Source organism: Talpa europaea, assembly GCF_964194135.1.
Source record: "Talpa europaea genome assembly, chromosome: 5".
Taxonomy (NCBI): domain Eukaryota; kingdom Metazoa; phylum Chordata; class Mammalia; order Eulipotyphla; family Talpidae; genus Talpa; species Talpa europaea.
Window position 1 is genome coordinate 18030118 of NC_140071.1, and position 144179 is coordinate 18174296.

The 144179-nt window shown below is 40.3% G+C and overlaps 1 protein-coding gene across 4 annotated transcripts; it reads left to right on the top strand.

The window, feature by feature from the left end:
* Positions 1–28242: 28242 nt before the first annotated feature.
* SLC1A3 (solute carrier family 1 member 3) lies at positions 28243–104907 on the top strand (the record flags this gene model as incomplete). 4 transcript variants are annotated; one of them, XM_084233463.1, is made up of 9 exons in its annotated part: positions 28243–28423; positions 49540–49677; positions 89299–89503; positions 92133–92175; positions 94916–95208; positions 97834–98067; positions 98600–98794; positions 102526–102660; positions 104703–104907. In XM_084233463.1, 9 exons carry the CDS (start codon positions 28243–28245, stop codon positions 104905–104907), a joined length of 1629 nt encoding a protein of 542 aa, XP_084089589.1. The 4 variants fall into 4 exon arrangements, with proteins under 4 accessions (XP_084089589.1, XP_084089590.1, XP_084089591.1 ...); XM_084233464.1 differs by lacking the exon at positions 102526–102660; XM_084233465.1 differs by lacking the exon at positions 49540–49677.
* Positions 104908–144179: the final 39272 nt, after the last annotated feature.

Consider the following 144179-nt stretch of genomic DNA (forward strand, 5'->3'; position numbering starts at 1 on the left):
TTCATGAACTCTCTCCAACCCCTAACTCACTCTTCCTTTTCTGGCAAATGTGGGAAGAATCAAGTAACTTTAGTCCATTCCTTCCATTTTCCATTTTCTATCAAAGTCTTGACAGTTCCTACCACAAGAGATCATTTGCATATCAAGATTATCTGGGACTCAAGAGGCCATATCTTCCTAAATCTAAGGTGCATTTCACAAGACAGCTGCTCAACTCAGACTTGGTCTCCAATAAAGATTATATTTTGATTTCCCATATGCCTAATATTCTCCCATTTTTATCAGTTTGTTCAGAACCTAGACAGAGAAAATAAACTATATATATTAGGCTCCATGGCAAATCCCAACAAAATAGGGACTTTGACATATATAGAATGTTGTATATATGTTTACCTTAATAAACATAATTTTTAATAAGTAGTATACTTTTGGAGAAAGACAACAGGGAGATTTGCTAAAGCTAATGTAATAAAACAGGTGGGGAAAAAACTGCATATGTGCAAAAGGACATGTATAAGGTATTCAGCGTAGCACTGTTTATATCAGAAGATTGAAAATCACCTACATATCCATCATTAGGCAATGGTAAAGTAAATTATGATAGTTCTCATGAAAATATAAGCACTATGACAGAAGGGATTGTGTCTCTTTTGTTCACTGATGTATCAGAGCTTAGAAAAGTGCTTTACACACAGCACATTTTTAACAAATATTTGTTGAGTATTTGCATACATAGATCTCTAAACAGAAGTAAATGACTATTTTCCATGTATCTTCAAAAGGGCAGATTTAGTATAAAAAGAGAGAGAAGAGTAACAAACATTTGCACAGACACAAACAGACAGAAAGAGCTGCTTCTCAGAGGGCCAGATTTGTTGAATAGACGCCTGCATGGTCACAGGTGGGCAGCCTTGGGAGGACAGCTGCCTCTACTACTTTGCAAATGGAAAAGGTTGGTGAAGGGAAACACCTGCATAGTCACAGATGGTCAGGAGAGCTGCTGCCTGAATCTATTTTTTTTAAATACAGATAGGGAATGAGGCCCAAAATACATTAGTAAGAGAATTTTGTTATTGTGTGTGAGTGAATGTGTGTGTGTCGAGTAAAAGTGTCCCCTGCTATGCGAAAGTAGAGCACGTTCCTTTCAGAAGCCAAAATGGCATAAAGTAATTATTAATTTATATGGAAAAACGTTTTAAGCATCTCCAGATGCCCCCAAATCACCTATTAAGTCATATCAAATAGCATACAAAACCTAAAATAACACTAGCATACGGAAAACACAGGAATGATGTGATAAATACACAGCCTTTGTAAGAGCAGAGATCATGGTTTGGTTTTCACTTACCTGAAAGCGGGAGATGGTGAGAGCATGGAAGGCTGAGAGATTAGGGTGATGGTGTGTCAGGTGGAGTCCTGGAAGTTTGTCTTGGTGGAGGTACAGGAGACTAGGGGCAGGAGAGAGAGGAAGGATGTCATGTCTTGTGACTCCATCAGGACAGGTAGGTCACTGAAGGCCAAGAGCTTCACTGTCTGAAGTGGCTGACATGGTAGTCTCGAAATGGGACCATAGGCTCGACTGCTTAGCCGCACCCATTTTTCTTTTACCCAGCTCTTCGTAAGCACTCAAAGCCGTCCTGCAAATCTGCTCTAAATCTACATGCTCTGCCAGCAAAGCCCTACTCCCGTGGCAGTGCCCGTCTTGCTGCGGGGACTGCCCTATAAACGCGGCTGCAATGTACCCACCGCGTCTTTGCTTTCGGGCTTTGTCATAGAACATGCTCTGGGGCCTCCCCAGTGGCGTAGAGGTTGAGCGCTGGGCTGTGAAGCTGCCTGCAGCCTCTGCAGCACCGGTTCGATCCCCAGCCGCCGTGAGGGTCCCACACAGCGCGCAGACCTCCCCTGCCACCCGCTGCTCCTCTCAGCAGTGTACTTCATCAGTCTGCCTGTTCTGTTCCCCGCTCTGGTGAATTCTCTCACCGTCCCGCGCTTCTGACTGTACCCAGTATTTGTATAAATAAATAAATAAATCTTTAAAAAAAAAGAAGAAGAAGAAGAAGAAGAACACGCTCTAGGGAAGTAGAACTGTGCCAAGAAACAGGGAATCTCATGCAAGTCTTTTCCTGAAAGCCAAGTGCTCTCACTCAAATGCATAAACATCTTTTTTTTAATAATCAAGCTTTTCCTCATTTACCATATTTTTAGTAGTTTTGCTAAGGTATAATGGATATACGATAATAAATAAATATGTAAGTAAATATGTAAAGATACAAATGGAACTAATGGCATTGATTGTCTCTAGGCAGGGAACCAAACAAGGCTGGGATAGGATGTGAATACTGAAACTTTATACAACATAACATTTTGTGTCTTTGAATTTTCAACCATGTGAATGTATGTAGCTATTCAAAAGGTAAATAAAATTTAAGATGTTAAACTTAATATCTTATTAGCTTTATTTAACTAGTAATTAAAAATAGAAAGTGTTCACTATCTTGATTGTGATGATGTTTTCATTTATATCAAAATTTATCAAATTGGGGCCTCCCTGGTGGCTCAGCAGTTGAGCGCTGGGTTGCGAAGCTGCCCGCAGCCTCTAAAATGCTGGTTCGATCCCCAGCTGCTCCCAGGCCACCAGAGGAGGGTCCCACATGACGCCAGACCTCTCCTGCCGCCCGCTGCTCCCCTCAGCAGTGTGCCTCGGTCCTTCTGCCTGTTCTGCTCCCTGCTCTGGCTCTGGTGAATTCTCTCACCCTCCCGCGCTTCTGACTGTACCCAGTGCTTGTATAAATAAATATATAAATCTTTTAAAAAAAATTATCAAATTGTGTATTGTTTAGAATTTATTATATATCAACTATAACTCAGTAAAGCTGTTACTATATACATGTATATTTATAGGTAGACATAGAGTGAGGAAAAGATTGACTAGTCAATAAATGGTGTCAAATATTTGGCTCTCATTTTGGGAAAACAAATTAAAAGGCTATATCCTTACATAACAGCAGACATTAGAACAAAATTCCAATTATATTAGAGTGTTAGATGAAAAAACAAAACAAATATAAAAGAAATCATTGGAGAATACAGTATTTTTATAACTTTTGACTGGGGAAAGTCTTTCCAAGAAATACTCAAAGTTGGAAGTTTTGAAAAAGTAGCAATAGCAGACCTCACTACCTAAATTCTGAAAATCGTGGGTAATAAAAGAGCCCATGAGCAAAAATATTGGCACTAACCAAGCCTCAATATATCCACGAGGATGTCTTGACACTGGTTTTTAAGAGTGGTGTTGTACCAAGAGCAAGAAGTATATGGAAAAAAAACACAGGACACAGGTTCAGAGACAGCAAGTTCTCTACCTTTCTGCACTTTTGTGCCTCTAATGAAGTCCTTTTTCAGAACAAAATAATTATATAAATGCATAAAATCCAATGCAAAAGATATAAAGGAAGCAATTATATTGAAATACAGTTATATGTATGTGCTTCTTTACTAAGACAATAAAAAAGATAAAGCATCAGCTCTAATAACTCTTGCAGGCTTGAAGTGAGGCATTACATGACATTTTGAGAGATCTGAAGAAATGGCAAGGCAATGTGATGATATCTATGATTTCTATTGGTGACAAAGTCCAGGTTTTGCTATATACTGATATGTTTGTTGCTGTAGGGGTGTGTTGCTTTAGGGGTGAAGAGGGAATGTGGTTCAGCTTGGGCTGGTCAAGCATTCAAAATAACATCAGACAGATTAGTAGGAAGGGAACAAATTCAATTACATACATGTGGAAAATCTACACGATGTAGATTCTAAAGTAAAAGGGGTAAAATGAAGGTATTTATAACCCAAGGTAGGAATTGGATAGATTCCTGGGGCTTCAAGGAGAAAAGGACTCCCATGATGAAGAGCATGTGACTGACATGAAGACCAGCTATCTGTAGTAAGATGTTCACTCTGCTATATAGATAGGTTTCTCCAACAGAAAGGTTATTTCATAGTAAAAAGCCTAATTCTGGGTAATACCCCAATTTCCATTCTTTTAGTTGAGAGTGTAGTAAAGTTTCTTATGAGTCCACAGGACCTCATTTTATCTTAGTTGGAAATAATCTACATACCAAAGTGACACATCCTGGCAAGGCCCCTCTGAACATCTTGGGGAGGCCTAGCCTTCATTGCTGGTATTCATTGCTGGTAATTGAAGGACATACTGAATTTTAATTAAAGGTGGCACAGGCGGTTGAGTGCAGCGCTGTGAAGCTGTCCACAGCCTCTGCAGTGCCAGTTCGATGCCCTCCTGCCGTGGAGCAACCCACATGGCGCGGCAGACCTCTCCTTTCTGTCTTGCCCGCTGTTCCCCTCAGCAGTATATTTTGGTCATTCTGCCTGTTCTGTTCCCTGCTCTGTCTCTGGTGAATCCTCTCACCCTCCCGCATATCTGGCCTGTACCCCAGTTCTTTTTTTTTTTTATAATAAATTTTATTTTTATATTCCCCATACAATTTCAACCCCCCATTTTGACCCCAATCCCTCCCCTCCCTCCACCCACCCCCCCCAAAAGTGTCTCTGGTTCATAGATTTTTGTTGATTTTGATTTTCACTTTCTTATAGTTATTCATTTTCCTGGTCCCTTATTTAAGTTTTCTAGATTCCTGCTATGAGTGAGACCATCCGGTATTTTTCTTTTTCTTTCTGGCTTATTTCGCTGAGCATGATCCCTTCCAGCGCCATCCATGTTGCTGCAAATTGCATGTGTTTATCTTTTTGGAATGCTGAGTAATATTCCATGGTATATATATACCACATCTTCTTGATCCAGTCATCTATTTTTGGGCATTTGGGCTGTTTCCAAAGCTTAGCTATTGTAAACAGTGCTGCTATAAACATAGGGGTGCAGGTGTTCTTTGGAATTGATGTTTCTGTGTCCTTTGGGTAAATACCTAGGAGTGGAATTGCTGGATCATATGGAAGCTCTATGTTTAGTAGGTCCAGAAATCTCCACACAGCTCTCCATAGTGGTTGGACCAGTTTGCACTCCCACCCACAGTGCAGGAGAGTTCCTTTTTCTCCACACCCTTGCCAACATTTGTTGTTGCTAGTTTTTTTTAATATGTGCCATTCTCACTGGTGTAAGATGGTATCTCATGGTAGTTTTGATTTGCATTTCCCTGATTACAAGTGATGTTGAACATTTTTTCATATGCCTGTTGGCCATTTGCATTTCCTCTTCAGAGAAGTTTCTTTTTAGCTCTTCTGCCCATTTTTTGACTGGATTATTTTCTTTGTTGTTGTTGAGTCTCATCAGCTCTTTGTAGATTTTTGTGATCAGTCCTTTATCATTAGTGTTGTGTGCAAAAATGTTCTCCCAGTGGGTGGGGTTTCTCTTTGTTTTTGTTATTGTCTCTTTTGCTGTGCAGAAGCTCTTTAATTTGATGTAGTCCCAGCTGTTTATCTTTGGCTTCACTATCACTGCTTTGGGTGATGTGTCTGTAAAGATGTCTTTGATGTGCAAATCACGTAGTGTTTCGCCTATATTTCCTTCTATGTATTTTATGGTTTCAGGTTTTATGTCTAGTTCTTTAATCCATTTTGAGTTGGTTTTTGTGTATGGTGTGAGGTAGTAGTCAAGCTTCATTCTTTTGCATGTAGCGGCCCAGTTTTCCCAGCACCATTTATTGAACAGACTTTCTTTGCTCCAATGCATATTCTTTGCTCCTTTGTCAAATATTAGTTGACCATAAATCTGTGGGTTTATTTCTGGATTTTCTATTCGATTCCATTGGTCCGTGTGTCTGTTCTTGTTCCAATACCATGCAGTTCTGATGATTATGGCTTTGTAGTATAGCCTGAAATCTGGGAGTGTGATGCCTCCATTCCCTTTTTTTTTTTAGGAGAGCTTTGGCTATTCGGGGTTTTTGGTGATTCCATATGAATTTCATCAATAATTGTTCTATTTCTTTGAAGAATAAAATTGAAATTTTTATTTTTTTTTTTTTTAATAAATTTTATTGTTATATTCCCCATACAATTGCAGCCCCCCATTCTGACCCCAATCCCTCCCCTCCCGCCCCCGCCCCCCTAAAAGTGTCTCTGGTTCATAGTTTTTTGTTGATTTTGATTTTCACTTTCTTATAGTTATTCATTTTCCTGGTCCCTTATTTAAGTTTTCTAGATTCCTGCTATGAGTGAGACCATCCGGTATTTTTCTTTTTCTTTTTGGCTTATTTCGCTGAGCATGATCCCTTCCAGCGCCATCCATGTTGCTGCAAATTGCATGTGTTTATCTTTTTTGAATGCTGAGTAATATTCCATGGTATATATGTACCACATCTTCTTGATCCAGTCATCTATTTTTGGGCATTTGGGTTGTTTCCAAAGCTTAGCTATTGTAAACAGTGCTGCTATAAACATAGGGGTGCAGGTGTTCTTTGGAATTGATGTTTCTGTGTCCTTTGGGTAAATACCTAGGAGTGGAATTGCTGGGTCATATGGAAGCTCTATGTTTAGTAGGTCCAGAAATCTCCACACAGCTTTCCACAGTGGTTGGACCAGTTTGCACTCCCACCAACAGTGCAGAAGAGTTCCTTTTTCTCCACACCCTCGCCAACATTTGTTGTTGCTAGTTTTTTTAATATGTGCCATTCTCACTGGTGTAAGATGGTATCTCATGGTAGTTTTGATTTGCATTTCCCTGATGACAAGTGATGTTGAACATTTTTTCATATGCCTGTTGGCCATTTGCATTTCCTCTTCAGAGAAGTTTCTTTTAAGCTCTTCTGCCCATTTTTTGACTGGATTATTTTCTTTGTTGTTGTTGAGACTCATCAGCTCTTTGCAGATTTTTGTGATCAGTCCTTTATCATTAGTGTTGGGTGCAAAAATGTTCTCCCAGTTGGTGGGGTTTCTCTTTGTTTTTGTTATTGTCTCTTTTGCTGTGCAAAAGCTCTTTAATTTGATATAGTCCCAGCTGTTTATCTTTGCCTTCACTATCACAGCTTTGGGTGATGTGTCTGTAAAGATGTCTTTGATGTGCAAATCACGTAGTGTTTCGCCTATATTTCCTTCTATATATTTTATGGTTTCAGGTCTTATGTCTAGTTCTTTAATCCATTTTGAGTTGATTTTTGTGTATGGTGTGAGGTGGTGGTCAAGCTTCATTCTTTTGCATGTAGCGACCCAGTTTTCCCAGCACCATTTATTGAACAAACTTTCTTTGCTCCAATGCATAGTCTTTGCTCCTTTGTCAAAGATTAGTTGACCATAAACCTGTGGGTTTATTTCTGGATTTTCTATTCGATTCCATTGGTCTGTATGTCTGTTCTTGTTCCAATACCATGCGGTTTTGATGATTATGGCTTTGTAGTATAGTTTGAAGTCTGGGAGTCTGATGCCTCCATTCCCTTCTTTTTTTTTCAGGAGAGCTTTGGCTATTCGGGGTTTTTTGTGATTCCATATGAATTTCATCAATAATTGTTCTATTTCTTTGAAGAATGACATTGAAATTTTGATTGGAATAGCATTGAATCTGTATATTGCTTTTGGAAGGATGGCCATTTTAATAATGTTTATTCTTCCAATCCATGAGCAGGGGATGTCTCTCCATTTCTTTGTGTCTTCTTCTATTTCTTTTAACAGTGTTTTATAGTTTTCTTTGTATAGGTCCTTTACCTCTTTTGTTAGATTTATTCCCAAATATTTGATTTTTTTTGTTTCAATAACAAAAGGGATGGTCTTTTTGATTTCTTCTTCTTCAGATTTATTGTTTGTGTATAGGAAGGCTACTGACTTTTGCGTGTTGATTTTGTATCCTGCCACTTTACTGAACTGATTGATGAGTTGAATTAGCTTTTCTGTGGAGTTTTTGGGGTTCTCTATGTATAATATCATATCGTCTGCAAATAGTGATAGTTTGACTTCTTCTTTTCCTATTTGGATTCCTTGGATGTCTTTCTCTTGTCTTATTGCCCTGGCTAGGACTTCCAGTATTATATTGAAAAGCAATGGTGAGAGTGGACATCCTTGTCTTGTTCCAGATCTTAATGGAATTGCTTTCAGCTTTTCACCATTGAGAATGATACTGGCTGTTGGCTTGTCATAGATGGCCTTTATGATGTTGAGGTATGTTCCTTGTATCCCAAGAATTTCAAGGGCTTTTATCATGAATGGGTGTTGCACTTTGTCGAAAGCTTTCTCAGCATCTATTGATATTATCATATGGTTTTTATATTTCTTTTTGTTGATGTGTTGGATAACGTTGATTGATTTTCGGATGTTAAACCATCCTTGTGCCCCTGGAATGAATCCAACTTGGTCGTGGTGAATTATCTTATGGATACATTGTTGGATTCTGATAGCTAAAATTTTATTGAGGATTTTTGCATCAGTGTTCATTAGGGAGATTGGCCTGTAGTTTTCCTTTTTTGTGTTGTCCTTGTTCGGTTTTGGTATTAGTGTAATGTTGGCTTCATAGAACGTGTTTGGTATTGTCCCTTCCTTCTCAATTTTTTGGAAGAGTTTGTGAAGGATAGGCACTAATTCGTCTCTGAATGTTTGGTAGAATTCATTTGTAAATCCATCAGGTCCTGGGCTTTTGTTTTTGGGGAGGTTTTTGATTACCATTTCAAAAATTGAAATTTTTATTGGAATAGCATTGAATCGGTATATTGCTTTTGGTAGGATGGCCATTTTAATAATGTTTATTCTTCTAATCCATGAGCAGGGGATGTCTTTCCATTTCTTTGTATCTTCTTCTATTTCTTTTAACAGTGTTTTATAGTTTTCTTTGTAAAGGTCCTTTACCTCTTTTGTTAGATTTATTTCCAAGTATTGATTTTTTTTGTTTTGATAATAAAGGGGATGGTTTTTTTCATTTCTTCTTCTTCAGATTTATTGTTTGTGTATAGGAAGGCTTCTGACTTTTGCATGTTGATTTTGTATCCTGCCACTTTGCTGAACTGATTGATGAGTTCAATTAGTTTTTCTATGGAGTTTTTGGGGTTCTCTATGTATATTATCATATCATCTGCAAATAGTGATAGTTTGACTTCTTTTCCTATTTGGATTCCTTGGATGTCTTTCTCTTGTCTTATTGCCCTGGCTAGGACTTCCAGTATTATATTGAAAAGCAGTGGTGAGAGTGGACATCCTTGTCTTGTTCCAGATCTTAATGGAAATGCTTTCAGCTTTTCACCATTGAGAATGATACTGGCTGTTGGCTTGTCGTATATGGCCTTTATGATGTTGAGGTATGTTCCTTGTATCCCAAGAATTTCAAGGGCTTTTATCATGAATGGGTGTTGCACTTTTTCGAAAGCTTTCTCGGCATCTATTGATATTATCATATGGTTTTTATATTTCTTTTTGTTGATGTGTTGGATAACGTTGATTGATTTTCGGATGTTGAACCATCCTTGTGTCCCTGGAATGAATCCTACTTGGTCGTGGTGAATTACCTTATGGATACACTGTTGGATTCTGATAGCTAAAATTTTATTGAGGATTTTTGCATCAGTGTTCATTAGGGAGATTGGCCTATAGTTTTCTTTTTTTGTGTTGTCCTTGTTTGGTTTTGGTATTAGTGTAATGTTGCCTTCATAGAACGTGTTAGGTATTATACCTTCCTTCTCAATTTTTTGGAAGAGTTTGTGAAGGACAGGCACCAATTCGTTTCTGAATGTTTGGTAGAATTCATTTGTAAATCCATCAGGTCCTGGGCTTTTGTTTTTGGGGAGGTTTTTGATTACAATTTCAATTTCACTAATTGTAATTGGTCTGTTTAGGTGTTCTATTTCTTCTTTATCTAGCTTTGGGTGATTGTAGAGTTGTAGGAATTTGTCCATCTCCTCTAGATTGTTGAACTTGTTTCCATATAACTGTTCATAGTAGTTATTAATTATTCTTTTGATTTCTGCTGTCTCCTTTGTGATTTCTCCTCTTTCATTTATTATCCTATTTATTTGTGCTTTCTCCCTTTTTGCCCTTGTGAGCCTGGCTAGGGGTTTATCTATTTTATTTATTTTTTCGAAGAACCAGCTCTTGGTTTCATTGATCTTTTGGATTGTTTTTTTAGTTTCGATTTCATTTATTTCTGCTTTGGTTTTTATTATTTCTTTTCTTCTACTGGTTTTGGGGTTTTTTTGTTGTTCTTTTTCTAGATATTTGAGCTTCGAGATTAGGTTGTTTCTTTGAGTTCTTTCTTGTTTCTTGATGTGAGCATCTATTGCTATATATTTTCCTCTTATTACTGCTTTTGCTGCATCCCATACATTTAGGAAATTGGTGTCCTCCTTGTCATTCAATTCAAAGAATTTTTTAATTTCTTCTTTTATCTCCTTGTTAGTCCAGTGGACGTCCAGTAGTGTAGGTTTCAATCTCCACGAGGTAGGAGAGTACCTTGCCTTCTTTTTGTGGTTTATTTCTAGTTTGATGCCTTCATGGTCAGAAAAGATGGTTGGTATGATTTCAATCTTGATGTATCTGTTGATGTTTGTCTTGTGCCCCAGTATATGATCGATCCTAGAGAATGATCCGTGTGCGCTTGAGAAAAATGTATACTCAGATTTTTTTGGGTTTAGTGTTCTATAGATGTCTGTTAAGCCCAAATGCTCTAGATCCTTATTTAGAGCTTTAGTGTCTTTACTTATTTTTTGTCTTGTTGATCTATCCATTGTTGATAGTGGCGTGTTGAAGTCTCCCACTACGTATGTGTTTTCTCTGATGTCTGTTTTCAGAGATGCCAATAGTTGTCTGATATATTTTGGTGCTCCTTCGTTTGGTGAATATATGTTAATGAGTGTTATTTCTTCTTGAAGCATTGTCCCCTTGATCATTATGTAATGACCACTGGGGTCTCTTTTTATCTTTTCAAGTTTGAAATCTGTTTTATCTGATATGAGTATAGCTGTTCCTGCCTTCTTTTTTGGTCCATTTGCTTGTAGAATTGTTTTCCATCCTTTAACTTTGAGTCTATTTTTATCTTTTGTAGCTAAATGTGTTTCCTGGAGACAGCAAAAGGTTGGGTTTTGTTTCTTAATCCAGCCTGCAACTGTGTCTTTTTATTGAAGAGTTTAGTCCATTTACATTTAGAGTTAGTATTGATATGTTAGCATCTGTATTTGCCATTGTGTTTGTCTTTCCTTTGATTTTATTTATTTATTCTTTTAATAACTTTCTTTGGCCTTCTTTTGTTGTTATTCGTCCCTCTGAGGTTCTGGCTTTAGGACTCCTTGTAGTATTTTTTGGAGTTACCCCAGTTCTTGTATAAATAAAATAAATCTTTTTAAAAAAAGTTAATGGAAATAAAGTTGTAATATTTTTCCCATCCAAATTCACAGATCCCTCATTTCTATCCACAGAAGACTCCATGGAGGGGTCCTGCACCCCCAGGTTCAGAATTCAAAGGAAAGATCTATACACAACTCAAAAGACAATGAAATGAATACCGCAAACTGCAAAAGTTGGATCAAGTGCTGTGGTTCCCTGGATTGCTTAAAGACTCCATCCAACCTGGCTTGAAATTCAAACCCTGAGAGTTGACTTATGAGTCCCCTACCCTCAATTCTTCAAATTCAAGAACCAGAGACTCCAAAGAGCACCTCAGCATGGCAGTAGGGGGTGAGAAGCCAGGCTCTGACATTTGCAGCTTCCCATAGCACAGCCAGCCATGTCTCTGGTCAGTGAGCAGCACTGATTAACAGGCTACGTTTAGCTGGAAACATAATTCCAAAATATTCCTTTGGGAAAACAATACCAAAATTATTTGGATGACTTATTATTTTCTTAGCAGGCATGCATTTATAATCTAGTCCTAAATTTAGAACTAAACACAGGAAACCATGTAGCTCAAACCTATGGTATTCTACGCTTATGTTTAGAAAGAATCTGTGATTGTTTTATGTATTAAGTACTAACAGAGTCTAAGAAAATTTGGCACATTACGTGATACTTCTGCTCCTTCCTAACTTACCTCACTGCCTCCCTTTCAATTCTTCCATATCTTCTCCATCTCAACACTGGAGAGCTTCCAAAGGCAGTCCTTGATTATCTATTCATGATTATTCATTCTCTAGCTACCCTCATGCCCTGTGGAGCTGACATCCAGCCTTTAATATTAAACTCTACTTTAAACATTATCATAAAGACTTGATAACACCAAGCTTAATCTCAAACTAGGCCTTTTCCCTGAATTCCTTCTCTTTTATCTAACAACCTATTAGACATTGCCCCTGGATTATCTCAAGTTTTGATTTCCTACCCTGACCACACCTCACACAAGTCTATTCTTAGTCTGCCGCCAAATCAGTAAATTACAATTATTTTCTTCCAGTGTGTCAGGCCAAAAACCTCATCCTTTTCTGAGCCAATAAATGTTTACAAAACTTTGGTTAACAATGCAAGGCAGAATAATAGAGATTCAATTAGCTATAATTCCAGCATTATAAAAGCATTTGGTATACTAGCATATATAACAGTAAACAAAATAACCATTATTTTTTAGTTATTGACTTCATTTCAATTTGGGTCTTCTCTTATGTCTACATATACTCTCACATGCTATTTAAGAACACTATGCTAGCCATAGCCTTATACTCCATGTGTGGAATTCCAAGTCTCAAATGTATAATTCCAGCTTTATGTTTCTCTTTAACATTATGTCACTTGGAACTCAACATTTGGAATTCTGAGAATCCAAAACAGATTTTTCCATTCCCCTACATCTGCCTGGACCTTGGGCTCCTTGTTCCATTTCAGTCAAACTCTATTTACCCAATCATCTTTGCTCAATCCTAAAACTTTCCATCCTTCATTATTCTTTCTCTCATACCCATTTTATCCAGTTTATCATCAAATCCTGACAATTCCTTCTAATACATCCCCAAATGGGACTCAGCATCTCTATGGTTAGTCACTGTGAAAAACAGTCCTAAACGCAGCCAATGTTTCCTTAGTAGTAAAACAGATTTTTGTCTGTACTTTGGACTGGGCCAAAGGGCAATTGTTTCACAAACTGGATGTTTGGGAGCCCAGCAGCAGAATAGAAATCCTGATCAAGGACTAAAGATTACAGAATTTTGCTAAAGGATAAAATCAGTAGCCAATTACTTATAGCCAAGAACAACTTCAACTAAACACTAATAACTCTTTTGTTCTTTAACCACTTGCTTCATCTTCCTCTTTCATAAAATCTCCAAACTTTCATCCCTTTCACATTTTAGGTTTCTCCTTGAAAGTGTGTACCCCAAATTATAACTCTTTAATCCCAAGTAAATGCTTGATGTTTTCTCATTTTGGCTATTTGAGGTTAACATCACCTTAATCCAACCCACCATCATCTGTCACTAGACCTTTTCCAGTAGCCTCATTACTGGTTTTTCACCTTACTAGTCATTCTCCATGGAGCCAACAGAGTTAGCCCTTTATAAAGGTCATTTCACACCTATGAGCTAAGTGAACCCTTATGATGGCTTCCTAATACACTCAGAGTGAGATTGAAAGTCATTTCCTGAAGCAATGTATGCTTATTTGCTTAGGTTCTGCCTCCCCTACCACCATACACACTAGAACATAAGATCCACGAATGCCTAGAGCTCCTCTCCTTTCTTCACCACTCTATCAACAACACCTTAAACTGCCCAGGACAGAGCAATGTTAAATAACAAAAATTCAGCCAAGTTAGTTTTAAAGGTCTAATTGACTTTATTAAATGATTCATGTATTGGGTAATGCCCCATCTAATGAGTAGGAAGTCACTGTAAGAATTGGACAAAATGAAGCTTCTATAGTTATAAAGAGGATGGAACAAAGTGGAATTGTCTTATCATGCAGACGATCTCACTAGGGCTAACCAGGAAACTCCAGATTGGTTAGTTCACATTTCCATTTTAACTGCAGGCTGTTCCTGCAGCTAGGGGAGGTATTGAGTCTTGGTGGCTTGGACTCCATTTGGTACCTGTTGTTTCTTTTTTATTTCAATAGTAGGAATTCAACAATTATGAAGAGTGAGTAACTGCTAAATGTGGAGAGATGGTTGGGATGTAAAAAAGTGTAAAAGGGCAACACTAACATTTTATATTTTTAGCCTTTAGTGATAAGACATTTTGAAGACCTAAGTGTTCAAAAAAAATTTTTTTTTAAAGATTTATTTATTCGTTTGTTTGTTTATACAAGCACTGGGCACAGTCAGAAGCGCAGGAGGGTGAGAGAATTCACCAGAGCCAGAGGGGGGAACAGAACAGACAGACCGACGAAATACACTGCTGAGGGGAGCAGCAGGCACAGCAGGAGAGGTCTGCGTGCCATGTGGGGCCCTTCCAGGGGCCCCGAGACTAACGAACAGGTGCTGCAGAGGCTGCGGGCAGCTTTGCAACCAGCGCTCAACCGCTGCGCCACCACGGAGGCCCAGTGTTCAAAATTTTTAAAGGGAAAACATTTTCATAAATATACTAAAGCCAATCTCTCTATTAGGACTGAAGGGGAGCTAGAATAGTATAGAAAAACTTGTAGAGCCCATGCTGATAAAACTGAGGAATCTGAAAATGTTAAATCAAACTTAAGGGAAAGATCAATAGAGAGTCTTCCTCTCATCTAAACTGACTTTGTCCCAACTTTAACCATAGCCTGTTGCTATCCATTTGAAGATTATTTGTGCTTTTGCCTACTCTTTTCTCTTGTTTGTTTTTTTTTCCCTCTTTTCTCATTCTAATCACAGCAACTTCAGTTCACAAAATGTGCATTTTTATTTTTTTAAAGATTTATTTATTTATGCATACAAGAACTGGGATACAGGCCAGAGATGCGGGGGGTGAGAGGATTCACCAGAGACAGATCGGGGAACAGAACAGGCAGACTGACTGAAATACATTGCTGAGGGGAACAGCAGGCGAGACAGGAGAGGTCTGCTGCGCCATGTGGGTTTCTCCCTGGCCAGCCAGGGATTAAACTCGTGCTGCAGAGGCTGTGGACAGCTTCATAGTGCGGTGCTTAACCTCTTGTGCTATCAGGGAGGCCCCAAAATGTGCATTTTTAAATCTCTGGTCTGCTCTCAGTAACTCAAGACAGTCCTGAAAGATGGATCTTCTTCTACAAACCCCAATATCTCAAAAAAAAGATTGCCATCTCATCAAGATATAAGAAATGATAGGAAGTAATAAATTCTCTGTGATAGGACATTGATAAAACCAGACACTCTGGTATGTAAACAAAATGCTAGAGTTCAGGTACTGAGGTACAAAGGAGATCATCTCACACCCCTCTGGGTTCTTCTAGACTGGCAAATAAACAAGCATATTGATAAAGAGCCATATAGATGTTTAATAATAACACATATATAGCCTATATACAAGGGAGAGACCCAGCAAGACTGAATAACTCACGAATGTTGCTTTAGAAGTCATCTTAAATAGCTAAGGTAAGACAAGGGCTGTTGGGAAAGAAGGGATAGGTCTGGCAGGGAGTTTATGGGAAAGGGACAGCAAACCTAAGATATGTAGATTTCAACTCTGCCTTCTCCATTGAAAAAAAGATAAATATTAGTTCTTCCTGGGAGAGGCCCTTGTGGAGAAAGGTTTACATAAATACATCAAATGCAGCTTCTACTCAGCATCCCTCCCATGAAATACACCTCTTGCCAGAAGGATATATTTGGGGGCAGCAGATTTTTGCTTCCCTGCACAGGATTGACAATAAGCGCCTCCTGGAATAGTGCCACTTCTGAATGGTGTAAGATTTGCTTGGTAATGAGTCTATAGTAAAAGACTGCTGCAAAGGGTAATTAACCTGGAGTTAATTACCTGCCTCCTTTCTCTAATCCCATTCCCTCAACCTGCCTCCTTTCTCTAATCCCATTCCCACATCAGCAAATCCTGGCCTGGGATTAGATTGGGCCTACGTTTTAATTATTAAACTGCTCCAGGATAATATGTCTCACATGGTGGCCCCAATTTTCAAAGAAAATTTGAAAGCAAAACTAGCAGGAAAATTTCTGAGTCCTGTTGGATTTGGTGGAGGAAAGCTGCAAATATTAAACAGCCCTAGAGAAAAGGGATACTCCAGGTACTATGTCAAGAGCTTGACAAATGAGTTCTCTCTTAAGTATTACATTTGAAAAAGTGGACATCTTAAAACGGTTCCTACATATTATATAATAAAATTACTCACTTTCTTCTGTAGCTGGTAAAAGCTGCTTTTTCTTGACTTTTCTGTTTGCCTTGTAAATGCTAGCAATTGATTCCTGTAAAGTCAGGACTGGACACAGTGCAGGTTTTCTGATCCCATGCAGACTGGGTAAAGGAGTCGTCAGAGTCCTCAGTGGTTTTTGCAGGTCTTTTATTGGGGTTCACCAGGCATATGGCAGGCAGGGGTGCTGGCTGGGAGGCCTCCCAGCCCCCAGGAAGTCTTCACTCTATCTGTGCTCTCTGGCGTTTGTTGTGCTGCTTCTCGGCTTCTCTTTCGGCTTCTGCTTCGGCTTCTCCTGGCATCCTCGTGACGCCGCCCTTAAAAGCACAGTCTTAGCCCAGGTGTACCCACTCCAGGTGCCCGCCATCAGGCATGCATTCAGGATCACAGGGTTCCCTCATCTGGCCTGATGGCGGGAGGGCAGAAAAGCCTGATACCTTTTACCTTACCCTACAATTCCCTTGGTGAATCTATTACCTCCCTCCCCCAAGCCCTACCCCAGACAGAAGTTCCTGTAGAAGAAAACCCGGATTTTCATCAAAGTATGGATGAGGGATCAGAGATAAGAAGGCATTCTGTTTCTACTGATAAAACTTCTGGAATATGGAAGCATGGTGATATAATATATTCCTTTTGGCTCATAAAGATTTGGTAATTCTTTGAAGATATTAGGGGCTGGTTTTGTTGTGTTTGTTGTTATTACTTATTATGTCAGATTCTAGAAAAAAAGACTTTAGCAGTCTTTAAAACTACCTTTGATTTTGAAAATTACACCTAAAGACTTTTTCCCAAACCAAGAAATACTGTGTCTGCACCATCAAAATAGCAAAGTACAAAAATTGCTTCTGCTTTCTTACTGCCCACCCTTTCACTTGTTTAAAATATGGTATGCTCCCAGTATCTTACATCTTTCCTCTCAACTTTTGCCCTATATAAAGAGCTGATCTGGTGAGCCTGCTAGTCCCCTCCAACAACTCTGCGTTTTCACTCATATCCAAGTCATTTCTTCCACCTGAAATGACTCTCCCTAGCTAATCCTAATTGTGGAATAAACTTCCTCATCTTCAGAATTCCTTCCGAAAGGCCACCTCTTCCATGAAATTCTTTTCTTTCCCCCACAACCTGCATTAACCTGTCTCCTGTTTCTGTAGAAAATTTTATATTTTAATCTCCCCAAGATGCTCAGGTAGGGCTCCCTAAGATGACCCAAACAGGTCTTCCGAAGACATGCCACTTTGGCAAGCAAATTCTTTTTTTATTTGCCTTTTTAATTAAATTGTTTTTACTGAGCTAATGTTGATTTACAACACTGTATATGATTTAAGGATGTGGGTTCACAACTCCCCAGATGTATGATATCACACCAATCCTACCAACAAAGCACCAATAATCCCCCACCACCTTCCATTGGGTTCCCTTTGTCCTCACCCCCCTCTCCCCTTCTGTTGATAGTATCCTCAGTTCTTCAGTCAGATTTGTTTTGGTTGGTTTTGTTTGTTCCTTTGGTATGTGGATTATTTAGAGTCAAGGTCAATTCAGATCCTGTAGGCTCAAGAAAAATTTTTACCACTCCTTTCATTACCTAGAAGAATTAAAATTAAGGACATTACCCAGATTTAGGGCTACCTGCAGAAACAATTTTTTTTATTGCAGAAATCTATATGGTGGGATAACATCTAATTATAGAGCACCTGTTTCTTTTGTTATGTGAGTGAGTCCATCGCCTCTCCCTTTAAAGCCCCAGGACATTTTCCCATTCCTTAGCTCAGAACACATACCCTCATTTTGACTCCATTTACTTTAGAATTTATTCCATGTGGATTCCCCATATAATACTATGATTAAATTTATTCTTTCCTCTTATGAATCATTCTGATGTTAACTTGATTACTTGAACCAGCCTGAGAAGAACCCCTAGAAGCAGGGGAACTTCCCTCCTCACCTCTGCATTGGTCATACATTTCATTGTGTGTATTTGTGTGTTCCCTAACGTATTATAAGATCCTTGAGAACTGCAACCATTTTACCACCTTGCCTCAAGTATCTTCAAGCAGAATGGGAATTTGTTGAATTCTAAGGGTAGTGTTTTTATTGAAAGTGTGAGTTCCGGCAAAGTAGAATTATGTTGCATGCCATTGCCTGGGCTTTGAATGCAAGTGGCCTGGGGTGGAATCCCAGTCTAACCACTTAACCAGCTTGTGACCTTGGCTGGTTGCTAATTCTCTCTGAATCTCAATTCCTTCGTTGGTTGGTAAAGTGGGAATAATAAAACATGGAAACAATAAGGTTGTTGTGACAAGTAAATGAGGCATTTTGGCACAGTGCCTAGCACACAGAAAAGACTTAATAAATGAAAGCTTTTTTTATTATTATTACTATTACTGTTAGCACTGAACCTATGTGCAGAGACCAAAATATTCTCACCACATATTACTCAAATAAATTGGTAGTGATTGGGCTGGAGGGGGATTTTGTTAACTGTGCCATTTCCAAGGACTCCTCTATAAAGATCAATCACTTTATTACTGTCCAATATAAATATAACACGAGGCATGTATGTATTCTAAAATTTTCTTCTTGTAATTGAAAATCTTCTACTAGTGACCAAAAAAGACACAAAAAGAACAGATGAACTTGATTTTAGCATGTTTTAAATACATTTTATTAAATCTATTATCTAAAATGTTATCAACATAAATAAATATTAATGAGATAATTTACATTGGGGGCATTACATTTTGAAATCCAAAGTATACTTTACACTTGCCATGCATCTCAATTAGTGCTGGATACATTCAAGTATTCAACAGATACATATGGCTAGTGGTGACCATATTAGACAAAATTGCTTGATAATGTTAGATTTGAAAACATCTGCCTCATAAATGAATCAAATGATACCAGACTGTTACTGGATGCAGTTGGTATTGTAGGACATGTTTCTCTGAAAACAATTAGAATGGGAGGGTATGAGCACTGGGTTCTTATGTTGACTTTGACATCCATTTGGTTGACTTTGGGAAACCATTAATTTGTCTGTGCTTTATTTCTCACACCTGTCCTGAGGCTTTGCTACATCACAAGGCCACTAAATATATAACTACACCCTCAGTCCAGTCAGTCTCATCACTACTCACCCCCACCCCACACTACTCCTAGGCCTGACAGCAGAAACAATAACAAGTCATATCACCATAAGATATATTAATTGAGGTTCACAAACACTGTGGCATTCTTTATGCTTTCTGTTATTTCCTCAAAAGTTATGAGAATGTTATTCTCAGCATTTGAGTATATACTTTGAATGACCTGATCCAGTTGTCTCCATATCTTGCCAGGGGAACCCACTCAAGGTACAGATACTGTAAGTGGGAGCAGGAGAAGAAGAAGGGGGAGGGAAAGGCAGGGGAAGGGTAAATTAGTGGCTCTGGGCTCCCTACCTCACATAGCCTTATCTCTGAGGTGCCATATGGCTGTGTGTTTGATCGTGAGATTTTATTTGCACAATGGGTTAAAAAAAAGTTTGAGGGGCCTCCCTGGCGGTACAAGGGGTAAGTCTCAGATTATGATGCTATCTGCATCCACTGAAGCATGAGTTTGATCCCCGGCCAGGGAGGTGACACACATGACGCAGCAGACCTTTCTTGCCTTGTCCACTGCTGCCCTCAGCAGTGTATTTCAGTCAATCAGCCTGTTCTGCTCCCCACTCTGTCTCTGGTGAATCTTCTCCCCCCCACCTCTAGCCTACACCCCAGTGTACGCATAAATGCATAAATGCATAAATAAATTTTTATGCATAAATAAATCAATCTTTAAAATAAAAAATAAACTTAAAAGGTTTGAGAAGTGGTTTTTATCTCACCTTTAGTTTAGAGGGAAGGATCACAACATATGCCTAAGCTTACAAAACCCAACCCCAGTCTCAGTGTATTATTCCCCAAGCCGCATTTTCTCTCCTACCTGCATCTGTTGACGCTTAGATTTTGAAGGACTTACTGGACTAATACAATTCTAATAAAATACCCTGAAGTATTACAACTGAGGCCAGAAGTGAACTGGTCACCTTGAGTTAATTTGATTTCAGCAGGTGTGATCCTGTGTGGGAAGGCAGCTGGGTGATTCAAGAGGGTTGACTTTACCTCTCCTGTGACCCAGTGGTGAACTGCCAGCAATTCCCTTGCTCAGCCCGCAAAAATGGAGTTGGTAAGTTTCCTGGAGGCTGTCTCCCAATGTCTTTCAATTTAGATTCAGTCTATAGACAAAGCATTTGCAGAAGATGGACTTTGACAAAGGAGCACAGCACAAATCTTGAATGTATGTTTTAAGCATAAAATAACTTTATTCTGACCTTACCTCAGATTAATATAACACAACCAATGACCAAAAATTATTTCAGCCACTAAGGTTGATTTGTGTTCAAGGCCCAGACAGTTTCCACCATTCACCCTGTTTTCTCAACTCAATGCTGCACTTTCTCTTGCTTAAAAAATTTGCATATTTTCTCAGTGCCTGTTTCTGACTCACAATAAACAATGCCCAGACCTCCTGCCAAAAAAATGTCCAAATGCGAAATAGTTGCTATAATAGTCGTTTTTGTGATGGCAACTTTGAGCTGTGTGCTTTTAAATTATAATTACTTTTTCCTTACAAAAGATGTGTATTTGTCTTGATTGCTGTAATTATGATTCTATACCAGCAAACACTTATAAAAGATTCATGTCATCACTGTGCTTCATAAAACCCATGCCCCTCAATAACTGCCTTTGGTGACTGTTTAGATGTTTGTGTTTAATTTGTGGCAGGGAAATCTAATGAGAAACCATTAATCATTGAGTGCATATAAAAATGTGTGTCTTTGACGACATAGACCAAAGTGGATAGGGCAAGCCCATTATTGGCGTGACAAATTGCTTTCGTAAGTAACTAGAGAAAAATAATGTCATCTAACCTCATTTTACAAAACACATTCGAAATTAAAGGGGAGGAACATGTAGTTTAGTAACTGAAAATGTGACGAAAGCAAGAATGGGGGACTCAAGGTCTAAACTGGCACTGAAGGAACCAAGACCTCGTGGACTACTTGACTTCCTCATTTATCCTGGTTTCAAGGATGATGGTGGATTAAAGAGAAGCCTCAGGGGCTGGGACACTGAGATAGGAGCTAACCTTTACCCTCACATACACCCATTTTATGAGAGCAGCCCCTACTTGGATCTATTTTATATGGTAATGATTAAAACAAGAAAATCATTGACCTTTTTTCCCTTCCATTAAGTTTGCTGTTTACTGACATCCCTTCTCCAAGTCCTAGAATTTGAGATATTCTGACCTGATGAAATCTCTCCTCTTCTTCATCACTGTGTTGTCATCCATTCACTCAGGCGACAACTCTTGACCGAGCACCTTCTGTGCCAGTTACTGAGTGTGCAGTAGTTGTATACACAGGCTCTGCTCTCAAAGAGTCCACAGTCTAGAAAGAAAGGGTTGAAGCACAGAGTGGTAATCGCTGTGGAAATTTAAGCTCCGGGAGCCCGGGCAGCACACAGGGGAGACAACATTCCCGTCAAGGATTTGAGGACAGGAAGGATGGACTTCCCAGAAGAAATAACGGACACTAGGTCTTCCTTTTAATGTTCTTTACTTTCCTTTCTATCAAGCTCCTGGGATTTCTTTTTGAAAAAGATGAGAAGCCAAAGTTGCGAGAAAAGTAAACAACTTTGTTTTACTCATTGACTGTAATCCAGGGCAAATTGCTTAATTCCTATGAAATTCCACATCAACGTCTGTATATACAGGACCAGTAACGATAGAATGTACCTCAAAGCATTGTTACAAAGATTAAATTAGATAATCGTGTTAAAGTTCCTATAAAGCTAAAAAGTCTTTTAGAAATGTGGACTGCTTTTGTTGCTAACTCTGCTGAAGGCCGTAATTCCAATTAACCTATGTGAGCTTTCCCAGCTAACCCAAGATTCTGGTCCTTCAGAGTTTTGGCGCGTGTTGAGCAACTGGGGAAAATGCCATTTCACAATATAAGTCATAATTAATAGTAATAACACTTGTGAAATCTTCGTTTACACACAAACCCTCCTCAGTTTTAGTATGAAGAAAATGGTTGATATACAGTCTCCCACTTGCGGATCTCTATAGGAGGCTCCATTTGCCCTTCTTCCCTATTATGTTAGACTCAGTAGTCCTCTCCCCTTGATCAGCCCGCTTCTTAAACCCTATCAGGTCAAAACATCAGAATGTGCTCGAGGAACTTGCTGGCAAATAAAACAAAGGAAGCAGTAAGTCCAGTGACTCAGAGAGTACGTGGGGGTCTGGACCTAATACCAGACTTCCCTTGAAGGGCCTCAAGATTGTATTTTCATCAGAACCTATTTTTTTTAATGTGAATGTGAACTACCCCAGTTTATAAATGTCCCTTGTCCACCTCAGCTTCCTAACTCAATTTTTATTCACCTAAATCACTGTACTGACCTAAAATCAAAATCACCTGTGCTTAAATCCTGTGGCTCACTACTACCTAGGAGCAGAGTTCAAGTACTCTAATTTGTTGTTTGGAACCTGGACATACCCTGCTGAGCCAGGCATGGCTCCTTCAAGAAAATCTGGTCTCTGGGGAGAGTATCTGGTAAATAGTCCTCAGAACAAAGTTCTCATGAATCTCTGTGGGGCTCTCATTACCCACTGCAAAATAATTGTGGATGTGTGCTTGTGGGCTCTTGAGGAAAGGGGATGGTGTTTAAGAGCAGAGCAGTTGCTCAGGGTTTGTTGAATGAATGAATGAATGAATGAATGTGATAAAGGCTAATTATAGTTCACTTCTATAGCTGGATTTTTCAAGTTTCATACAGATTCAAAACAAACCCAGTCAGTTAAAAATCAAGCTACACAGAACTCACCACAGATTTTTTTATTGTTTTGCTTTTCACATTCCAACTGAAGACCGAAGAAATTTGACACAAAATGAGAAACCTCCTACCACAAGGTAGTACTTGTGGTACTGCCTAGTACTGCCTAGTACTGCCTAGTGCTTGCACTGGGGTTAAAACCAGGGCCCATTCATTATTTTAACATTCATTCTACAGTCTCCAAATTGTAGAAGGAGAAATGACACTCCTTATGATGACCCTAAAATGCAAGCTATTTGAACAAGGAGTGACAAAATCCCTCATGAAATTAAAAATACAAGAGAGAAGTCTCCTATAGAGGTCAAAAATTTTCTATCTATTTTCTTCCTCAAATTCTAGAATTCTCTTCTTGTGAATGCTGAAGTTGGCCAGTTCTATTTCATGCTATAATACTCACATGCATGTTAACCACCATTCCTCACACTTTAATGAATGGGAACAGTCCATTTAAGGATAAATTAGACTTGGTTATTTCTTGTTTTAGTGATGATTTTTTTCTTAAAAAAAAAAAAGAATTTACCTACAACATACTTTATAATAGAATGTTCAAAGAGAAATCTTGGCAGCTTTTTCAAAAGGCGCAGCATTTACCACATGTGGTTCTTTTTTCACTCTTGGGTTTCATTCTTGAACTAAAATTAATATGATTCCCTGGCTCTGGGTCTTCTACCCAGCGTAGCTTTAAATAAAATACAACATACAGAGGCTTGTTCATAATTTCTTGGTCTCTCACTTATTGAATACTTCTATGAGGGAAAAAAGTGTATCAATGCTCAGGGGTCTTATTTAAAGCATAGGGGGAAAGGTAGAAGTATGTGTTGAGTAAACCCACATTGCCCCCAGGGCATTGTTGCGATAGCTTTTTAAAAGAGAAAATGGTGGTTAAAAGAAGTAATTCCCAATATTTCCGGCACACTAAAACCTTGTAATTCAGATGAACTCTGTACTGAGACTCTTTGCATCTCATTTTCTCATTAGGTTTTTATTACAGCCAACAAAACTTTCAGTGGTGAATTACTTCCCTTCTCAGGGGTATCCCAGACTCCCATAATGTCTGGACAAACTAAACTAATGACATGGTCTTTAACCAAGTTGTAGGGATTAAGAAAAAAGGGGGAATGTTAGGAACTTCTCATCTCTACACTAACCAAAGTGTGATTGTTCCAGTCCTTTGTCTTGCCTATGGAAAAAAGAATCAGAAAATGGAAATGTCAATTGGCTTGAAATTCCACTTAAAATCATTTAAAGATGTCTCTTAAGTTCCCTGGAAATAGAAGTCACTTCCAACTGAGATAAGGACAAATTAGTCACATGGCTCAAATAAGAATTAGTGTAATAAGTAAATGCTTTAAAAAGTAGACAAGTTCTGGAGAAACATCTGCTGTATGCCTGTTGACCAGAGACGCCAAAATAAAAACTAGTAGATTTGTTTTAACACAGGAGGTTGAAAAGCATTTTGTTTCCTACCTTTGTATTAGGTTACTCATTTATTCATTAGGTTATTCATTCATTAGGTTATTCATTATAAGATATAATGTTTATTATGGATCAGGTATAAGGAAGGCTAATTCTTGCCCTCAAAGAACTTATAGTCTAGTTGAGAAGGCAAAACTTAATGTGATTTTAGAAAAAAAGGAGCAGAAGACAAAATATGATTTAGTGTTAAAGAAGATGGTACAGATGCTCAATGACTAACAGATCAGTAGGAAGAGATACTTAGGGCTGGGACTATCAAAATTATATCTTTTTAAGAAAAATACCAGATGGCTTCATTTATAGGAGGAATATAGAGGATCAAGGGGAAAAAATGATAATAACAATGAAAAAAAAACCCACAACACAATAAAACAAAAATAAACAGACAACTATAAATCAGAGACATTCTATAGGGGAAGGGGTGAAAAAGGGATCAAAACAAGGGCGGGAAGAGCACAGGGCACCACGGTGACGGTGCACCGGTGAATTGGTGGTAGAAATTCTGTGGAAACTACACCTGAGAAAAGAAAGCAAATATTGTAAGAATAAAAAACCAAATAAATAATTTTTTTAAAAAAATTACATCCCTCGTTCTAATTGCCATTTACTGGCAAAATTGTAAAGCATTTACATGATGTGCCATTGCTTCCCAACCAGCAGCTGTTCAAAGGGGCATACAAGAAACAGTGAAGCTGGCAGGAGAAGTATCTTTAGAATCCCCCTGGATTTGTTAATGAGGGAAAAAAGACACAATATCATGTTGACTACAAATACAAGAATTAAGCAGATTTTGCTTGTAAAATATGATATTTAAGGGACAAGAATACAGAACTCTAACTGTAATTTTGGCTTGAGTTTTTGTTTCTATTAAACTATTTTCTTCATGCTGAACAAGTTCTAAATTTTGGAGCTGAGTCCTGCTCGAAAATAAGTTTTATTTTTTAAAAAATCTATTCACCATGTACTTCCCTTCTCAAGAAGGAAGAAGAAAAGTGGGTTAGAAGTGCAAGCTACATTCTAAGGCAATGAGAATTTCCTAATTACTAATAAAAGTGTAGAGTGACAGAGGAGGAACGTGGAGATATTCAGCATCCTTCAAAATGAAGCCATCTATCTGTCCAGCAACTTATCTTGAAATCAAGGGGCTTCAAGTGTAGGTTTACACTCTTGGTCTTAAAATGCTTTCCACTTTCTAGGCTAGCAAAGATCCTGTTCTCTTTGTGTTTCTTACCTTTTTAGTCTTTGCCACGCAGGCAATTTGAGCTCAATTAGATTTGTTGTAATAGATTTAAAATGCTAACACAAAGGCATGTCTCATCTTGTGTTTTTAGTAAATTTAGGCAAGTTCAGAGAATTGCAGTAAGCATTTTTTCCTCCTTCCTTGATTGCTTTCTGAGTCTTCCCAAGAAATGTGAGTTCTTTCCCCAATTCTCAAAAGAGGGACTCTTTCCTAACTGTTGTACACCCAGGCAAAAGAGCACACTCTCGTGTTTCCTTAAGGGGAGCAAACCTGTAATAATGTGAAATAATTAAATTTAGCCGTAGAAGAAAAGTCTTCTTGGAAACGTTCTAATCAAGACTCCAGCTTTCTGAGTGTGTGTGTGCTCCCTACTCTTCGGTTCTTCCTAGTCCGGGTTTTGCATTTCGAATGAAAATGAACTGACAAAGCGTGAAAGTGGTCTAAGGAGCAAAACAAAGCCAGCCAGCATGCTTCTGGTGCGCCAAGATTAATCAATATTCCAGAAACCCCGGGTTTCCCCCTCTGCCTGCCTGTGGAGTTTTCGTTTTTTCCCCACTCCCCTTTGCCTGGGCACAGACTCCTCCCCTTTTCTTAAGTTGCTCTGATAGTAACTTGCAGTTTCAGAGCACATGCCTGCTGCGCTCCCTGCGTGCGGCTGCTCCGCTCTACCTGCTGGGGAATTCACCTTGTCATTGCTGGGGAATCTGCCTCCCATTACAGAATCAGAAAAGGTAGGTCTAGCGTCCTGTGTTCCTGCTGCGTTTAGTTTCTCCTTTCATTTCTCTGCCAATATATTTTGTTTCCCAAGCAGAGGCGTAGCGAGAGTAAAAGCTAGCCATTTTGGTAGATAAAGTCCGTGTGGGTAATTTAATGTTATGAGCCTGCGGTGTCTGTTTATCCCGGGTTCCTCTTAATGTGGGGTTGAGTCATTTCAGGATGGATTGGGGGCAGATTGTGACTCGAGATCTAATAAAAATCAAGACTGACCTCCTCTGTGTAAAAAGGACTGTTAAAGGGGATCAGAGATTAGTTAAGGAAAAAAAAAATCTGGTCTCTCCTGTCTCCCCTTTTACTTCTCCCTAAACTTTTAATCTGTTGCGAAGTTTTAAACCAGTAGGAGGTCTTATTTGCACTGACCCCCAACCTGCAATTTTATTTAAAAGTCAAAAACTGTTAAGACAAATCTTTTTTTCTACACTTGGATTTGCCAAAAGCTTCCAAGGAGTTCTTTGCTTTCCAGTTCCCTTCGGACACACACACACACACACACACACACACACACACACGCTGGCTGCCTGCGCTGCCAGATACACTCCATTGGCACAACTGGTTTTTATTGGGATTGATCAGGGGAAAGATTATGGATTAGAAGTTGTGTAAGGAGACAGGAGGAATCCTTTAATTTTTTTCAAAATAGTTGATTTCCACCAAGGAGAGATTTACTTAGATATGTTTAAGTAACCTAAGAGCACTTTGAAGAAACTAGAAACCACACACTGTAATGTTTGGAATGAAAATTGGAGTCATCTCCTCATCTGTGCTGGAAATCCTAAATTTTAAAATACTTAGAAGTCAATGATAGTTTCCTCAGAAGCGCCCAGTATTTTTGCCACAAAGACTAATGCCACTTAGCCCTTCTCTTTATAATAGCAATGAAATGAATTACAATTTCAGATCATATATAGAAGGTCCAGACTACTTTGCTTATTTCCTTGAAAAAAAATTTAAGTTAGCCTATAAAACAAGCAAATATATTTCTAGAGTTCTGTTGGTACTTGTGTTCTTTTTGTGATCATATTTACTAGTTGATACTATTGAGGGTTTTTTTTCCTTAATGCAGAAAATAATTACATATCACAGAAAGATAAAACTGTAAAATAACAGTATCACAATTCATTTTATTGACTTGGGTATGCCTTCACCACACATACTGCATATGTCATCAATAATTACTAAGCATTTGCTTTGCATTCAATTCAATTGCACATTTACTGAGTGCATATTGGGCAAAGCATTTGAATAACTATTCGAGAGTAGGATGGATGCAATGGGTGCTCATTCATACCCCGTTCTGATGAATCCTTTTATAATCTCATTGGAAGGGGAAGGACAAATTTTTAAAGATGAAACACAAGTTTCTACACATATATTTTGAATTTATGCTCACTTCTCACACGTGGTCCAGTAAAAGAGGCACATTCTAGCATTGAAGCCTGGCATTCCTGCCCTCCAATCCCTGTTTCCTACTGAGATTATGCAGTTTGCCAACAGCTTGCTCCCAGTGTGAAGCAGCACTGATTTCTCACCACTGGAGGCTGTAACTCCTGTCTCTTTCTCTCACGCTATAGTTATATTCTCTAATGCCAAAGAGATCTGGCTTTCTGGGGGTGATTTGGAGACATTGAAGTGCAAAGAAGACACACTCGAGAGAAGTAAAATATGACTAAAAGCAACGGAGAAGAGCCCAGGATGGGGGGCAGGATGGAAAGATTTCAACAAGGAGTACGAAAGCGCACACTTTTGGCCAAGAAGAAAGTACAGAACATCACAAAGGAAGATGTTAAAAGTTACCTATTTCGGAATGCTTTTGTGCTGCTCACTATCACCGCTGTCATTGTGGGTAAGTCATTTGATAACACTGAAAAAAAAAAAAGAAAGAAAACCTGGATCTTGTTTCTCAACTGCCTGGGAATATTATCAGATGGACTGATTGTAGGTATTCAAAATGATAACCTCTGCTAGGCTTTCCTCTGAATTTAAAGGTTGTTTTTCCATTAAATGACAGTTTGTTGGTATGTTTGGAGCAGTATAGCATAAACATATGGGAACCTAGAAGAAGCAAAACGTAAAATCAATGGATCTTATGGAAAGGGGAAATAAATCAAATGTTTTCCCATCTCACGAACACAGAAGAGTGATAATTTAATCATTAGGCCTGCACAGCTTAAAAAAAAAACAAGCAAGCAGTCTCGATTTGGCCAAAATGCAATTATTATACAATGTCACTTTCATTTAAAACTAATTTACACAATTAGTACACCCAAAATGTGGCATGGGGCCCTAAAAGTAATTCTATTCTAACTGGTACTGACAGGAAAGGGAGTAGCAAGCTTAGACACAGAGGCTGAATCTTTTATATGTTTGCCCTCTCTCATCCAGCGACTGGGAAAGGTAAACTGGAGAAAATGTTAACACAGATCTCTTTCATTCATTGCCTCAAAGCGCCTGCCATAAATAGCTATACCTTTTTTGAAACATTTCAGCCAGTTACTAACTTTGCATTGTTGACAGTAATCTTTACTAATGAAATATCATTGTTTTTCTTGATTTATTTGTATCTGAAATTACAGTTTTTTACTAATGGGTAACATTGATCCTACTTTAAAATATGCCTGAAAAAAAAAAAGCTATTTATTTAGAATTTTGGACTGAACCAATAGAGAAATCTTTAGACTGGTACTCACTTAAGCCAAAACCATGTATTAAAAAAGTGTTTAATTTAAATTTCTACTAATCTGCCACAAATAGAAGCATTTACATGCAGGTTTAATCTCTATACCTTGGAATTTGCCACTATCTCCACCAAGTATAAAAAAGTAATGACTATAAAAGCTAAGAAAATTCTGCAGCATCTAAATAGAATTATAACTTTATCTAGAAAATAGGCTTATTAAATCCTATGGAGACTACAGCAAAAGAGCAATTTGTCACAAGAATTTAGATATATTCCAACATATTTGGCGCCTCTTAGTAATTGTTGATGATTAATGATTGCTCACTTCATTGTAGAGGTGTTCAAAGAGAAAATGTCCTGATAGACTTAGAGAATAAAACTTTTTAAAAAGAAAATGATAAAAACTTTATTTCAAGATGTAAAAAGAACTTAAAGAACTGTACCATTCATGAACCTGGGGACTACACAAAAAATGCCTTCTTGATAGGTTCCCAGGTTTGAATACATTCCTGGAAGAAGTGTTTCAATACTGTGTCATTATTTTGGAAGTCAATGTAAAGTGTGGTAAGCGCTCTCCATTTATTGATTTAAATTACAGATGTTGTTAAGTCAAACAATAGCTATATAATCCTAAGAGTGAACATTTATATAGCAGTATCTCAGCTACTTTCTAAATGTTTTATTAGGTACTAGCTCACTTAATCCTTAAACAAGTCTATGAAGTGAGGGTATAGATATAATTACTATGATCCTCATTTTATAGATGAGGAGATTGAGTCTGGAGAGGACAAGTAATTTGGCCAAAATCATGCAGCTAGTAAATGCTAGAGCTGTCTGGTGCTGTCTAGTGCCAGATGACATTCTCTTAACCACTCTGACATCTTGCCTCGCTGTTCTGCTGACTGGTAGACATCTGGTGAGAAACGCCAAAAAGAGAAATGCTAATGTCTTGGTAGAGGCCAAGCAGCAAGTAGTGCTAGATGCTCTCATACAGTAGTGTCATTTCATTATATAATTTACCCAATTAAACTCAATGAAAATTATAATTCTCCTGCAAATGATTAAGCCATGTGCTTCTCTCTCTCTCTCTTTTTTTTTTAACAAACACCCATTTAGTTTGCAATCCTGTATGTATAGTAATAGAGCTTTGTGATTCTGGAGTATGTTTGAAAAAGAGGCAGAAATGCTTATTCAAAATGTTATTCTAAATACAAGAGTTCAATATCTAGGACAGAAATATTTTACAGAGTAATGGAAAGTAATAAAATTTGGACTTGGAAAGCAGGTCGATGGAGTAGGAAATTTCTAATTGAGTACAAAGAAATAACATCTCTAATAGAAGGTAGATAATGCCAGGATTTAAGGGTCCACTTTCTCTAGGAGTTCTGGGATCATTTCCTGGCCCCATGAGGATTTCCTAAGATTTGTGAGAACTGCAATGACTTGGCTGAGCAGGGGTAGATAACTTGGCAGGATGCCTTCATGGTTGGCTTCACCAATGGAAACTGAGGAGGGAGAAGTAACAAGAAGAAGGCACTAACAAAGAAACAAATAAAAAGAGCTCATTGACAGTCAGTGAGACCACTGAGTCTGCACCAAAAACTTCCTCACAAATAGACAACGTAGCAGCAACTAGATTTAGGAGAGAAGGAAGAACTCTTCCGTTATCTCTTGGTGTGTCTTCTATTGACAAACCAGTGGAAACAAAGGCTCCATTCAGCTCATCACTAGGTTCCATGTCGGTATCAGTCCCGGAAGAAATAATAGGGAAAGAACATGTCTGGATATAAACTCTCTAATTTATATTGTGGCAGCATAGGAAAATAAATTGGAATGTTATCAAGGAAGAAGAAAAGAGTTATTTTCTCCAAAGATGAGATAAGAAAACTATAGCTATTAATTTTTTAATTCTTAGGTTTAGATTGATTTAGTGAAAAAAAAATGTAGAAGACTAAGAACACCTGTATGTTGAGGAGAATCTGTTACTCAGTGTGTTTTGTCTTTTTGAAAGAAAGTGCTTTTTTAGTATGTGGAAGTGGTAACTACACATGGTCTCCAACTTACAATGGTTTGACTTAGGATTTTTCCATTGCAACAAGGCAAAAGCAGTATGCATTCAATAGAAACCACGAGTCTTGAATTGGGGCATTCCTTTTTCACTTTCAGTACAGTACTCAACAAACTACATGAGCTATTCAACACTTTATTATAAGATAGACTTTGTGTTGGATGATTTTGCCCAACTAGAGACTAATTTTAAAGTAGGCTAGACTGAACTATAATGTTCAACAGATAAGGTGTATATTAAAGGCATCTTCAAATTATGATAATTTCAACTTCCAGTGGATTTATTGAGATATGATCCCATTGTAAGTCAAGGAAGATTTGTAAAAAAAATACTGCAAGGAGGAATAGAGACATGTGAATGCATCTATTCAAAATGAAGCAGAAAATAAACATTTCAGTACCAATTTCACTATACGCACAGGCAGGCATAGAACCACATGTACAATTTGATGTCTTTTGTTTTTTTTTTGTTTTTGGTGGGACCCTCACTGGTGGCCAGGGAACAATCCAGTGCTGCAGAGGCTGCGGGCAGCCTCGCAGCCCAGCGCTCAACTGCTGCACCACCAGGGGAGGCCCACAATTTGATGTCATTTTTAAGCAATGGCATGTCTAATGTCATTTCTAATTCATGTCAAATATCTAGTGTACTATGCTGTGACAAAACCCCTCTAACAGGATCAGGTTAGTGACACAAGAGAAGGCAGTGCCCAGTGTTAGTCCCTTTAAGAGGGCTTATTATGAAAACATTAGCTAAAGTGTCTTCCAGAACATTTTGGTTGCAGATATCTGACAAAACCACACTGAAAAAAGTGGTTACTGTCTTTCTCCAGGAAACACTTTGATTTCAAACTATGGTAAAGTTGTATCAGAGTGATCTCAGACATCTCATCTGTGGCTGTCATGTTCGAGCCACAGAACTCTGAATCTTTCCATGTCCAGGGAACAAATAGTACAATAAAAAAAAATGAAATCTCAGGCAAAAGAATTATGAAGAAATGGGTCATAAGATCAAATGCAAAAGGAGAGAACTATAAATAGATTTGTGTAGAATCAGATGGTGGATTGACCTGAGGGAGTTCACAGGAACTCATGCCTTTCTCTGTTGTTGACCTACACACACAACACAGACACACACATACACACACACACACAGAGTTCATATTTGGGTTGTCTTTTCTATGGATTTTTGAGAAATTGGTAATGTCTTGGGAAGAAAACATGCTGACTAAATTTATTTTTTTAATTACATTTGTTCATTTTCTTACATGATTGTTTATTTTTGTATAGTATTTGATTTCTCCCTTCAGGTGCAGTCGCCTTAGTTCTCCCACCACCATAGCACCTGTGATCCATCACCACAGTCCCTTGTGCTTTTCCTCTCCCCTGTTTTGAGCCCTCTCCTGCACCCTACCCGCTGTGTGCCTCAGATCTATGGTCACATGCTGACTAACTTTATATGAAATGTTTTTGACTATTCCTTAACACTCCTTAGCACTGTATTTAAATTGCACTAAAATTCAAAGCATTGTCTATTTGTGGTAGACAATAAACTAGTGACCTTGGCTTCCTCTTGGGTTAGGAACAGAGTGTTTGGGAAATGGGATGAGACGAATATTACTTTCCTTTAAATACCTTTTTATAGTTGGAAAGCTTTTTCCCACATTCACCTGTTTTCTATTATCTGCTAAATAAATACATGATATTTTTCTTTAAAGGATTCAATGCTATTTAGCAATTTAACAAAATTGACTGTTGTGTGTCTGGCCCTGAGCTATGCAATGAGAAGTCTCTGCCCTCCAGTAGTTTAGGAGAGATGGATGAAAAAAAAAAAAATAAAGTGACATAAGAATATACAAAGTTCAGGGCCTCCCCGGTGGCACAGCGGTTGAGCGCTGGGTTGTGAAGCTGCCCGCAGCCTCTGCAGCGCCGGTTCGATCCCCGGCTGCTCCCCGGCCACTGGAGGAGATTCCCACATGGTGCAGCAGACCTCTCCTGTCTTGCCCGCTGCTCCCCTCAGCAGTGTACTTCGGTCCTTCTGCCTGCTCTGCTCCCCGCTCTGGTTCTGGTGAATTCTCTCACCCTCCTGCCCTTCTGACTGTACCCAGTACTTGTATAAATAAATAAATAAATAAATCTTTTTTAAAAAAATGAGAATAATGAAAGGAACATATTAAAAAAAAAAAGAATATACAAAGTTCAGAGGTAGTAACAGAGAAACTTATAATGAACTGAACATTTTCTTAAGAGATCATATTATCCATACTGTTCTATATATGATGTCTTTCTGTATTGATACTTTAGTTTCATTTTCTTAATAAAAATTGCACTGGGAACCCTTGTGCCACGTTAAAAAAAAGTGTAGCTTTTTATGAAGGATAAATTAATTTTATCTGTATTATTTAACAGCTGTGTGATCTTAAAGGTGTTTAATTGCTCTGAGCCTCAGTTTCCTCATCTGGCATAACATGTATAATATGGATAGTGAACACTGACACTGTGCCCAGCAATGTTGCAAGTGTTGTTAGTATATAAATATTAGTTAATTTTCACCACAAGCTAGGTAGGGTAGTCTTTCCATTAATCTCATTTTACAGATGAAGACACTGAAGCTCAGAGACTTATCCCCTAATTAATATATATTGACTGGGATTCAAATCCACCCATTCTGGCTCCAAGTTTATACTATAATCTACCACACTCTCTGTGTGCTGTCTCCTTCCTTCAGGAAATGTCCATCCTGATTTTATTACAACACTTAGCTAATATCTGCACTGACATATCGACAGGAAAGATGGAAGGGAATGTCTGAACTGAGAGCTCATTCCGAGAATTACTCCTGAGTCCTGACTGGGTGAAGCGCTGCAGCCAGCAGGCCTCCAGTGTAGGTGACTGCGTGGTTGTCAGCGTGACTAGTGAAGGTAGACTAGAGAAGGAAGATTTCAGGGGAGGAAGAATGGAATTATAAATTCCTTTTTGGGCATGTTGAATTGGAGAAGTGGGATGCAGCAGAGAGAGTACAGGAGACTCAATGTCTGTAGATTTGGGTTCTTACAAGCCCTATATTGAGCAAGGACAGGTACTATCTTTGAATATTAAGTGAATGCTGATAAATGAATTGGGTTATCCTACTGTATAAACTACTCTGCTAGTGGCTCTATTCTCAAAAAGTTTTTAACCCTGGGGTCATTCTTTATGATTAAAGGCAGTATCTTCCAGAAAACATCATAATGGTGTCCTGTGCCTCGGGCAGTCGCAGTATCTAGCTGAATCAGCTGGTTTAATCAAATGGGTTCCTGCCAATTGGTTAACTATCAGCTGCTACACTGAAGTGACTAGTCGTGGGAGCAAACTAGCCAACCACTTGAGTTAGTGGAGTGGGTCCAGCCTACCACCCACACTGGCTTCCTCTCAGTTCACAGAGAGAACAGGCTCTCTACACAGGGTGAATGGCAGAAATCCAAAGACCGGTGAGTGGGTTTCTGGGTTCAGATTTATGGTTTTGTCAACACTTCGTGGAAATGAGGAGGGAGAGGAGTTGCAAGGATCTCTGGAAAGAGAGGATCCCCAAGAATCTATGGAGCAAGCAGAGCTCAGCAATTGGCTGCGATTCTCCGAGGCTCCCAGGACAGAGGTCTGGGAGGGAAAGGTTAGACCTTGGGGGCTGAGAAATGGGATTCACATGCCCTGCTCTGGAGGAGTGACAGAGAGATAGGGTGTCAGGACTCAAGTCTGATTTCTCTGTGCTTCCTCTTCTCCCCAAGGGAGCAGAAATGCAGAAAAATCATGAGGCCCAGCAATAGAAAATACGTAACATATGCTCATGGCACACTGGAATCCCAGCCTTCTCTGCTGTTCTATACAATTTACCTCATTAAACGGACCAACCTCCTGTCATATGGTGTAATCTAGTAAGATATGGGGGAGTTGATCAGAGTTACAAATTCTGGAGTCAGACACTTCAGCTTATGTCCCAGTTCTGACACTGGCTCCTGTCTCTTCATGTGTAAAATAGAATAGTGATATCACCTCTTTGCCAAGATTTGTATCCCAGTTCTTCCACTTCAACCATGTAGCCTTCAACAATTTCCTTAAATGTGTGGCAGGTAAAAGCTCCACAGAAACTAGAAATCCCTTATCTTTTGCTTCCATCTTTGCAATGACATTGAGTGAAAGTGTACACTGTGGGGAGGCCCAGGACTGGGGAAGGAATAAGGTGGCTTCCTGGTTTAGGTCAAGGAGAAGTGGTCTCTGTTTTCTTAGCTAGAGAAGAAAGCCAAGAGCATTGTAGGAAGAGACTTAATAGATGTAAAGGGCTTTGAGAGGCAGAGATGAAAGCCTCAAAGTAAGTGATACATCACTATCTGTCTCTCACCTACCTGGCCTCCTGAGTCAAAGCAGAAAGTAATGCCCAGGCAGTGCTTATCACAATACCCAGTGGAGGGAGCGCCTGACAGTAGATACCTCCCTCAGGGAAATGGGAAGTGGCTGAGAAATGGTTTAATATACTCAATAGTGTATTTTTGTTCATACACTTGAGAGTTGGGGCCAATTTTGAGAATTTACCACCTCCCTGGTTTCTCCTTTTCTTCATCATTTTGATTTCTATTGCTCCTTAACTGCCACTTCCATCAGAAAGGAGGTATACAAGATAAGGGGTTCTAGAAACTTGCAAGAAATGTTACTGGTTTCTAACATATTCAAGTTGTGGATCAAAAGCTTCATGTTGTTCTAAGATTATCTCTGGATTTCATTTTATTCTATTTTCTTCTTACTAATTCAGGTAATGAGAAAAGTGAGCAGGCAGTTTTCAAATCTGTTTCTCTTTCAAGTATGTAATCAAATAGATATGTTCAGAACAATTACCTGCAATAAAAACACAACTTCCACAGCTGCAATGTTACAGTTTATAAAGCTCTTCCCCCTTGCATCTATAGCAATGTAAGTTCATGGTAGATCCATTCCCCTTCTAATTGGCATCTACAAATGATTGGAATACAACTATGAAAGCACTGAGAGTCTCAAGGTCCTGATTACAGACCCAGCTCTGCCATCCACTAAGTTCAGGATTTAAGACAAATCTCTGAGCTGCATATGCTGCTTATCAGCAAAGTATATTTACACTATTGTCTACACCCAATTCCAAAATTCTATCATCTGAAGTCTAATTTGCAACAGCATATGTGGAAGAAGAAACCTAGTGTTTTCTTTCCAGTCCACAGTGCTATATAATTTTAAAGATTTTTTTTCCTATGTTGATTATCTCCCAACATATTCCAATGAGTTTCTTCCATAAAACAAGCACCCATCTTCTCTCCCGTTGGACTTCTTAAAGAAAAGTAGACTTCCCTACTCTGTGAATAATCACCAATGTTTCCTCACAGTGTGTGAGGCATGAGAGAGGCCACCTGTGCAGAGTCACTTCTGCCCTTCAGTCTTCTGCCCATCTCTCCTAAATCAGAGGAAGAAAATTTTGGGCCTTTGTTTTTGCTAGAGAATAACCAAGGTTGTAAAAAGCCTACACTGTTTGGAAGAGGCAACTGGATTCTAAGTACTGTCTTTTCCAAGTTGTGCATTCCAGGTATTAGAGCAGTTGGTATTTATGGAACACTGGGGTACTATCATTCGTCAAGTGTTGGGTCTGGCAGCTAGGTGAGCTGGAGCATTGCTGTGAGATGAGGAAACACACAGAGCACTTCAGGGCAAGAGGTTTAGCCATTTGCTCACAGCATTAAAAAAAAAAAAAAATGTTGAGTTTTATGTCAAGCTTCTCTGCTGTCAAATTCCCAGAGCTTATTCCCTTGACCAACAATAGCCCCATCACAATACCTAATCAAGAGATGAGCTCAAGTGGTTCCGAAACCAAAAGAAGAATAAATACCCCAAAACTAGATAAAGAAGATATACCCTGGATAAGTTTAGATAAGGTAGGGGAAAGCCACTCCCTGTTTTCTCTGTGTATCACATTCAAGATTTGAAGGTAAATTTAGGATCAGCTTGTTGAAAGGCATCCTTAAGTTTTGGATTTCAAGACTGAGTTCCTGTCTCCAGAGAGGGCAACTCCATTCTTCTTGTGCCCAAAGCGACTTCTTCAGTTCTCCAACAGCAATTCCAGGCCACAAACTACTGTTGCATCCCAGAGACAAAACAGTTGGCTATTTAATTAGTGAGAGACTTTCTTTTGTAAGATGAGGTTCATTTTTCCCTAATGAGAGTAGAGATGGACAGTTGCTGCCCTTCTCACCCTGAAAAGATGTCTCTGGCTTTTAGACACATTGCATCATTAGAAATTCCATCTTTAAATCAAATAGGACAAAACCCCGGCATACATGTGTCTGCTGGTGTCTTCAGCTTATTGATGAATGTGAAGGTAAAGAGGGGAACTATTGATAAGATGAGTTTTTGTAAGAGACTATGTAAGACCAAAATTGTCTACCTCTTTATATATTTATTTTTGTCTTCTTGGATTTGTTTTTTTAAGACCTATTAAGTAGTTGTGTAAACAAAGTTAAGATTCAACAAACTTCCCAGGGCTTTATAAGTTCTGGCATTGCAATACTTTACACAATAGGAATGATGATGAAAGACCATGTTACCTTTGCGGAGTGGTTTATAATGTGGTTTTTTGGCTTTGGTATCCTTGTAACTCCAAGGGCTAATTGGTTGAAGCAGCACATGAGCCTATAATGATTGAGTTCAGAGTATTTTTTTGTATTACTTCCTTGTCCCCAGAAAAAAGAGTTGTTTGGTCAGAAAGTGATCCTTCCATTCACTATAAATCTGAGCATAACTAGTGACTTTCCTCTTCAAAGCCCAAATAGAGCAAACTCATTGTTAGAGCAAATTAAAGAAAAATTGAGGAGAATCCAGTTCAGACCCAAAGTGAGTTGTTAGAAAGATCCAGACATCTGGCAGAAATGATGTAGAATAGAATTAAGGCAGAATTAAAAAAAAAGTTGGAGTCATCTTTGTGTGCTTATTTTGTTATTTTACTTATGAAAATGTATTTACAATACCCCAAAAGAACAAAAGGATATAAAATGAAAGCAGCATGCACACCTATGACCCACAGGGATCCAGTTTACCTTAGCAGTTTCTTTTATGCCTTTACTTATTTTATGAATATATATTTTTCCTATTTTTGTTTTTTTGTATATACATGGTGGCACAGTACCTATACCCCCGTTTACACCTTGCTTTTTTCCCTTTACAATATACCTTGGATAGCAATCCTTACTTTTTAGTGTGTAAAGAGTCTCCTCATTATCTCCCAGGGCTGCACTAATACATAATTTATTTAAGCAATTCCCAACTGATGGAAACTTAAGTTGTTTCCACCCTTTGGGTATATTTGTTAAGGCATAATGAAGAGCCTTGTACAAAAGTGAATTCACCCAGATAAAGTATATCTGTGGGATGTATATCTTAGAAGTGAACTTGCTGAGACTAAAAGTATTTAGTCTCAGACTCACATTTGTGAGTCTGATAAATATTGCTCATTTGTATCCCATAGAGTCTGTAGCTCTTCCAAACTATTGGAGTTAAATACAAGTTAGCCCCACTGTTGTCGTTGCCACAGGTAAGGACAAGTAGACTGCCAGGGACAGTTTGTGTTGCTTGGTGAATAAGAGACACGCCAGCCAAAGGTACTGGAGAAACTTGGAAAATTTTAAATATATTTAAATACATTCAAATATATTTCATTTCCAGTTTCTACTCATTCATAACTTTTTTTTAAATTTATACAAGAACTGGGGTACAGGCCAGATACATGGGAGGGTGAGAGGATTCACCAGAGACAGAGCGGGAAACAGAACAGGCAGACTGATGAAATACACTGCTGAGGGGAGCAGCGGGCACGGCCGGAAAGGTCTGTCGTGCCATGTGGGACCCTCGCTGGCAGGCCGAGATGGAACCAGCGCTGCAGAGGCTGCGGACAGCTTCACAGCGCGGTGCTCAACCACCTGCGCCACCAGGGGAGGCCCAACAGAACTTTTTTTTTAAAAGATTTATTTATTTATGCATACAAGAGATGGGGGCGGTGAGAGGATTCACCAGTGCAGGGTGGGGAACAGAACAGGCAGACTGACCGAAATACGCTGCTGAGGAGAGCAGCGGGCAAGACAGGAGAGGTCTGCTGCGCCATTTGGGTTGCTTCCTGGCCAGTCGAGGATTGAACTCAGTGCTGATCGAACTAGTGCTGCAGAGTCTTTGGGTTGCTTCATAGTGCAGTGCTTAACCCCTTGTGCCACCAGGGAGGTGCACAAAACTTTTTTTTTTTTTTTAACAGCGGACAACAGGGTTTGATACATTTAGTTGCTACTGCTAAAGCAGAAACTGTTTTTAATGACAATTTATTGGTCATTTAAAAGACCTGTAAGGTTATTGGTAAATAAAATTGCCATTTCACATAGCCTTTGCTAGTGCAGTTTTAGGAAGAAAGCACCAGGCTTTTCAGAACACCCAACTTTCTTCTGATAACAGTTGTCTCACAGTTGTCTCCCCATGTGGACTGAAGCCTGCATCTACACTCCAGGTCAGCCGTCAACAGGGGTGGTTCATCAGGGAACCCCTAGTGGAACAAGACTGGGGCAGGTATTCTCCACCTCCAGCCACAGGAAATACCAAAAGACAAAAGAATGAGCCAAACCAGGGCCCAAATCTCTGAAGGAGGTGGGAGCAGAGGTGTGGGGGAGGGTGGAAAGGTTGCTCTAATGCACAGTAGCTTCTCTTGAGGAAATGCCTGGAAATTTGGGCTGAAACAAAGGACAGGGATCAGCAGTCATCCTGGGCAGGTAAATTTGCCGTTTTGCTCTTGCCGTCTTTGTGAAAACAAGCGAATGGAATTTTATTTCCACCAGCTTCATCAGGTTGCAAGAAACAGGCTTATGATTTCTCCAGGTTGGGCCACAGTCTAGTCAAGTACTGAAATTCATTTAGACTCTCACATTATTACTTATTGCCTACCTGCCATAAAACCTATAATGACCAATGTGATAGTATTTTTTAACTTAGGAAAGGCTTTCATATACCTCTTCAAGGACTTTAGAATTTGCTAGAAGAAAAAAGAAGAGCTCATGGCTACGATGTATAATGCTTTTGGTATATGTGATCCTTGTCAACCAACACAGGTAGCTGAGAATATTAAAACTCACAAAGATTTTAGAGACACCTGTTACAGTCTATCCTTGTCACTGTGTAGATTTAAAAAAAAAAAAACTTCCAAAGAGATGATATCATTTGAATATACGGTATAAGGAAATAGGCAGAGCTAAATTTGAAACCCTACTTGGCCACATGACCTTGGACAAGTGACTTATTCTTTCTATGACCCAGGCTCATCTACAAAATAGCGATATTAAATCCAGTAGTTCTGATACAAGCATGAAATCTTTTTTTTTTTTTTTAAAGATTTACTTACTTATTTATACAAGCACTGGGTACAGTCAGAAGCACAGGAGGGTGAGAGAATTCACCAGAGTCAGAGCGGAGAGCAGAACAGGCCGACTGACGAAGTACACTGCTGAGGGGAGCAGCGGGCGGCAGGAGAGGTCTGCGCGCTATGTGGGACCCTCACCCGGTGGCCAGGGATTGAACTGGCGCTGCAGAGGCTGCGGGCAGCTTTGCAACCCAGTGCTCAACCACTGTGCCACCGGGGAGGCCCAAGCATGAAATCTTTTAAGTATCTACTTATGGCAGAATTAGGTCCAGAACCCTTACCCTTAATTCTCAGCATCACACCTGCTCTCCTTTACCTTCAAAAAAAAAACTTGCCATGCAAGAGAATTTGGGATCAGGAGCTATCACTCCTAGTTTGTGAAGCCAGAAAACTAAGCATAGAAGAAACTCTAGTTCAGTCCGGATCCAGTTTCACAGATCCCGAGAGAGAGATCAGTTTGGAAGAGGAGAGAAGAGATGTTCCTCAGGTAAGTTACTATGCTCACAGAGTACAAGGAATTAAGATTTCCCTTGGAACACAGATTAAAGGAACTCCTCCATTCAGGAAACCAGTTCAACACCCGTGGGGTGGGGGGGGGGGGTGCAGCTGTCAGGCAATTGTGGATATTAAAGCCTCAGAAAGAGAATAAGCCCTTCGGTTTGTTCAGTTATTGGATAATATATTGAGCACCTGTTATATGCCAGCAATTATTTTAGAATCTTAGATATTATGTTAGTGAACTGACAAGCAAAAAAAAAAAAAAAAAAAAGACCCTAACTCTATGGAGCTTACCTTTTAAGCAGGCAGAAACAACAATCATGAAAGAAACTTGTAGTTTGGAAGGTGATAAGAACTACTGAAACAAATTCAGCTGAGAGAAGAAAATTCAGAGTAGACCTCATTTAAAAAGTGACATTAAACTAAGTCTTAAAGGAAGTAAACCTTGTGACTATCTGGAAAGAATATTCAAGACAGAAGGAAGAGTCTGTTCAAGGGCCTTAAGCAGAAGCATGTCTTAGGTGATGGAAGGACAAGGAGGCAATTGCTGATACAGACGCAAGGAGAGTAGAGGGGTTCAAAGCTTGAGGGAGCTGGGGAAGCTCCAGGTGCCCAGGTGCAGCCACTGCTTGGCCTTGGGCTTCCGCTCTGTGGGGAGGAGGAGCTGGTAAAGGGAGCAGAGAGGAGTGACTTTCAGGCTTAGATTTAAAGGGGTCTCTCTGTGTATTACCTTTTGAATAGGTTGCAGGGGGGTGGTATGGGGGAGCTGTAAAGTGGACTAGGGATATCAATTAGAAGGCTACTACCCTACTGTAGTCAAGAGGGAGGGTGATGTTTACATATTGGAGCATCTTTGTTTGGAAATTAGAGGGAGAACTGAGGTCTAGGGCAGGACACGGAGAGTTAAAGGCAGGGATAGGACTAGAATCCCAAGTCATTTGTTCACCAAACATCTGTTAGAGCATCTGTTCTGTGTGTCTACACAGCAAGAGAAGCAGCTTTGCCAATTAGACAGAGCCCTACCTGCCCTGTGCAATTTACTTGTTGAGTGTGACCTTGATTAAAGGCAAAGGTGATGATTGTCACTCCTGTGTTTTTGTTACATCACAAAGTAGATTCTGGTAATCGTGAGACAAGGTAGTGCTAGTGGGAGTTGCTACATAAATGAAAAGATCCTGGTTGAGAAATAGTAATATTTTGTCACATAAAACCAGCGGCATCATGTTGTATATAACGCCCTTTCTGACAGAAAATCTGCAAGCCAGGCTTTTTCTTTTTTTTTTTCCCCCCCCTTGGGTGAAGAATTTCTCTCAAAATTTTCATTTTATTTTTAATGTCTGTTTAGTTTTTGCTATGTCATAAATGCCCCTTTTTCTTTATGGGTCACTACAGAGGCTAAAATAACTTTTTTTTTTTTAAATTGCACAACCTTTTCCATGGTGCTTTGTGAAATGATTAGTATAATTTATTATATTAGTATACAAATTGGCAGACACACGTTGTACCAATTTCAGTAACCTTTTGTTTATAGATGATTTGTTCCTGACTTTTATTTAGTGTGTAGAATAATATGAAAAGGAAATAATTGGTTTTGTATTTTCTTATTTACCACTTCCTTTGCATGTAGATCTGAAGCTTCATTCCAACATTGTAAGTGGGGCTATTAGCATTTATGACCTGGAATACTTTTTTTTTTTTAAGTTAATAATGGTTTTTATTTTTATTTTATTTTTTTATTTAAATTTTATTTTTATATTGCCCATACAATTACAACCCCCTTATTTTGACCCCAAGCCCTCCTTTCCCCGCCCCTCACCCCCCCATAGAGTGTCTCTGGTTCAAGTTGTTTGTTGATTTTGATATTTTCTTTCTTATAGTTATTCTTTTTCCTGGTCCCTTATTTAAGTTTTCTAGATTCCTGCTATAAGTGAGACCATCCGGTATTTTTCTTTTTCTTTCTGGCTTATTTCGCTGAGCATGATCCCTTCCAGCGCCATCCATGTTGTTGCAAATTGCATGTGTTTATCTTTTTGGAATGCTGAGTAATATTCCATGGTGTATATGGACCACATCTTCTTGATCCAGTCATCTATTTTTGGGCATTTGGGCTGTTTCCAAAGCTTAGCTATTGTAAATAGTGCTGCTATAAACATAGGGGTGCAGGTGTTCTTTGGAATTGATGTTTCTGTGTCCTTTGGGTAAATACCTAGGAGTAGAATTGCTGGATCATGTGGAAGCTCTATGTTTAGTAGGTCCAGAAATCTCCACACAGCTCTCCATAGTGGTTGGACCAGTTTGCACTCCCACCAACAGTGCAGGAGAGTTCCTTTTTCTCCACACCCTCGCCAGCATTTGTTGTTGCTAGTTTTTTTAATATGTGCCATTCTCACTGGTGTAAGATGGTATCTCATGGAAGTTTTGATTTGCATTTCCCTGATTACAAGTGATGTTGAACATTTTTTCATATGCCTGTTGGCCATTTGCATTTCCTCTTCAGAGAAGTTTCTTTTTAGCTCTTCTGCCCATTTTTTGACTGGTTTATTTTCTTTGTTTTTGTTGAGTCTCATCAGCTCTTTGTAGATTTTTGTGATCAGTCCTTTATCATTAGTGTTGTGTGCAAAAATGTTCTCCCAGTGGGTGGGGTTTCTCTTTGTTTTTGCTATTGTCTCTTTTGCTGTGCAGAAGCTCTTTAATTTGATGTAGTCCCAGCTGTTTATCTTTGCCTTCACTATCACTGCTTTGGGTGATGTGTCTGTAAAGATGTCTTTGATGTGCATATAATGTATATTTCCGTCTATGTATTTTATGGGTTCAGGTCTTATGTCTAGTTCTTTTTTTTTTTTAAAGATTTATTGATTGATTGATTGATTGATTGACTTATACATACATGCATACAAGCACTGGGTACAGTTAGAAGCGCGGGAGGGTGAGAGGATTCCCCAGAGCCAGAGCGGGGAGCAGAGCAGGCAGAAGGACCGAAGTACACTGCTGAGGGGAGCAGCGGGCGGCAGGAGAGGTCTGCGCGCCATGTGGGACCCTCCTCCGGTGGCCGGGGAGCAGCCGGGGATCGAACCGGCACTGCAGAGGCTGCGGGCAGCTTCGCAACCCAGCACTCAACCGCTGCGCCACTCGGGAGGCCCTATTATGTCTAGTTCTTTAATCCATTTTGAGTTGGCTTTTGTGCATAGTGTTAGGTAGTAGTCAAGCTTGATTCTTTTGCATGTAGCAACCCAGTTTTCCCAGCACCATTTATTGAACAAACTTTCTTTGCTCCAATGCATATTCCTTGCTGCTTTGTCAAAGATTAGTTGACCATAAATCTGTGGGTTTATTTCTGGATTTTCTATTCGATTCCATTGGTCTGTGTGTCTGTTCTTGTTCCAATACCATGCAGTTTTGATGATTATGGCTTTGTAGTATAGTTTGAAGTCTGGGAGTGTGATGCCTCCATTCCCTTTTTTTTTTTTTTTTTTTTTTTTTTGCAGGAGAGCTTTGGCTATTCGGGGTTTTTGGTGATTCCATATGAATTTCATCAATAATTGTTCTATTTCTTTGAAGAATGACATTGAAATTTTTATTGGAATAGCATTGAATCTGTATATTCCTTTTGAAGCCAGGCTTTTTTCTGAGTAGGAGTTTAAATGCCCTCTGACAGGTTTGCCGTATCAAGCAGAGCCAGTTGGTTCTTCCTGGGTGGGTATTTGGTAGCTTTCTTATGGCAACCTCAGAATGTGAGGTCTCTGTCAAGATCAGGGCCACTATTACTTCTGATTCTCTGCGGCATCTGAGCTCTTTAGAGGAAATACTTATTTTTTTTGGAGAATTATACATTGTGAGTCATTATTTTAGGTTTTGGTCTGCCAATCTCTTCATCACAGAGCTTATAGATAGGGTAGAAACATTAGTAAAATTTTACTATTTCAAACGTTAACACTACCAAAAGTTTAATTGGGTGATTTAGTCCAAATTTTACTTCAAAATGTGTCTCATTCTTTTACAATCTCTCTGGTTTCTAAATATTATCCATAATTGTTTCAGATCAAATATCGGCCAAATTCTTAAAGTAGGTCTTAAGCATTGAACTTGTGCCTGTTTGGCCTTCAAAAGTAAGTGATGTGTTCTTTCTGAGGCTCCAGTATGCACACTGTGTCTTAGTTTAGAAACTGAAGTGATATTTAATCTTCCAAAGAAGTGTTTGTTATATGGACTCCCCAGGGGAGACAATGAACCCCTGAAGGACTCACTTCTTGAACTTTTCACATTAGAAGTATTTAAATAAAAATGCATCTTTGTTCCTAGCACCCAACCAGTCCAGTTAATTTTGATTACCTTAAACACCTTAATTAAGATATTTCCTAGATTGTGAAAATCCTGTTAAAATGCTGAAACAAGAATGAGATAAGACTCTTGAGTGAGCGTGTACAGTCTGGCTGTTACGCTTAACATCTACGTATTGTATAATGTCACCAAGATGCAAACTTGGCTTCAGCTCTAACAAATCCTGATGGGAAAATGTTCTGAATTTTGTTATTATTTTTGCACATTATTCAATCATAAAGAGTCTGTTCTTGTGAACTAACAATCAGGTGGTTATGAAGGTTTTTGTTAGCTCTGGGAATATCAATCAATTTGCTTCAAATAAGTGTGCACTAATGGAGCTCAGTTCTGCAGAGGCAGTGAATGAGCTGCTCCAGAGAAGGAAGCAGGCCTCCCCTTGCCCTGCTCCCTCTAATTGGTTGGAAGAGCGGTGTAGAAGGCTCTGAAAAGTCTGCATGTAGGGTTGAGGGAATGCTAGCTCTTTTTCTTTGCTGAACTAGAATGTAATCAGAAACCTGAGCTGCTTACCCAAAAAAGCAGTCTTCACATTGGGGGCATTTCCTCTTGATTTGATCCTGATAACTAGCTGACTAGCTCCCCATTTGTTCACACTGCCTGTAAGTTTATTGATCTGTCAAATAGACATGACAATATCTACTTCATAAATCTGTGCTGGAATCATCCTCCATTCACATAGTAAGGGCTCAATGAATATCCTCCTGCCCCAACATAATCTCCTCTTCCCCAAGAGTATAAACAGCTCAGTTGTAAACAAATCAAAGCATAGTCAGGGGCAAAACTGATTCAAGATATATTTGCAATAAATCCACACTTCAAAGCATTTGAACTAAAACTACCTCTTATAAGGGCCTCTCCTGGTGGCACAGTGGGTTGAGTGCAGTGCTGTGAAGCTATCTGCAGCCTCTGCAGTGTGGGTTCGATCCCAGCCGGCCGACAAGATACCCACATGGCGCGGCAGACCTCTCCTGTCTCGCCCGCTGCTCCCCTCAGCAATGTATTTCAGTCAGTCTACCTGTTCTGTTCCCTGCTCTGTCTCTAGTGAATCCTCTCACCCTCCCACACCTCTGGCCTGTACCCCGGTTCTTGTATGCATGAATAAATAAATCTTTTTTAAAAAAACTACCCCTTATAAATAAATGATATCACCTTTCTGCTGTTCTACCTAAAAGAACAGCTCTTAGAACTCTGAGGAATGTAAAGAAACTTACACATCTTAGAAAAACCAAGGCCAGGATTATACTTCCAAGCAAGACCAGCTTGTTAACTGGAAAGAGACAGAAGAAAAAATATCTCCACCTCATGAGACTTTGCCTACCTGAAAGTGTTGCTGTTGCTCTGAGAGAGATTAATTTGGCAAGTCAGAGACTTAAGAGACTTTTGTCATTCAAAAGGTGCCCAGAATCATTCGTTGCCCATAATTCATTCACTAAGATGGCTTACTTCCCTCCTAAAATGTAGGCGAATACTGGTTGCACTGAGTAAATGCCCTAAATGTCATGGTTTGATGGGGAAGAAGAGAGAAAGTACATGGTGCATCCAAGGAGCAAAGGAGGCTACTCTGGTTTTAGAGAGAAGAATGGATTCAGTGTTGACTCAGATTTGACTCTGGGAGTTGGAATCAAGTGTACCTAGAATTTAGGGACAATAATCTCACCCTTTATCTACACTGCTTTGTTTCTTGCCCTTAGAACCTATCTCATTAGTAGAGCAGTAATTCTATCTTTTCTCTTTTCTAAATTATAATTTAAATAAGTTTTCTGGACTAGCCAGGTTCCTACCCACCCTTGTAAATACAGTGATGAATGGGGGATAATAGCTCTACTAACAGATAGGCAGCTTAGAAATGAACTTGTGAAGCCAAAGCTGATCTTAACTTGTTATATTGGAGCTAGTGATGATTCCTAACAGCTTGCTATGGTCAAATTACAGATGCATCACTAGGAGTATTAGTTGTTGCATTTGCCACAGAGGCAGGAGGGATGTGAGGGAGGTTAGAAAGTGAGATGTGAGTCCAGATTGCCTGGATCTAAATCCCAGCTCTGCCACTTGATTAGATATTTGACTTTGATAGAGAGCAGCTATTTGTCTTGGGCAGGTTTTCAGTTCACGCTAATGAGATTTCTCCATCAGGAAATTGATGGTAGAATAGTACCTAGTTCCTGGGGTTTTTATAAGGATTAAATTTATGAACACATAAAGATAAATTTACTAACATGCTGACAACACTGCCTGGCATGTGGCAGGAGCTCAGTGAGCAGGAGCTATTTGCTATTTAAGTGGTACAACCAATATGGGCATACTTTTGTCTCCACTTCGCCACATTTTCCAAGTAAACTTTTCTTCCTTAAACATTTTATTGTTGCATTGGAAGAAGGCAATAAACGTTTTCCTAAAGGCCCTGAAAACTGGGTTAGTCAGATTTTCTAGTCACATAGAATCAGACTCTTAATTAAAATATCAGAGCATATATTCAAAGAATGCATAGTCCTTGGTAGCTGAGACCCAACAACCGAAATTGGAGTTGTAGAAACAATTGAAATGAACTTTCATAAAGGATCCCATTTCATAAGAAGTTAGGATGGGGCCTTCCTGGTGGCACAGGCATTAAAGACAGCGCTATCAAGCTATTGCCAGCCACTGCAGCATAAGTTCAATCCCCTGCTGGCCAGGAGCAATCCACATGGTGCAGCAGACCTCTCCTGTCTCGCTCGCTGCTCCCCTCAGCAGTGTATTTTCAGTCAGTCTGCCTGTTCTACTCTCCTCTCTCTGGTGAATCCTCTCAAACTACCCCCCCTCCACACACACACACACCTACCTCTGGTCTACACCCCAGTTTTTCTATGTGTAAATAAATAAATCTTTGGGGGGAAAAGTTAGGATGGTTCAAACTCTTTAAAGGCTGCTTGCTTCCTTAAGAGAACTTGTCTACCTAGTATTCACTACCCTTTCCCCAACTTCTAGCTTTTAAATAACTTACACTTTTCTATAGTTTACATGTTTTGTGTTTTTTTTTCCAATAAAATTGCAAATCTTAGTAATAGCACGCCAGGTTTTGAAAATATTTAAAACATAAAAATAAGTTCCTATCCTTGCACAAAGGAAAATAAATTAGGGGACAGGGAGAAGGAACAAATTTAATTCAATACTCTTGTTAATTTCCAAACATTTCAAAAATCACACATAATTTGATTTGTGTGTCGAGCTGTATTTTTAAAAGTGTATGTCAAACTTCCAGGGGTAGAAAGAAAATGAAGAGGGAATTTACTGGCTTTCCCCCCCTATATTCCCCTAAATTTTCAGGGAAATTTTTTGGGAAAAAGCCTGCTTATTTTGAAGTCTGCTCTTGCCAACCACTAACAAGTCTGTGTAATACTGCTACCAAGGCAATATCTTGACTATGTAGTCAGAAAGTGTGGTGTGCAGACAGGATGAAACTAGATTAACAATGTGAATAGAAGTTTTTTTAATTAGAAAGAAAAGAAAATCTCACTGCTTTGTATAAGTGGTTATGACATTAGCAGTTCTAACATCTGTTATTACAAAGGAACTTGGTTATAGCAGGATTTTTCTTTATTGCCTTGTTCTTGGGTACAGGGATACATGGATACATTCCAGTGATGCCCCTCCCTTGTAACTCCACTGAGTCCTGTGAACCTGGATTCCACCCCATTCAAGTTAGACAAAGAAATGTTTCACTTGCTAAAAGCAGGAACATTTTTTTCTCCACATTCTACTTGAAGCCCCTGGATTCAGACAGACCCTTCCAGACACAAGTTGAAACGACAGATGCATCCATTTCTCCCAAAGCAGCCCAGATATCGCTGCTTAAAATCAATTGACTCTATGTGACAGGCGTAACCAACATCCAAACACCTGATCATTTTTCTATGGCTGTTATTTCAGCTTCAAAAATGTCTTCATTTTCCTCCTGTTTTCCCTTCAGGTACAATCCTTGGATTTACCCTCCGACCATACAAAATGAGCTACCGGGAAGTCAAGTATTTCTCCTTTCCTGGGGAACTTTTGATGAGGATGTTACAGATGCTGGTGTTACCCCTTATCGTCTCCAGTCTTGTCACAGGTACCATATGCCTTTTTTTTTTCCTAAGTGTGCTTATGGCAAAAGATTGCTTAGAAAAGCAAATGCTTTATGTTTCTGCTGGATGCATGCTCTGTTCTAGAAAAAAAAAAAAAAGTCCCTTCAAAATGATGGAAAGGAGGCTTTAGTAATGCATGAATGATTATAACTCTCGTATTTTACCAATCACAAGAGGAAACGGATTGAAACAGCCACGTAATTGGTCAGCCTCACTCCCAAAGAGGCACCCTGCTAAACACTACACAACCAGCCTTCTCTGACCACAGCGATATAGTTGACAACAGCGTACAACAGGTCTGTTTTCTCACCCTCTTATCCCACCCAGATAACATCTGGTTGGACAGCCTATTAGCTATTGATGCAAGAATGCTTGTTCTCAGAGCCACCAGGACTTGAGCGGGAGCCTTCTTGGAAGCCTCATCAAGAGGTAATGCCCACAACACACTCACCAACTCTGCTGCCACCAACACTTTATCTTTTCCTGGTGAACCCGCATGATTTCATTTCCTTCTCCAGTTGTCCCCACCCACCCCCATGACCTTTTACGCTGGTGGGAGAATGGGGAGGGGGTGGGAGATTTCCCCGTCTGGATCTTTTGTTAGTGAGATTCTTTGATTTTCAATGAGTGGAAAAATTGGCAGGACAGGATTCTGTTTTCTAGGACAGTGAGTTAACAATTTACTCCTGCATGGGAAATGGTTAAAGAGGCATTTGTGTGTGTGATTGGTGAACACAGAGCCAAGTAATTAAAAAAAAAAAATGTGACTGTACGTTCCTTCCTGCCCACTCTTCTCTTTCCCCACAGCACATCTCTGACTTGGAGAAGGAATTTCCATAGACACTGCCCCAGCAGGATGGTTTCTGGGTTTGTAGCTAAAGCCCAGAACTCAGGTATTACTGACCCTGTTCTCTTTCCCACCCTTGGCTCACCGTCCTCCCTTAGGCAGAACACTCGGCCTCCTTGTGAGCTGATCTGAGATCTTTCCTCCTCCCAGGGAGTTCTCAAGGATATTTATAATCTTCTCTCAAGATCTCTCTGTAATAAGAACTTCATAGGTCAACTCCGAAGTCGTGGGGAAAGATTCTGGCCACTACATGCCTTGGAGTGCTGGCCGTTACTTGGACAGAAACTATGTCAGTTTTTTTTTGTTTTTTTTTTTCTCTGCTGGCTTCTACTTGTCCAGAGCTTTAAGCAAGTGATTGCTTGTATGCCAAGGACGCCCATATGGAGGATGATGGCCCATAAAACAATCATGTAGGCAGGATGATTAGGGCACTTGTTGAAACTGCCCTGATCCATTGCTGGCTAGAGGTAATCGTAGCAGCCACAATTCTTATCATAGAAGAGAGATTAAATCTGACATGATTGCACATCCTTGTCTTATTATCCACGTGATACCATCTTTCTGGAAAGCAAACTCTTCACAGTTAGCACTTACAGAACAGAATTTATATCCACCATATTATTTCATGGAGCAAGGAATTCTTCTTGGCCCTCTCTATTAGTGGGAGTCTGAAATGAGTAACTGCAGTCTCCCTCATACTATACTAAGGGGTCGTGGATTTCCTAACACTATTTCTTCAAGGACTGACCAGAATTAGCAGTTTCTGCTTTCTGTAATTGGGCAAAAATTGTGTTACCCTTTATAAGAGGAAAGCCCTCATTCAGTACAACTAGAGAAAGTATTATTTCCCTTAGTAGCAATTCTAGTTAACAGTTGCCTTGAATTGCAATTTTCTTGTGTTTTCTAATACTTAATATATAACTTTATCAGAGGAATAAGAGCTTTCACAGAGTAATTTGCAGAAATAAAACACTATGATGCAATCCTTTTGCATGGTTAAAAAGAAATATGTGGGAGGGCCTCCCCTGGTGGCACAGCAGTTGAGCACTGGGCTGCGAGGCTGCCCGCAGCCTCTGCAGCGCTGGTTCGTTCCCTGGCCGCCAGCAAGGGTCCCACAAAAAAAAAAAAAAAAAGAAAGAAAGAAATATGTGGGGAAACCTTGGAGAAATTGCCAGTTGCCAGCAACCTATGTAAACTTTTAAAATGTAACCTAATTGCAAGTTGAGATAATTTAGTGAGGCTCAGCTCTTCTTTAGACCCTGTGAAGACCAGAAGTTTGAGGGGCATAATTTTCTAAAGATCTTTTTAAGATGTTAGTCTTAAAGAAGTAATTTCCAAGCTGTCCAGTAACTTGGATACTTACGATCAATTGGAATGAATGATTCAAGAAGAATTTTCTTCAGAGTTTTAAGTACAATGATTATGAACCCAAGAGGGATATGACCCATGGAAATGAGGAGGAGGGGTGATACTTCTAGAGATTGAACACCCACCTCGAGACTCCCTGTGTGGATCAAGAGATGTTCTTGGAGACTGAGCTGCCTAGAGGGGAGCAAAGGTATGGCCACCATTTTAGAATGGAAAAGCAAAGGCAAATGCAACTGGTAGGCAAGCAGTAACATCAATATAGGAAACTGACATTCAGGTTCCTCATTGTTGTCCTACTTTGATAAAGCCATGGATACATAGAAATAGTTCTCTTCAGCAGGAAAAGCAACAGGAATAAGTGTGATGGTGAGTGAGAAGTGAAGTGACCCAGCTGCAGAATAGTGTATACAAAGAGAGGCAAAGGGACTACTGTGTCTTGAAAAGTATCAGCTCTGGTCAGTGTTGCCATGTGTCAACAAGGGCCAAATCTTCCCATTTTTCAAAAGAATCAAGAATCCAGAAGTTCAAACATTTTTAAGAACCTTCAGATTTTTAATATAATTCAATATAATTAACAGGACAAAACACTGCAAGCTAAACAAAATGTATTTGTGGGGCTGATCCAACACTTGCATTATTCCATCAGAATTCAGGTTTGAATATCGGTGCTGTTGATTATGGGAAATGCACTGCTGGACCTGTGCTATCAGGCTGTCACTGGGTGTCACATGTTGCCTTATTCCACTGTTGACAGTTAAGCCAAAGCTTAACATGGAAATAACTCTCAAGCATCATATTTATTGTTACCTAAACAGCTCCACTCTATTTTCTAGGTATACCTATGTTGCATAAGAGTTACACCGCTCTTTTCTGTACCCAACATTAGAATAGGAACTCAGAGGTCATGCTCTCCACAGAGAGTATTTCCCAATGGGAAAATGCTTGATAGATTTAGTGCTCTTAAGTTCAACAGTCCTTGGGTTTGTGAGAATAGAAATTAAAATGCATGAAAAACTATATTGCATTTCTTAGACTAGATTTTGATTTTGCAAATTCTGTCCATTTAACTGTACTAAAGTCACATAAATTTGAGAAATCCAAGTTAAATTTTTGTTTCCGAAACCACCGTGTTTGTGAGTTATAGCTCTAGAGTCCCTGTAAGCCACATTTTCCTTTTCCTGAATCTGAAATATCAATCTTCCCAAACATCCTTGGTGTACATTAGCATTCCAGAAGCTGCCAGAGAGAAGCTGGGAGAAAGCCTAATGGCTAGATTTGTACTCAAGTACCTTTTTTTTTTTTTTTTTAACAAGCAGAGTATGTCTGTGCCAACACACCACACAATAAAATAGGGATTTGGCGCCAATTTCTATTGATTTGGTCGGGGTAGGCAGCCAAACTAGGTACTTCATGCCAGAAATATGAGTTGGTTTGACTGACTTAGTCTGATTAAACTCACTAGATAATAATTAAACTCCATTTCAGGTTGTGCTGTATAAACATATCACCTCCTCCTTACTTTGAAATCTTTTCAGAAAACTAGTGCCTCTTTTCTATTCTAAGTGCACATTCCTTCTCTATGATTTACCTCCAAATAAATCTTTTGTGTCTCCAGTTTTCTGAAAGGGGGGAGTGTAACTTTTCGCAATTGTGAAATTTCGCAGACTAAGTAAAAAGGGATGGTAGGGGTGTCGGCAGAAACAGTAAAAGTGGCAGCAGTGTCTGGGGTCTGTGGTAGGCACACTGGAGGTAGGATTATAAAGTGAATGAAGTTTATTTTTTAACAGCCATTCATTCACAGCTATTTATTGAGCTCTTACTATGTCAGGCCCTGGGCTAGACACAAGGATACGTGAACACAAATATCATCCCCAAAAAGATGCAGAAAGGACAGGGAGTGAGAATCTTCTCTGAACCCATTAAATCACACAGTATACAAAAGCAAATTCTAGTTCCATCGATGAGGGAGAAGGGATGATCTTACTCCCAACAAGAAAGACAATTTGATTGATTTTAAGAACATGATCCAGTACCTGATTTTTTGAGTCATGGCATCTGCATCTCAAAGTTATATGAGCACCACCCCTACCATCATTTACTTAAAATTTTCTTTAAATTAAATTAATATTCTTTTCTTCCACTGCCTTTAATCAGTGAGGGAAATGGATACCTTACTTGCCTTGTGAAGGAGATAATATATTACAGTATTAGAAGATTCTCCACTGATTCTTTTGCTCACTAAAACCTCTGAGAGCCTAAAACAAAAAGAGAGAGAGGAGGTTTACAAATGTTAATAAGGTTAAATATGCACTAACACCAAAATAAAACTTTTTCTTTCCTGTTAAATGAAGGATTGAAAATACTAAATTAAAAAGAATTTCTAAAATACTAAATTAAAAAGAATTAAAAAGAAAAACTTTCTCACTTTGGGTTTTAATCTTAATTAAGGAGGAATTCTGTACCACCAGAATAAATAAATACCACTGTGTTTACCCCACTTTGGGAAACACTGATCTGGTTGACCCGTTCCTTCCAAGTCATGGTCCACCTTCTACCTAAACTTTTCTAAGGACAAGAGATATTTGGAACACAAAGATCTTTGGGAAATGCTAACTGGTCTTTTGTATCCAAGAGGAAACAAACAAATGAAAAAAACAAAACAGGAAAACAAAGCCAAACATCTAGCTGCCTTGTAACCCCTCGGCCCTATGACAAGCCCCATAAAAGGCTAAGTAGTCTTGGGCATTTCCTTCCAAATGTGTAGATCAGGAACTGAGTGAAACATGGGACTTAACTATAGGTGAAGCCAACAAGCTGCAATCACCAACAAAGGGCTCTCTTACCTGAGAAAATAAAAAAATAATAAACATTGTGCCTCAAATTATGACCCTTGGCTTTAGAAAATTAACAATTGCAGTAAGAGCCAAAGATTTTTCATCTCACCTAACATAAGAGGGCAAAAAAATGAGCTATTCCTAATTTTTGGGGTATATGCAGGGTTTGCTAAGGACTTGCAGAAATGAGAGCCAAACTACTTAAGAAAAAATTAGTATCTTGAACTATTTATTCATCACTATGACTCTGACATACAGTTGAGACCTATTTGAAGCACTCCAGGGGCTTATGAATAAGGAAAGGGACTTTAGGTTCTTCCCCTTACCCCCCACATACCCATTTTATAGACGAGGGGGCAAAAGGTTATCTATCTCAGGTGGAAAGGAGTTTCTTGGGGCCTCCCTTACATTCCATATACAGCAAAGGTGATATGGACACTAATGTTATGGGGCCGAGTTGAGGATTTATCCTCGGCATGAAATATGTGCTCCATTAGTGGTAGCCATTGGCAGTAAGGTAGCAGCAGCAAGAGCTGTCCTGGTGGTCCATATTGTATAAATGAAGATTCTAGAGCAAAAAGAGAGAGCTTTAGTTCAAGGGCATGTAACTAAAAGCCTCTAGCTTCCATGTATCTCCTTTGTCAGCCATCCTTGCTAGGATCACTTTCCTATTAAAGGTAAACTAAAGAAACCATGAAGCTAATCGAGTAACAACATGGGAGCTTGAGAGAATTCCTTCCTCACCACTGGAAAGAATTGGTTTCTGCCCTGCAGCATGGGGTGTGATTGCCTTTTCACAGCTGCAAAATTCTGAATATTATCACTGGTTATACAACTGCCCAGTCTTTCTCTTCCTGAAAAACTCAGCCCTGGTGTGTGGCACTGTGTATCCCCCTGGTGCACACACACTGCGAGCAGAGCCTTTCCAGCCAACCAAAACTTAGAGAAACTGAGTCTCTGTCTCAACACGCAAACATTTCATGGTGATCTGGAAACAAACCAGCCAGAAAAAAGCAGCAACTTCAGTTCATTTGAAACTGACAGGCTGGCCCCACCAGTGCTGTTCACAACCATGGGAAGAGAGGCTCAGTAACATCCATCTAGAGCTGGAGGTGGTGGGACATAAGGAAACACCCATCTCTGAGGCAAAGAGATCATCTGGCTTTTTTGCATTCTATAGAGAGGAAATCTGGATAATTTAATATTTTATTTTGTGGATTTGGGTTTTGGTTAAGTGGACAAAATCACTTCAGTTTAGCTGTCCCAGAAAACTTACACCTCTTCATCACTGACAACTTCATTCTTGTTGAGGCTTCTTTTATGCCAGACACATTCCTCTGTCCTGAGGAGACCAATGTGAAAAAGACAAGATCCCTGACCTTAAGAAGTTCAAAGACAAGTTGGGAGATAGACTTGTGGTTGCAATATCTCAGGGTGATAGCCACCAAGGCGGGATGAGCCCAGTGGGGGAATAAAGTAGGGAAGGAGCAATGTGACTGTGTACCTACTGCAAGTGTACAAAGGTTTGGGGGGATTTCACAGTTTGCGGGCTCCTCACCCATACGCTTACCAATGCAAGACACGGGGCTCAGAGTGCAGCAACAACAGGGCTATTTACAAAGGGGACATTGGAATAAGAAAAGAGTCTCCAAGGCCACAGCGGCCAGCTAGCCCACCTCAAATAGTGACCACAGTGTCCAATAGTACAAACCAAAAGTAGCTCATGCAAGAAAGGACTGTCCTGCAGAAGGGAGGCTGGAGCTAGTGGCACACCAGTAAGTGGTAGACCAGGATCCTGCCTACCTGTGGGCAGCACCATGGTAGCACCTCTCCTGAAGCCAAAAAAGTCTCCTGAAGCTTCTTCCAAGCTGAGTCAAACCTTCCCAAAGAGAATCAAGCCTTTCCTCTCACGTTGGCTCCAACTCTGCCCAAGCTTCCTCACTCCAGTCTCTTCTCCCCCAAGCAGCTGCTCTCCAACAACCACCAAAACTGACTCAAGCCCATGCTAAGTCTCTGCTTATACCCCCGCTCCCGGTACGTGCCTTTCAAATCTGATTGGTCCATTTTCCAAACCAGCTATTTCCAAGACTTAATTGATGCTGGTGCAAGCTTGAACCTAATTGGCACCAGTAGGAGCTCAGAACTGGTTTGTTTTTAAAACAAGCTCAGGATTCAAAACCAGAACCCTAGTAGTGCATCCAGGCTGCCCTGCACCATCTATGCAGCAGCTGGGCAGCTGAGCGCTGCTGTATCTGAATGGTGCTGGCCAGGTTCAAACCTGACCTGCATGTCTCCAAAGCTGACATGGGTCATTTTCTCATTCTTCTAAAACCCCAACATGACTGAACCAGGGCCAGCCAGCAAACCCAGCTTCCATGGTGTAGTCCAGGCTGATGCATCTCAACTGGGAAACTGGCACATTCAGAGATCTGGGGGTGAGGGCTGAGGTTATACTGTCTCTCCTGCTTTCAGGCTCCCTAGTCAGGAACAACTCTATTGGCAGGGAAGGAGAGCATTTTCCTTTTGTCCTGCATTGTTTTCCACACATCTGAATCTTTCACCATTAAATGCAGTAAGAACCAGGGGTGAGGTCCTGTGAATATGAACATTCACCCCAGAGAATGTGGTCTCACAGATGGTAAGTCAGAGAGAAGAGGTGCCCTGACAGGATTTCCACCAGAGAAATTTCCCTTTCAGAAGGAGCCACTCAGCTTTCAGCAGGGGAAGGCATGTAGAGGTAATACCATGCGACCTGGCACCCAGAGTGGGAATCCCCTCCATGCCTGGAAGGTGGCCACCAAGCTATGCCTGAACGATATATTCTTAGGTAGTCTGAACTATTGAGCTGAAAAGTCTATTTCCTGTAAGATCCACTTACTGGTCCTAATTGAGCCATATGGAGCAATAAGATGATGACAGATCTTCAGATGGTTTTAGGAGGGAATCTGAGCCCAGGCCTAGTGGCTTAATTTTCTTGTACCCGATTCTTCTAGGCCCTTTACTTTTCAGGCGGCCCACCCCCACATCCCAGTGTGTTCCCGGAACTGAACCCAGTGCTTCACATGCCACACAACTGGGTAAGGACAGTGAGCTGGACCCAACCCTCTGCTGATACCAGATAGGGCTGGGCCAGCTCTCTATCAGCTGCCACAAACCATTGTCTCAGAGGCATTTTGCTGGTGGTCTCCTCGCCCTTCAGAACTTACTGATTTTGAGGAAAAATTGTGGTAAAAATTTGAACAAAACTGCAGAACAATTCTTCAGTTGAAATATCAGAGACCCCAGGCTCAATATGAGATAGAACTTTCCCAAAAGACTTGGACCTGCGTGAGCGGGACTTCTTATCTACTAATGTTAGCAGCTTCAGGTTAATGTGATTTTGATCAGTCCTGGTTTGTAAAACATTTTTGAATGGTCTTATTAAAAATAAGGAATATTTTAAAGTTTCCCTTTGAAATTAAGTTATTTTCTTAAGAAATGCAGATTTTATTTAAGTTGCCGGTTGATAATTTTCTTTAAACCACTGTGGAGCTGGGGGTCTGTGGGAGATGTTAGGAATAAAAGCATTTCTTCTGTTGATACAACAATGATTCCAGGATCTGATGGATTCTGACGTAAGCATTGCAAGCGGTGATGAAGCTGGCTGGATAGGATGATTCTGTAGTGAGACACCATCTTGTATACCTCTAACTTCTGGAGTTCACGTTCTGAGAGTCTGTACTGTCCCATACAGATTCATATGCTACATGAGATGTGCTTTCCCATTTCCATCTCCCACCTTCCTCTCCCCAGAATTCTTCAATTAATTGGTATGAAATAGGGCTTGGTAGTGGATGTTTCTTTATGGTTCTCCGGGTGATTCTACTGTGCACCCACGGTTAAGAACCACCACTGCATGGTATTCTAGAATCATTCCCTGGGTGTGGCATCACATAATTCAGGTCCTTATTAGTTCAGATACCTCCTCTCCCAGGAAGCCTTCTCTGGTTTTCTCCTGAGCCCTATTAATACATGCTCACAGAGGGAGAAGTTTATTTTTTTATCCTACATTGTTCTATTTAAAGTCATTTCAATAAAATGAATGTTTGTTATTTATATGAGTAAAGCAATATAGAACTATAAAGCATAAAGCATGAAAACCACACACACATACACATGGTCTTCCAATCTATGGACTCTAATTTGAACAGATTTCTGCTAGTACTGCTTACATTGGAAATAACTGCGAACCTGCATTCCATTGTGAAAGCTGCTCTGTGTCCTGTAAACTTAGTAAAGAGATGCTGGCTTTTCTACCAGCAGAAAGAGACAAGGAGACAGAAAGAGAGAAGTTCAAGGAATTCTGTGACAATGTCAAGGACTGTACTCCTCCAGGACAGCACCTCTGTTGGGTTTGGTGCAGATTTCATGATCAGCAGGTAGCAGACTTCGAGGTGATGGTATTCTCTGCTGCAAGATTGTCTGTAGAATTTTCAGTCTTTGTGAATCTGGGTAGAATCTAGATTTCCAAGTTTTATGTTTCTGTAAATCCACCTCAATGGGCAAGATACATTTTTCTTGAGCTTCTTTTTTGGAGAAGATCCTTGCAGTAATCTCAGCCCCCCAGGCTAGAAGTCAGAGCCCTACACCAATTGCGCTGACTTGAGTAACCCCTCAACATCTACACTACCAGAGAAACACAGATTTCAAAAGCTCATTTCTGGACTTCCTCATATTGGGGAAAGAGCTTTTACCATCATTGTATTTAATTATTTATTTTTAACAATTGCTTGAGTTTCCATCTGAGTTTTCTTTACAGGAAAGAAACTTCCCCTAAATTACTAAGGGGATTTCCTCTCACAGGGCATTGGATTAAGGGTGGCCTGGGTATGAGCTTTGTGATTCTGAGCATGGGTAAACAAGTAGAAGGAACTGTTGGCCAGTCAACTGTTGGCCAGTTCTATAAGAAAAACAAGATGATTGTAGATTCTTAGATCCAGTCTATAAAGATGACATCCATATTGCAGTCTTGTCAGCACTGTTGAGGTGGGGGCAAGGAGGTTGTTAATACACACACACACACACACACACACACACAAAATCTTATTTCATCTGTAATACCCATAGGTCCTCTCCCCCACCTGTATACTTTCCTACCACTGAATTATTTTGAAGCAAATACCAGATGTTTCATTGCATTTCTGAAAACAAGGGAAACATAAGTCTAATATTTTCAGATATTTTAAATGTGTTTTTAGTTTCTTTAATGTCACATACACAGATACCCCAGAGCTGTCACTTGAGAAAATGTTGCTAAACAAGCTATTTACTTTCTTTCCATTTATGGTACAAATTTCTCTACCAGAATTTTATTTTTCTATAGCCAGAGCAAGACATCTCTTTAGTAGGTGATGATGCAATAAAATGTTGATGCTTTAAAATTTGGGGACATAATTTTTCATTATAGCACATAACGAGTGTGTATGTGCATAAGTAGCGTTATATGTTTTCTTTTTCCCAAGTACTATAGCCTGACCATGCTTCTAATATCAGTAACACTTTTTAGTTCAACTTTTCCAGACCTTGTTTCTGTTTTAAGGTGTCTTAACTAGATTATTTCTAGTTAAACTATAATTTGAATACATTAGTCTCAAGGGTTTTTGTGTTAAGAGTTGATATTTCATTACTTTAGAAAGCTCGCTTCCTCAAAGTAGATCACAAAGTTTTCCCAAATTGTAATACAGTGATAGATACAAACAAATCATTAATGTCAGCATGACTCACTACACACTAAGTATTTAAGAGAAAATGGAAACCTGATAGCGTACATACTGGAATCTTGCCATATATTTTTATTTTAAAATAGAATTTGGTAGTCTTATCTTGGGACTATACTTCATGACTATCTGCAAGCATTCCTTTGCCATGGTCCCCAAAGATAGTTTCAGAGCCAGACATTAATATAGTAGTTCTTTAACCTACTTAGATATAACTGAAAATTCACAACACTAATATTTACATAGTTAATGCTATAATATGACATAGAACACCTTATGCAGTGTAAGAGCAAAACCATTAATACATTTCCATGAATAATATTAGCTATTAAACTTAAGGGTGATTGACAATTTCAAATTTTCTAATATCATTGAGGTATAATGTATTTTTAAGCTTTTTTGCTATCTTTGAGATAAAAGGCAAGGAAGGATTAAGAAAAAAATTGCATAAACTCTTATATTGAAAAAATTCAGTTTATTGCCTTTCTTCATTTCCCCCTCTAAAACAGTCACAAATCATCATTATGTGATTTTAGTTGAAAACATTAGGATGTAGAATACAGAACACTGATGTTCTATGAGAATATGGCTTGAAATCATTCTGCAAGTTTCCATTAAATATCTAAACACTAACTTAACAATTACCAAGTGGAGTCAAGGGCCTGAAAAGTGCTGACTACATAAGCACGTTTTCCTCGTGAGTATATGCATTATGCAATGTGTATTAGACTTTCAACTGGTAGAAACATACTTGTTGCCAGACTTGTCCCCTGAAAATAACATTTCTTGTTCCTTAGAATGATAGAAATCTAGTTTGCAATAGAGAAAGAGAGGTTTTTTTATTTGTATGAAGTCCCTAGAATTGGGCCTTGCTGGTGGCCCAGGCAGTTGAGCGCAGCGCTGTGAAGCTGTCTGCAGCCTCTGCAGTGCAGGTTTGATTCCCTGCCGGCAAGGGAGATACCCACATGGTTCGGCAGACCTCTCCTGTCTTGCCCGATGCTCCCCTCAGCAGTGTTTTCGGTCCATCTGCCTGTTCTGCTCCCTGCTCTGTCTCTAGTGAATCCACTCACCCTCCCGCACATCTGGCTTATACTCCGGTTCTTGTATAAATAAATAAATCTTTAAAAAAAATAAAGACCCTCGAATTATTTCTTGGCATATTGGTATACACTTAACATTTACCTTATTTCAAGATGGCACTTCATTTTAACAGCTTTACTGAAATATTCACATATTACATATAATATATGCATATTAAGTGCATAAGTCAATGGTTTTTAGTATATTCACAGAGTTGTGCAATTCGTACCACAATTTTAGAACATTACATTACCTTAAAGAAAAAACCATACTTCCTTAGCCATCACCCCCCAATCACCCCATTCTTCTAGCCCTAGGCAAACACCAATCCATTTTCTTTCACTCTAGAGCTGTCTAGACTTTTTCACGTAACTGAAATCATGCAACATATAGTCCTTTATGACTGGCATCTTTTACTTAAAATGTTTTCGAGGTTTTTGTCACTTTGTCCTTATGCCTGGGTTTCACTCCTGGATACTTGGCTTATCCAGAATGTTATTTCTTGGGGACAGTGATCAGAGAGTCTTTATATTGAGATATTCCTCAGTACCCCCTCTGTTTGGCCTGAGAAAGTCTGTGAGGGTGAGGATGGGTTAGTAGGAGACACAGGCTGAAACAAGAGGAACTCTGCATGACAAGGTGCCTCCAAGAATGGGATGCTAAGACTGTACTGCCGAGACAAATCTCATTGATATGACATAGATTTTATGAGCTGCATCAATGTCCTGGTGTATCTAAATATCTAGAGTGGCCCCATTGCTAAACTAAGTCTGTTCAGGTCTTTTTAAAATACTGTGTGGAACTATATATACATTATAATTATTTTTATTGTGAAGCATAATTCCAGGTCACTTATTTTCTTTTTTTTTAAAGATTTATTTATTTATTTATATGAGAACCAGGGTTCAGGCCAGATGCATGGAAGGGTGAGAGGATTCACCAGAGACAGAGCAGGGAACAGAACAGGCAGACTGACGAAATACACTGCTGAGGGAAGCAGCAGGTGAGACAGGAGAGGTCTGCTGTGCCATGTGGGACCCTCGCCGGCTGGCTGGGATCGAACCCAAGCTGCAGAGGCAGAAGACAGCTTCACAGTGCTGCACGCAACCACCTACACCACCAGGGGAGGCCCGGTCACTTATTTCAACTGAGAAAGAAAATAAATGTTTGAACTTGGGCGATTGCAAGAAAAGGCCTGCAAATTGTGATTTTAGGACACACTCCTGTTAAAATCACTAGTAAAACCTCAAATCTAAATCTTGAGCTCTGCATCTCTGAGGAATGACTTCTCCTGCCTTTTGCCCATCAGTAAGCGCCACCTGACCTTTCTCAGTAAGTTTAGGGTTGTTTCACTCCATTTCTATTTCACGTCTTGAATTCTCAGCAGTCAGTTTTACTTTTACTTGATAAGCTAGTTTATCATGCTACTGATTATTGCTCATTTTTATGTCTGAAGAGGACTAGAACCCAAGCAGTGGGTTGATTTTGACATTGGTATTGATTTTGACATCTTCTTATAGATATGTAAGTAATGTACTGGCTATTGTAAGTCATTCCTTTGTATTCACTAAAGAAAACCCCCCAAAGATACTTTGGCATAAGCTAAACTTAAGCCACTGGACAAGAAACAGGACTATATTATTAAGGGGAAAATATAGAAGTCTGGGTCTTTTGGACTGATGTCAAGGAGAGCAACATTAGTGCGGCTTCCAGAGACAGGAAGGGGTATCAGTCTGACCAAGGCAACTCTGGAATTTTAAAGAACGCCGATAGAGTATTTCAGGGATTCTTGTTGATAACAAGGCCTGGCTTATTTCTCACTAATAATTGCTTCCCTCTGTTTATTTTGCTGTTTCAGATTATCCTTTCTGTGTTGAACTCCATACAAGGGGCATAAAATTAAAACCCTCAAAAAAATAAACAAAATGCCCCAAGCTTTTTGGAAAACTAAATGTTAGACATTGTTCAGTAATGTCTGCCCCTGTGGTGGACAAAACCACACTCTGGTATGAGTATTGCCTTTGTTCTTCAGTCCTGTGCTTTGCTTTTGGTGGCTTGGGGCCAGAGTTTCCTTTCCAAGTGCAAGCTGCATGAAGGTAGACAGTGTGTCTCCTCTCTTACTAAGTTTTGCAGTCAAGCTTCTCGGTAGGTACCACAGTGGCACAGGCTCTGTGATGGTTTGTACATGTCGATAATGATAATTGCAGCTCTGTAATGGGGAATGAGATTTGAATATTAGAAGGAAAACAACTGGAGACATCATTTTTGTGGTATCTTCAAGGAGAAAATTCCAACTAAGTGGTTCCTAAGTTTTTACAAACATTCTTTTTTTAGTATTTCTGTTTCAAGAGTCACAAATAACACATATGTTTGAGAAAAAATAATTCATTGAAGTTTTACAGAAACAAGTAATTCTTGCCTCAGTGGCAGACAAATAAGAGCATGTGAAGGAAGCAAAGGGACATACAGGAATGTCAAAGGACACAATATCCTCCCCAAGTTCATTAAGGATTGAGGGTAGAATTGACCTCCTGGGGTGATTTTCATTGAAATCATCTCTGCCTACAACCTTGGTGTCCCAGGCTAAAATGTATCTAATAAAATATAGGCCCCAGATGACAGCACATTATAGAACACATATTTTCAAAAGCTGTAATGAAGTTAAGACTCTGTTCACCTCGTACTCAAGGAGATGCAAGAAAGCTTTATGATTCTGCATAGCTAAGTTCCAGGTTTTCGTTTTTAAAAGCTTATAGTTACCCTGCTGAAAATGTGTAATTCTCCTTTTGTGATTTCCAATAAGAGTCTAATTTGATCATTTTTCTCCTAAAATACTCTACAAGCCCTGTGAGTACTCAACAAACACTCACTGTTAACCAGTTTCTATTTTCAGCCACATGCTGGTCATAATGCAACTTATTAAGGGGATTTGAATGACATAATTTAATTCTTTTCAATGTACAAAAGGCAAAATTAACTGCCATGATTTTTTCTGGAGCAAAGCATACTTGATCTTTCCAAATAAATGTTTTCATTTTTGAAATTCAATCAAGATACACTCAAATTCAAATGTATCTCTTGTTTAGTAGAGTATTTCTTTTGGCATTCAAAATGATTCCAAACTCTGCTCAGAAAACAGAGAGAGAGGAAGATCAAATATAGTAAGGCAAATTTAATCAGTTTTTCTTAAAAAAAAATAAGATTTATTTATTTATGCATACAAGAGCTATGGTGTAGGCCAGAGGGGAGGTGAGGGCAAGAGGATTCACCAGAGACAGAGTGGGGAGCAGAACAGGCAAATTGACTGAAATACACTGCTGAGGGGAGCAGCGTGCAAGACAGTAGAGGTCTGCCATGCCATGTGGGTCAGCTCCCTGGCTGGGGATCGAACTCATGCTGCAGTGTCTGTGGATAGCTTCAAAGTTCTGAGACTTAATCCCTTGTGCCACCAGGGAGCACCTTAATCAGTTTTTCTTTGGCATATTATTCCTGCCATCGATCCATCAGTCTACTCACACCAAAGAGTGCATATACAAATTAAGAGAGAATCAGTGATTCCTTCCTGGAAAGAGATTTTTTTGTCAGCACCAGGAAAAGGCAGGTTGTGGTCAAATTGTGACTGAAAGGCTATTTTAGTAGCAACTGTCCAGATTTCAGCCATTCATCTCATTTTATTTTGACAACTGAAATCATTTTTTGAGATGTCAGTAGCTGTAAGCTACTATGCTTTAAAAGAGAACAGTTTCTTTTATCACAATGAATCACAGTAACTTCATGGCTCTTTTTTGTTTATTGCTTTCAAATTGAAAGCAAGTGTTATGTGGAGGAGGCTAAAATGGGCTCTGGCTACTAAGACTTTGGAGTAAGCATTTTGGGGTCCTTTACTTGAATCGTCTGTTATTTTCTATAGTATTATAGTTCATGTAAGCTGTTCTGTATTTCTATGTGATCACATGGTAGTTTCTTTTAATTACAGACTAACATTAAACTTACTCTTTGGCTTATATTTATCCTTTAAAAAACAAGCACATAAATGTGTAAGAAAGAGTGTTTCATTCATCTAAACATCTTTCCATTATTGTTTTTTAAAATGATTGCTTTACCTCAGTGTTGACAGGCAGATTTTTTTTTTTTTTTAAGATTTGCATGTTCCATTATTTTATACTCAGGTTGGGCTATACCACCACAAGCAACAAACTTAAGTTTCAAAATTTTAACTAAGGAACTTTACAAGGAAATTTCAGACTTGTGTCAACAAGTCTCTATAACTGATGACTACTATAACTTGGAACTCGGTGCTTAAATTAATTAGAGCCTTCAACATTTACCACTTTTTGCCCCTGTAATTCATCAGATTTGGCCAAATGCATTCTGGTGCATTCTTTCTATAGTCTCCTCCTCTGTGGCGTTTGAAAGTTTGGCTTTTATAATGGTTACCCTAGGAAGGTATTTATGAACCTTGTTCATAATCCAGTATTCTTGTAGGATAAATGCTCAGCCTTCTTGTAATTCTGAGTCACTGAAACCACCATTTGACATGTGCAGATAGTCAAAATCCACATTCAAAAAAGGCAATCTTATCAAGACCAGGGATTGCAAAGGACCTCTTGGGGCATGAACACACCCAGTGTATTAGAGAAAACGATCCTCCTATTTTTTTTTTTTCAACCACATATTGTCAAAAGACTCAGTGGAGGAAAGTGCAGGACTAGGCTCTCTCATAATTCTAACTGTATGTGTGATGTGAGCTTCAAGACTTACTGAGATTTCAGTAGGAAAAAAAAAAAAATCATTCAAAGAGACATCGCATATATGCACTCTTAGATGACATATAATGAACTTTCTTAATTTTATACTATCTATGAACAGTGATAATAACAGTTTTTAAATTCTTTATGTATGTTTAATTATGAAGGTCACAAGTCACTCCTACCTGAATGAACATAAATGATTGGTTCATGGGTAAAAGATTTTGAGAATTTTGTTATCTCTGTTCCCCCCAAAATGCACAATTGACTTACATTCCTAGTCTTAGGTCTTTCAAAGAAAAAGCACATTCCTATCTCCTGTTGGTTGACAAGAAGATTAAGATTGTAAAGTGATATAAAGAGCAGGGCACCAGCCTTTTTGTAACTTTAAAGGGAAAGATATTTCTATCTCAGGAACTTTGTCCCAACAGATTTGTCTAAAACAATTCCTGGCTGTGTTGCAAGGACAAGATATAGATGACTTTGAGATAATAACCCTAAAAAAAGAGTCTAGATCGATGTTTCTCAAAATGTTTTCAATTCCAACATACCTGAGGGGAAAAAAAAAATCACTCTTCTTACTAGTTAACAGTAGCTAATATGACCTCTTGTATTTTTTAACTGGTGGAGGGGGAGGACAAGAGAAGCTACATAAACTTGAATGGTTTAAAAGAACCAACAATTACTCTGATACCCACGCACATTTCCCCCATTCCTCAACCCTTGGAGTAAGGTGTGCCTTTCCCATCGAGAGTTTTTCAAAAATAATGAATAAGTGAATTTTTCAAAAATTGATGCATAAGATGCTCCACTATGGACTACTTTACTGCATTTAATATTCCATTCAAACTTTTAGGCACATCGATTTCACTTTTAAGAATGCATTATAGGGCCTCCCCAGTGGTGCAGCGGTTGAGCACTGGGTTGCGAAACTGCCCGCAGCCTCTGCAGCGCCGGTTTGATCCCTGGCTGCCAGCGAGGGTCCCACATGATACGCAGACCTCTCCTGCCATGCCCGCTGCTCCCCTCAGCAGTGTATTTCGTCAGTCTACCTGTTCTGTTCCCCGCTCTGGCTCTGGTGAATTCTTTCACCCTCCTATACTTCTGACTGTACCCAGTGCTTGTATAAATAAATAATCTTCAAAAATGAAACAAAATTAAAAAATATTTAAAAAAAGAATTCATTATAGGCAAATGTGAAAGTAGAGTTGAGGAAGGCCATTCTCCTTTACTGTTTTTATCTGGAGCATCCCACTGGATATAGAGGCAAGTGAGGAAATGAGAATAAATGTTGGGTGAAGTTATCCACCATTTCCACCTTGACCTTTAGTTCTGGGATGAAAGTGAAAGTCTTTCTCTCTTAGGTACAGGATATAGATTTTTTTTTAATAGTCTGAAGGGAAAACTGCTTTATGTTGGAGTTGTTTATGTCTAAAAATAGAATTCTTCTCCCTAAACAACCATAAAGTCCCTATCCTTCATTTAAAGATCAATACACCTCTTAATAATATCACTTAGTTTTAAAAATAACCCCATTTTTTTTCTTCCTCTCTTTTTACAGTTTGTTGGTTTGAATCAAACCACATTATATGTTGGATTTGTTCTACATATTCTTTCAGTCTCTTGATCTGTAGGCTCTTTGTCTCTCTCTATCTCTGAGGCTCTGTCTGTCTCTCTGCCACATCCCCCACACCCACCTCTTTCTTGTCTTCTGTCTTTCCCATCCTTTCTTTTGCATTTGAAGAGGTCAAACTGTTTGCAGTGTAAAATTAGCTTTCCACAATTGGGATTTTGTTGAATACATCTTCCTAGAGTGGTTCAGTTCTTCTCTGTTCCTCAGATCATGGTTTTTTGGTTGAGAGATTCACAGATAGGTGCAAGTACTAAAAGTCCAGACCTGAAAGAATACTTGAAAAACCTTAGGAACCACAGCTTTTAGAAGTTTTAGAAAAACTCAGTTGGGCAAACAAAATTTAGCTAGGTAGGGCCCCCACCCCCTTGACAATGCATTCCTAGTTCTTTAGACCGAGAAAAAAATCTTATTGTTGTTTCACAATGGGGGAGAGCTATAGGATGAATGACCAGATGTGTGTGCATACCTAGAAATTGTCTCCAAAATAAGTTTTTAGACACAGTAAAGACTTCATAATTCTAAGTGCTCTCTCTTTGCTTAAAATGGATCCACCTGTCCCTTTTAAGTTACTAATGTTTTTTAAATTAAATATACTTGACATATAACATTAATTTTAAGGTATGCAATGTGTTGCTTTAATACATTTAAATATTGTAATATGATTGTCAATTTTTGCAATTTTTATCACTACAACAATAACAAGTCTACAGCTACAAACACAAATAATTATAGTATAATAGTGTCTATATTCAAGTTACAAGATTTTACAGAGCTGGTTCACTATATGAAGACATTTATGGTACATGTACTATAAATATGTCCCTGATGAAAGAACATAAACATGGAGGGAAATTCAGTTAGTTTAGATTTGGAAAGAAAGAGTAGGAAAACTATTAAGTGTTTTCTTAATCAAAGGAAATTTAGAAACACACCCTAGAAACTAGAAACTAGCCTTCTCCTTTGACTTCTCCCCATCTCTCATGGCTGTTGATTCTACCTCTTTAGCTCTGATTTCTCATGCTGGCCATCACCTCCACTCTGGTTCAGAAACACTGTCTCAATCCTAATCTACACCATCTCTTCCCTGCTCCCAACTCCACTCAGGGTCTTGCTCTTTCCTGACCTGCTTTTTTCCATGGAGACAGTATGATCTTCCTATAACTCAACTCTGAGTTTATCTCCCACAGTGCTTTCAAAATAAAGGTCAAGCCTCTGACCAGGTCTTGTGTGGGGTCAACCCATCTCTTTCTCATTTCTCATAGCCTCTGCCCTCACCAGCCTGGACTCTTCGCCTGAAATCCCTCCTTATTCTCAGGTCTGACCTGGATGTCACTTTCTCCATTGAAACCTTTTCTGCCCACCAGTGTGGTTAGATGGCCTCGTTATCACCCTCCACCTCCTCCAGCCAATTGTAAATGTCATGAAAGTATCCACCGTTTTGTTTGCACTTGATCCACGGTTGCTGGCCACAGTCATTCTCAGAGATCCCCAAGTCTTCCGTGATTTCAGAAAGTGTCCTAAAAGTCTCAACTTTCATGTAAAAAAGTACTATGCTCGGCTTAACATTTTCAGAGACCCCAGAGAAAAGGGGTCAGAGTTCCAAGGTGACCCAGCTACTCCTAAAACTATTACGCTGCTTCCTTGAGGAGCTTCAGAGTAGAAAAGCCAAACATTTGGACTCTTGACTTAGAGAAACATTGCACCCTACTGCCAATTTATGTGGTTGGCTTTGTTTTTTCTTTTTAAACAGGCAAAGAGAGCTTTGCCATGCTTTTCCTGGAAAGGTTCACTGATTCAATCAGTTAATGTTTGGTGGAGTGCCTACTTAAAGCCACGGCAAGCAATTCAGCCCTAGGACATGAGTGTGTGCCCTTTAAAACAGTGAGCATTACATGGGAGTTTTCTGACTGCCAGCTAATTCTCTTCCCTGATAGGCATTTCCGGATGTGAGGAAAGATTTATTTTGGTACCCCCAACTTCAACTGCAGTGTGTGCACGCATGAGTGCACGCACTACACACACACACACACACACACACCCCATACACACACTCCCTACTTTCTCTCAGTACATAAGATTGGAAACTGAGTTTACACTACAACAGAGTAACTGGCTCTCAGTAACATTCAAGGGGAGGAAGGGCATCTTTCCCTCCCCTGGAACTGAGTACAACAGCTTAAAAATAGAACAATGTGTGTTTGGTGTTTTCTTTTCATCCTCTGCATCAATTACAGGTATACAGTTACAAACACAAAGAGCTGGATTCACGTCTTCTGCACGCCCCTGGAGAATTCCCAGAGTTACCCAGGGAGCGTGAACCAGGCCTAAAAAGTTTAATAAAAAAGAAAGTAATCCAATATAGCTGTGTGTTACTAACACTGCTGTATCACATGGCTTGATTATTCTCCTCCCGTAGTGACTCTAAGATATAAATGCACAGCGGAAGAAAATATCACCAAGAGCAATTCCTAAGAACCAGAACCCCCCCCCCCCACAAAAGTTCAAACCTCTAAAAGCCAAATTAGAGAAACTCCATGGTTACTGTGAACTACAGGCTTTGAAATAGAGTGAGAGTACTGGAAGCTGAAGTGCTTCCAGTGGAGAGCAATGGGACAGCTTTGCAAACCAAATATAAAAGACTCAGATTGATCTGCTAGTTTGCTTTTTAATGCATTTTTAAAGTTGTACGTCTTAAGTTGTTTCATGACCTCCTCGAGGCACTGACCTCACGTGTGATTTGTGATTGAATTCCCCATTCGTTTTGCAGCTCATCCGTGATCAGTAATGCTGTTACTTTAATGAATCAGTTCGCACATGAACTTGCAGTGTGAAAACAGCATGGCCAGCTAGCTTACTTCTCGGCAGCTGCTTGCAATTCTTCCCTGTTCTCTCCCGGAGGAAATGGTTCATAATAGATTTGAACAGATGCTAGGTGTTTGGCAGCGTTGTGAGGGGTGCTAGCTTTCAATTTGGGGGTTATTTCATGTTTCATAATTAGAATTTCAACAGCCTTTATGCCTTTGATGCATTCCAGCGTTCACATAAATACCTAACCCCTGACTCTACATTTACCCCTCACGAGTTCTCCTAACCTATTTATTGGTTCTGACGGCATCACTACTAAATCCTTGGCTCTCGAAGTCCTATCTGGTAAACATGCACAGGCAGATCTGATTTGGCACTAAAATTGCTCCTTCTTTCTAAATCTGCTTTTCTAGTTGTCCCCGACAGCAAAGTCAAGTGTTGCCAGAACTCCAGCTTATGGGTTATTACAGTTCCCCCCAAGTCCCCTTCTCCGGGTAGGGCCTCTCTTTCCTACCACACAAGCCTCCCTTCTTTCCCAGCCTCCAGTATGTGCTCACCCAACGCTGCTCTGCCTGCCAGATTGTGGTGCTCTCCCACTGGCCTCTGAAGGCTGAGACCAAGCTCGAGGGGATATTTCCCTCCAACTAAATTATCTCAAATGAGCCGAAGATGATTAGCTAAGAAAAAAGGAAACTGCTTGTTTTCACATTAAACAGTTTTAATGTCAGAATCCACCTCTGAGAGCTTTCTTCAGCCCCTCTAAGGACTGTCAGAGAGCATACAGAAAATTGTGCATTGAGAACATCCACAGTGAGCTGCGAAAACCAGTGAAGATGCTCTTCTGCTCCCAAACACTCAGTAGTAGCTGAAGACGTGCTCAGACCTGGCGTACTGAGTCCCGTGGACTGTCATTCCAGCTCACTTTCTTGCACGGTTTGTCTTCCTGCTTGAAATAGTTTACATTTCTGCTCATTTGCAAGTTTTTCCTCAAGCAGTAATGTGGTATCTACATGTGTTGTGCCTCCATCATTCTGTCCATGCACTTCTCAGAGGGCACAAGCTGCACCATTTCCTTTTGTTCCCTTGTCAAACCTTGTATAGTTCTGAGCTTTCACTGGATACGCAGTAAATCGTCCTGACAGCATCTGCCATATGGTCTCATGCTTCATTCCCCTCCTTGTCCTCATCGCCTTTGGGCTCGGAGACCTTCACAGCAGCTATTGTCTGGCTGAGGTTATTAACTCGTTCAAAACTGAGCTCCTCTGTCAGCAGTGTAGGTGCTGAGGGAGGAGGTCACAGCCAGCTCACACAGATCACGCCACCAGGCCTCCCTCCACTGCAGACAGCTAAGGCATTTACAATTGAAAAGTTAGCCAGGAGCTGCTGAGGAGTGCAGAGCAGAGGCTCAAAGAGGAGGATGCTCCCTCTGGCTGCATTTATTTGTGGTGATTCCTGTTTGGCTCTTTTTTTTTTTAATTTATTTATTTATGGATACAAGAACTGAGGCACAGGCCAGAGGTGTGGGGGGTGAGAGGTCTCACCAGAGACAGAGTGGGGAACAGAACAGGCAGATGTACTAAAATACACTGCTGAGGGGAGCAGCGGGCAAGTCAGGAGAGGTCTGCTGCACCATGTAGTTAGCTCCCTGGCCAGCTGGGGATCGAACTCGTGCTGCAGAGGCCACAGACAGCCTCACAGCACTGTGCTTAACCCCTTGCACCACCAGGGAGGCCCCCTCTTTGGCACTTAAGAACACAAATTCTGGAACTACCAAACTCGTTTCTATTAATATACCAGTTGCAGCACTGATTAGCTGTGGGGAAAGTCTTTATGGCATTCAAGACTCATGTATGGAATGAAAATAATAGGAGTGATAGTAATTGAAGCAGTTGTGCTCTGTGACTCATGGGGACCCCAGGGTGAGCTGAAGATCATGGCTGAAAGAATGCTTTCTGGACTAACATTAGTGAAGACTGTCACTCTTAGTTACTGCTTCAGTACTGTAAGCCCCCACTTCAAAGACCCTTGAGATGTCCTTGCTGGAGAGTAGCCAATATAAAGCTCCCCTTGCCAGTGCCTTGAGGGTCTGCCCAGAGAGGATCATTTCCTCAGCCTTGGCCAAGATCCCCTGATGGGATTCTCACTGACCATGCTTTGGTCTTGTCACTAGCTGGTAGCCAGTTTCAAAGATCATGTTGCTGGTTACCTTAACTGCCTATGATAAAATCTTTTCTTCACATGAGCTAATTATTTCCCACAATTTTCCCACTCTTGTGCACTTAACTTATATGTGAATTGTCTAACTTATAATATGAATTGTCTATTCAACAATTCAACTCCTTTCAGCTGATTTGATGCCTCCTAAGTCATGCTCATTGTGGCCCATTTCAGAATGAGAAAACTGCTTGTGGGTGACCTTGAGTAAACTGTTGAAGTCACTCCAGTTTCTATGTTAGAATAAAAGAAAATACCCATAGACCAAGAAAGCACATGACCTTTCCAGATTTGGAAAACTTCTTTTGTTGTAAACTTAACCAGTCTTGAGTTGGTGTGCGAGAGCAAAGCTGTGAACTGCTTTGCATTAACAAAAAGCCATGGTGAAATCTTTCATTCTGTCCTAGCCTCATTGCTAACTAGTAGTGTCACTTTGTATACCTTTCGACCTCTTGGTTTCTTGGCCTCACTCTCCAAACTTAGAGCTCCTCAGCCATGACTTAGTCTCAGTTTTAAGCATTTGATTTTGGCTTTTTGATAACAAAGTTAGTTTCTGGGAGTGTTTGCAGATTCCCTGTAGAATTATGCTTTCTATAATCAGATCTTAATAACATTAAGATTATGCAAATTAGAGACAATGTTACATGGTTTACTTAGACTAGGAAAACTGGCATATGGTAATTCCTCAATAATTAGCAAATATTATGTGATTTTACATCTGAAGCTGAAAATGTTTGAGAAAATGGCATTGGCGTTAGATTGTGTTTTCTGTTTTTCTCTTCCCTGTAAAGCGATCTTTTTTTTTAATGTTTCATTTATTTATTTTCTTACATCTTTGTTCATTTTTGGATAGCATTTGATTTCTCTCATCTTGTGCAGTACCTCTATTTAACGGTGATTTTCTTGATTACAGATTTATTTTTTGATTAGTCAGTGACATTTTTTAATTTGCCATAATAATTACTTGTAGTTACTGAAAATGAAAGACGTGTTGGACATTGAATACAAATAGTTATTATCCCTTCTTCTAGTTTGTGGCTATTGTCTCCATTTTGTAGAAACTGGATCTCAGAGGATGTACACAGCTCCCAAGATCTCCCTGGAAGATCTCCCAGATGGATTAGCCTGGGTTCAAACTCACAGCATCTGCCTCTGAATGCTGTTCAAACTCACAGATGCTGTTCAAACTCACAGCATCTGCCTTTTCACTAGAGGCCCCTCTAGGTTGTGCAATCCCTACTATTGTGTGATTCCAGGTTTGGACTAAGTCACTTTCAATGCTAATATGGGTTTTTGTTTTGTTTTTTTTTTAATATTTATTTATTTATTTATACAAGCACTGGGTACAGTCAGAAGCGCGGGAGGGTGAGAGAATTCACCAGAGCCAGAGCAGAGAGCAGAGCAGGCAGAAGGACCGAGGTACACTGCTGAGGGGAGCAGCGGGCGGCAGGAGAGGTCTGCGCGCCATGTGGGACCCTCCTCCGGTGGCCGGGGAGCAGCCGGGGATCGAACCGGCGCCGCACAGGCCGCGGGCAGCTTCGCAACCCAGCGCTCAACCGCTGCGCCACCGGGGAGGCCCGCTAATATGGGTTTGTTGCTCTAATTTAATTGCCTATGATAAAGTCTTTTCTTCACATGAGCTAATTATTTCCCACAACTTTCCCACTCTTGTGCACTTAACTTATATGTGTCACATGTGACTGAACATTTGATTTTGGGGTGAGAATATGAACTGCCTATTCAACAAACTACTCAAATAGGTACTCCTGTTTGTACATTTATATCCCAGCGCTAGTTGCAGTAATGAGCTCCTGTTATAGTACATGTTACTTAAATAACTCATCGATGTTTGAGCTGAGTACAGTTGTCTAATTATTCTCACCTTCTGCATCTGCAGATTTTGTGATTCATTGACAATAGCTATTGAGTTCCTACTGTAATAACCACTGGGCTTGTAGCGATAAACAAGTCATATTTATAACTGAAGGACTATGCTTGGGAAATCACAAGCTGATATGTTATTGTGGGGGGAGTAAAAGTGAAGACAAAATAAAGGCATTTCAAAACTTTTTAATGAGCAAGATAGCACATCCAAAAATTTTGTCATAGAATCACCTAATGAACTTTCCTAAAGTGAAAAGTAATCATTATGGTCTATCTTTTGCAGATGAATAACTTATATTTGTATTCATCATTGATGTGCTTACATGTCTACCCAAATGATAATACATTCCTATTTGATAGGGTACTTATCAGCATAGACTTTTCTAGATTGATACTACTGATTCTTTTAGGAAAAGACTAATTACCTAAAATCACAAAATAGAACTTATTTCATTATCACAAAACTCCATGTACTGCAAGCAATCTTTGTATTCCAAAAATATTCCCTTCCTATAACATCTGGTTGTGGAATTTCTGATACAATTTGTTCCAGTTATTTGGAAATTTTTTTATTCTTCCATGGTATTTTTGACAGTAAAATAGGATCTAATAAAACAGTGAAGTGGTTTTAAAACTAGCTGAAGTGTGTTCGATCTAAAAAACCTAGAATGGGGCCTCCCCGGTGGCGCAGCGGTTGAGCGCTGGGTTGCGAAGCTGCCCGCGGCCTCTGAGGCGCCGGTTCAATCCCCGGCTGCTCCCCGGCCACCGGAGGAGGGTCCCACATGGCGCGCAGACCTCTCCTGCCGCCCGCTGCTCCCCTCAGCAGTGTACTTCGGTCCTTCTGCCTGCTCTGCTCCCCGCTCTGGCTCTGGTGAATTCTCTCACCCTCCCGCGCTTCTGACTGTACCCAGTGCATGTATAAACAAAACAAACAAACAGACCAGCAAACAAATAAATAAAAGCATGCCTCTATACAAAAAAAAAAAAAAAAAATTAAAAAAAAAAAAATTTAAAAAACCTAGAATGTTTAAGGTACCACGTCAGCCTGGAAAGGCACCTGGTAAAGCAAAGTATACTGGTGCACATTTTAAAAAGTCCTGTCCTGTTTCATACTTTTGTATTTTAAAGGCTTATAGGGCATCCACTTTGTGTATTCAGATGACATAAGCTCAAAAAGAATGGTTTCCACCACATATGTTGATGATCACTATTCAGAATCCCTTCAATAGGCTGCAATGCTGGAAGGAAACCAGCAAGATGAAGTTGAGCAGGGGATAAATGTACATTTCTGCTTTTAGATTCAAAAGGCAGTTGTGCAATTATAGGACAAGGAGCAACCAAGCTTGGCAACAGTTCATGTGACCAAAAACTTAATATGAACCAACAGTAGGATGTGGTGGCTAACAAAGAATGAATATGGTCGTGTGCTTCCTCCTTGGGATTATTAATAGTTCACTGTGCTCTGCATTGGTCACACTGCCTCCAAAGAAATTTCTTTGGTCCTGAGCACCTTCAGGTGCTGGAGCAACTCTGACAAAGCAGAGTAGCTAAGAGGGTGTTGAATCCAATCTAAGGCACATCTATTAGACCCTGTTTGGAGAAAGCAATATGTACCAGGTGTGGGGAATAGAATTATGAGGAACATTGCCTATCTTTAGCCTCAAAGACTTGAAAATTCCAATAGAGAGCCTTACAGGTACACAAGGACTATAAACAAAGCAAGCTATGAAGCCAAGCAACACAAACAAAATGCTGTGGGAACCTGGGAGCTGGACTAGTGGTAGTCGTTTATTTCTAGAGGAAAGGAAGATGAGAGCAGAGGAAGTCTTAAAAGCAAAGAAGCAGAGACAGGAAACTTTAAGGCACTCTCACGGAAAAGCAGAGCAGACCTGGGAAGGAAAAGAAACTTTAAAAGGTCATGAAGCAGCAGGAGGGATTACGTTAGTGATATATGTGAATCAGTTGGACAAATGAGGTGTATTTAGTCTGGGGGGTGGAAATTACCTCTGATAAATGTGCACCAAACTTGCTCAGGCTTCCTCCAGTGGCAAAAATTTATCCAAAAGATCTAGAAAACCTAAATATGGACCAGGAAAAAAGATTAACTATAAGAAAGAAAAAAATCAAAATCAACAAACAACTATGAACCAGAGACACTCTTTGTGGGGGGAGTGGGGGGTGGAGGGATTAGGGTCAAAATCAGTGTTGCAATTGTATGGGGAATATAAAATAAAAAAAATTTATCCAAAAGGTTATAAGGAACCAGATTTCAATATTTTCTCAGCACTGTTTTTTAAAAATCAAAGCTGCCCAACAATGAAGATGGTGAACACCATCGCGAATGGGCTCAGAGAAGTTTTGATGACTGACACTCTAAAGGGAATGGGCATGGGAGTGGGGATGCTGCAGGGTCACCAGAAGACCCAGGGGTTCTAAGAATCACCCAAGGCCTCTGCAATGTGCGATTACCCATTCTTGAGTTTTCCTTGTTCTTTGATTTAGGATACCCATGAAACATAACACCTTCTGAATAAAGCCAGCATATTGACTGTCCAGATCAAAGGGATGTCAAACTACCTTGAGTGTGGGTGGGCCAGTGCTTGGACTATCACTGCTCATTGTCATTGCTTCACTGTATACACACGCATCATCCCTTTTTACACTTATATATGGCGCCTTTCAAAATTGAACTTAAACAGATTTCTGTTAGCATTCCCCATTAGGTGAATCAAGTGCAAATCAACAATTGATACAAGTCCAATGAAAAGACTATTTTGCAAAGACTCTATAGGGCCGTAGGTGAAAGGATTAAACAGTGGTTCGGGAAGTGGAGAGACTTGAGTCAGATTCCAGAAATGTCACTGACTAGCCTTGGGTTTCTGAGCAAGTGACTTAATCTCTGTGTTTCCTAACCACATTTAGCTAGCTCATATATGCCAGATATTGTTCTAAGGTATCACATGTTGAGCTAGTTTAATCATCAGAGCAACTGATGAAGTAAATACTATCATTACCCCTCATTTACTGAAACACTGAGAGGTCATGGATTTTGACCAGTCTCAAGCTAACAGGGCGAAAACTGGGCTTCAAACCAAGCAAACTTCAGAGTTTATTACAACCATTTCCTTCTAATATGTACCAATAGATTTCCCTGTTTTCATCCGAATTTCACTCCAAATCACTCTGCTGCATAATTTTATGTTTTATTTGCTCCGGGCAATTTCACAATAATATATTCTTTTTAATTTTTTATTTATAATAAATACATCAGAGCCCTAACAATCATGCCTTTGGCCAAAGCATTGAGAAAGTCCTTAATAAAATTTGAATGAATCCATGAGCAAGCAAAAATTTTTAATCGTAGAAGCAGTTAATAAAAGTGACTACTTTTAAGAGAAGCAAGTTACCCTTAATATGATGTTACCACCTTCCAACTCTTTCCATTATTTGTGATGGGGCACTCAGAGCCATTAGAATCTTCATCTGAAATCAGTATTTTTTTTCTTTATCCCATATTCCCCTTTAACAACAATGTCCTCAGTGTTCTCACTCTCCACCCCCATCTTACCATTTATTGTTGCCATTTATTGGCAACAACAATCCTTTCATCTATGGCCCTATAGAGTCTTTGCAAAATATTCTTTTCATTGGACTTGTATCAATTGTTGATTTGCATTGATTCACCTAATGGGGAATGCTAACAGAAATCTGTTTAAGTTCAATTTTGAAAGGCGCCATATACAAGTGTAAAAAGGGATGATGCGTGTGTATATACAGTGAAGCAATGACAATGAGCGGCGATAGTCCAATAATAAATGGTAACCATATTTTACTCAAATGTGTGTATTGCTCCCTCACTTCTGTTTCTTCCAAATGCTGGTTATTCGTAATTGCATTTTTCCCTACCTGATCCCGAAATTCAGGATTAAAAATAATTTTACCAATCTAATTCATGCAACATCAGTCTCAAATTAATCAACCATCATTTCGACATCCTTTCTTTGACATTCTCCTATATCCCTGAGTCTATTCAGAATAAGTCAAGTTTGGGGAGCAGTTCTCCAAAGAGAGTTGTGGGGAGTTCCTAAATATCCTCTGGGGGAAAAAAACATCAAAATCTGAAACTGAAAAGCACCTAGAAAGTAGGTGCATGGATTTTAAATAATTAGCAGAATATGCAGAAACCACTCCCTTCTGTAAAAGAAAAAAGCCAGTAATGTGTTTCACCACAACTTGTGGAATATATGAGGAATAATTCAATTCCATTGACGCCCTTGGCCCTGGGGGCAAAAAATGCAGCTTTTCCTGTTCCAATGAGAAAATTTTCTCTTGCTCCATGTAAGGCAGAGAGATGAGGGCAGCCAACTGATTCCAGAGCTTTTCACTTTGGTGGAGTGATACTGCTTGATTGTTTGGCCCAGGTAACTGGGAGCATAATCTCCCACTCCCTGGGTGCGACTATTCCTTTATAGATTAGATAAGAACAATTGATGAACTTTTAAATGCTGAGAAAACTAATCAGAACCAAAAGGGGCTACATTGGCAATGCCCCAAGAAATATGTTGACTGAGATAAAAGTACCTACTGAGTTTTTTCTCCATTCCAAATTTCTCTGCATTTTAGCCTCCTTTCTCTCTCCTCTCCTCTCTTTTCTCTCTCTCCTCCCATCTTTCATACCCTCAACTCTTATCTTTGCAATCTCCTCTTCCTCCTTTCTTCAACCCCAGTTCTGTCCCCCAAGCCTTAATCTCACACACTTTCTTTAACTGACCAAAATGTGACTTAAGTTTTTAAAATATATTCTTTCATGGAATGTATTATGTTCTCCATCTCTGGATTTTATTTAGAAAAGAGATGAAGTAAACACATTGCAATCTCAGTTATTTCATTTTTAATAAGACATCTATCTCTTAAAAACATTTTCGTTTCCGTCACAATCAACAAGCATAACCCCAATCCATCTCAGATTTCTCAGGTTGAATTATGGTTCCAGAATCTTTTGATGCCAATAAATGGGGCAGGGAGATGGACATGGAGTCACACAGTTTGTGTGACTGGCCCCAGGAATATCTACTGTTTCCCAGCCTCATTACAAGGCCTGGAGTCAATCTCCTGCTCCAACTGCTCTTTTAGGAATCAGGGCTGGGTTGAATTGGTTTTCATGTCCATATGTTGCTTTCAATTTCTATGAGGCTTTCAGTTCCTTTTCTTCTGTGAGGGACAGGCCTTCCATGGAAAGAAAGGGCACCCCTTGAGTGTGACATGTTCTGCAGTCAACTTGAGACACCCTTTGATTAACTCTGGACAAGTCTGGCGCAGTTGTAGAGTTGGGTCCCTTTCAGGTTTCTGCCAGCTAGGAAATGCGCCGCCTGGACCATCCTCTCCCTAAGAAAGTAGTGTGGGACCCAGAACACAAAGGTCTTTTCCAAAGCAACACAATCTAATGTAAAGAGTGGCTTTTTCAAAAATCACAAATTATTCATCTAGTGGTTGGTTGTAAATCATGATTCTTTGGGGGAGAGAAGCAGAAGGGGCTGGAATTCTGGCCCTCAAAGAACTTCCTCTCATTAAACCAAAGCAATTTTGCTGCTCTCTGCACGCTTTCTACCCAGAATGAAGTCACCTACTTCCCCATTCACATCCGATCTCCCGATGGTTGGGAGTGATGGCCCGCCCCGTGTTGGCATTTCTTCCCACATGACAGAGGTTCTTTCAAAGCTGGGCTGTACAGGTATAACCAAGAAATTATCCCACTGGCCTATAGACCCACTGCTACACTTTTTCTTTCAGCTGCTATTTTCTGCGGTCCTGGGTTTCTAAATCTTGGCGAGAGGACAGTCATTCCTTTGTGCTCGGCTGTTACAATGTGGTAATCAAAGAAAGGGTCTTGGTCTGAGGCTGTCAGCTGTTACTAATCACTACTCTCCAGCTCATCATGGGTCTCGCTGCTCGCCTCTCCCTCTTGCTCTGCTTAGCACACATAAAGAAGATGAATTACTCCCTGGTTCCTCTTCAAAAAAGCATATTGTGCAGCACATTCCAATACCGTGAGCGAAGGTTGGGCTAATGTGAAGGGTAACTGGGTATCTAAATCACCTCTCAGTGGGCCTTCACCCGCAGCTATGGGCCTATGAGAAGGGAGTGACAGAGCTGGCCCTTCTGAGTTTCCCAGGAGCCAGCAAGTCCCTGTGGTGGGTGCTCTGGTGGACCGAGTGATGGCCAAGCTATTGTCAGGCTGTAATGACAGGCTGCCAGATGGTCGAGACAAGTGTAGAGAAAAGCAGAGCTCAAATACACAGAGGGCCTCACACACTGGTTACCCAGGAGAGGTCATCTCTACCTTCCACCCTGAAGTGAAGGTGGGGGGGGACTGGAAGGTCTTTTGATATTAGAGGTAGCAGCAGTCAAAGCTAGGCCTCAGTTCCCTCTTATTACTTGTCTATATGAAAGTTCATTTACAAAAGATGATTATTGCTAAGGAAAAGGATTGTCTGCTTCATCCTATCAGACTGAAGCTATAAGGTGATTTATGTGAATTTTTCTTCCATGAATAATATTTTCTGTTCTACTGATTTTTCTATTTATCAGTCTTTTAAAAGAGAATGTTACCCTTTCGCCTTTTCACCATTCCTTTTTCTAGTGAACACTAGAACTCAGAGAAAAAAACTTGTTGTCAAGTTTTACGGGTCAAATTAAAAAATCAATTTGCCTGACAATTATATGCCATCACAAGCTGTAAGTTTGTAAGGAAGCTTCTTTGTCATTCTCATGCTATATAACATCATAAAACTAAGTAGTGATTATAGGTGAATGAAATGTCAAGTTTCATGATATTAGAGGTAGGCTGATATTATTAACAGCCATAATGGGGTAGAACTTTAGCAAGGGTGAAACCTTTGTGAAAATACATGTGATTTAATTGACTGTAAATTCCACACACACAAAAAAAAAAATCCCTGGCTCTTTGTAGGAAGGGCTTAACTCTCTATACTCAGAATCACCTTCTTGACTCAAAATTCCATGCAGTGAAACTTTTCTAAAGATTTCTAAATGTTACAGTGTCCATAATTTCTGTTCCTATGCATCGACCAGTTACCGGAGACCCACACCCTTATTTGCTTGGTCTCCACCAGTGAGATAAAATAAGTTCTCAGATATGGTGGCCAGCCCAAGGTCAGGGAAGATGACAAGAAGGAAAGACCATAACTCATGGTTCCTTTTAAAACCCTCTACTATTAAATGAATGGAGATATAGACCAGTATTTTCATACACACGCACATTTTTTTTTACTAGAACCTACAATGTGTTTACAAATGTGTTTACATTGTGACCTGCCCAAACGCGCACACACACACACACACACACACACCCTTGAAAAATTTTACAAAACAATACTTTGACACATGCAATATATTGTTTTCTATTCTATTCTCTGTTATTAAAAGGACAAAAATACCAGTTATGGCCCATTAAATATGACTTGCATCATAAGCACTTTTTAGACCCCCTCCTTCTATCCCCTTATCCATGATTGTTTTTTCATTTATAACCTCATTCTCCTGTTAGCATGTGGGTCAATACAACTTTGGCAATTACATATATAGGATTACCTGCAAAAGTGAATCAGGTTAACAAATGAGGGAAAATAATATAGGAATGGGGAAGAGAGAGTAAATGATAGGCAAGAGGGAGGGATACCCCTGGCAGTGAGTGGCAGATAGTCCAGCCTCCCACCCTTTCTGACCAGACAGGGTCACCTCCCCTCCTAGCTCTGGACATGTAGCTCCAGGTACTGCTGGGTCACTGTTTCCCTACCAGGTGTGTCTTTCATTCTTCAAATTAGAATGAACTTCACTATTTTGGATTAATTGAGAGATTAATCAAAATCAGTGAGTTAGTATTTTAGAGCACAGTTGATCACCGAACATAGTGTTCAGGTTCACTTACATGTTGATTTTTCTCTGTCTTTGGTTCGGCATTCACCAATTCAACAAACCATGGATGTCAGTGGTTGACTCTCTGGATGAAGAAACCACATATAAAAGCAATTAGAAGTTATATGTGGATTTTTGACTCCATGGACAATCATGGCTCCTAAAGCATCCCCACCTCTAACCTTCCACTTTGTTCACTATATTTTAAACAAAAGCAACTTTAGTATTCATAATTCATACAGTAACTTAATCAAATAAATATGCGTGTAAGTGTGTATGTGTGTGTTTTCCCATTATAACAGCAGCAGCAGTTATAAGAATGATTCTTCAACAAAATTTTGGTATCTGTACAGGCACTGTTCTAGATGTGAAGAGCTACATCAGTGAATAATTAAACAGATGGTTAAGCTCAATTTGCACTAAAATTCTAATGGACATGTAAAATAATCATAGCTAGCATTTGCACAGATTCTTTATGTAAGTTTTCTCTAAGCTTATAATATAGATATTATTAGTTTCTTGTCTAGATGAAATATAGGATTAGAGAGGTTAAATAATACTTATGAGTAGTTCATCATTTATCTGCCTAATTAATAATAAAACAGCTGACATTTGCTGAATGCTTGCCTCGAAGTACTCTCTATATAGAAGCCCCTTTAATGTCAATGAAAACTCTTTGAGAGGACTTTTGTTATTCCCATTCTACAGATGAGGAAATCGAGACTTTAGAGAGACTACACAGATTAGATGGAACCTAGATATTCTAACCTCAGAGACTGATCTCTCAGTCACTGGATCAGCATTTAAAAAAAAAAAAGACTGTGCCTCTACAGTGCCTAAAGTTGGTCTTAAGCAGTTTGAATTTTATCTTTTAGCTTAAGTTCTGAGGCTATAACCTGTTACTAATTGTGATTCAAAATTGTACTGCAGTCATTACCAACAGCTTCTTACCTAACTTTTAACTACTGGCATTCTAATCCAGAACTTTGCTTTCTCTACAATCTAGTCTATAAAGGGGCAGGAAGAAAATATTTCAGTGAAAAGTGGTTTGTTTCATGCTGGCTTCCCACCTCCTCACTCCCTTTCCCCTAAGATCTTTGACTCTCTTGCTCACTCTCCTTTTGGAGGGTTATAAATGTGTCATTTTCCAGCAGTGGGCAGCTGGTTTAGGACACAGGAGCCCATTTTTCAGTCTGCAAATGTGCAGTATAATGTATTATTAAAGTTTAACTTTCTTAGAAAAAGAAAAATACCGGATGGTCTCACTCATAGCAGGAATCTAGAAAACTTAAATAAGGGACCAGAAAAAAGAATAATTATAAGAAAGTAAAAATCAAAATCAACAAACAACTATGAACCAGAGACACTCTATGGGGGGTTGGGGGCGGGGAGGGGAGGGATTGGGGTCCAAATAAGGGGGTCTCAATTGTATGGGGAATATAAAAATAAAAAATTATATTAAAAAAATAATGAAAACATAAAAAAAAAGTTTAACTTTCTTTAAAAAAATCATCACTTCGGAGTGCAAATGAATACTGTGTATGTTAGAGATCACCCTTGATTTTCTTACTGCAAAATTGCCCATCTTGAAATTCTAGAAAAGCTGAGAATAGAAACCTTTCATTAGATGGGAGTTTGAGAAGCCCATTGTGAGTAAGGAGCACATCTAAAATAAAATAAAATAAAATAAAATAAAATAAAATGAAAAATGAAACAGAACAATATTCTCAAATAAGCAGTTGCCCTCTCTCCTCTCCTATTCCTCCCGGACATGGTCCAGTGGCCCTGGATGAACGAGACCCTGGGGCCATGAGCAGAAAGACAATTCATAACAGAAAATTTCTTCTTTAGATTTCATGTTTCAAAACCAGAGACAGGAAGTTGGGGGGGAGTATACTGAGACACATTAATATATAAGACATAGGTTTTTAGTGAATGGAAGGAAAAAATTCATACAAATAATAGAACTTTGGGAATATGACATTATTTATATGTTATGCTTTAAAACTTGGCTGAATCCATATTTCATTTAAACAAGAAATCATACCAAATATTATACCAAAGAAATCTAGTTTATAATACACACTTACAAAGTTCCACATACATATCTATAAAAAACCTCCTCCTTTTCACTCCCCCAAAACCCCATTAATTTAGTACATTTTTATTGCACTAAACGAATTATCAAATGACAGTTTTCATAGAGGTAAATGCGTATTTACTCATTTGCATCAAAAAACTCTCTTCCTTTCGTGTTTCTTCATAGTGATTACTATCGAAACTACCCAGATAATTGAAGCACATTTAAAAATTTTTTGATAATATTTTATTGATTTACAGTACTATCTAATTTTCAGGAGTACATCTTCATACCTCTATTTGGGTATAAACCTCACCTTACCTCCCCTGACTCCCAAAATTCTAGAGCCACTTCCACTTCCAGAGTGACTCCTCTACCTTTCCTCTGACTTCCCTTCCCCTTCCTGTCTGTATTTTACAGAGCCTAAGAGTCATTTTTGTTGTGTTTTATTAGTTTGCTTATTTTGATGATTTATAGTCCACATATGAGAGAATCTATTTGGTCTCTTACTTTTTGACTTATTTTGCTTAGCATCATCACCTCAAGTTTCATACATGTTGTTGTAAAAGCAAAATTTCATTACTTTTAGTAACTGAGAAGGATTCCACTGAGTATATATATCACAATTTTTTTTATCCATCTGTCTGCCAATGGATATTTAGATTGTTTCCATGTCTTGACTATTGTGACTAATGCTGTTAACATAGGGAAGCTTATATCTTTTTGGATTAGTCTTTTCATGTCTTTCAGATAAATACTTAGGAGTGTTACTACTAGATCATATGGTGGCTCTATTTTAATTTTTTTAAGGAACCTCCATGTCATTTTCATAGAAGTTGCAACAATTTACATTTCCAACAACAGTGTACAAAAGTTCCTTTTTCTCCACACCTTCACCAGCGCTTGTTGTATCCAGTCTTTTGACATGGGCCACTGTGGGTTTGATTTGTATTTCCTAATAATAAGTGAAGTTGAGCATTTTCCCATGTGCATATTGGCCATCTGTATGTCTTCTTTGGAGAAGTGTCTATTCTGGTCTTTTGCCCATTTTTTGACTGAATTATTTTGCTTTTTTGTTCTTGACTTGTATGAGTTCTTTATATTTTTTGGATATTAGCCCCTTGTCGGACATGTGGTATTCAAGTATCTTCTTTTCCAGTCGTTAGGTGACCTTTTTGTTTTTGTGGTGATTTCTTTCACTGTCAGAAAGCTTTTAGTTTGATGTCATCTCATTTCTTTATTTTTTTATTTTTGTTTTCCTCACAGTTTCTTCTATATATTTTAAAGTGACAAGGCTTAATGCAAACTCTTACTTTCCCCAACATTTAGAGCACTTCCTGCCAAAGCTCCATTTCCTACTAAGTGATTTTGTACTTCACCCTTGCCCCCAGACTCGTGTGTTGTCTCTGATATGGAGCTTTATTTCACAAGCTGCATGAGGTTGAGGAAAGGTGGTCACAGAATTTGGGTGAGGGAGAGGAAGAAGGACAGCCTGTTTATTTTGGATTTTGTCTTCCAGAACTCTCTCCATTTTCCTGGCTCCTCTAGTTTCAAGTCATTCTTTTTGAGGCCCTATGTGTGCAGATTATCTACACGCACCCTGTGGCTGCCGTGATGACAGTGTGTGGGTTTGTCCCTAGTGGTCCCTTTAGTTTTTCAAGCTTGTCTCAGAGCACAGGAGAGTGGTCAGACTAGAAGTGGATGCTGCAGTACCCATAGCAGATACGTAGAGCTGTGTGGGACCCCAGGCCCCTTTAAGGGAAGGACCTGCATGAAGAATTAGTTAAGGAAAATACTCACATATACTCTTTCCTTGGCTGAAACAATAGCAGCTGTTGCTTTATTTGATTTCAAGGGAAAAGGGTGAATATGCAGAGGTTGGTCAGGCCTCTTAATTGATTATTAATTCTCCATTTGGAAATCATTGCTAAAAAATTCCTCAATGGTTGTCCTCGGCTACATCCAAATTAGAACCTATGGAGAAAATACTTTCATATTGGTTTTCATTTTTCTAATTAAAGAAATATATATATGAACTTCATTTCCTGTGCTTGATAGCCCCATAGCTGCAGATTCAGGGATAATTTCCCCCATTTCTCCTCCCACGATCCAGGGGAGGGAAATTTAAGCCTCCTCCTTTGTTTGCCAATTTGGTTTCTAGAGCTCTGCCTTGACCACTTAGTGCTCTCTCTGAATAGCCATAGGTCGGGAATAGTGGGCAGCAACGTCAGAGAAGTGTTGGCGTGAGACCGGAACAGCCCCACAGAATAGAAGGCAAGAGGGAAAGAAAGCATCTCAGAGGAAGAAAATACTGCTGCCTGGTACCCCTAGCAGAGATATCCGGCCTATTGTGCCCACACTGCTCCCCAGCTGAGGAATCACAGGCTTCAGTGGGGTCAAGCTCAGGCAATGATGGGAAGGAGAGTCCCTTCTGAGAAAAATCCTTTCAAGCGAAGGGAAGCCAAGATATTTTGAGATGTGATTCTGACCTGAGAATGAAAATGAAAATTCTCAAAACACTTTGAGAACAGATTAGCTCATTTTTAATGTTGGTAAAATGTTGATGTAGTGCCTTCCCTATAAAGGGATACTTAAGCCTGGATTTCAAGAAAATGGGCAAGAATAAAAGAAGATAAGTTCTTGGGTCCAAAGCCAAAACTGGACTCCTTTGTGGGGACAGTAATTGGTTTTCTCAGGGGCAAAAATACATTTAATTAAATTACATATGATCTGGGTTCAAGTTCCAGTCCTTAGAGGATTACTTAACTGTTTTTTAATCTGTCTTAGGTTAAAAATAAGAATATATCAGGTACTAAGTAAGTGCATATTATGAAAATTATGAATGATGATTTAAATATAAATGAAATTATAAATTGATGGTCCTAGCTTCATTTCCCATGTCACCTCATTACCATTGTATTAAGATCTGGGGGCAAACTCAGAGGGCTGTCTAGCAACCACGGACACTTTTTTTTAAATACTTTACCTTATGCCTTGGGGAAGGAAATTCTATGGGGACTCAATCTGAGGGGGTGGGGGGAAACAAATATTGTCTAAAAAATGAAAAAAAAAATTGATAAATGTTAAAATAAAATAAATAAATAAATAAATAAGAAACTCAAGTTCAAATTATCTCAGCTCTTGTTATATCCAGATAAATTGTCTTATTATAATTACCTGCAAGAAAAAGATGATAAAAAATAAAATAAAATAAAATGCTTTACGTTATTCTAAATATGTTGGTATGAACAGAGTCACTATGTAAATATTAAACCACTACTACCATCTGACACTGATCACTGAAATAGATTGTAACTTTTTAATTCATTTATAAAAACACAACTTTAGTAAAGAAAATAATCTGATTAACTGTAATTGGATTATACAATGGATTATAATATTTTCATGGGATGGGGCCAGAGAAAGAAGAAAAGTAAGGAAATAGCTAATGAAAGTCAAGAGTCCATATTATTAGAGAAAATTTAGTTTTTAGAGGATTTGTGTCATTTTCAATTTTTTCCCCATCTCAAGAGGCGGTAAGATGTGTTCCATTTGCCAGAGCAGTTCAGAAAATCTTACAAGTCCTGCCTCCCTTCTCACCTAGGAAAACACCTTGTAGATTTTGAAGATATCCTGAAAATGAGAGGAAGAGCAATGCTTAGTGTCAGACGAGGTACTCCAGGACTATGGGACAAGGTAGAGGAAGGTAGAGTGCAAAAAGTGAAAAGACACCCACCAAAATCATTGCCTTTTTAAAAAATTTTATTAGATGAGATGAAGTGAATCAGCAGAGCAGCTATCTGAGAACTTTGGCCTTAAACCCAATGTTTACTTTAAATTCAAACTGAAGCTAAATCACTAGGTAATCAGAATAATAAATTTTACAGTAAAACACCAAAAAAAAGACTCATATATATATAGAAAATAATAATTCTTCTAAAAGACTTTAATGGCAATAAATGTGTGAGTCATCACAAGGCTTGAACTTAAGGTATGCTTGGTTTGTCCTGCTGGAAGTTTTTTAAAATATCTCTTCATATACCCACAGACACACACAAACATTCACACAACTCACTATTCACACTCATAACTTCCCTAACTAGTTATAACCTAAGAAAGCATTTAATTGACCTTTCAAATCATTAGAGAGTTGTATGGAATCAACTCTTGGGGCAGAAAATGGATGATCTCACATGTTGGCTGGCAGAGCTAATGCCTAGCAACTCTGTGGCTTTTCCTTCTTCACTGTCTGTGGTAGCCTGATTAAATTCAGTGCCAAGTTCTAATAACATGTGTAAAATCCCATTTCAAGGTGGGATGAGGGTAGGGGAGTGTAGAAGGAAATGCTATTCCCATGACCTTCCACTGGAGAACTCCCTGGACTGAATTCCTGAAACTCTCCTTCTGTTTGCCTTCACCAGGAATGGCGGCCCTAGATAGTAAGGCGTCAGGGAAGATGGGAATGCGAGCTGTAGTCTATTACATGACTACAACCATCATTGCCGTGGTGATTGGCATAATCATTGTCATCATCATCCATCCTGGGAAGGGCACAAAGGAAAACATGTACAGAGAAGGCAAAATTGTACAAGTGACAGCTGCAGACGCTTTCCTGGATTTGATCAGGTATGTCCTTGTAAGCCCGTCCCTCTTACTTGGAGTTCATCAAACCCTGGAAGAGGTGTCTAACTGAACCAGCCTTACTAGGCATGTCATGCAGGTCACATCTTCACTTCTTTCTGGCAGAAATTAAAGGGAGGATCCATTTTCTCATCTCAGAAAGTTCTGCATTTAGGACTCAGACTCTGCTCACCCAGTTCATCTCTCCACTGGGCAGCTCACCTTGGAATATTAATAATTCTTAACCTATTTTTCTCAATTCTTACTCTTTGCCACGAGCTTTTATTCAAATAGAACCTGTTTATTGGACTCTTCTTAGTTAAAACATGTAAGCTGTATCATCTCCCATCATACACAATCTATTTCCAGACGGACTTTAGAGATCATCTAGTGAGATCTTGTCACAGGGTTTCTTTTTGTACTGTTTCTGAAGAAAGAATTTGGCAGATGAGCACTAAAAAACTCCAGGATAGTTTCTTGAATGTTGTTTCATGTATAACAACACACTGGTTACAAATGGGTCTTATCTAACACTTGAAACAGCTTTGGTAGTAGAGTCAAACTTAACACAGAACTTTAAAGTAAGCTTGATCCTAGCCCCTTCCTGCTCGCTCTCTGATACCTGCCCTTGCACCAGTCAGAGCCTGGCAGGAAGCAGATTCATATTCAAAAGAATCATTGAAAAAAGGTTTGCAAAGGTGTAGGGAGGGGAAAGACTCCGGTGGGAGGGGACTAACAGCAATGGGAAGCAGTTCTGTGAACACTCCTGGCTCTGAGGGGGAAAGGAAGGAGCTGTGACCTTGAAAAACTTCCCCCAGGAAAAGAGCTAAAGCTCCAATTTGGGGGGGAAAAAATATCTAAACACAATGAAGTAGAGCTGAAAGAAATATGCATCCACTACTCTCTCCTACTACCCTGTGATCTGTCAGCATACCCCACCGGCATAGAAGGCATAAGAATCCACATGCTACCGTCCAAGGGACTGGCCACCTAGGGTACAGAGCAGGATAGAGACTGGATCTCGAAGGGCAAATGGAAGATATCACAGGACAGGCCTCTAGACGGCCTCTCTGCTTAGCATTCCTCCATTATGTAGCTCCCAACTGTCCTTTCTTTAGAACTTACATGCAAAGTGACTGGTTTACCAATCCTAGATACTTATTCTAAAGAGATCCCCTTTTATCATCTAAAAGAAACTTCTCCTAGAGGCTTGCTTTCACATGCTATCTTAATGGGTCTGTTAGATTCAAGGGATATTTGGGGAACAAAGGGTCTCCAGTTGAATTTCTCATTTCCCATCATGGGTGACTTTGTACCATCTGTATGTGAGCAAACCCAGCTCCACAGTCTCCCTTGAAAGTCTTTTCCAAGAAGTTCATCACAATGATAACAAGCCATCCTTTATAATTATTTCATGCCAAGTTGTCATCTGGTAACTATCATTTTATTCAGAGTCATAGTTTTATTTAGTTCATAGTTTATTTGGTTCATTAAGACTTTTCACAATTTTTTCATGAACTTTATGCTCACATCATTGGGTGTAAGCATATTCTCTCTGTTTATAGTATCTACTCTTTGCTTGAAAAATTGGGTTCTTGTAATTCTCTGTCTGGCTGATCCATCACAGCTCCATGTGTTTCTGTTCCTCCTTGCCCCAGTAACGAGTACATGACTACCCAGTCTGCACACAATCACTTAGCTAACGCATTTATCCTGGAATCTCTTGAATGCACATTTTCATCAGGATTTATACATACAGGCCCATAGAAGAGAAATGGGAAGGAAAAGGAAACAAAGTGGTCTAGACAGTAGGTAGGGACAAGAGTTTATAACCTTAAAACATGACTTTGATAACATACAAAGATGGGAATCTTGGGCACCACAACTGCCCAAGTCATATCTCCTTCTCCCAGTCTTCAATCTCAGAACATTAAAGATAGTTTAATCCAATCTCCTCTTTAACAGATGGGTCAACTGAGACCTAACTAGGTGCCATGAGTTGGTCAAGGTCACACAGTTAGTTAGAGTCTTCCCCATTAGAGACTTGTCCCTTATACCCTCCCCTACCTCCATAAACTGAAACACTTCTCTGAAGAAGTGACAGACTCTTGAGTTATGGACTTCAAATTCAAATTTTGTGGGTCATTTCCTCATAGGTCAACAAAGATGTTCCAGCGCTCCTATAATAGCATTAATACTGCATCCCCTAGAGGGTCTTCGGAAGACTTTTTGGAGAGCAAATTCCATAGGCTGACCATGACTTTTGATTCAGAACATTTGGTCCCTAGGCACACTACCAAAATACCCACTATGGAATAATACTTGATTAACCAAAATGCTTATGACAAGACATTTCCATCTCATTTTGATTCTCCCTGGGTGTAGGTATTGATGATATAATGTCAGAGAATCCCACTGTCTCATAAAAGAATAGAAGAGTTGGCTTTGGGACCTCCCTGAAAAATGTGAACAATCTGAGCTACCCTTAGGGATGACCACATGTCCCGTTTCAAGTCATAAAATCCACCAAAATCTTTCTTTTTTCCATGTTCAAGTAATCTTTACCTGAGAAAGTATTTAAGGTACACATTTAATATCTGGGAAATTTTTCAAGTGACTATTATTTTCTTTCCAGGAATATGTTCCCTCCAAATCTGGTGGAAGCCTGCTTTAAACAGGTAAACATTCTACAGCCACTAATTTACTATTGAAATTCCTTTTTGGAATTTAGAATTCCAAATAGAACTGTACCCCCTTTTTAATTATATTTTTCCCATTTCTCTGCAGTAAGAAACATTTCTCTTGTCAACCAGATTGAAGCACAAGGTTTTTCTGGAAAATTGGGATGGGGAAGGGAGGGCCTTACCTTATATTTCAAAGCTAATTACTTGGCCAGACACTGTATGCCGTGCATGCAAATAGCTCACTGAGTCTGTACTCACTGTTCAGAAATCTAGTCAAGAAACTCCCTCCTTCTCCACATCTCCGTGTTCCAAATACAAAAACCCAGCAAGCAAGCTCAGATATAAGGTAGTTTTATAACTTGCTTTAATTACTAGGGAAATTATTCAAACTTCTGGGTTGTTTTTTAGTAGTCTACTACTGAACTTAGGTATTCTACAATAGGATAAATCATAAATGAATGGTACCATATTTATTAAATCCTGGATATATGCCAAGCACTAATGTTAGATTTAGTCCTCACATAAATGTGATGAGTATTGCTTCTTTATTTCACTGATGAAATGACTCATCTATGATAACTCAGGGGGGTTATGTAACAGGCACAAGATATCCCAAGTAGTAAATGTCATCCCCAGAAGTCAAAGCCATTGTGTTAACTCCAAATTCTATTTTCTTTCTTCTACTACTACATTCTGCTTCAAGATAGAGATATCCAGGGTCATGGGACACCTACCTGGAGGCTATATTGAAGTCTGATTCCTTTTAACTCCATTGCCAAACAACTCCTAGCTCACACTATTTTTGTACAAATACATTTTACTACTAGAAAATCAAATTAGTCAAGTTTATTCTCACTTTACTTGAGTAAAAGTGTTTTGCTGCCCAATTTTTGAAAAAGAGAGAATTAGGCATTCTGAATTAGATAATGGTTACCAAACTTTTCTCCACATGGTATCACTTTAGCCCCTTCTTGTAATTCCCAAACCCTTCTGTTTAGGATCTTTAAAGCAAACAGAACAAAACCCTGACCTCATGGAAGATCAATTTTTACACATGTAAGTTATCCTTTGGATTTTTTTCCCATTTTTAAAAATTGTATTGATTCTTTTTAATAGGAATACATGCATACACTGCAAAATTATGAGTCCTTTCTTTTAAAAAAGTCTAAGAAGCCAAAATCTAGCTTTCTTTAGTCAAAAACAACTGTGACCATAAATAATAAAGCCTTTTCAATCTTAACAGTCATCCCCAGCACCCTGGGCACAGTTAGTAGTTGGCATTGGGCAACATTAAAAATGCTGATTTCTAGCAGCACTGGGCTGACTCAGGCAGATTTATTGTGTTTGGTTTTGGATTGCATTTATAAGATTTTGAAAGGGAAGCAAGTGTATCTTCCCACATCTACTTGTCTTAGGCCAAAATGCAAACCAGGGCCTCCCCGGTGGTGCAGCGGGTTGAACGCCGTGCTGTGAATCTGTCCACAGCCTCTACAGTGTGGCTTCGATTCCCAGTCAACGAGGAAGAAACCCACAGGGCATGGCAGACCTCTCCTGTCTTGCCTGCTGCTCGCCTCAGCAGTGTATTCCGTCTGTCTGCTTGTTCTGCTCCCTGCTCTGTCTCTGGTGAATTCTCACCCTCCTGGGCCTCTGTACCCCAGTTCTTGTATAAATAAATAAATTTTTAAAAAATGCAAAACAATCTGCAGTTTCTGTGTAGGCTAAGGGAAAAGAGTTGGAGGCATAAGAAAGCTTGCTCAGTATTGGAAAGTTACCCTAGGGAAAGATTAACATACATAAACACCCCAGTGTAATAAGAAGATTTGAGAGTTGCCTGGAATAGATGAGGAGAGGCCAGTTACCTTGTTACTTGAAATTATGAGCAGCATCACTGGCTGTTCAGGGATGTGTGTACAGTATGGACAGATGCCCATGTCTTTGTTTGAAAAGAATGGTTCTCCTTTGGACAAGAACATCTCCCATTTGTTCTTAGTAAAGAAGTGACTATGCACTTCATGTACAACTGTGTTTTCCTCCCCTAGACTCTAGATGTAGTCAACATCTTTGCATTATTATTCTTTCTGATACTTTGCTACCATCATCATAAAGGCCAGGAATTCTGCTTTCACTACAATAATAAAGAGAAGAGCTTGTTGCATATGGCCACAGCACTGTGATGGAATCTTCGATCCGGGGTATCTATGCAGTAGCCATGGGGAAAATACAATGTCTTGACAAGGAGAGAAACACCTCTATTGACTTCAAAAGTGGGTTGTCATAAAATCAAGCACCTATTCTCAAGAATTGATGGAAAGAATGTCAGGAATGTCTCATGATATTATTGTGAATATTTGGATTTATAATTTTTTTAAAGTCCACTATAGTCATTTTATGTGTTTTATAAGAAAGCAAAGCACATGTGCATGTATAGTTCAAAACCTTTGGCCAGAAATTGATTTCCTGTCATGATTTGTGATGTATTTGCATGTTTCTGTCTGTGCTGAGGAAGTAGTAAGAGTTTACCATAGATTACATATATTACATACATGATGATGATGAAGATTATAGAAGGAAAGAAGGGAGGGAGGAAAAATAAGAGAGGATGGAAGGAAGGAAAGAGAGAGAAGGAAGCTTTCTATAACGCTATTCTCTGAATACAAAAATTCTGAACTACAGGAAAGTACAAATATGAAAGCAAAAGTCACCTTTAATCCCTGTTGTGCTTTTTCTTTTCAAGTTCAAAACCAACTATGAGAAGAGAAGCTTTAAAGTGCCCATCCAGCCCAACGAAACACTAGTGGGTGCCGTGATCAACAATGTATCCGAGGCCATGGAGACACTCACAAGGATCAAAGAGGAGTTAGTGCCAGTTGCGGGGTCTGTGAATGGGGTCAATGCCTTAGGACTAGTCGTCTTCTCCATGTGCTTCGGCTTTGTGATTGGAAACATGAAGGAGCAGGGACAAGCCCTAAGAGACTTTTTTGATTCTCTTAACGAAGCCATAATGAGATTGGTAGCAGTGATAATGTGGTATGTATTTCCATTTGCTATATATGCCATATACATGATGCTTATTATCAAACTATGTTCTGTACCAAGGAAGATGCCAGTAGGCAGGATGACCAATTACAATGATCTCATTCTAGAAAGCACAAGAAAAGCAAGGATTTTCTAGGTCTGTAATGACCTTGAACTGATATACAAGTCTTTCTTATTAAGTTTGCTTCCTTGTCTTTGAAAAGCATCAACTCCTTTACCCCCATGTTGACAGGATTCCATTTCTCCATTTGATATCTATTTAATTATTCAACATATTTATTGACCGTCTGCTATGTGCCAAGCATAGGATGCCAGGTACTGTGTATATCACAATGAAGAAAACAGACAAGGATGCCCTGAATTCCACATTCTTTTAAGGATGACAGAAAATAAAGAAACAAATCAACCAACCTTATGTTTTAGTCACAGATGCTGTGAAAATAAAATAAAAGGACAAGTTTCTTTTATGTGGTATAATGTGATGTGATAAAAAGTGACCGTGAAGGAGACGTAAAATTTGCCTTGGATAGTGCAGAAAGGCCTCTGAGGGGATGGCATTTTTTTTTTTTTTTTTTTTTTTTTTGCTGAGTTCTGAAAGACCAGAAGCAGACAGCCCTACAAAGCACCAAGAGAAGAAAATTCCCAGTACAAGGAAAAGTAAACAGAGAGGCCCCTAGAGCATCAGAAAAATTTACATCTCCTCTCCTCCATTCCAACCCTTAAAAGAAAGAAATGTAAATAGCTGTTCTGCATGCCCCCAGCACTCTAGGGAAGTATTTTAGAATGCCAAGTCAAAGCTTATTGCAAAACTACCTTCAAATAAAATTGAGACACAAGACAAAGGAGAAGACTGCATCCAAACAGGAATATTAACCTTGGAAAGTAAACTCTCCCCAGCAGGGAGAGAACCCTTGGATTGGGGTTGCTTTTCCTTTATCCTTTAGTTTACCCCATATTTTTAATCCAGATCCTTTCTTGGCACCTGAGGCAGGAAAGCATCCATTTCTAAGAAAAGCACTCACAACATGATTAAAAATATCCTTTGTCTTCGTAGCCACTAAAGCACAGAGAAATCCATTTTTCAGGAGTTTGTACAAGATGGATATGAACTTGGGCACAAAGACCTATCAGACTGTGGTCTCCACAGGAGCCCCCAGTTGAAATCCTAGGGGCCCTCCTTTGAAATCCTGGCAGGGCTAAAAGTGGACATTTATCTTTGTATTATTAAAATGCCTCCACCTTTCACCTCCTTTATGAAAGAAGCCCATTCAAGACCGCTGAATGAACCTCACATGTAGCTTTTCTAGCTGTACATTCGCTTGCACATTCAACATTGAGTTATTACATTTCTGAAAACAGGTACTCTTATAATTTCCTGGCCTGTGTTTTTAAAGGACTTTTAAAAGAAGCATTGTATTTTTCAATTTGAAATAAGTCTCCACAGTTTGCAGCAGACCCTTTCCTTAAGGGTGATTGGCCTCTTTTTGAAATGAGAGGTTGGTTGTCATTTACTGCACACATCAGACAAAGAGAGTTGAAAGCCAGGTGGCCTGGCCTTGAAGCAACCAGAGTTGTTTCAATAAATACAAGTCACTCTGTGTCTCATTTGCTCATTCTGTCTGAGCCTCCAGGAGAAAGATCCCAAAGACAGTAGCCTCCTATGGATAGTCACAACTTAATTAGAACTCTTATCATCTGATTGTAATAGTGTACACATGCACCCAATTCATTTTACTAGCTCTGAAATTTATTTCATAGTTACTGCCTATTTATGGCAAGTGGTACTAGTTTTCCAATTGCACTATAACATGAAATTTCCTTAAGTAAGTATCTAAATTAAAAAGTTGATTTGAACACTAAGTCATAATATAAGTGGTGTGTAATATGGAAAAAAAAATAGCAAGGCCATTCTCTCCTTTGAGAGCTCTGACTTCAGTGTAAGACTCTGCGATGGCATTATTTGCACCTTACTTGAACTAAGGGATCAAGCTCGGACGTTGGAAGTACTCCCAAAAGTCTGGATGTTGGTTCCGGGGATGCTGGTAGTTCGGGGTACATAGCAGGGCAGCTGGAGACATCTAAAGACCAGAAAAGTAACCATAGGGTAGTAAGAGAAGAGTTACCCAGGAAGAAAGAGGTAGGTCACAAGATCTTCGTATCTGCCTTTTTTCACAGATTTAAGAGGGAAAAAAACTGCAACCTACAGAAATTGAATAAGAGAGAAACCTAATTCAGTGATATTTATATTTAAATTTATATTTAAAAAGACAGAGGTTCACAGCTTCTGTGCATCCTAAAGTATCCAGGGCAAAACATTTAGAAATCAACTCACTGTTTCTTATCACTTGGTAATTCTGTGGAACAGCTTGTTGGAAATCAGACTTTCTTTTTTCTTTTAATATTTTATTTTATATAATTCTTACATCATTTTTCATTTTTACATAAAGTACTCATTTTCATTTTGGTTATATTCCCCATACAATTGCACACCCCCCCTTATTTTGACCCTAACCCTTCCTCTCCCTGCCCTCCCCCCTCTGTGTGTCTCTGGTTTATAGGTGCTTATTGATTTTGGAAAATCAGACTTTCAGTTGTGCATCTGTTGCTTCTATGTAGGTATGCCCCTCTGGGCATCCTCTTCCTGATTGCAGGGAAGATTGTGGAGATGGAAGACATGGGAGTTATAGGCGGGCAGCTTGCCATGTACACAGTCACCGTCATCGTAGGCTTACTCATTCACGCTGTCATTGTCCTGCCCCTCCTGTACTTCTTGGTAACTCGGAAAAACCCTTGGGTTTTTATTGGAGGGTTGCTGCAAGCACTCATCACAGCTCTCGGGACCTCCTCCAGGTATGTAGACATGTATGGTTTACTCCTATAGGAAAGTGCAACTCAACCTTGACTTTGAACCAGAACCCTCAGCTTGAGAGTAGCAGCAGGTTTACTGTATTCCCCTTGGGTTGGGGGAAGGAGGCTAAATATCCAGGCTTAGAAATGGCTTAGTCACTTGTGATGTTTGTCAGACCTATTTGGGATTTGGGAATGGTGGGCTATCTGCTCTTGGCCCACTGTTGTCTCCCTCTTCTAGTTGATATTTGCCCGAGGGAGCAATGGTAGAGGGACCCTTCCCTGGCTGTTGTGATGAGGGGGTGATCACAAACAGTGTTTCACAGAGAAACCCAGCAGCAGAAGAGCTGCCAAATGACCCAGGGAGAGTCCCACACTGTTCCAAACCCTGCTCCCCTGTTTATGCAAGTGCTGACTTAGTTCCCTTTAAATTAGAACATGGGAGAGGAAGGACGCCCTGTCCGAAATACCAAACACACAGACACTGTCTGAACCATCGGCGCAGTCTGCTGACACACCACTTTACTGTTCTCAGTTCTGCCACCCTGCCCATCACCTTCAAGTGCCTGGAAGAGAACAATGGTGTGGACAAACGCATCACGAGATTCGTGCTCCCAGTCGGGGCCACCATTAACATGGACGGAACTGCCCTCTATGAGGCTTTGGCTGCCATTTTCATCGCTCAAGTTAACAACTTTGACCTGAATTTTGGACAGATTATTACAATCAGGTATAAGGAAAGTTCGACACAGAATTTGCTGAAGAATGACTTTAAACAATAAGATGGGGATTGGGTAGAGAAACTGCATGGGAAGGAGATCACACATAAATAGGAGTCTGGGAGTTGTGGGAACAGTCTTTTTTAAATATTTAGATTTTTTTCTTTTAAAAAAATTACAGAGGTGCATAATTATTAATAATAATTTCTAATAGTATAGAAGTACACAGAGTAAAAAGTGAAACTTGCCTGCTACTGTCACTCCATATCTTTCTGCATGTGACCACAGGCATGTAAATGGCTTTTTCACTTCTGAAACTAATCAGACCTATTTGGGATTCAGGAAATCGTGAGCTATATACTCTCTGCCCACTGCCAATAATGATTGGTGTAGAAACATTTTTTATATGCATAGACAGACCCACACTGTGTTTTTCATAATTAATGGAATCACACCATTAATTATGTGGCCATCAAGTTTGCCACTTGATTGATTTACTAATCATACCATCTATAAATATATCTAGCTTCTTATATTTAAAATCTGCTGAACACATAGTATGGAGATATCTTTTTAAGTCAAATCATACTTCAATTTTAAAAGGCATTGAAATGTGTTAACTTTTATTGACAGTATTTAAAAACCTGAATTAACATTTGCTTGGGGTTAAACTTTAGACTATATTTCATAAATGACAAACCACACTGATAAGTAGGTTGAGAATTTGATTTTTATGGACTTTTTAACTACTACATATGAGGTGTCCAGTGAAAGGTAATTTTCTTCCCATACCTTCCCCTAATCTAGTTTCCTTCTCCCGAGGTAACTACTATTCCTTCCTAGTTTCCTGTGTACCCTTCTGGAATTACCCATGCACGTCCATGTGAGAATATAATACCCTCTTTATTTTTCCTGAAAGTCAGTTGCACAACAGACTTAAAATATAGTGCTGACTTTAAGTCTCACAATTCATATCAGACCCTGGTCTTTGTGTTTGTGCCTGTGTGTTCATTATTACTAGCAATTTACTTTGAAGATCAAACAAGATTAGATTTTTTTTTTTTTGCTGTTCACAACTTTTTATTATAAAAATTGTCCTATAGAAAAGTTGAAAGGATATTTCAACAAACATCTTCTACCTGGATCCAAAAGTTAACATTTTACTATTTTTACTGCTCCATTCTTGTTCTCTGTCTTCATGACATTTACTTCTATAGTTCTGTGTGCATCTCCTAAGAATGAGGAATTTTTCCTACATAACCACAATAGTATCTAAAATAAACTTCCAGAATATCCAGTCTACATTCAGATTTTGCGAACTGTCTCCAACATATCTTTTACGGTCTTTCCCCCCAGACAAAGATCAAATCTGGCTTTGTAGTTTTTATTTGGTTTTTATATCACCTTAGTCTTTTTCGGTCTTTACCAGTCCTCCACTTCTTTGTATGTGTATATATATTTATTTAGAAATAAATCTGTCACATGCCTCGCTAGCTCAGTTGGTAGAGCATGAGATTCTTAGAAAAAAGTTACATTAGATTCCATATGTATGTTTTGTGTTATGGAAAAGTGATAATTGTTGTTGGAAGCACTGGGGTGAAGAAGAGGAGGCTGATCATGGCCAGAGGTGACTAGCCTGGGATTTCCAGGAGGTCGAGGCCTAGACTAGCAAAACCTCAGCTGGGAGAGCTAGATCTGAGCTCACCTGTAATTATTCTTGGGCATACAATGGTAAACTAGCTGAAAATCCTGAGTTCTAGAAAAGGTTCAGTTGCATGTGACAGAGTGTATTTTTTTTTAAGATTTATTTATTTATGCATACAAGAACTGGGGCACAGGCCAGAGGTGTGAGTGGTATGAGGATTCACCAGAGACAGAGTAGGGAACAGAACAGGTAGACTGACTGAAATACACTGCTGAGGGGAGCAGTGGGTGAGTCAGGAGAGGTCTGCTGCGCCATAGGGGTAACTCCCTGGCTGGGCATCAAACTCGGGCTGCAGTGGCTGTGAATAGCCACATAGGTTGAGTCTTAACCCTTTGCACCACTCTGCATGTGACAGAGTTTAAAATAACAAGAATAAGAACACTGCTTCCAACAAGCTGGAACTATACTTGTTTCTCAGAGCCGCAACTCTGCTCCATAGGCCCTCAAGACCCAGGCGTGGGGTTCATCATCCATGGGGTGTTGTGCTCATTTAGGTGGTCCAGGGTGGCTTAGCACATACCCAAATTTTAGCCAGTGGGAGAAGGAAGAGTAGCACAGCCTGCAAGTTACTCCATCACTTTCCTTCGTATCTCATTGGCCAGAATTTAGTCTAAGGTCCAAGGGAGTCTGAGAAATGCAGTCTTCCTTCTGGGCAGCTAAAACTTCTAGAACCATAGAAAAGGAATAACATGGGGAAACTATGAGTCATCTCTGCCCACAGATATATTACTTTACTAGTATCAACTTTATCTAGGAAATACTTTTCTCTTTCTAAAACATTTTCACATGTTCACCCCACACTATCAGATACATATTTAGCAAGTGGAATCCCAGACAAGTTATGTGCCTTATAAACCAGGTCCACACTACCTCCAGAAAAAAATATCCACAGTGCTTCAGGAGTTTGTCCTTTCCAATTAATAAATTTGAATTAGCTTCTGACCACATCAATCATACAAGTTCAGTATCTTTACAAGCCTGCACTGGGATAGAGGAAAAACTAGAGACAAATTGTTATTGCAACTATGCAGCATTGTAGACTTTACTAAATATTTTCAGGTAGTGAGAAAGAAGGTAACAACCAGTTTCTTCACTTAAAAATGGCTGCAGGGCCTCCCCTGGTGGCGCACCGGTTGAACACCGGGCTGCGAGGCTGTCCGCAGCCTCTGCAGCGCAGGTTAGTTACCCCCAGCCACCGGAGAGGGTCCCACAGAAAAAAAAAAAAAAATCTGTAATGGGCCTCCCTGGTGGCGCAGATGAGCACAGTGCTGTCGAGCTGTCTACAGCTTCTGCAGTGCCGGTTCGATTCCCAGCCGACCAGGGAGATTCCCACATGGTGCAGCAGACCTCTCCTGTCTTGCCTGCTGCTCCCCTCAGCAGTGTATTTTGGTCCTTCTGCCTGTTCTGCTCCCTGCTTTGTCTCTGGTGAATTCTCTCACCCTCCCGCACCTCTGGCCTGTACCCAAGTACTTCTATAAATAAATAAATCTTTAAAAAAAAATGGCTGTAATGAGGCCTCCCCGGTGGTGCAGCAGGTTGAGCACAGCGCTGTTGAGCTGTCCACAGCCTCTGCAGCGCCAGTTCAATTCCTGGCCAGCCAGGGAGATACCCACATGGTGTGGCAGATCTCTCCTGTTGCACCCTCTGCTCCCCTCAGCAGTGTATTTCAGTCCTTCTGCCTGTTCTGCTCCCTGCTCTGTCTCTGGTGAATTCTCTCACCCTCCTGCACCTCTGGCTTGTACCCCAGAGCTTGTATAAATAAATAAATCTTTTAAAAAAATGGCTATAATGATAGGACCAACTTCCAAGCACATCAGATGCTTGATAAACTTAACTCATGCTTAATAAATATTAGTTAATATGATTATTAGCTCAGGGTTTTTTGTTTGTTTTATTGTGGTCTCATCTACATTCTTTAAAGTACGTTCTTCTCTATTAACTGGGTGAGTCAGGCATTGTCACTACACTTATTTTGCAGGGTAGACTATTTGGGGAGATTTATAAAAATGTTTTCTGTTTCGGGACTTCTTTTAACAGCATCACAGCAACAGCTGCCAGCATCGGGGCAGCTGGGATTCCTCAGGCGGGCCTGGTCACCATGGTCATCGTGCTGACATCCGTGGGCCTGCCCACTGACGACATCACGCTCATCATTGCAGTGGACTGGTTCCTGTAAGTAAGCTGGCGCTGGGCTCCTGCGTTCTGGGGTCTGGTCTGTCACCTCAGGGTGCTGGACAGCCTGGCACATCTGCCAGAAGAGCTCCTCACAAACAGGAGGGGCAGCTTGGCCTATAATTAAATTGACTTTTTGCCCAAGTCCTGCCCTGATCTGGAGACTAGCCGTGGATGCATGCGCCATGCACCTTATCAGCCCACGGAGCACATCTGGACGCTACACTTCACACTCCATAAAGTCATTCAGGGATTGGGAAACCTGATGTCTGCAAAGCCATCATAAATCAGCAAAGCCGTTCCTAAATTGCACAACACATCCCCGCAGCGGCTGGGACAGAACTGCAGGCCTCACACGCTGGGTCAGCCCGTCCTCCTTGTGCTTCCCATTGCAATGGCGTAATGCGGCGCAGATATCCCCATCTGAGCCCAAGAGGGAGACAGTGGGAAGAGAGTGAGCGTCATTAGTGAATTGATTTTGATTTGGGGCTCTGGGGAAAATTTCAAGTACCCTCCACACACTCCAACCTTTACCTCTAAGACCCATCCCTTACCCTTCTGATACTCTCTGCCTTTTTCTCTCGCAAATTCCCTTCCACTTTCAAAAGTTTCTCCCCAGGATGCTCTATGTGAATGTCTAGTAGGATCCTGTAGGAGCTGGAGTGGTCACATGTTAATTTCACTAGATCCAATTGCCCCAAAAGGCCCATCAGTGCACTCAACGCATGGTGGGGGAGGGAATCAGCTGCCAGTCTGTTCCATAGTCATTTGGATTGTGTGCTGACCCTCAGTGACCCCAGGCAGGCTTCCTCCTCTGTAAACTGCAGACCATAGTATTTATTATCTACCTCCTGGTTTGCTGTGAGGATTAAATGCACTCAAGCAGGCAGCCCACTGCCTGGCCCACAGTCAATATTCAACCAGTGTGAGCATTTTTCTAATACACAGTTGTGGTTCCCAAAGCTTTTGGTATAATTTTGTAACCACCACCACATGTAATTTTCATGTACACTTGAAAATTACTGAGGATTCAAAAAGCTTTTGCCTATGTGGGTTATATCTATCAAAGGATCATATTAGAAAAATTGAGGAATTTTTATAAGTTCAAATTCATTTAAAAGTTATAACAATAAATTCATTCCATGTTAACATAACTAATATTTTTATGAAAAATGCCATTTTCCAAAGCAAAAATTTAGGGTGAGGAATGGTACCACTTTACATTTTTGCAAATCTCCTTATCCAAATCTCCTAATCCGAAACAGCTGTAATCTCCTAACCACTTCTGCATTCAATCTGCTGTGATATCTTTTGTCTTATGCCATAATCTTTGCAAAACTTCACTAGCATTCATGAGAAAATGAGAGTGAAGAGGGAAAATAACATCACAGCATTTTTATGAAAATAGCTTTGACCAGGGACCTCCAGTGAGTCTCTGGATCACATTTTGAGAACAGCTGCTCTAAAGGAAGGTGAGCTGTAGGGAAAAGAATCAATGAGAAATTTTAAATAAAAGGAGAGTGGGACAGGCCTCCCCCTTCTAACTCGGCGTTCAAACCATGCAGGCTAGTAGCTGAGAATCATTGATCTCTATGTCCTAGTAACTTTTTAAAACTACTGTTATAAAAATTACACCTATTATGTAATCATGCAGTTGGTAAATACACCAACTGAATTTTAAGAGATGCCTCCGGGGCCTCCCCTGGTGGCTCAGTGGTTGAGGGCTGGGCTGCGAAGATGCCTGCAGCCTCTGCACCGCTGGTTCGATCCCCAGCCCCCAGCAAGGGTCCCACATGGCGCACAGACCTCAACTGCCACCCGCTGCTCCCCTCAGCAGTGTGTTTCCTCAGTCTGCTGTTTTGTTCCCCGCTCTGGCTCTGGTGAATTCTCTCACCCTCTGACTGTACCTAGTGCTTAAATAAATAAATAAATCTTAAAAAAAAAAGAGAGAGAGAGATGCCTCTAAAGACTGAACTGGCTGGCTCATAACATGAACTGTTCACAGGACCCTCACTTTTTCCTTCCTCCTGCCCTTCCCACAGGGACCGCCTCCGAACCACCACCAACGTGCTAGGAGACTCCCTGGGAGCTGGAATTGTTGAGCACCTGTCACGACATGAACTAAAGAACCGAGATGCTGAAATGGGTAACTCAGTGATCGAAGAAAATGAAATGAAGAAACCCTATCAGCTGATTGCCCAGGAAAATGAATCTGAGAAGCCCATGGACAGTGAAACCAAGATGTAGGCGAACAAAGAGAAATGCTTTCTTGAGCACCAGGTGTTTGAAAACCATTACAAAATGTTTCTATCCCATTACAGCTCAATCTCTCCAGCAAGCCCATACCTCCCTTTTCCTCCCCACTCTTATAGGATGGGAAGTATTTATCCAAATACAAGGGAGGAGTTTGCAGTGGCCAAAATGTATAGTTTTCATCTGACATTTGAAATTTTAAGTCATTTCAGGTTAGTCTTATCTAATAAGGTACTAAAGTCAAAAATAGTCTTGATCAGATCTTACACATTTATGTGGCACACAATCCTGTAAATGTGATTTTTTTCATAAGTTTAGGAGTCAAATAGAAGGCAAAAATGCTTTTAAATCAACTTTCAAAATTTAAAAATTCTTCAGATATAATTCGGTTTTAGCCTCAAAATGAAACAACTTGATAAACTACAATTGGTTATGCATTGGACAGTAACAGGTTTTTTTTTTCCTTTTCAGACATGTGTCCTTATTTTATTAGTATCAGGACAATATGCATACACACCCAGCACAGCTCTGAAGAGGCACATAAAGAGAATTTTCCATGTGGCCCGGGGCAAGCCACATTTCATCTCCAGGTCTCCGTTTCCTTTCTGTAAAATGAGTGAGATCCCTTGATGCCTCCATGGCCTCTCCTAGTCCAAGCATCCTGCTGCAGGATGAGTCAGCCGGCCCTCTATTTTCTCTCTGAACATCCAGTAGCAAGTATCATTCCACGGAGCATGAGAAAGGACTTTTGGGGGGAATGAAATTTTAAGTAGAGGCCTGATAGCTGTGTCCAAAATGTCAATCATTCAAATCACCAGGCCATTCCAACAGTGAATCTACTCATGCAGCCTTTTGCTCAGTTTTTCCCAATAGGGGAAATATTCCCTTCTTTCCTACTCTCCCCAAACTGAAGGGAGAGCTCTGGGAAGAATGTCTCTCAGCACTCTTCAACTGATGCTAGACTTTCAGAAAATAAGAAGTAAGACTAGCAACTAGGAAGGATGCTCATGATCTTACTATGGAACACTAAAGAGCCTGCTATGAAAGAATGGAGCCTGACTGACATTATAAAGAGAGGATTTTAAAATGTAAGATTAGAGGTTATCCCTAGGGAGAGGGATAGTTATTCCTATGGAGAGGGATAGTTATCCCTAGGAGAGGTTCATCTGCATTAGCCTGAAATCCATTTTCTCTTCAGTTCAAAATCATTTCCCAAGGAAGTCTGCACGTCAAACATATATGTTCATTTCTTATGTCTTTTAAAGGAGCCAAATGAAAGAGCTCTCTCTCATAGAGGTCTGTGAGCTGAGTGGGTGGTCTCTTATTTGAAAAGGTTTTTGAGTATAATCAGAAGTTCTTAGAATGAGGGGAACAAGACATTTCTTTGTGTTGGAATTCCACTTACCAAGTCATTCAGAACCTTGCACAGCAGTAAGGTTTGGTTTGGTTTGGTTTGATTCATGTCCTTGAGAGAAATGGTAGGAACTGAATTAGTGTGAAGACATTGTCAGTATAGTTCCAAGAAGAAAAAAAAACAGCAGGGACATTAGTTTTCAGGTAAGGCAGCTCCCAGATTTATAGCAGATTCATCTTTTAAGCATGAAGGAATCTCATCCGGTCATTGCAGAGTGAAAGTTGTCAAACCATACCAGTTGTGTTTGAGTTGCTGATGAAAAATGATGAAGAATGGACATAATTATGCTAACAGACTGAAAATATAGACACGCATCCTCCGATATACAGTTAGAGAGATATTTTTATATAGATCCCAAGCATTATGTATGTATAAAAGTTAACATTAGGCCATGGTGGAATAACCATATAATGTTGCAGTTCTCTTTGGAAAGTGTACACTACAAAAGTTAATGTTCGTGGCTGTTATCTTATGACACCGGTAGAGCAAAAATTAATCATGTCAAATTAATTCTGTTACACAATGTGATCTGTTTTTATACTAACTATTTCTTATGGAAAGCAGATCCTCTAGGATGATCCTCTCGACAGCCCATCACGGGCTCTGCATACTCATGCACCCAGTGTGGACCGAGAAGCATTACTTTGTAGATGTATTTTCAATAAAGAAAAAAAAATAGTTTTACATGACATCTTGTGCATATTGTTGTTATTCTTCTCCCGGAAGGAAAACACATTTTCCTTTCATGAAATGAGTGCAGTGAGCTCAGGGCTATGCTTCAGAAAGATGTCAGTCACCAAAGTAAAATCTTGGAAGGACTAGCTGGAAGAGCTAATGCAGGAAAACAAGTAACAATTCACTGCAAGCTCTCCAGGCTCAACTTCTAGAAACAGAGCAGGAAACAAGCGGATATGAAGAAAGCACTTTGCTGTAGCAGCCTGTACCTACAGCCACATCAGACTCAAATGTCTCAATAAATTCAACCATTTCCATGTTGGGATTAGGAAAATGTAATGTCACCATCGGTTCTTCCCATGTGACCTTCAAATTAGGTAGAATAATCCTGTGTGACCTTCGAATTCGGTAGATTTATCTATGTGAGTAATCCTGCCATTTGTAAGAACAGTGGAAACAGCCATTGTGCTAATTAACCATTTAGTTCTGTTCATGAAGAACAACTTATGGATACCTGCTTGGTTCCATCATACTTTTTAATAAAGAATTAGCAGGAGGGACTCCCGGGTGGCGCAGTGGTTGAGCACTGGGTTGCAAAGCTGCCTGTAGCCTCTGCAGCGCCGGTTCGATCCCCGGCTGCTCCCCGGCCACTGAAGGAGGGTCCCACATGGCGCGCAGACCTTTCCTGCCGCCCGCTATGCCCCTCAGCAGTGTACTTCGGTCCTTCTGCCTACTCTGCTCCCCGCTCTGGCTCTGGTGAATTCTCTCACCCTCCCGCGCTTCTGACTGTACCCAGTGCTTGTATAAATAAATAAATAAATGAATCTTTAAAAAAAAAAAAAAAGAATTGGCAGGAAATGTGAATGCTCAGAGATTGAACTTATGTTGGTGACACTTTAACCTGACCTTCTGCCTGTAGGTGGCTTCCACTTAGAGGGGAGGCTCTTTTGATCAAAATCTTGACAAATCACCATTTGATCAATCTATCCTAACTTTTTCTAAGGCATCTGTGCTATTTGAACTGCTGCTTGGGGAAGTGCAAGGATGCTGCTGACAGTCTGAGAGAAGCATACCAACTCCAGCTACCACCCCAAGGGAATCCATAACTGCACACCTGTGGGACATTCTGGACACAGGATTCAGGAAAGTGCTAGAAAGTGCTGCCTGCTGCAGTCCCCAGTTTTTTATTTCACCTCCAGGCACCCACACTTCCACTAGGCAGGCCTGAGAAGCTGGTGTTACTCGGTCTGGGGACACCCATTACAGCTCTTCCAGGTGTGACTAAGAGAGAGGGAGTCACATGTGGTCACAGATCTGCTCACAAATAGAACGATGAAAAGTTTTCAGGTTGACAATTTTTAATATTTCCGATGAGCAAGTGCATTCCTAACAAATTTGTTCAAATCCTACACTTGGAGAAGTTGGATCGACATGTTCCCTTTCTCCTCTCCATTCCTTCAGCACCACGGACCCACCCCAAGCAGGATTCCCTCTCCCAAGCTGTCACACTTTCCCAGTACAAAGCCTTTGTTCATAAACACCAGGCTGAAAACAGATTTTTAGTGCTGCTAATGTGGTGGGTCTGGAGGGAGCCGGGAGGAAAGGCTCGTTTCCACCCTAGCTGAGCAGAGTGAGGAGGCTTCTGCGAGGCCAGGAGCTCTGACCCTCTTTCCGGGCAGCCCGCTGGGCTCTTGACCCAAGGCTGCTGTCAGTCATCAGGCCTCCCAGGCGCATGCTGCCCTTCTGCTCCCGGGTGGTCCCAGAACCCCGGGCAACAATGACCAGCTCTGTGTGGCCTGTTCCCCAGGGCCGGAGCAGTTGGGAGGTGTCAACTCCCCGCTTGTCGAATGAATAAGCCGACAGAAAGGAAACAAGGAAGCAAGGGCAAAGGAAGCTGATGGACAGTGTTCTCAGAACTGGAAGAGCGTCTCCAGGATAAACGACGGCGGGGGCCTGGGGGCGATACCCGCAATGGCCACTAGGAGGAGCCGGAGCTCTTGGCCGGGAACTGAACTTCCTCTTAAAGTGAACTCGCTGGTTAAGCACATGGAATTTCAAGGTCTGCAGTACAGAGGCTCAATATGTGAAAGCCATCAAGTGATTTAAAATCCTTCAGTGCCCTCATTTTCCTTTTCTGTGTGGTCACCCTGCTTCTCCAATAACCCCTCCCATGACGCCCTTCCTGCTCTGCTCTGTTTGCCCTGTACCCTGCCTCCTTTGTCTCTCCTCCCATCTCCTTTTTTGCCATCCTGTTCTGGAACCTCAAGCTCCCATTCCATCCAGGCTCAGGTACTCAGAAAAGAGCATCTACCCTCATCACAACCACCAAATTGCTGCCTCAACCTTCAATTTGCAAACAGTCACATTTTCCTGAAGCTACACGTTTGAGCAGGGTTCTGAGATAAAACAGGATATTCAGTTCAATTTGAATTTCAGATAAGTAACATTGCTTAGTATTGAATACATCTAAGTACACTCCAAAATAATACATAAGGCAAAGTGTATTTTTATTGTTAATGTAGCAACCCTACAGATGTGAAATGAAAAATTCAAGCCAGTTTATTTGCCTCAATTAAGAGCTATTATAAGTGAAAGAATTTGTGTGATTATTAAAAATAATCATCCTAATTTTTTCTTTCTGCAAGCAAAAAAAAAAACCCTAAAACATTAAAAGGCAGTCCAGATCTTTTATATTGCCTATTATTTGTTAGTTCTGGGGACGTTATCACTTATTATGTGCTTGTAAATCTTGTGGCTGCACTTAAAAAGCCTGAACAATCACCTTTAAGACTTCACAGACGGTCTTAAATAAATTAGAGTGCTTCAGTTATCCATGCTTAAAATATTTTTAAGATTCACATCTGTTTTTCTTTTCCTCTCTTTCCTTTTTTCTCCCCACTTTTCTTCTCTCACTTCCTATTCCTGCCCCCTCCCACTCTCCAAATAGAAAATATTTTCTGTAATTCATTACAGGGCTGAAATCTTTGGTATTCACGTATTGTTTCCCAATGATTAGCACATTTTTTCATTTGGGGTGCTCCTTTTAGAAAAGCGCCCATGTTTTTTTCATATTGTGCTATTCAAAGATCATCATTTTCCAATCATCATAAAGTGGGGAATGAAGCAGTTTTCTAATTCGTTTCAGAGAACTCCAGCCTCTATGCATGGGCATTGTTCCTACACAAGCCCCTTCCCCAGCTGAGGCTGAGGAATATGAAAAGCAGGGCCCAACTGGTACAACAGGATGACAAGATATTTCCCTTTGAGTCATGAGCTCTTTCCCACTAACCACAGAGTTGCATCAATGTTACAGACAGAGGTGAGTCTTAGAGAAATGGTGTTGGAGGATACCTTTGGGATTTCTGTTGTAAATCTCTAAGTTCAGGGGGTCACAAAACATCCTGAAAGTAGCCAGTCAGGAGCTTGAAGATATAGCAGAAGAAAATAAAGACCATCCAAGAGTCAGCTCAGCCCAGAAAGGAACTGATGATGGATTTGCCCTGGAGAGAGCTTAGCACTCAAAGATTCTGTCAACAGCACAAGACTGAAAACTGTCACCAAATTCCACCTCCTTAGCACTGCTGTGTCCCCACGAGGCATTTTTTCATTTATGCTGAGGATGAGCTATTAGCTGAAAAAGGAGAAAACTTACTAAAGAGAGTTCTCATGTATGTGGATACCTAGAGCAAAAATGGCTTTGTGTTTCCTAAAACCTGAAGGTCTTCTGTTTCAGAGTAATGGTTGAATCCAAACTTGTACACAGTGCTGGGCTGAATCCAGCCTGAATTCTTGAGCAGTTTCGTCAGGGCCCGTGGACCATCATGATTAACCCAAGAACATGACCTGTGGACATGCTAATGTTAGTTTTAACATGACTTCTGAGCATCTGGCATGGAATGCTGACCTAGACACTGAATGGTGAATCTCACCTTTGCTTGTTTTTAACTGACCGTGGTACCTTGACCCAATCATTCAATCCCCCTGTACCTCATCTGTGCAGGTGGGGATTGGATGGAGCCTACCAGCTTCAACCCAATTTTCACATCAAGTTCCCATAAAATAGAGGAGGTGCAAGGTCCTCCTGCATTAGTTGCTATGGTCAACTGAGTTTAGCAAATGATATATTAAACTTAAATTTCTTCGTGTAAATTAGTATCATTAATACCTTCTTTTTGAGGGTATAATGGGCGTTACAAAGGTGATAATATAAAATCTTCAGCATAATGCCTGGCACTTAGGAAGAGTCTTAGGAAGATTAGAACAAAACCAACTCAATGAAGGAGGAAGAGGCGTGGGGGTGATGCTGGAGGTGGGGAGAGCAGGTCCCTGCTCCATCTGGTGCCATTGTGAGCAGGACAGAACTCCCCAGGGAGGCCACAGACCTTCATCTTTTGGGAGGGAGGCTTTGCGGAGGGTAGTCACCCCTGGAAACTGGCATCATGAGAAACTGCCAGGCCTCTTCACGAAGGGACCCAGGCCTCTGCCCTGTGAGGACCAGCAGCCCCTGCCAGTCTCATTTGAGGCCTTTTGTCAGGCCGGGTTCTCCCAGCTGTCCAACGCTGCGTGGTGGTTTTGTGAAGTGCACAATTCCACACTCTGAGGAGACCACCCAGCTTCCTCCCGAGTCTCCCAGAGAATAAAACTGCCCTGGGTGTGCCAACAACTGCTCCCTCTGCCAGGACCCCTCCTTCTATCCTTCTTCCTGCCAAGGAGAAATGGAGAGGCAGTCGGGCAGTGCTCTGTGGGAACCCAGGGGATGATATGCTAATGAGCTGTCCCCAGCAGAGGCTCAGTGTTCGCTACCTGGGATGTTGCTGCCACCCTGTGGCAAAGGTCTTCCTCTAAGTCCCTGATGGTCACGCCAGAGCAGCCTTCTTGGAAGCACAGAGCATTTACTGGAAACTCATTCCTCATTACTCATTCATTACTCAAGGACATAAAGACAAAATAGCTGAGGAATTTGAAGGAAAAAGGAACTTAAAGCGTTCTGTGTCTACAACAGGAATTCTCAAAGCGTAGTGCCTGGAACAGCAGCATCAGCATTCCCTGGGAAGTTAATGGAAACACAAGTTCTCAGATCCCACCCCAAACTATTAGAAACTTGGAGGACAGAGCCCAGCAATGTTTTCTAACAAGCCCCCAGGTGGTTTTGATGCACACTAGTCCAGACACTAAAAAGAAACCCTGGCTTTGCCTATGAGCTATATGACCTTGAACAAGAGATTAACCTCTTCATATCTTGATTTGCTCAACCTTATCATGATAATTAATAATAATTCCCATTTTCTAAGATTGTGAGGATTAGATTAGAAATAAAATAAGGTACTGGCATATATACATACCTGATAAATGCTTCTTGTTTGGGGTGTTACTGTGATGGGGCCATGTATTTGTCACACTACCACTAGAATATAGAGGGGGAAAATGCAGTTCTTTCCCTCATTTACCTAACAGATGCTTATAGAGTGCCTACTATGTGCCAGGCACCGTAACTGACAATGTAGTTATAGTGATACATGGACAAAGGTTGTCCCTTTATAGAACTACATTATAATAAATGTGTAATGATTTATAGTTCATAGTTCAGTGCCATGAACTGAAATGTGTCCTCTCCAAAATTTACATGTTGAAGCCCTAATCTCCCACATGATTATATTTGAAGATGGGTTTTTTAGGAGGTAATTAGGTTAAATGAGGTCATAAGGACGGGAGCCTAACTCAACAGCATTGGTGGCTCTCCCTCCTTGTCCCTACCTTGCCCCTCCCACTTCAGGTACACACATGCCGAGGAATGTCCATGTGAGTACACAGGGAGAAGGCTGCTGTGTTCAAGCCAGGAGGAAAATTCCCAGCCAAATCCAACCATCCGGCACCCTGATCATGGGCTCCTGACTCCAGAACCGTGGAAAAATGAATTCCTATTGTTTAAGTAGTCACCCAGTCTGTGGTGTTTAATTATGGCAGCCCCAGTTGACTACATAGAGTCAAGCTGTAATCACATATAAAGAACAGTGAAGTCAGTAAGGACTTGGAAAGGGATTGGAATGTTATCTGAGGATGGTCAGGAAAGGCTTCCCAAGGAGGCTCTATGTGAGGAGAGATCTGAATGGAGTCAGAAATCAAGACTGTGGATTTGAAGGGTAGAGAAAACCAGCGCAAGGATCTTTTATGTGTAGGTGGGGACCTATGAGAGGAACAGCCAGGGGGCCAAGGAGTCTGGGAGGAAAAAGAAGGAGTCAGAGAGGGCTGAGGGCCCATCAGGTAAACTCCTACAGACCAGGAAATCTGAGGAGAAATACTGTGGTAAGGACTGTTCATGAGAAATATCTGAGGTGATATAACCCCCTGTGAGGCAGATTCTGAGGAAAAGACAAGCCTACTAGAGAAAATACTGATGAGAAAACTCTAGTTATGAGTGCAGAGGAGAAATATGTGAGTAGAAAGGACACCGTAGCATGGCGATTCTGAGTAGAATAGAGGCCTCTGAGGAGAAAAATCTGAGGAGAAATACTGTAATTTTTGGATGAGGATGAGGACTGTGTATTTTAATCCAGGTGTGTAATCCACTGGGAGTTAGAGAAGCAAGAGATCCTTTATTTTCCCTAACTTACCTTCTATCCCAGTCTTTGCCCATCTAAACAATCTCCTTTCTTACATTTCTCCTAAAGGTGCACAAAGTTTTCTTTTCTTCAAAACCTCACCAACAGGCCTCCCTGGTGACTAGGGGGTTGGGCACAGCACTGTGAAGCTACCCACAGCCTCTATAGCAGCCAGGGAGTTACCCACATGGCACTGCAGACCTCACCTGTCTTGCCTGCTGCTACCCTCAGCAGTGTATTTCAGTAGATCTGCCTGTTCTGCTCCCTACTCTCTCTGGTGAATCCTCTCACCTCCTGCACCTCTGGCCTGTACCCCAGTTCTTGTATGCATAAATAAATCTTTAAAAAATAAAAAATAATAAACAATCTCCTTTCTAAATATTTGGCATCTTTCAGTGTAGCCCCCTGAACCTTCCCTCTCCTCTTCTCTGTGTTCTCCATCCAGTCCTGGAACTCAGTCCCACTAAGGCAGGGTCCCTGTCACACCTGCCTGCTATCAACCCCATATCCATGCTGTACAGGAAATGGCGGAGGGCTCAGGTGTGCAAAACAGAGCTCAGGTTAGTACAGCGCAGCCCAGCATAAGAAGGGACCCAGCAGAGTTCTCTCCCTATGGAGGTCTCTCTGCTGATAGGACACCTGCCTTCTTGGATTAAAAACTTCTTTTTTTATGGCCTCCTTATTTTTTTTTCCCCCAGTGGATTTCTGCCACACACTTCCCTTCTTGCTTAAATCTTCCAATAAAAACCTGGTGGTCTGCTTCAACAGATCCAGGACTTGGTAAGTTTAGAAAGGAAATAAGGGAATTTAGAAAATCTTCTCTTTACAATGTTCATGCACAAGTCCGTTGCCTTGAAATAAGATCCTATTTTGAGATACACCACCTGAGCACTAATGATTTCTTTTTGCTGTAATTATTCTTATGTCTTGAGGTCGATGAGTGCCCTTGGCTGATGTGACAGAAAGTATATTGAAAAACACGAAAGAAAAAATCATGTCAACTTTTCCCATGAAAATATTATCTAAATATTTAGTATTATAATAATTATTAAGATTACAGATGAATGAGACTTTATTGGGGTTCTTTTTTATTTAGTGAGTTTTTCCAGTGTCTTGTACTTAAGAAGTTATTATTTCTCCCTCTGAGATTTATTTCTTTATGAAATTCAAACTACTTTGGACTCTTATGTCTGGCCAGGTTCTTCTCCCTCTTAACTTCCTCCATTTGTACTTCCTGTGAGGTTGTGCCATGCCCCAATTCACCCCAGACTTCTTCATTTCACCACAGAACCCCTGTGAGAAACCGCTGAGGACCCATATTGGAGACAGAGATGAGGCATGGTAGAACTCAGGCACTGTGTAGCCACCAATGCCAGGTCTTCTCGCCTCTGCAGACTCAGTCCTGGACCAAGTCTGGCCATTTTCCTCTGCTTACAGCAGTCTCAAAGTGAAGAAAGGTCTGAAGTAAAAACATAGTGGAAAGGTTTTTCAAATCCACTCCCTAAAAGATCAGGAAAATGGTGACTTCAGAAAGAGGTCATCATTTACCATTTGTTTACTATTTGTTTTCTTCCCTAATGGGAATCAAGCCAGGATGGCAATAACACTCTCAGAGGCCCTCATTGGAAGAAATCAAGGAATTGCTCTAAGCAGAATAGAAAACACTCCCTTACCCACCTTGTAACAAACTCTCAGACTTCAAGCAAAAAACTCTCAGACTTGGGCCTCCCCGGTGGCGCAGCGGTTGAGCGCTGGGTTGCGAAGCTGCCCGCGGCCTCTGCGGCGCCGGTTCGATCCCCGGCTGCTCCCTGGCCACCGGAGCGCAGACCTCTCCTGCCGCCCGCTGCTCCCCTCAGCAGTGTACTTCGGTCCTTCTGCCTGCTCTGCTCCCCGCTCTGGCTCTGGTGAATTCTCTCACCCTCCCGCGCTTCTGACTGTACCCACTGCATGTATAAACAAAACAAACAAACCAGCAAACAAATAAATAAAGCATGCCTCTATTAAAAAAAAAAAAAAAACTCTCAGACTTGCCCCACCTATACACCTTTTTTTTATTTTTTTTATTTTTTTTAAAGATTTATTTATTTATACAAGCACTGGGTACAGTCAGAAGCGCGGGAGGGTGAGAGAATTCACCAGAGCCAGAGCGGGGAGCAGAGCAGGCAGAAGGACCGAAGTACACTGCTGAGGGCAGCAGCGGACGGCAGGAGGGGTCTGCGCGCCATGTGGGACCCTCCTCCAGTGGCCCGGGAGCAGCCGGGGATCGAACCAGCGCTGCAAAGGCTGCGGGCAGCTTCACAACCCAGCGCTCAACCGCAGGAAATCAGCCCAACATTGTTACATCCAAGCTTGAATTTTGCAATCTGGAGTTTCTAGTTCAAATCAGACCCTTGGCAAGAGAAACAAAGGAAAATATAAGCAAATGAGATTACAGCAAATTAAAAGGCTGCACAGCAAAAGAAACTATGAGTAAAACAAAAAGATACCTAACTGTATGGGAGAAAATATTTACACATCATATATTTGACAAAGGGCTGATATCCAAGTTCTAAAGAATTCATACAACTCAACAAAAAGAAAACTAATAACCCAATCAAAACATGAGCAGAAGAACTAAACATTTCTGCAAAGAAGACATACAGATGGTGAACAGGCCCATGAAAAACTACTCATCATCACTTATCATCAGGCAAATGCAAATCAAAACCACAATGAGATACTACCTCACACTGGTGAGAATGGCTCATACCAAAAAGACCAGAAACAAGTGTTGACCAGGATGTAGAGAAAAAGGTACCCTAATAAACTGTTGTGGGAATGTAAACTAGGACAGCCCCTATAGAAAACAGTATAGACATTTCTCAAAAAAATTAAAAATAATCAACCATGTGATTCAGCAATTTCACTCCTAGGTTTCTACCTAACGAATGCAAACACAGGGCCTCCCCGATGGCACAGCAGTTGAGTGCTGGGTTGCGAAGCTGCCCACAGCCTCTGCAGCGCAGGTTGGATTCCTGGCCGCCCGGCAAGGGTTCCACATGGCGCGCAGACCTCTCCTGCAGCGCCCGCTGCTCCCCTCAGCAGTGTCCTTTGTCTGACTGCCTGTTCTGTTCCCCACTCTGGCTCTGGTGAATTCTCTCACCCTTCCACGCTTCTGACTGTACCCAGTGCTTGTATAAATAAATAAATCTTAAAAAAAAATGCAAACACACTGATTTGAAGGTATATAGGCGCTCCCATATTCATTGTAGAACTATTTACCATAACTTATGGAAGTAACCTAAGTTCCCAAGGACAGCGGGGTGTATTAGAAAAATGTGGTATACAACACAATGAAATATGACTCGATTACAAAAAATGATGAACTCTTGTCATTTGCAACAACAGAGTGGGAGTGGAGGGGATAATGCTAAGCAAAATAAGTCAGGAGAAAGACAAATCCACTGTTCCATTTATGCATGGAACACAGAGAAACAAAACTAAAGGGTCAGATAAAACCAAATAACAAACACCAATAAGAAAGTCTAGAAAACTGACTGTGGAATAAAAACTAGAAGGGAGAAGGAAACACATTGAGGAGCGGGCACAGTGGACTATAGTGGAGAACCATGGGTGCTTTGGTGGTAGGTGTGTTGGGGTGACGTGCATCCAAGGAGGCATGATCCTGTGTCTCTAAATCACATACAATGTTATCAACAAACGCTACCTAAATTGATCAATCAATCAATCAATAACAAATCAGACCCCTGCATTTATTTACTGTGTTTACTGGGACAGTAACTTCACTTCTCTAATCCTAACATTTCCTCTGGGAGAGTATCACTGGAATCACAGAGTTTTATAAGGCTTTCATTAGATAATACTTAGCTCAAGCTCAGCACATCCCATGCTCAATAAACTACAGCTATTCCCAGAGTAAAACAGAGCTGAAGATCAGCTCTTCAGCACAGCCACACCAGTTATGTCACTGCGTCATCTCTAACAGGTCAGCCTCTGTGCATTAACAATTGTAAAGTTCTTTTACTAACACCTATTTTTTTTAAAGATTTATTTATTTATGCATATAAGAGCTGGGGTACAAGCCAAAGGTATGGGGGGGGGGGGCGGTGAGAGAATTCACCAGAGACAGAGTGGGGAACAGAACAGGCAGATTGACTGAAGTACAGGGCTGAGGGGAGCAGCGAGCGAGTCAGGAGAGGTCTGTTGCACCATGTGGGTTGCTCCCTAGCTGGCAGAGGGCCGGGGATTGAACTTGTGCTGCAGAAGCTGTGGACAGCTTCATAGGTTGCATCTTAACCCCTTGCGCCACCAGGGAGGCCCTAACACTTATTGTTATTTTGATATTATGATTACTTTTGCTTTCATATCCTATGTCCAGAGTGGCTCATTCTAGCGAGAGAAACTTGCCACAGGATGGCAGCAAATAACCTCTAAAGTCTTTCCTGGTTCTAAAGTTTCATGAGAACATGAAAATGACCTACAGCTGGAATCAAGTCAGGTCAAAGTGGACTGAGTTATAACACAAGACAGTTGTAGGAGCCAGGAGAAGCATCCTTCCTATTCCTCTCCACCCAGGCAGGATCTGCAGGTGTCCTTTGGAATCTGGGGCTATTTCTGAAGCTCAGCAGATTTCTTCACCTTCCTTTTTTTTTCCTTCTCTTTATACTCTGCTCTCCTGTGATTACATGTAATTTCTCTGAGTAGAATTCTCCAGATAGGATGCCTGACCCATCAATCCCAAGCTCTTTGATTGTGAACTAATTCTGCAACATTTTAAACACGTACTTTTTACCAGCCAAACATAGATCCTTGCTAGGAGAATCTTCGAGTAATAATATCCATGTGATGAATGGGAAGAGAAGGTCAGACCAAGGAATTCTAGGGAGAATATCACTATAAACTGGATGTGCCTCTTCTCCCCCAAATCTCTAAGAGACATGATTCCAGCATTCTCCTTCCAAGCACAATTATCTCTAAACTACATACACAGGATTACTCCATTCTTCAGAATAGAGCTTTTAGTATTAATCTTCCTTCCCACATCATTGATTAGTTAAACTATAAAGTTTTCCTACCACATATAATATAAAAACCTTGAGAGAAAAAGGGCATAAGTTGAAAACCAGTTATGTACCAGGCACCTCACCCCAGTCCTATGAGGAGGTACAATTATATCCATTTTACATAGAAGAAAGTTGAGGTCTATAGAATAAGTAACTTACTCAAGGAAAGTTGCAACTTGAGCCCACCTTTATGCCCACAACAAGTGTTTTTCTCCTTAGACTATGCTAACCATAGTAATTAACTCTGATCAAGCACTGAAAATGCAGCACCTCACCTAAATACACTGTGGCATAATGTCCTAGATCAGTGTTTTTCAAACTGTGGGTCATCATCTTGGTGGATCCCAACTAACAGCTTTTAAATGAAGGGACAGAACAGAGCAAAATAGAATAGAAAATACCAGAGTGTCTCATATGTAATTAATTTTTTCAGGAATTTTTTATTTTAGTTGTGCACATATGTGCATATAGACTTGCTCCCTGAGTAAATTACATTTTGTTATTAAAAAGTTTAAAGCTACGATTTCAAGCCCTTGCTGGTCTATAACAAATAATCAATGATTTTTTCACTTTTTAAAATCATGGGTGTGAGTATCTTTAGTTTTCACAACTGACTACCCAAAAGGTATTTTCATCTTCCAAATACAAACAGCTCCTATGGAAGTGATTAATCTTAAAGAGGTAAATGTTCTCCCATACACATTTTCCAGGTTTCATGCTGTGCTCTGCTAACATGTGTTCGTCCAACCCAGCCCTTCCAAATCATCCATACTCAGTGAACTTGAAGATGGGTTCCAGAGTCAAGTTAAACTTCTAGACATCCCCATCCACCAGTGCTTCTTGCCATATAAAGTGCATCCTGGCACAGAGCTTAGGACAAAACCAAGGGGAGGAATTCCTTGTTAGCACTGACATCTGGTGGTCGCCAAGAGGCCAGCAAGCGCATATTTAACCTCAAGGAAACCTTTGACCCGCCCTCCACTCACCAGCTCTGACTGCAGCCAAAGTGATTCTTCATGACCCTCCCCACCCCCTCATCTTGTTGTTGTGACAATCAAAAATACCAGCACATATTTCTAAATGTCCCCCGGGAAGCAGCTTCCCTGGGTCAACAACCACTGTAGCTGAAAGGGATTTTGCTTTGAGCAAAATACGCTTTTCTTGGATCAAGCATTCATACAGTTTATGGAATTTTGATAGTCTATCTCTAACACCATTGCTTGTAGATTGCATGTCATTTGTAAGCTCGTCCCAGTCTGGAACTTTATTCTGTTTTGTTAGCTATGTGATATTGTACAAGAGCCTGCTTTCATTTATGAAATCAGACACCACACTCATGGGTCTTTCAGCAGTACATTTGCTACACTGTGTATCTATTTGTATACACATATACACAACAGACATACAACATTTAGCACAAGAAAAATTCAACAACTTTTTTAAATTGAGGGATTCAAGCCACTTTTGATATAAGGGACTCTCCTGGGGGTGTTGTACCAAAAAAGGGAAGGAATCGTGGGCTTTCAATGACTAAGGACAGCAATCAACTGTTGGGTAGCTTTTATTTTTCTTAATAAACTGCACTAATCTCCTAGTGCAGCTGCAAAAAACTGCCACAAACTAGTAGTTTGAAGTAACATAAATTATTCTCTTATAGCTCTGGAGGTCAGAAGTGTAAAATCAAGGTGCTGGCCAGGCTGCATTCATTCAAGCGGCTTCTGGACAGAATTTCCTTGTAGTTTTCAGTTAAGTGCTGTCTACATTCCTTGGCTGGCTGGTGGTCCCTTCCTTGTCTCACTCCAATCCCTTACTTCCATTGTCACATCTCCTATAGCTAAAGAAGCCCTGTCTTCCCCTTAGAATCCTGGGATTACACTGGGTCCACCCACATGATCCAGCATAATTTCTCCATCTCCAGCTAGTTAATAAAGTCCCTTTGACTATGTAGGGTAACCGGTTTGGGACAGCAGAGTAACTAGGGATTAGATATAGACATCACTGGGTGGTGCTCATCCGGCCTACCACATAAGCCATGGCTAGGTCTCCTCTCACATGGGGAGGGTCTGCTCCTGTTACAGATGGTCCTTGGAAACTCCATGAGGCCCCAGCTCCACATCCATGAAGTGTAAAGCCACATGGTGTTGTAGAATCAGAAACACAGGAACTGGGGCCTCCTTGCAGCATGAGTTCGATCCCCTGCCAGGGAGGTGACCCACATGGCACAGCAGTCCTCTCCAGTCTTGCCCACTGCTCCCCTCAGCAGTGTATTTCGTCAGTCTTACTGTTCTGTTCCCTGCTCTGTCACTGGTGAATCCTCTCACCCTCCTGTACATCTGGCCTGTACCCCGGTTCTTGTATAAATAAATAAATCTAAAAAAAAAAAAAACCCACATAGAAGGGGCCTCCCCGGTGGTGCAGTGGGTTGAGCACAGTGCTATGAAGCTGTCCGCAGCCTCTGCAGCACGGGTTCAATTCCTGGCCAGACAGGGAGATTCCCACATGGCATGGCAGCGGGTGTGACAGTGTGCTGCTCCCCTCAGCAGTGTGAACTTAAAGTTGCCCATTGTCATGATTAGTCTGCCGACGAGAGGGTTGAAGGGTAAGAAGAGAAATCCAGAGAGAAGAAAAGGCTGGTCACATTACCAGGCTGAAGAAGAAGGGATATTCTTCTTTTTCTACTTGACCTACTTTGTAAAGACAACGAAAATTTCTTTCTGGTTTTTTCATTATCCATTGTTAACATCAAATATGCCCACCATAGACATCAGGCCTATATCAGAAGCAAACACCTAGCCTGAATAAATGCTTTTTGTGCTTGGAAGATATTGCTAAGATTCAAGAAGCTTAAAAGTTATGTTGAATAGTGAATATTGTTGGGCCTCCCTGGTGGCACAAGGGGTTAAGTCTCAGCACAAGTTCAATCCCCGGCCAGGGAGCTAACCCACATGGCGCAGCAGACCTCTCTTGTCTCACCTGCTTCCTCCTCTCAGCAGTGTATTTCAGTAGATCCACCTGTTTTGTTCTCTGGTGAATCCTCTCTCTCTCCCTCTATCTCTCGCTCTCTCTCTCTCTCTTTCTGTCTCTCACACACACACACACACACACACACACACACAACGCACACACACCTCTGGTCTATACCCCAGCTCTCGAATGCATAAATAATTTTTTTAAAAGTTAAAAAAAAGAGTAGTCAACAAAGGAGCAAAGAATATGCATTGGAGCAAAGAAAGTCTGTTCAATAAATGGTGCTGGGAAAACTGGGTCGCTACATGCAAAAGAATGAAGCTTGACTACTACCTAACACCATGCACAAAAACCAACTCAAAATGGATTCAAGAACTAGACATAAGACCTGAAACCGTAAAATACATAGAAGGAAATATAGGCAAAACACTCCATGATATGCACATCAGAGACATCTTTACAGACACATCACCCAAAGCAGTGATAGTGAAGGCAAAGATAAACAGCTGGGACTACATCAAATTAAAGAGCTTCTGCACAGCAAAAGAGACAATAACAAAAACAAAGAGAAACCCCACCCACTGGGAGAACATTTTTGCACCCAACACTAATGATAAAGGACTGATCACAAAAATCTACAAAGAGCTGATGAGACTCAACAAAAACAAAGAAAATAAACCAGTCAAAAAATGGGCAGAAGAGCTAAAAAGAAACTTCTCTGAAGAGGAAATGCAAATGGCCAACAGGCATATGAAAAAATGTTCAACATCACTTGTAATCAGGGAAATGCAAATCAAAACTACCATGAGATACCATCTTACACCATTGAGAATGGCACATATTAAAAAACTAGCAACAACAAATGTTGGCGAGGATGTGGAGAAAAAGGAACTCTCCTGCACTGTGGGTGGGAGTGCAAACTGGTCCAACCACTATGGAGAGCTGTGTGGAAATTTCTTCACCTACAAAACATAGAGCTTCCATATGATCCAGCAATTCCACTCCTAGGTATTTACCCAAAGGACACAGAAACATCAATTCCAAAGAGCACCCGCACCACTATGTTTATAGCAGCACTGTTTACAATAGCTAAGCTTTGGAAACAACCCAAATGCCCAAAAACAGATGACTGGATCGAGAAGATGTGGTACATATATACCATGGACTATTACTCAGCATTCAAAAAAGATAAACACATGCCATTTGCAGCAACATGGATGGCGCTGGAAGGGATCATGCTGAGTGAAATAAGCCAGAAAGAAAAAGAAAAATATCGATGGTCTCACTCAGAGCAGGAATCTAGAAAACTTAAATGAGGGACCAGGAGAAAGAACAACTATAAGAAAAAAAATATCAAAATCGACAAATAGCTATGAACCAGAGACACTCTATGGCGGGTGGGGGGCGGGGAAAGGAGGACTTGGGGTCAAAATAAGGGGGTTGTAATTGTATGGGGAATATAAAAACTAAAATTTAAATTAAAAAAATTAGAACACACACAAAAAAAGAGTAGTCAATACTGTTTATATTCAACTGGAATGAGAAAATAAAGAACCATAATTGATTGGTGGTTTCAATTTCCTTTTCTGCAAATGGGGATTTTTTTAATAATGCCTCCCTCCCTAACTGGGTGGAGCAAAGAAAGACTTCAAAGAATTTCATTAATGAATGTGTCATTCACCTTTCTATTTTGAAGGATAATCATTGCTCAAGGCAGGCCTTGTATCTCATCATCTGTGCCAGCACATGGATAGAAGTGTGATGAAAAAGACTTGGGAAATTTTACTTAGTTTCTTTTATACTCATAGGCACTGATCATTTTAATCAAAGATAACACACCTTGCTTAAAACAATTAGCTTTGACAATACACGCATAAGCAGAACATTACACTGTAAAAGTGTTCATTTTCTTCTTCCTGCAATACATATTAGATAATAAAGACAAGAAAATTAGATGATTCCAAGTAATTTGGGGGCATTATTACAAAGAGAGGCTGGTGATATTTTTGTCTTTTTGACAAATTGAAGGAAACCAGTGGAACAAATCTTGTTTCAGGAGTACATTTTCACTTAGCTGTCCTCTAAGCAGAGATGCATTACCCCAGAAAGAAAAATCAAAGTTCTTCAACTGCCAGAGATAAATTGACAAATTTGGCTCCCAGCTATACATTCTTGACAGCTACTAGAGTTCCAGGAAAAGAAAACAAGAAAATTAAATTTGACAGAAATGATAAAGAAGGAAAAAGAAGGAATTTTTCCAGTTAACATCTCAGTGCCTTTGAAGGGATTTTAGGACAATTCAATAACAGAGCAGTTAGGCCTCTCTCCTAGTTCCCTCCACAGACATGACTGTAATTTTAATGGAACTGCAACCTTGTAGACAACTGGTGGTGACTACACATTTAGTCCAGGTGTTGGTTGCCTGGTGACTTGCTCAAGACAAATGGAAAATAAATGTGAATTATGACCTGCCTGGAAATGAACTGCACGACTTCCTGTCACCCCTCATTTCTGTACTCAAGAACACACTTTGTGGTAAGAGCTTGTGGTAGTGTTAAAACTCTGAATTTCATATGTATTTTACAATAAAGTAGGCATACTAAGTAAGAATCATGTGGGCCATTAGAATCTAGTATCCAGTATCTGATCATGGTATCATGACGTCAAGTGTGATATGAGGAAGACCCTGGTCCTTCTTCATGTCAGTCTCAAATAGTCAAGAAATAGGTCTGAGAAACCCTGTTACAACTCTCTGTTCTAAAGTATTTTGAAGAGTTGTATTAAATTTTTTGCTTACATTTTACGTTTTTTATAAAAAATGACATCAATTCATTCCTTTGTAAGATCTGAATAATAAAATATCTAAAATAGAGCCTAGAGGGCCTCCCCGGTGGCGCAGCGGTAGAGCGCTGGGTTGCGAAGCTGCCCGCGGCCTCTGCGGCGCCGGTTCAATCCCCGGCTGCTCCCCGGCCACCGGAGGAGGGTCCCACAAGGCGCGCAGACCTCTCCTGCCGCCCGCTGCTCCCCTCAGCAGTGTACTTCGGTCCTTCTGCCTGCTCTGCTCCCCGCTCTGGCTCTGGTGAATTCTCTCACCCTCCCGCGCCTCTGACTGTACCCAGTGCATGTATAAACAAAAAAAAAACAAAAACAAACAAGCAAACAAATAAAGAAAAACATGCCTCTATAAAAATAAATAAATAAATAAATAAATAAATAAATAAATAAATAAATAAATAAATAAAATAGAGCCTAGAAGTTGTCTTCACTCTCTAGCCCACTATTAACTATTTGTGTGTTCCCCTAAGAAATAAATTGGGGAAAAAATATCAAATGCTTTTAAAATGTCCATATCCTTGACATCATGGCCAAAAACCAAATATTAGACCCCTCTTCTAAACATCTCTAAGGAAATCATCAACACTGGTCGAAAATGAGAAGCATATACTGGTGGTGACAGAATGGACTGAAAGACTGCAGGTTTGAATCCTGGTAAATTCACTCATTAATGATATTATGTTGAACAAATTCCTTAACTTCCTCAGCTTAAATAGGGATAATATTAGTGTTTATCTATAAATTTACTGTGAGGCTTAAATGAACTGTTATGTAAAATATTTGACACTTGGTAAGCGCAAAAAATGCTAAAGATGTCTCATTAAAATAAAAGAAAATGGAGACATCGAAAATCTAGCAACAATGTGGTTTATATAAACAGGGCAGTTGTACAGTGTCACAAACCACTAGTTGGCTCAATAGCCATCTTTTCCTTGTAAAGTACTAAAAACTCTGTGGTTTTTAGCTGGGTACACTGTCACCTAAAATAAACATTTCAGTTCCCATTCTTCCTGGCAGCAGGAATGTTAACAGAAGTGAAGGGTGTACTCCGGATTAAGTCCTTAAAGTTTAGGGGTGTAACTGCCCTACCTTCACCCCCCAACCATCCCATCTCAGCCCCACCCCATTCCGATTTTCACTTTAAGCTGGAAGGGAGACATTTTGGACCATATCAATTAGAGCCACACCTGGCGGTGGGAGAAAATGCAACAGAGCCTGACCCTCTGACAACCCAGCGCAGGGCCCCCTCAAGGGCTCCTACTGCCACAACAGAAAAAGAAAGTTCTCTCTTCTTTAAAAACTCTATTACTTGGTGTCTTCTCACGACAACCAAACCTATTTCCTATTAGCAGGAGGAAATATAACGCAACTGTTTAAATTGATGCTTTATGAAGCAGGCTGAATGTCATCAAAGAATATTTATGATATATTAGGTTATACAAACTAGATAATAAATTATATATATATATACACACACACTATGATCTCCGCATTTTTTTCAAAACTCATGGCAAAAACACTAAAAGAAACTGTGTCAAAATAAAATTATATTTGCATATTTTCCCTTCTATTTGTCTATGCTTTCCCAGATTTACTACAGTGTGCATTCAATGTATTGATAATCAAGGGAAGATAAAGGACAAAAATTCTAGTCACTTACATTTTGAACAATCTCCCCCAGCTGCCAGGAATATCCCTCCCTCTTCCTCACGCAGGGTCATTTCATTCCTGTCCCTGTTAAATTGTAAGCAAGCACTGTGTTTTATATAGTAATAATTTTGTTGCACAGAATGTCGTCTGCAGTAGAAATTTTACAAGTATTTAATGAATAAATCATCACAATTATAAATACAGCCAACTTAAGGCAAAAACTTGGCTGCTTTATTTGTACATTCCCAGCATTACATACAACTAGTCACAATCCAACATACTTTATCTTATGATATTAAAACTTAAGAACAATTCAAAATGTATTAGAGTTTAGTTTTACAAATATTTTCTTTCTTAGTATTCACCACTATTCTGTTAAACATGCATTATCATCCCCATTTTATAGAACTAGCAAGTGGCAGGGCTAAGATTGTAACCTAGATCATTCTGACTTCCCCACATTATCCCATCTAACATCTTTTTAGCCAAATATTTTAAACATGCCTTTTAACCTCATAATAGCAGTAGTAGTAATAGATAGCAATTATGTAGGACATACGTATTAACTGCTAAACAGTGCCCTAAGTAATATCATGTATAAGTATATATTCACATATATAATGAAGATTGAAAGAGTGTGTATATATGTATATTTCCTGTTTTATTAACTACTTTTTTTTAATATTTATTTATTTATTTATTTATTTATACAAGCACTGGGTACAGTCAGAAGCACGGGAGGGTGAGAGAATTCACCAGAGCCAGAGCGGGGAACAGAACAGGCAGACTGATGAAATACACTGCTGAGGGGAGCAGCGGGCATGACAGGAGAGGTCTGTCGTGCCATGTGGGACCCTCGCTGGTGGCCGGGGATCAAACCGGTGCTGCAGAGGCTGTGGGCAGCCCAGCGCTCAACAGCTGCGCCACCAGGGGAGGCCCTAACTACTTTTTAATGGCAAAGGAATATATGTCCAAATCTAATCATGAGAGAAACATCAGAAATATGCCAATTAAAGGACATTCTACTGACTAGTAGCCAGTACTGATTAGTACTCCTCAAAACTGTCAGTCATAAAAAAAAAAAACAAGAAAAATCTGAGAAATTATCATAGCCAAGAAGAGTCTAAGGAAACAAGCAGTCAAATGTGATGTGCTACCTGGATGGGATCTTGGAACAGAAAAAGGACATTAGGTAAAATCTAAGGAAATTGGAATAAAGTATGAAATTCATTTAATAACACTGTATAAATACTGATTGATGCATTGTGACAACTGGACCATATTAATGTAAGATGCTGATAATAAAGTGAACTGGTTATAGATATATGGGACTCTCTGTACTCTCTTTGCAATTTTTCTAAAATTTCAAAACTATTCCAAAATTAAGATGTTTTAGAGAATATACACATTTGAAAAAAACTTCAGAGTATAAAATGAATAGTAAGTCTGCATCTTACTTTATTTATTTTTATTTATTTATTTATTTTTTATTTTTAATAGAGGCATGTTTTATTTATTTTTTATTTATTTGTTTGTTTGTTTTGTTTATACAAGCACTGGGTACAGTCAGAAGCGCGGGAGGGTGAGAGAATTCAACAGAGCCAGAGCGGGGAGCAGAGCAGGCAGAAGGACCGAAGCACACTGCTGAGGGGAGCAGCGGGCGGCAGGAGAGGTCTGCGCGCCATGCGGGACCCTCCTCCAGTGGCCGGGGAGCAGCCGGGGATCGAACCGGTGCCACGGAGGCTTTGGCATCGGGCAGCTTCACAACCCAGCGCTCAACCGCTGCGCCACAGGGCAGGCCCTGCATCTTACTTTAGACTTTTATTCCCTTGGTTCCCCTTCCCAGAAGCAATCATGGCTGCCAATGTCATGTCTCCTTCACAAGCACATACAGGTACCTACACTTTTTAATAGAGATCTTTATTCCTGACTTAAGAATCTAACCCAACAGGGCCTCCCCGGTGGCGCAGTGGTTGAGCGCTGGGTTGCGAAGCTGCCCGCGGCCTCTGCGGCGCCGGTTCGATCCCCGGCTGCTCCCCGGCCACCGGAGGAGGGTCCCACATGGTGCGCAGACCTCTCCTGCCGCCCGCTGCTCCCCTCAGCAGTGTACTTCGGTCCTTCTGCCTGTTCTGCTCCCTGCTCTGGCTCTGGTGAATTCTCTCACCCTCCCGCGCTTCTGACTGTACCCAGTGCATGTATAAAACAAACAAACAAACAAAATAAATAAATAAAGCATGCCTCTATAAAAAAAAAATAAATAAATAAAAAAAAAAAAAAAAAAAAAAAAAGAATCTAACCCAACAGACTCAAGTTAGTTGACTGCATTAGTTTCCTGTGGCTACTGCAACAAATTCCTACAAAGGTGGTGACTTAAAACAATGAATTTTTTTTCTTTCACAGTTCTGGTGGAGGAAAGTTCAAGGTCAGTGTCACTGAACTAAAATCAAGGTGTCAGCAGGAACACGCTCCCTCCAGAGGGGAGATTCCATTCCTTGCCCTCCTCCGGCTCCTGGTGACGCTGCCATTCCTTGGCTCACAGCCACATCCCCCTATCTCTGCCTCTGTGGTCATGTTGCCTTCTCCTCTTGTTCTATGTCAGTCAAGTCTTCCTCTGTTTCCCTCTTGAAAGGATTACACTGTGATTATGTAGGATTCACTGGATAATCCAGGATAACCTCTGTATCTCAAGCTCTTTAACTCAATCATGCTACAAAGACAATCTTTCAATATAAGATTTGTGGGTCCAGGGGTTAAAATCTGATAGCTTTAGGGGTTATTATTTGGCCCACTACAGTAAGTGGTTTAGCTATTTTCTTTTTAATATTAAAGCTTCATTCACAAATTAATGACAATAATAAGAACCAGAACTTATTCAGTTTTTTAAAAAATGAAGAATGGCTAAAATTCTGATGACTCTACCCTCCCTCAATACTGTCCCTCTAAGTGACTTAGTTAAATTCTCTTTAAGGTGATCCTAAAAGATATGGAATGGTCTCAGGTAATATGCACCTGGTAGTTTAAAGTACCTCAGATATTGTTTTTAATTTTCCTTTCTGTCTTCCCTTTCACAAGGGTAACGTAACTCCCAGTGCTGCTACCAGCCCCTTCCATCCTATTGCATCAGTTTTCAACTGTGGTTGTTTCAGCCTCATTGTCAGAGCAACATGATGAAAGATCTTTAGCATCTGATGCAAGACTCTGCTCCCTCAGTGCCCTGGTGCCCCAACAAGTTGGCGCTGTGTCCCCGTGTAAAAACCAGACTGCTTGTCTGGGGAACATATGCCAGTCCCCGGAGCCCCAGATTCTGACTTTGAAAGCAACCTGCAGGGCTTTACCTGTGAAGCAGAAGAACTCTGCACAGGTTGATGAGGACAGTGGGGAAAGAGGAGAGTGATGTCAGACCCTAGGAGGAGGAAGAAACAAAAACCAAAGACCAGCCTCTGCAGACTTGCCATCCTCTCCTGACTCATTTGCTCCAACCCAAAACGTTTGACCTTCCTGGAATTTCTTACCCACTGAGCATGCAGCACGGAGACTCAGCATTTTTGTTTTCTCATATGATCAAGTGTGAAAATGAAGGTTACCATTGAGCCTACCAGGAAAAATTGAGTTCAGAATTCAGCACTTTCCTGCATCTTCCACTTTTACTCATCCTTGCTGGATCCCCTCGGCAATTATTTTGCTGCAGGGAAGGAAGGAGTTAAATTTCCATATGAAACAAATGTCCCCGGCACTTTCATTTACCACTGGTAATTACTGCTCAGGGAAAGGATTTTAAAAATATATAAAGCGTAACATCAATTCCCCATAGCCCACCTGTTAGTTCCTTTCTGTAGCCAGCATCATATTTATCAATATATGTTAAGCCAAGCATGAAAAAGTCAAGAATAAATAACCAATAACTTTATTATTTGGAGTGCTGACAAAGTACATAATAGAGCTATCAACCACCATGTCTTACCAGACTCATCACACAAACACGCCCATCCTCCTGGAGGGCTGGAGGGAGAGGTAATGTATCTAGGGTGCTTCTCGGAGCCTGGCAAGTGGTAAAGACTTGATAAATAGCAGCTACTGCTATTATTAGCACAACAGTGGGGTCCCACATGGAAACTCCATCCAGTATTAGGCAAAGGGAGGGGAAGAAATGAGGAATGCACAGTCAAAAGTTGGGGGGGGGGGGGTGGAATATCAGACAAGTTATACGAGTTTGTGTCCATATAACTTCTACCCTAGATGCATAAATTTTTTTTAAGATTTATTTATTTATGCATACAAGAACTGGGGTACAGGCCAGAGGTGCAGTGGGTGACAGATTCACAGTGACTGAAGTACACTCCTGAAGGGAGCAGCAGGCTAGTCAGGAGAGGTCTGTTGCGCCATGTGGGTAGCTCCCTGGCCAGGGATCGAACTCCTGCTACAGTGGCTGCAAATAGCTTCATAAGTTGCATCTTAACCCCCTCCGCCACCACGGAAACCTGATGCATAAATATTTTTATGTGATGTTAGAGCCACCAAATGAGCCAAAATTATCATACTTCTTATTTATATCAAAAAAAAATTTCCAATATTAGAAATTCAGTTAGCTATATTTAATTTTGTTTCTTTTTAAAATAAAAATGGAGGGCCTCCCCGGTGGCGCAGCGGTTGAGCGCTGGGTTACGAAGCTGCCCGTGGCCTCTGCGAACGCCGGTTCGATCCCCGGCTGCTCCCCAGCCACCGGAGGAGGGTCCCACATGGCGCGCAGACCTCTCCTGCCGCCCGCTGCTCCCCTCAGCAGTGTACTTCGGTCCTTCTGCCTGCTCTGCTCCCCGCTCTGGCTCTGGTGAGTTCTCTCATCCTCCCGTGCTTCTGACTGTACCCAGTGCATGTATAAACAAGCAAAACAAACAAACAAACAAACAAATAAATAAATAAACATGCCTCTACTAAAAAAAAAATAAATAAAATAAAATAAAATAAAAATGGAAAACCTAGGGAATCATTTTTTTTTCTCCTACCCACCCCTGAGATTAAATCCTGGTATATTATAGTTTCATGGACAATTTGCCTATTTGGAATATCTGAAAAACATGGCTGATTGGGTAAACCAGGTAATCCAGACAACCAAGACCTCCCTCAATAAACAGTAAACATAGTGAAATTTGCACCATCCACCCTCCCCTTCGCACACAGTGGAGTAAAGTACACAACTAACATTCATCACCAATCTTTCCACAGGGAGAGGGTCCTCATTGTCATTATTCTGTTTACTTCTTTGTGTCCTATATGAGTCCATGGAGGATTTGAAGAGCTTTTCAACATTACACATACAATATTATGATGTAATATAAGTTAGAATAAAAAATCAGTAGCAGGGACAAAAATAAAAGTGGTCAAGACTAGGACGAGGCTTCTCCAGGCAGCCAGAGCAGCAACACAGGAGCCAGAGACCATGAGGCCAACTCAGGTCTGGAGAGTAAGGAAGGGCAGGAGGTGCTGGAATCAGGGAGGACTCTGGAGCACAGGCAGACAAAAAGATGAGATGGAAAAACCTGCAAGTCTGGGCTGGATGCAGCCAGTAAGCCAGGGATACCCAACTTTGTCCCCATTATTGCAACCTAACCTAATCCCATCCCCATTTAGTGTGGCCCCGCAAACACAGAAGATTAGTTTCCAGTTGCACATCAGAGCATAGATAGTCAGAGGTACTGAGTAAAGTCAGATAAACAAACAGCAAAGTGAGCAACTGCAGGGTACCTGTGCACAAAGTCAGAATTTCCTCAGGACTCAGGGTCTACTCCAATCATGGCAACACATAAATGCTAAGCTTGTGGCCTTCTATTTCACAGACCTCAACTCTGACACTCTTGGCATGGACTGTGCTTAAAGCAGGTGTCACCAATCATTCAGCAAGGTCAAAACAAATTTCAGAAATACCCTCTGAGCAACAACTTACTGGTGAAACTGCCTGAATGAATCAGCTGCATAACATGCCCCAGAGGAACAAGATGAATTTACCCTATAGTGGTTACTAGTTAGGAAGCAATATATTTTGGAGGACCTCTGCCAAGAGAATAAATTTCATTTTAGAATGGTTAATTTCTAATGGCTCTTAAAAAGAGAAAAACAATTAGCTAGAAGGACCATCTATTTTTAGGAGGCCCTGGTTCCAAACAGGAGACCACAGATCAGCAAACTGGAAGGTTGGTTTCTATAGTCAACACTATAGCCAGGCACCTAGAGGTTTGCAAAGAAGTTTTATGTTTGTAGGGTAAGGTAAAAGGTATCAGGCGTTTCTGCCCTCCCGCCATCAGGATAGATGACGGAACCCTGTAGTCCCGAATGCACGCCTGATGGCAGGCGCCTGGAGTAGGGTGTGGGCATAGGTAGATGGGATTCACCTGGACTGAGACTGGGCTTTTAAGGGCGGTGTCACAGGGACGCCAGCAGAAGCAGAGAAGCCGAGAGCGAAGCAAAAGCAGAGAGAACACGAGAGAACGCCAGAGAGCCCAGAAAGAGTGAAGACTTGCCTCCCGGCCCCCAGCACCCCTAGCCTGTTGTGTACCTGGTAAATCCCAATAAAAGCCTGAAAACCCACCGAGGTCTCCAGGACTCCTTTACCTGGTCTGCTGGATCAGAAAACCTGCTCCGTGTCCATTCCTGCCACTACAATGTTATTGAAACAAAATTTTGAAAAGAGATGAAGAATGGCAAGACTAACAACTCAAACGATTATCTAATTTCTTAGTAATCCACTCGGCTAACTCTTACAGAAAAGATCTCACATCACATCAAAATTAATAGTTTAACAGTTTTCAGTGCCTTGGCCTCCTCCAATTGCCTCTTCAAATTAAAAAATGTAGGAATGGAATATCTAGACTGTCTCTTTCCCATTGTCCTTATCTCTTATTTTCTTATAAGCAAAATGTACCCCCCCAAAAAAAATACCTCATCTTAACCCCTAAAACCTGTGGATAAGTTAACTTACCCAGCAAGAAGGAATAAAGGTGAAAAATGGAATTGTTGCTATTCACTTGATCTTAAGGTGGGAAATTCACCTGGATTATCGTGGGGCATCTAATGTAATCACAGGCAGAATAATCAGGACCAGGAATATGGCATCATGAAAAAGATTCAACCAGCCTTCCCTGGTTTTGAGTCTGAAAAGGGGCCAAGAGCTAAGGAATGCAGTTCCAAAGCTGGAAAAGGCAAGAAAACAGTTTTACCCCTACAGTCTTCAGAAAGGAACCCAGTCATGAAATCACCTTCATTTCAGCTCAGTGAGACCCATTTTGGATTTCTGACTGTGAGAAAATTTGCCACTTTACTAGTATGTTCTTAATCCCCAACACAACTCACCTCTCTCTCTTCCCAGACTGAGTGGTTCTCTAACTTTGCACTGGAATCACCTGGGAGCTTTCAAAAATACTGAATCCTGCATCCCACACTCGAGGTTCTGATTTGATTGGTCCAGGGATAGCCCAAGAATGAGGACTTTTCAAACTCCCCATAGGAAGACAGTACACAAGTGAGTTGTGTGTGGTATATGTCTTCACTAGCCCCTCAGTGTCTTAACAGTGTTTGTTCTTATACTTTTCAAACCTGTTCCCTATCAGAAGCAAAGATAGATGAAAAAGCAATAAAAGACAAAAACTGATAGTAACTTCTGGCAGATTTCTCTCAAAAATAAATAGCATAAAAGGCAGCACTTGAGAAGCCACACCTGTTGTTCCTGCAAAATTTTGGCACAGGACAGTGGGCTCCCAACCCGCTATTTTGATCTGGGTTTACTTGAAAAGAACGGAATCCATGGTGGCTAGGTTAATCAGGAAAATATGTACTACATGCCTTCTGGAGCATTGGGAAAGCTGAAGAAATGATCTCCAAGTCAGCTTCAGGAATAAATGCCGCAATGCAGAAATGGTCACCAAAGGAGCTTCTACCTCTTCTGTGATCGGGATGGCTCCAGAGTCGCCCCACACTGCAGTGACCAGGCAGCTGCTACCGTGAGGAAGGTGATCAGCCTGTTCTGATGCACACCAGCAGAAGGGAGTCCCCATGCTCTGCCTCTTAGTACCACCAACCCAGTTACTAGACACTGGAGTCTATGTTAATTCTGCTGCAGGAGAAGAAAAATCTCCCCATGACTGTACTTTCTAGAAAAAAGTTAAGTACAGCAGAAGCACAGCTTCCACTCCACTTCTGCCTTCCATCTTGCAAGGAAGTTGGGGGGCGGAAATTGTTGCCTTTCTGTCTTCTGCACATCTGGAAAAGTTCACAGAAAAGGCTTGAATAGATACCGGGCACCAATTCTCCATAAATGCCACAGACTATTTCCTGGCTATTCAACATCCACACTATCTTTTCATATTTAAACTTCCAAACATTAATATTTGGTCCCTTGTACCAAAAAATACACTCACCTCCCCTCAGAGGGAATGACCCAAAGTCAAATAAGACTCTGGATTGAAAAAAAAAAAAGACTCTGGATTGATCTTTGGGTGTTCATTCCTTCTCAAATTTGGTCACAATCCCTCTCTAATACAATAGACCCCTGCGTTATGACACTAATCCATTCTACAGACAAAATCACATAGTGAAGGGCCTCCCTGGTGGCACAGTGGTTGAGCGCTGGGTTGCAAAGCTGCCTGCAGCCTCTGCAGCGCAGGTTCAATCCCCGGCTGCTCCCCGGCCGCTGGGGGAGGGTCCCACATGGCGCACAGACCTCTCCTGCCACCCGCTGCTCCTCTCGGCAGTGTACTTCATCAGTCTGCCTGTTCTGTTCCCCGCTCTGGCTCTGGTGAATTCTCTCACCCTCCCGCGCTTCCGACTGTACCCAGTACTTGTATAAATAAATAAATAAATCTAATAAAAAAAAAAGGAAAAAAATTTTTTTAAAATCACATAGTGAAAATAATGATGTGAACCAATAATACATAGAAGTTGGTGGTTTATTCTAAGATAGCATACTTTGAAAATTTGGCATAGAACTGAGTTAACTAAGATGGTGATTTATACAATTAAACAGGAAAAATACTGAATTTTGGTTTTATTGCCATTAAAAAGATGAAATTAAAAATAAGTAACTTAAATTGGAAAAGGTTATTTCAAAATCACTCAGAATTTGCTAATGGAGTGAGTGGTGAAAACCAAATATTCACTTTTACACCATCATCATGCTTTTTAAATAACTTCTTTTAATTCAATTTATGACCCTTGATTACATTTTTAGTACAACATTTTTGCATAATTCAGCTATAACCATTTGTGTGAAAGGATACAGAAAGGCAAAAACACAAAACATTTTTATTCTTTATTAAAAATATTGACCAGTGTGACAAGATTTTGTCAGAGTGATAAATACACTGTGATTTCTTCAAATGCTAAGTTAAATTATTCAAGTGCCCAAACTAGACCCAAATGGTCTAGTTGGCAGCAATCTTAATATGAATATTAAACCTTGAAGTGATTTATATTTTAATAGAAAGGACATACTGTGTCTACCATGTTCTCTATTAGTAAATGGTTTTTATACATATGACGAAATATGACATATATCTGTATATGACATATATAACAGAACAAAAAAGAACACATTGGTGGTTAACACAAGCCCAGTCACAAGATCATATTTGATATTTACATTATTTTCCCTACACAGCCAACTAGGGTTGCTTTTACCCTAGTTAGCATCACAGCTGGGATAGGTTACTTAGCTAGTGGAGTGACCTAGATTTTCACACGAAACCCAGATTTTTCACCTGCACATGTGGTAATCCAAATCATCCCAGATTTCTGTAGCTGTCCATTAAAATTTAATGTTCAATAAATCATGTAAACATACAAACTAAATATGTAATTTAATGTGACTTTTGCCACAGTGACGTGCCCCAGAAAGCCCTGAATTCCAAAGATACTTCTCCCTCCTGCTCCCATTGTATAATAGATACCCTATTTCCCCTACCACAGGGTTTAATCTCCCAGCTAACAAGGTAACAACTCCTCTTTGCCTGTCAGCTCAGGTTCATTTGTACAAGATACCCAAAATTGTGAGTGGCCATCTCAAATTCCAATTTAATGGGACAAATTGATAGCATGTGTCCCTTGATGTTTTGATTGAGAAGACACATTAGTTATGTGGTACTCCTGCCAAAAATGCCTAACCTGAATCATAAGGAAACAATCTATCAGGCTTGGGAAAGAGGATTATAGCCATCCACAAAACAATTTATTGCAAGCATGCCCTATTCTGAGCAAACATATGGGTCACATATATCCTTGTATTGTATCCCCAACCTAAGAGTTGCACTCACATACCTCTTCTCCAGTCCTCCTTGACACCATTCCTCCCATCTTTTTCTTTCCAAATTTCTGATCATCCAGTTAATCCAGTGCCCTTAGTCATTAGCAATGAGTCTGGTTCATCTGCACCTCTGAACATCTTTATTGTTAGTCATCATTGACAAGTTCTTCCCACCAAGAGGTTTGCTTTCCCTACTGTCCTTCAAAGTCACCAGTTAATGGGCTGTATTGCTACAGAAGTTGACTTTCAGCTGACACAGCCTATCAAGTGGACACATCCACAAACCAGGTCTGATTTTCTTTCTTCCTTAGGTTACCTGTTCACTAGGATCACCTCAAGAATCTGTAGTTATCAAGTGATGAAGAGAGCAATGCAACAGTAGGGGATGCCTTGGAAGGGGGAGCCCTCTGTTAGTGCCATGTACTTGTGCCTTCAAGAACACTTAAGAGTGAAGGATTGAAGAATGAAGAATGAGAAATCCATCCTGACATCTAAGTCAGATAACACAGAGTCTGAAGCCAGTTAGATCACATGATCCCTAGGTAGGTATTACATGAGATGCAAGGCTCAGAGGGACAACAATCTGCTGACAAATAGGGGAATGGCTTTGCTACAAAACCTGCAGAATCTATACTGTCAACTTCCTACAGAGAACTTGCTACAGGGCCCTGCACTGCCCTCATCTGATAGGGTCCTCAGTCAACTTAAGATGACCAAGTTATTAGGGCCAAGTGACAGCACTGCTTGCACTGTAACCCAGATCATCTGAAAAGCTTTTTCAGGCTCTGGGCCTCATACAAAGCTGCCAGCCTTACTGATTACTCAGGAAATGGATCTATGCGGCACCCAAATGTGGGTATCTCCTCTCTAAAAGCCCAGAGAATGCTGCCAAGCTTGTGCCTCTTTTTTAGAGGAAGATGCAACAATTAATTTCTCACTTTGGGAAAGATATTCCAAAATGTCCCAGGCAATTGCTCTTCCTTTAACTTTTCTGAGCTGACAGACCTTTAGATTTTTATGATTTTTAAAATACCCTCTTTTGTGTATGCATTTTACCAAGCGCATAGCTACTTCTTTTTCATCAGACCAATGGAATGTTGTCTTCAATATTGTGGACCAGGATGATGTTCTATATAGCATGTGTGATGATTATCATCCCTGGGAACTAAAACTTGACTGAGAATTTGAGAGTTGAAATACCTCACATCTGATATAAGATATATCTGAAGTAAGAGAAAGTATACTACTGTCTCTGTGAGGTAAAAGATCATGGATTCTGGTATTCTGCACTAACTAGAACATCGGAGGGAGTATTTGACAAATTTATAGGTCCATACTAGTTGTTAGAAACTGTGAGTTGACCTGTGGTGCCACCATTTGATTAGGCTTACAGTAACCCATTGTCCCTCTCTGTAGAGAATGAATAGATTCATTAGATGAAGATACGAGAAGAATCACCATTCTTGTAACTTTAAAAAAAAAATCTTCTCTGGTGGCAGAAATCTTTGATATACTTGAGGTTGATCTATTGGCTTTGTTTTACTATTTTGATAGGAAGGGGTCGTTCCAGCTTCTATTTGACCCTTCATAGTTAATAGACTTCACTCTGCAAAGCCAATGTGATAATTTTCTGGTTGCTAAAATGTCTACAATTACTCATTCAAGAGGAAGGAGAAGTACCAGAAGATTTCACAAACTCACTAGGACCACTGAGAGGTAAATTCATACCCAAAATCTATTTATCACCTCTAGAGAACCACAGTGGTATTCTAAGTCTTATAGGATTAATGTTAATAAAAGCTAGAATTCAATAAACCATGAAAAGTCTTGGCGATTCTGTTTTCCCAGTGCAGACTTGAGATATTAAATAGCTACAGGTGTCTTTGAGAAAGGCTAGGAGGAAGGTTGGCATTACATTTTCTTTCTTTCTTTTTTTTCATTTGGCATCACCAGGATAAATTTGTTAATGAAATGTTATTGATTTACCATTTGTTTACATCTCTATACAGTTTTGAGGGCACAGCTTCACATGTCAAGATAAGCACGTGCTTCACTCACCCCCCTCCACTCCCTTTTTGTAGTAATTTTCTTGACCTGCTTCTTGACATCCACAAACATCTGCTGATGCTGCTGAGAATATGCAAATGCTTCATGACCAAACTTTTAAGTAAAAAAAAGCAGAAGCTGCAGAAACATGGCATTTGCCCCAATTCTGTCTTCTAAACTTGCACCAGGTGCAACCTAATGGCTGAACTTACATCATATCCACAGCCCTGAGAGCAGGGGAGTCTGGGAAAAGGGATATTCAGCTCATTACATTGCAGGCAGCAGGTGGGGTGACATTGTGGGCAGAGCCACCAAATCATCACAAACCCAAACACTAAGATCTAATCTTAAGTTCTGACAAAAATCCTATGTAGAAATATCTGTTTGCACTCAATGAGTCTACTGCTTATACTTCTTTATATTCCCCACATACCTATACAATCTCCTGGCATTTATAGGTAAACTATAAATTCAACTGATTGATCAGTTTAGAAAATATTACAACAGAGAAAGCCATTTATTTTAATTTTTGACTCATTGCTACAAGTCACTGAAAAATATCTGCTCCCCACAGCTGCAGCACAAAATATTTGCTGTGTATTTTGAGATCCCTGGGAGTCTTCTGAATCATCCAAGTAACAGTAAATTATATTTGGTAGCATTGTAAATGGAAGTACATTGTACAATATATTCATTTCTGGAAACTGGTATAGGGAACCAAAACATCCATTTTTTCCATTCACTTCAGAAAACAGTTACTATCTTAAGTACAGACACTTTCATGGCTTCTTGCCTTATAGCCAACGATGTGCCTTATGGAAGAGTTCCAGATGGGAATCCCAAATAGTCCATCTTCTCCAAGATATTGCCTTTCTTATCCTTCAGTGGTCTTGAAATTCCTGATTTCTCTGGAATCATTTTGCAGGAAACGGAGAACTTCTTTTTGAGTGTTTTTCAGAGGAAGAGCTGACCCAGACAACTAGAGTCCCATCCTACCAATTCTGCTCTCAGCACCCAGATCAATTGATTTGGGGTGTATTCATATAAAGTGCCAAGTATTGGACCAAAACCACAACTTGTACAGCCCGCCAACCTGCTGAGAATTTGGGATAACAGAGATCATCGTGTCCACCTATCCTTGTCTTCAGTCCAAACTATGCAAAATCACTCCTGACCTACAAGAAACTGATTTTGACTTGGAATTGACATAAAATATCCATTTTCTTCTCAAGCCAAGTCTTTCCTCTTACTTCCTAAGCCTCCAATTGAAAAAGAAAAGTAGCTAAAGGAGGAAAGAAGAGACCATAGCTCTTCTTAAAAGAGCTTCATTAAGAGACCACAGCTGGTGGTCACTGAACCAAAGATGAGTGAACCCCCATAATAAGGAGGGTCTAAATACACTTGGTAAAGCCACACAACAGCATTTTGAGACAGAGAATCTCCCCCTGTGCTCACAGAGCATTATAACCCACTGCCCTTTGGGCTGTCACTCCTTATATTACTCCTGCAATATTAACTAGATCCCTGCCACTCCATGTCATCTCCCATACTTTTCCTGATTTTATGTTTATTTACCAGTTGGGCTGACTCTGGTTGTTTTCTCATTGATTTACAAGTCAACTCAGAAAAAATGGTTAAAGTGCAGGGTATTGAAAACTTGGATTTATATTCTCAACCTGCTTCTTCAATCACTGTGACACTGTTATGTCTCTGGGAATATCCACCCTCAACTTGCATCTCCCAATCTTGAGAGTGACACCTGACAAAGGGAAAAGCAAAGGAGACTATGATGATGGTTCACAGGTGACATGGTGGGGGGACTTCTATTGGGATTACACCTGAGAGGAAATATCCAACATTATACAAAAATGAACAATGATATTTAATATATTTAAATAAATATATTTAAGAATTAAAAAAAAATTGCATTGTTGGAGATACCAAAATAACAATGCACTGACTAATAAGGTTAACAGAAAGCAAGGACTTAGTTATCTTCTCCAAATAATCTCTTTTAAACACACTGAGATCTTGAAAACCAGATCAGAAGACACTCTTCAGCTACGATGTGAGAAATATCCAAACTCTGACTCACAGGCTGAGTTTTCCAAGAAAATTTTTATCTACAAATATGAAGAAAAAATTCTTGATTTGCCAGAATGAAAATTAGCTCCTCTGATTCTCTGAATTTGAATGTATAAATTTTGTTAATCAAAGTACCTGCTATGGATCAGGTTCTAAGAAGACATATCATGTCTTAAATCACTTTCTGAACTTACTCAAATGTGCCTATTGAAGAAATGTTCTCTCTCACACATAATGCCTTTGACCACAAAGTCTCTGGATTCAGTGATGAAATTTTTAAAAAATCCTATTCACACAAGTTCATGCCTTGTTCTTTTACTCTGGATTACCTCCTACTAAAATTACAAGAAAAATAACTTTGTTAATTAAAATGATGACTTGTGAACATGTGTTATTCAAGAATACTGATACCGTCATCTTTATCTTCAAATTATTGATATTAACATTCCCATGGCCCTTGGTTTTTATTTCTTTACTGGCAATGAGAGCTGTTTTAAGTCAGGGCTTCAGACACCATCACTTTGTCAGGTGCCACAACTCTTCAAAGGATGGGGGGAGGTGTCTTTAATTTTATAGTCTCTTTGTATTCTTTGCATCAAATATCTCAAGGATATTTATCACCATTAAGTCCTTATTAAAATGGGGGAATATAGATGAGTTAAGACACTAAAGAACTATACAGGGATCTTTTTTTTTTTTTTTTTTATATACAGGGATCTTAAAGATGGTTAGACAAAAGAAACATCATTATTGTGGTTGATAAATGCAGATTCTGAATCCTTGTATCTCACCCCACTGGAAACTTTCTCTGGGTTACAAGAGGACAATGCTCAAGGGTAAGTTCTTGGTTACCCATACATCCTGGCACTTCAGCCCCAAACTCCTAGTCCTTGCCCTGGAGAATTGAGCTTTGAGGCTCCCACCTCTTCTTTGTTTGCCCCTTAGTAGCGGATGTAAAATTAGAGTGGGCTGAATAAGCCTATTACTTGGCTCATTTCTCCCCTGTCCTCCTCACATTCCTCAAGCTCTTGTTTAACCATTTTCACTCCAGAGCAGAAAGTATGGGGATGTGTGAAAATGTGAGCAGTCCCTTGCCCTGAGTTACCCACTCTTGCTTCTTTTCTCTGGCCCCACCCATATACCCAAGGAGTTTGGGGAATATGCTCTGGAATTTAATTTTCCATTATTCAGCAAATGAGAGGAAAGAAAATGAAGATAGTAAACCTGGGGAATGCTGGGTGGTTCTGTTTATGATCTCCTCACTCCTCCCACCAGGAGCCCCACTCTCTGGCATGCTGACCCCTTGAGTGTAACTAATCCATGCCAGCATGTCTACATTTGGAGACAGGGTGTGCAGAAGTGGAAGGAGACTTCATCTCTGCATATTAGAACCATGTCAACCCAATCTCCAGGCCCACTCATGTCTCAGGCCCTATCTTCCCCTCTGCTTCTTCCAGCAGTCCCATATTCTCCCAGGGCTGAGCATTCCAGGCCATGCTCTCCCCTTCATGCCCCCAAGTAATTCAATTAAGTTCTTCCCATCATCTGTCACCTCTATGTTGGTTGCTTCTGCTCAAACACAGACTTTGATGTCCACGTGAGGTTTAGTGTAAGAGACAACTCTGGGGGGCTCCCTGGTGGTGCAAGGGGTTAAGCACCACACTATGAAGTGATCCACAGCCTCTGCAGAGTTTGATCTTCCGGCCAGGGAGCAGCCCACATGGCAAAGCAGACCTCTAGTCTCGCCCGCTGCTCCCCTCAGCAGTGTATTTCAGTCAGTCTGCCTGTTCTGTTCCCCACTCTGTCTCTGGTGAATCCTCTCACCTCCCACATCTCTGGCCTGTACCCCAGCTCTTGTATGCATGAATAAATAAATCTTTAAAAAAAAAAAAAGAGAGAGAGAGAGAGACGACTCTGTTACTAGATTCTTTAACTCATCCATGTCTCTCTGCTTCCAAATGAATCTTCCTGAGCATTATTGTCTTTGCATCATGATTACTTTCCAACCCTTTATAGCTCCCCATTACCCACAGATTGTGTTATACAGAAATATTAAGAACACCAATATGGAGCCAGTATGTCTGGACTCTGGTCCTGATTCTGTTACTTATTAACTCTGTTACTTTAAGTAAGTTACTTAACCTCTCTGCGCCTCTGTGTGTCCTCCTCCTGATATAGAGTTAATATAATATACATTTCATAAAATTAATCTAAAGATGAAATGAATTCATATGGGACAGAGCCTGGCATTTAATAAGCAGTCATTTTTATTGCCGTTGTTACTGAATATGGCCCCAATTTCTTTGCCCAGCCTTTATTGACACATACAATCTGTAGCCTGGAACTGCACTCTTAAGATGAGTGATGCTGGGGCCTCCCCAGTAGCCTAGGGGTTAAGTCTCCATGCTATCACCGGTGTGGCCTGTGTTTGATCCCCAGTCAAGGGGCTAACCCACATGTGGCGCAGCAGACTCTCCCATCTCGCCCACTGCTCCCCTCAGCAGTGTATTTCAGTCAGTCCACCTGTTCTGTCTCCACTCAGTCTCTGGTGAATCTTCTCACACACCTCCACCCTTCACTTCTGGCCTACACCCCAGTTCTCCTATGCATAAATAAATAAATCTTTAAAAAAAAATAAAAGATGAGAGATGGTATTCTGGAGTTCCCCAGTAGCCAGCATCCCACTGAAAGTGACACAGGCATGGTGGCCAATGAGTCCTCCTGTGCTCTAGTAGAGGAAATATTTAAGTTGAGCCAAAAATCTAGAAGTATAGCGAGCAAGGGAAGAGAAGTGGTTTTCTCCCCTTTACCACTCCCAGGACATATGTTATGCTTTGAGAAGCCAGAGGGGAGATTTGAGCTGATTGTAACCTAATGAGTCCGCCAAATCAGTTTTACTTTTCAATACAGCATAATGACTGGTGAGTCCTGTGGGCCCTGAGCCAGAATTATTTTAACTGGTAGCATTATCTGGGGCAGAGCGGTCAGCTGTATGGAGAATACCCTGGGTGAAGTCATCTTCCAAAGCAGAGGAGGAGGAGACTTTGCCACTGACCCACCGTATGTAGGCAGCAGTTTCTCATTTCCAGATGTAGCAAGGGAGCACAGAATGGAAAAGTGAAAGGGAAAGAAAAAGGAAGACGGACATTCAGCACAGCAGAATGGGGGCTGAGAGAGAACAAGACAGGTGGAATCAGTCAAGGGGGAGAGGAAAGATGACAAAGACACCCATTTGTACTCTAAGAATTGTCAATATTTGTTAATAAATTTGGTGAAGTGCGAAGTGGAAGGTAATCTGGCAAATTAAAACAACACGTCCCAGCCAGTCGAATTCTTGAAGCCTCAGAGTCCTCTTTTTCAGCCATAGCAGGTGGCTGCTTAGAGCTTCTGGAAGTTCCCCACAACACTTCAGTTCCTCCTCCTTCCACTGCTTGGAAACAAGGCTGGTTCCAGGGCTTCACATCCCCAAACAAACCCTTCCTTTGTTGCCAAGAGGAAGTGAGATCCCTGCAGGGGAAGGGGGAGGAGGGCCCAAGATTACCAGAGGAGGGGTGGGGCCCCACCTCCGGAAGCTGGTGGACACTCCTACACTTAGAGAGGAGCCCTTCCCACTTTGGGGTGAAGATGTAGCCGGCCCGAATTACTGG